The 144,179-nt window shown below is 39.4% G+C and overlaps 1 protein-coding gene across 2 annotated transcripts; it reads right to left on the reverse strand.

Moving 5' to 3' along the window:
• Positions 1 to 25,068: 25,068 nt before the first annotated feature.
• Etv1 (ETS variant transcription factor 1) lies at positions 25,069 to 115,669 on the reverse strand. 2 transcript variants are annotated; one of them, XM_076550748.1, is made up of 14 exons: positions 114,858 to 115,669; positions 114,305 to 114,436; positions 113,405 to 113,492; positions 112,058 to 112,105; positions 102,107 to 102,160; positions 68,155 to 68,284; positions 65,186 to 65,374; positions 61,138 to 61,385; positions 44,555 to 44,622; position 43,158; positions 42,469 to 42,537; positions 38,354 to 38,523; positions 33,936 to 34,037; positions 25,069 to 30,240 (listed from the first exon to the last, which is right to left on the reverse strand). In XM_076550748.1, exons 2-14 carry the CDS (start codon positions 114,347 to 114,349, stop codon positions 30,019 to 30,021), a joined length of 1,434 nt encoding a protein of 477 aa, XP_076406863.1. In that variant the 5' UTR covers positions 114,350 to 114,436; positions 114,858 to 115,669; the 3' UTR covers positions 25,069 to 30,018. The 2 variants fall into 2 exon arrangements, with proteins under 2 accessions (XP_076406863.1, XP_076406864.1); XM_076550749.1 differs by lacking the exons at positions 112,058 to 112,105; positions 113,405 to 113,492; positions 114,305 to 114,436; positions 114,858 to 115,669 and adding an exon at positions 111,537 to 111,998.
• Between the last annotated feature and the right edge of the window lie 28,510 nt (positions 115,670 to 144,179).

The following is a 144,179-nucleotide window of genomic DNA, read 5'->3' on the forward strand; positions in this document are numbered from 1 at the left end:
ACTGAATTTCAAAGTAAGACAAGTTCTTCTGGGGAGAGATAGGAGATATGTTTGGGGCTAAATGGAGGAAACAAGCATCCCTCCAAACTATAACACAAAGAATAATTGTTTTAGTCAGTGTTCTATTGCTATGAAGAGACAACATGATTGCTGGGGGATGTCTTTCTGTACGCTGTGAATATATGTTGTTCCCATTGGTTAATAAATAAGCTGTTTTGGTCTATGGCAAGGCAGCTTAGAGGCAAGTGGGAAATCTAAGGAGAGAAACAGGAAAGAGAAAAGCAGTCTGGAGAGCCACTGCGAGCTGTTGCCGGAAGAAGCAAGCTGTGAAAGTACTGGTAAGACACAAAGCCATGTGACAATGCACAGGTTAATAGAAACGGGGTGAGTTAAGTTGTAAGAGCTCGCTAGTGAGAAGCCTGAACCAATAGGCCATTGAATTGGTAATTAATATAAGCCTCTGAATAATTATTTTATAAGCAGTTGTGAGACTGCAGGGCTGGGTAGTACTGGAGAAACTTATATCTACACATGACTATGATAATTCTTATAAAGGAAAACATTTAATTAGGGCTGGCTTACAGGTTCAGAGGTTTAGTCCATTATCAGCATGGTGGGCAGCACAGTGGCATGCAGGAGGACATGGTGGTAGATAAGGAGCTGAGAGCTCTACATCCGATCTGCAGGAAGCAGGAAGAGAGAGACTCTGGGGTTGGAGTGGGCTTTTTGAAACCTCAAAGACCATCCCCAGTGAGACACTTCTTTCAACAAGGCCACACCTCCTAATCCTTTTAAGAGTGCCATTTTCTAGGCATTTAAATATATGAACCTATGGTGTCCATTTCTATTCAAACCACACATTCCACTCCCTAGCCCACATAGGCTTATATCATGATGACATATCATGATGCAAAAATGCATTCAGTTCAACTTCAAAAATCCCCATAGTCTATCATAGTCTCAACATTGTTTAAAGTTCAAAGTTCGGGGCTGGAGAGATGGCTCAGAGGTTAAGAGCACCGACTGCTCTTCCAGAGGTCCTGAGTTCAATTCCCAGCAACCACATGGTGGCTCACAACCATCTGTAATGAGATCTGGCGCCCTCTTCTGTATACATAATAAATAAATAAATCTTTTAAAAAAATTCAAAATGAACAGTGTAAAGTTCAAAGTTCAAAGTCTCTTCTGATACCCATGACAATCTCTTAAATGTAACCCTCTCTAAAATTAAAATAAAAAAGATTACATTCTTACAACATATAATGGCAGCAGATATACATTACCATTCCAAAAAGTAGGAAAGGGACCAGAATGAAGAAATTCTGATCCAAAACAAGACCTAAAACTGGCTGGGCAAACTCCAACCTCTAAACTCTACATCTAAAGTCAAAACACTCTTCATATTTCCAACTCCTTTCAGCTTTGTTGACTGAAATACATTTCTCTGTATTGGGCTGCCTCCAAACCTGGTTAGCAGCTCCCCTTAGCACATATCCCATGACTCTTGCATCTCCAACATCTTGGGGTCTCCAAGGCAATCCAGGCTTCACCTTCACAGCTTCATACAATGGCTTCTCTGAGCCTCCATACAGGAACACCCCTGACACACATCTGGTCTCAGTGGCTTTCCTTAGTCACAGAGGAAGATTCCCCAACTTCTTTCTTGTATCCTTGATTCTAAAGGCAGAACTATTCAGCTGAAGCTACCAAGTTCTGCCACTTGCTGGGGCTGAAAAATGTTTCCCTCCTTCAATTATTTTTACATCAGTTTTCTGTTTTCTATGGTTTCCTTCACTGCTTAAGCTATTCTTTAATCCCTTTTCACAATTTAGAAGCTTAGCTGGGTGAGGTCTTGCCCTGAGGTTACCACTCCTTTAATTCCATTTAGCATTAGGCTTTTCTTTAAACATTTAAACTCTTTGAAACCTGTACTTAGCTCCATGAAACTTATTCATGCTCTTTTACTCCTCACTCTGTATATTTGTATTTTTCATTTCTCAATTTGCTCTTTTTCAATATAGATCTTCATAAGAGTGACCACTAATAACTATGTGATACAGTCAGTGCTAGGCTGTCTTGAAATCTCCTCTGCTAACATCATTAATCCAAACTTTTCAGTTTAGCCTCAGGAAGATTTTTTGGACAAGGGCAAAGAGCAGCCACATTCTTCACCAAAATATCTTACAAATGGTCTCTATGCCATTTCTTCTCTGAAACCTCTTGAGTTAGGCTGTCATCATCTACACTGACCTCAGCACCACTGTCTTCTTTGCTTCTGCTGGTATGGACCAGTAAGCCCCACTTAAAGTGTTCAACTGACTTCCTAATCTAAAGTCACAAAGTTCACATTCCACCAACAAACAGCATGGTCAGGCCTGTCACAGCAATCCCCAGGTTCCTGGTACTATCTTCTGTCTTTGTTCCTGTTTTTGCTGTAAAGAGCCACCATGACCATGGCAACTTTTATAAAAGAAAGCATTTAAATAGGGCTTAAAGTTTCAAAGGTTTAATTCACCATCATCATGGTTGGAAGCATGGCAGTGTGAAGGCAGACATGGTGCTAGAGAAGGAGTGAGAGTTCTATGTCTGGATTGGCAGATAGCAGGAAGAGAGAGCCACTGGGCTTGTCTTGGGCATTTGAAGCCTCAAAGTTCACTTCTGGTTGTACACTTCCTCCAACAAGGTTCCACCACCTAATCCTATCAAACAGTGCCCCTTTTTAAGTTTTTAAATGTATGAACCTATGGTGTCCATTCTTATTCAAACCACCACAGTGATTAAAATGTAATGGTATGGCAACTTAAAGACACATGATCCTTGGATTCAGATCTTTACAATGGATTTCCACCAAGCACTCATTAGAAAGACTCCGGCAATATAGATGTCCTGTCAGGAGTTTAACTCATCTCCTCTTCTTTTTATTGGCCATGACCCTATACTTTTTGCACTTGCATGTAACTTTAATAATTTTAATTTAATACATATTTCCTTTATTATCAAAATTGTTTGTTTTGGACAAATTTTCATGTGCTGTTCATTTCATCTATGGTTGTACAGGTCTGGAGACAACTGACTGAACTCTGGGTTTATTTATTTTTTATAACATAACTCTTAATTGATTCCTTGGGAATTTCAGATTATATACCTCACTCCTGCTTACCCCCCAGCCTCTCCATATCCATCCCTTACCCCTGAAGCATCTCCCCAGAAGAAAACTCCCACAATTAATTAAAAACAAAACAAAAGAACCCATGCAGTTAGGGTCAGATCTCTAATGCCTATGGTGAGGGGTGGGCCCATCTCCACAGAGTGAGGGAGCAGCTCTCTCATGAGGTAACAGCAGCCATGGACATCAATTCAGAGCTGTCTGTCATAGAGCCACAGACTCAGAAATGGCCCTTGACATCGTTCTGGGCCCAGATGACACCATGGCCCTGTGTGACAGCACAGGCCACTCAGAGCAGCATGGCTCAGGTTGCAGTATGGCTCTAAGACAGGAAGTAGCTTGCATTTTGGAAGCCACAGAGCTGGTGAGGTAAGGTGGTTGGTGGCTCTCACTATTTCCCTGATCTCTAAGGATTTGATGCCTATATTTGGCTCCATGTTCTTTATTCAATAAGACCACTTAGAAATTCATCTACAGCCACAGGTTGTGCCTTAGACCCTGAGCATCCATGTGACCTTTGGTGGCAACATGGGCCATGAACATCAATACAGACCCCTGCTGTGGTAGGACCTAGCTTTTTAAACTGTGAGTCATGACCACACATGGCTTTACATTACTGAATGTGGGGTTCACTAAAAACTTGGCAAAAGTAAAAACTGTTTTGTAATACACAGCAAAAAGCAATTAAAAAAACAAATGTATAATGAATTTGAGGTGGTTAGCACAACATTGAATTGTGCTGTGACATGCACCTTTACTGAAACTGTGGTTCTTAGCACATGTGCATTGTGAAGTGTGCATGGCACTGTGCTACTCAAAGGCAGCAAATGATACATAAAACACTGAGGCACAGATATGTGACTGCCATCTTTTAGGAATTTCGGTGGTTTTTATTGAACATGTGAAGTTTTCTAACCTTACAGAAACATAATAGTTTAATAACAGAGAAAAAAACTATCACTATTGTGAAGATATCAGCATTATATTAGTGTGTCTTTGGATGGTGTTGTGCCAGAATATTTAATTCTTATTAGTTTTTGTTTGAGAATTTTATACATGTACAAATGAAAACATAACCCATCTCTAGTTCCCCCTCCATTCTCTCCCAAATCCCCTCTCCAAGCATCCCAGTCTCTAGTTCATAGCCTTTGTTTTGAATAACACACTAAGCCTTGTATGTGGGTGTTGGGCCATCCAGTGGAACATGGGAAAACCAGCGGCTACATATTACAAAAAAAATTGCATCTTCCCACCCCAGCCACTGTTAGCTGAAAACAACTGTTCTGTAAGGAATGAGACCTAAAGAGCTCCTCCTCCATATATACCAGAATTTTAGCTGAACTAATCATATGCTGTTTTTGTACAGGTAACCACAGTTTGTCTGAGTTCATGAATGTGTTATGCACATCATGTACAGAAATTTCATTTCACAGCATTCCTCATCATCATATGACTCTTACATTTCTGCCTCCTCCTCTTCAATGTTCCCTGAGCCTTGGTTGGGAGAGTGTGGTGTTTTGAATAGGAATGGCCCTTATGAGTTTGAATGCTTGACCCATATGGAGTAGTACTATGAGGAGGTGTGGCTTTGTTTGAGTAGGTGTGGCCTTGTTGGAGGAAGTGTGTCACTGTGAAGGTGAGCTTGTTTGATGTCTCATATGTTCAAGCTATGCCCAGTGTGGCACACATTCTCCTTCTGTTGCCTGTGGATCAAGATGTAGAACTCTCAGTTCCTTCTCCAGTATTGTGTCTGCCTGAATGCCATTATGCTTCTCGCCCTCACAATAATGAACAAAACCTCTGAAAATGTAAGCCAGCTACGATTAAATGTTATCCTTCATAAATGTTGCCATGGTCATGGTGTCTCTTCATAGCAATAGAAACGCTTAGACAGAAGTTGGTACCAGGGACTAGAGTATTACTGTGATAGGATGGACCATGTTTTTGTTTGGAGAAATGTGGGATTTGGAACTTTGGATTAGGAAAGCATTAGTGGAATGCTTTAATGGGCCATGCTAGTAAGAACATGGAAGACAGTGGTACTGAGGATGATTTGAACTGTGGGGGCCTGGCTCAAGAGGCTTCAGAGGAGAATTTTAGTATGTTGGCTAGAGAGTGTTCTTGTGATATTTTGGTGAAGAATGTGGCTGCTTTTTGCCCTTGTCTGAAAACTCTGCCTGAGGCTAAAGTGAAGAATTTTGGAGGAAATCTCAGAACAGCCTATTATTTACTCTGTCATGTGGTTATTAGATCTATAATGAAAAGGAGAAGGCTGAGAAAGGGAAAATACAAAATGTACAATTTGGGGATGAAGGAAGTACAAGGAGGTGGAATGGAGCTAAGTCCTGTGCTCAAGAAGAAAAACAGATTAATGTAAAGCCTGATATTAAATGGAATGAAGGGAATGGTGACCTCAGGGCAAGATTCCACCCAGCTAAGCTTCCACCTTGGGAAAAGGAATTAAAGAACAGCTTATATCTTAGGTAGGGTTTCTATTGCTATGAAGAGACACCACAACCACAGCAACTCTTTTAAAGGAAAACATTTAATTGGGGGGGGGCTTATAGTTTCAGAGTCTTAGTCCATTATCATCATGGTGAAAGCATGGTGGCATTCAGATAAACATGGTACTAGAAAAGGAACTGAGAATTCTACATCTTGATCCATAGGCATCAGAAGGAGACTATTACACTGGGCATGGCTTGAACATATGTGAGACCTCAAAGCCCACCTCCACAATGACACACTTCCTCCAACAAGGCCACACCTACTAATAATACCATTCCTTATGGGCCAAGCATCAAAATACATGAGTCTGTGGGGGGCATAACTATTCAAAACACCACAGCATAGGTTTAGGTATGGTGGTACACACTTTTAATCCCAACTCTCAGAAGGTAGAAGCAGGAAGATCTCTGAGTTTGAGGCCAGCCTGATCTACATATTGAGTATCAGGAGAGCCAAGCTTAAGCAGTAAGGGAAACCATCAAAACCAGGATGCTGGTGAAGATGTAATTGAACAAGGGGGCCAAGTTCCAGCCCCAGCAAGCAGCAGAACCTAACAGCTTTAGCCATATGATTCTGGCTATAGAGTCAATGATAGCAGAAAGGGGTTATGGAATCTCCCTCCATAACTTAGGAAAGCCACTGAGGCCAAATGTACAGAGCAGTGCCCTTGCACAGAGGCCCAATGAGGCCATTGTGTGAAGCTGTGAAAGTGAAGCCTGGATTTCCTTGGAGACTCCAAAATTTTGGAGATGCTAGAATCATGGGATACCTGCTAAACACAGCTGCTAACAGGGAGTGGAAACAGCCCAAAAGTAAGAAGTGTATTGAAGTCAACAAAGCAGAAAGGAGTTGGAGATCTGAAAAACACTTTGACATCAGACATGGAGATGAAGAGTTTAGAGTTTGCCCACCTGGTTTTTAGTCTTGCTTTGATCCATTATTTCCTCACTATGCTCCCTTTCCTTCTTTTTTGGAATGGTAGCATACATCCTGTGTCATTGTATGTTGGAAGTGTGTCATCTGCCTTTTTATTTTGATTTTACAGGTGATTACAGTTAAGACATTGTCATGAATCTCCTAAGAGAATTTAAACTTTGAACTTTTAAATAAGTTTGAGACTATTACAGACTATGGAGACTTTTAAAGTTGGATTGAATGCATTTTTGCATTATGTTATGTCTACAAGCTTATAGGGGTTAGGGAGTGAAATGAGGTGATTTGAATAATAATGGCCCTCATAGACTCATGCATTTGATTGCTTGATCTATAGGGAGTGGTAACATTAGAAGGTATGCCCTTGTTGGAGTAGGTGTGACCTTGTTGGAGGAAGTGTGTCACTGTAGAGGCAGGCTTTGAGATCATATATGCTCAAGCTACACCCAGTTTGGCATATATTCTACTTCTGCTGCCTGTGGATCAAGATGTAGAATTCTCAGTTCCTTCTCCAGCACCATGAAAACAGACTACACTTCTAAAACTGTAAACCAGCCCCAGTTCGATGTTTTCCTTTATAAGAGTTACTGTGGTCGTGGTGTCTCTTCACAGCAATAGAAACCCTGACTAAAACAGGGTGGGGATGAGAAAGATGTCCCACTTAGAGCTGAGCACTAATCTCTTACTCTCAGCACTTTGGCTGGTTAGACCTTTCAGCATTGACTCAAACCCCTTCAAAAAAGAAGTGATTCTGACCCAGGTTGAGAGCAGCTCAGGTCTAAAGGTATAAAGAAAAATGTTTAAAAGGAGTGTTGGCTAGTTTAATGTCAATTTGACAAAGCTAAAGTAATCTGAGAGGAAGGAACCTCAGTTGAGAAAATTCCTCCATAAGATCAGGCGGTAGGCAAGCCTGTAGGGTATTTTCTTAATTAGTGATTGATGCGGGAAGCCAAGGCCATTGTGGGTGTGGCCACGCCTGGGGTAGTGGTCCTGGGTTCTATAAGAAAGCAACCTGAGCAAGCCACCAAGAGCAAGCCAGTAAGCAGAACTCCTCCACAGCCTTTGCATCATTCCCTGCCTCTTGGTTCCTAGCCTGAATTTCTGCCCTGACTTTGATGATGCACTATGATGTGTAAGTATAAAGATAGTAAACCTTATTTTTCCAAGTTGCTTTTGGTCATATTATTTTTATTACACCTACAGAAACTATAAGACAAGATGCAACTTGACAATATCAACATTTAACAAAATAACAATATGAATTAGTTTAGTGATTTGTTTCATATAGAATTATATGTGAATTTTAGTTTGCAATTAGGACATAATTTCAACAATTTGTGAAAAGGCCTTAAACACATTTCTGCCATTCTGTAATATATATTTATGCACTGCAGTGTTCTCTGCATTGACAATCATAAAATCAAAGTATCAGTCAAGTCTGCTATGAGTTTTGCAGAATCGAATATTCAGCCAAAATTTAATTCCTTATGTAAAAATTAAAAAGTATACCATATTAATATGCAGATTTACCTTCATCTTTAATAAATAACAAAAGTATACTTATAACATTTTAATTGTTTTAAAATAAATTTCATTATGATTTGTTGTCAGTAAATGTTTGTTTCATGTACCTATTTTATATATCTCTGAGCCTAAGGACACATAAGAATTTCTCAAGCACAAAAGGTCCTAAATGGGAAGTTTCAGAAGCTTTCTGCTAGGCTAAGTGCTTCCCGTGTCTTTGTCAAACAGCCTGAGCTCATGTTACTCACTGCTTTTTCCTGTTCTGGGTACTCCTCTACACGGCTGCCATCACTTCCGATCAGACAGTGGAAACTGCTTTTGCTCCTGCTATGGCTACGCCATTGTAAACACTTCCTCTCTATATGAATAATTACTCCTAGGTCTGCATATACTTTTGGATTCCCCGGTTCTCTAGATATGGGATGTTATTCATTCTAAGAAAATAAATTATTTTTTCCTTTAGAAGTAGAGAAAAGACAATGTTCTGAGGCCTTTACCAATGTTCCTCATAAGCTCAGAACATATTTACATCTCTCTGTAGCTAGAAATAAATCAATTACTCTCATACTCAATAAGCCTCCCTGAACTTCCCCAGTCACTAACTTTAACTGAAAAGATTTCATTGATTTGTTTTTGCATGGTTACCTTTTATGCAAGGATATAGCTTTGTTGTGTTCTCTAAAATGGCCTTGACAGGATTTTCCGCTAGTTGATTAAACTCCAATGAAAGTTAAAATAAAGGCACAGCAGTCCATCCTGTGACCCAGAACCTCCACTTCTAAGAATTTAACTAAACACAAACACAGAACTGCATAGATAAATCATATGACTTATGATAGTACAAAAAGTGAATCAAAATAAAGCAAAACCAAGAGCAACAGAATGTTCAACATCAGAAAACTTGTATAATAAATTACAGAATATGTATCAAATTTAATATTGCACAACTTGAAAAACTGTACTGTGCAAGAGTACTGATAACACAAAGCATCATCCAAGCAGATGGGTTTGTTCCAGAGAGTAGGTGGGAAAAGCTGGGCCTAGCTAGGATTTCTCCTTCAAAGGAAAATGAATGCAAAAACAGAGAAGTTCTTGACAGAAACCACAAAGTGTTGTGGGATGTTTGTACACTGTATGAAGATGTATTGCTGTGAATGGTGTAGTAAAAAGCTGAACGGCCAATAGCTAGGCAGGAGGTTTAGGAGGAACTTCCGGGGAAGAGAAAGAGAAACTAGAAGGAGAAATCTAGGTGTGCAATTTTGTCCGCAAACTTGGAACAAGTCAAATGTGCCGTACTAAGAAGAGGTAACCAAGCCAAGTGACAGAATGTAGATTTAAAAAAAATATTGGTTAATTAAGTTATGAGAGATAGTTGGGAAAAAGCCTAAACTAAGGTCAATCTTTCACAATTAATAATAAGACTCTGGGTCATTAGCTGCAGGCTGTCAATCCAAAGATAGTTTGATAGGAAAGTCTGCTACAACAAAGTGCACAAAATCCAGAATACTATTTGTTTCCTGTCTTTCAGGATCGGTTCATTATAGTGTATTACATATCAATAACTCTCAGTAAACATATGCTTTTGTAAAACGTTCTTCCCCTGGCCAATCAACAAATCCAATGTTTGCCGCAGTCATCTCCTCTGCTTGCTATGCTGAGGAGTCAATTTCAGTCCTTAGCAAACTGTGTAGACGACTGGGAGACTTTCAGCAGTGTGCAGATCATTTCCTTTTATCTACCCCTTTCCTGTTGGTCAACCCTCTTAAACATATTTGCTATCCAATCCAAGGACAGAGTTTTCTTGTGCATAAAAAAAGCTTGAATATACAGTCTGGTGCACAAACCAAAATTGTTGAGTTCTTTTGGATCAGGAAATAGCCTAAAAGGACCCACAATAGACTAAGGAGAGCAAACCAGATCTGAGAAGCCAAGACAACACACTCCAGGATGATTATGCAATGACCTTTATGGCTTTCCTCTTAGCCTCAGAGACAGATGGCAGTAACAGGCAGGTCAGTGCCTATCCTCCATTGAGCTCAGGAAAGCCTTGCTATAGACTACCCAGCTTGTGGGTACCGCTCCTCTACACACAGACACATGGAATTCCACTACTCCATTATCCTAGTTTGTGTTCATCAGACTGCAGTTTTAATGTTTATGCATAATTGTTTCATACTTTATTAACATGCACACTGTAGATTAACAAATCCAGTTAGCAACAAGATAGCAATCCTGAATATATATAAAATGAATAGAGATGAAGTTGGAGGGTGAGTTTTGACAACTGTTCAGTGTGATATTTTCATATCTGATGCTGAAGATGCTTCTGTTTATTTGTATCATTCAACACTGGGAACTTATGCTGACCAGTGATGAATGTAGTCTTCAGTGGTTCGAACTGTGTTCACTCTGGTGTTTGGTCGACTCCTGTTCTTCAGTTGTGTTTCCTAGAGCACTAGCTGATGATGTCTGCCTGTCTTAGCCCTTTGATTCTCAGTTCAATTCCTGGAGGAAAAACTCTCCTGAAGTTTAGCTGTGGAAAACTCATTCTAGAGAAATGATTTAATTGTGCAAAATTCCACAACAGATAAACACAAAAAGTTAAACAATAAATTCTAGCTGTCCATTGTTGGTTATCATAAAGTTTCCTGGAAAGCTAATTTTACATTGTCCACCTTCCCATATCTTAGTCATAAAGTCCATGGGACTTTATAGAAACAAATAACAAGGGCATCTGTAGTATTTTTCATCTGGCAGGTCAGTTCTGAGAGTCTTGGGCTTGATGTTGCTCTCTAATCACATCCCACCTTTCAAGTTACAAACACCACTGTGAATTGAAGTAGATTCACTGTGTACTGGTTCCTGGCTTGTCCAATATAATGACTCCAAATGTCTGTCTCCAATGGCTACACAAAGAGTTTCTTGAAGGTAAGTAGTAAGAGACAAAGAGCCTTGGATTCACCTTATGCCCATTCTTCAAAGCTGCCTTGGAGGATAGAGTCTCATCTACGCAGGCAATGAAACTCAGAACATAGCCTATGCTGGGTCTTTACATCTCCGGATCATGGGAATTGCTATGCTATCATTTCAAAGGCCTGCTTTAGGGAGAAGAGACAGTGAGAGAATCCCAGATATTCAGTTGGTCCATTCCTATCTCCAGATGATACATTTCTAGGGCATTCTTCAGTAAGGCTTTGAAACCATCAATTAAATGGCAGACAATGGGGTAGGTAAGTCAAGGCTACCCAGTGGCCTGTCCTAGGGTCATCACCTATTGGTGAATTCTATTTAGTCTGATAATTTTCTCTGTAGAAGTAGAGCCACCTTTTCATCTTAAAAATTTCATTCAGAATGGTACTGATAACTCATATTGCAGACTCCCATGACTCTGAATAAAATTAAAATCAGTAGTCCATCTGGCCAGCTCTGCTACTTATTGACATGCTCTTCAATGATACCACAGTTATCTGAACTTCCACACTCTTCAGTGATACCACGGTTGTCTGAACTTCCACTGTATTCTTTAGAATGCATCGCCCATACGTTTCTCCTTTCAAAACTTTATATCTAAGTGCACCAGTTTAGCCTAGGCAACCTCAGTACCTCTCTTAAATCCTAGAACTTAGTTAGCAAAAGGCCCTGTTTTCATTTTTTTAAACTTCCATGATTTTAATTGTACCCTTCTTTCTTTTTTTTTTTTTAAGGCAAAGAAGTCTGTTTTGTGACTGAGAGACCAACTTATAGTCTTCCCTCCCCCGTAAACTGCCAACCCAGTGCTATTCAGTCGGGTCTCTACTTTTCATTCATCCTAAGTAATCAATAGTCACTTCATTTACATAACAAGATGGGTAAAATGCATCTCCTTATGTTGTATAATCTCTAAGACCAAGAAACTCCAGTTTATTCATTCTGTATTTTGAACCTTTAGTACAGCATATGGCACAGATATGAAAATGCATAAATGCTTGTTTAAAAATGATTGATGTTCTATTCATTTGGAAGAACACCTGGCTGGAGAATGTGTTTCCAAATCATGGAGAAAGAGGATGAAGGGTCAGTCAGCACTGAGTTTCCCAGAGTTCATCCTGAGACAAATGTGCATGCTCAGCCAATGTCAAACGGCCCTGTTCAGCTACTGTCCATGTTCTATGTGGAAAGTTTTTCTCATCCCAAGGATATAGGTTTTAAAAGAGAGTAAGCCAATCAAATACAGAGACCCTAATTTCTTGCCACAATCCGTCACAGAATGAAACCTGAATAAATATTTGACAGTGTAATTATATTCCCTATAGGAATACAATTGACAGTCCTTGATATATGGCAAATAGCTAGAGAGCAAAGTAACAGAGACATGTGGATTCTATCTAAACCATACTTTATCCAAACTACAACATTGCTACCAAACAATCCATGTTTTTTTAAAGTATCTGTTTTACAAAAGAAGGACAACAGTGTGCCTTTCTCCTGTAAGTCAGTTATATAAGAAACTGAATATTTTTTATTGGCCTCTATTAAAAACTACTACTGGATAATATTAATTTTTATTTTCCTTTGCAGAATAAGCAATTGTTCATTGTTTTTTACAAATTGAAAAAAAACTGGAGTTCAGAGGAAAGTCAGGGATTCAAGTCCATTTACAAGCTGGAGGTTAGAAGCAGACTCTGATGCAGATCTGCTGAGTTCAGGTCTGGGCTTGGAATCATTATTCAGTAGTGAACAAAGAGGGCAAGGATCAAATGATGTCAAGCTATGGCGAGAAGGAGAGGTGTCAATTTTATTCTAGAACATGTTATGGCCAAGGTGTACTGTGGGAATGTCTTACAGGGTAGAAAGTCAATCTTACTACTTTTGGGAAGATAGGGCTGGAACACGTAAAACTAACTCAAAGCGGTGATTCTATACTTATGTCCAAACTGCAAAAAGCACAGGACTATCTCTGGTGGAGCTCAACATGCGCTTACATGCACAGGTCCGTATTTATAAACAGATATCCACAGTTCAAAATTCTGCATGAAGCAGTAGTCATGGTCACCTACACGATGTGTGTAATACATCCCACTCTACCCAAGGTTTTACAGATAATTTATTATTAGACTAGTCCGCCTACTGTCTGAGAACTGAAGTAAGTATGATTAAAGAAATAAAGCTTATATCCCACAATGTGAGGTAAAGTTTACATAAACAAGTTTCATTTGAATGTCCTAAGAAATAACCAGGTCCATCCAGGAACCCCTGAATGGGCCACATGCAAATATCAAACTGCCCGTGCAGGAGTGCTTTTCCTCCACTGGATGTCTCGCACTGAGTTTGTGGGAAACCAAACTGCTGCTCTTTCCCTCAGCAGTAATAGTTACTGTTAGTTAACTATTCTCTTCCAACGCTCACATGCTAGGTCTCTCACCAACAGTATTCAGTTACGTGGCCTCCTTGCTGTCTTTGAATAGTGTGGGCACTTACCCACTTGGTATCTTTGCATTGACTGAGCCTTTTGTGTGATAGAACTGCCAACTTCATGCCTGTATTCAATTGCTTCTATTGTTTATCCAACTGTTTCCATTTTCATGGAGTTTTCTCTATTACCACTATTCGAATTTTTACTAACACACATTTATTCCCCAAACCCCTTTCTGAGTTGTAGCTCTTTACACAGAATACAACACTCTCTGACACAACTATCCTGTAACATGTATTCCATCTCACTATTACAATGCACAATCCACAAGGCATACATTTTTTGTCTCTCATTCCATTGATGTATTTCAATGAATATATCACCTATCATATGAATAAAGAAAGAAAGCACTTTCCTGGCAGCAATCTATCATACTTATCCACTCCAAAGAAATGTTGAGCATCAAATGCTTTCAATTTAACATTTTTCCCTTAAATTAATTTGTAATGGCATCTCAAAGAAATTTCACCAGTGTCTTAGTTACAGTTCTATTGCTATGAAGATATGGCGTGATCTCAGTGACTCTTTTAAGGAAAACATTTAATTGAGGGGGCTGGGTTACAGTTTCAGAAGTTCAGTCTATTATAATCATGGCGGGGAGCATGGCAGCATGCATGTAGATGTGGTACTGGAGCTGAAGCGGGCAACAGAAAGTCATCTGAGGCACTGAGTGGTATTCTGGGCATAGGAAACCTCAAAGTCCGCCCCCACAGTGACACACTTCCTCCAACAAGGCCATACCCACTTCAACAAAGCCACACCTCCTAATAGTGCCACTCCCTATGACTATGGGGACAAATTACATTCAAACTACCACAAGCAGAAATAAAAAGAATCACTATGTTATAAATTTCAAAATAATGTAGACAGCACACTGGTATTTGGATGACCAAGCAACTCACCTCAGCTGCTTCCTGGTAGCTGGTTCTCCTGGGCTCACTTCTGATTCTACTGTGCTCCCCCTTCACCTCATTTATCACAGGGAATAATTTAGGTTTACAGTACTTGTCCTCTACATACTGAGTAATTGTGGATCCCTCCCAGAGAAGAAGCCATTTCCTGTGCCAAACTGATCTCAAACCAAATGTATTTTCTGTAATCTAAAATAAATATCTATTCACTCAGTCTTCAATTTGTCCATTTAAAAAATATCTAGAATTCCCTGTGCATTTAAGAGGATGTATAAGAACAAGATAAAATATTTCACTTCATGATTCTGGTTGTTATAATGTATTATAAATGTGACCAAAATGTAATTATTAAAGACAAAATATCTAACGTGTGATGATAGACAGACAATCAAAGGTATTTGAAAAAGTCTTGAAATATGAGCAGAAATTCAAAGTGGAAGTAGAAGAAGGAAGAGTGTGTACAGAAACATGGAGGCAATGGTGGCAATGGTGCTTATTCTAAAAGCCAAAGCTCGTTCTTCTATACAACTGATGAGAAGAAAGTGTGAGTGTGTGTGTGTGTATGTGTGTGAGTGTGTGAGTGTGTGCATATGAGTGTGTGTACCATCAGTATATGTGTGCAAGTCAGATGACAACTTGCAGTAATCAGGTTCGACTCTCTAGTATCCGCCTTCTCATCTATGAAGTCTGTGCGCCTTCTCATCTATGAAGTCTGTGGTAATGTGAGATCATTTCCTGCAGCATATTCCAATGCTGAATATGAAATTCAGGAATGTATGTTTTAGAGGAAAATCCCTAAGTGGTTCTAATGGTAGCTGGTTGTTTAATTGTGGGGATGTGCTGGTTTCGAGAACAGACTGACATTGTGCTGGCATGGTTCTGGGAGCTTGACCAGACTCAGCATGCCTCCAGCTTTTTGTTGTGATTGGAGGTGGGGGACTGAAAGCAAGGGTTAAGAATACTTTCCAGAAGGTTTTAATAATCTGAGCTTTCTTCCTTTTCCACTACTTCTCTTCCCTGCCAGTGTCCATTATCCTCCCGAAATTGTCTATCAAATTTAAACATCCAGATCATATATCAGCTATTCTATAAAGATGTCTCCATATTCACATTTGGGAAAGATTAACTGCTCTCATAACTGTACTCAAATACTTATTAGATATTTATAATACTAAGTTCCCACATTGAATTATAATCAGTGCCTTCTGTATCTTCTTGTCTAACAGGTCTGAGAATTTTCTATGCATCTTCATCTTTGTTTTTTTTTTTTCCCTCTCACACACTATTTTGGTCTTATAGAGATCAGGCAAGTCGTGGATTCAGAACTAGGGTCCTGCTATAGAGCCTGGGCTGGCCTCAGATTGCTAAGATCCTACCTCAGCACCTGAACACCAGGATATCATATCTGAATGCCATCACACCTGTCATCCGTCTTATACCCAGAGCACATTCAATACATTGTGTTGAAGTAAGGAAGAACTACACCCTTTACAATCACAGTAAAGAAAATACCTCAGTAACAGCAATAGGGAAGTAGGGTATAGCCCAAGGCTTTGTGTTGGTATTGCCTATTGTATCACTAATCAATTATGTGGTCTGTTACACAGCAGTTGGAAACAGGAAATTCACTGTAGTGACCATGATCTCATTTAAAAACACCATCTCCACTAGGACAATTTTATAATATTAATATTGTAATAGTTATAAGATTAATAATAATATTTTCCTTGAAATAAAAAATGTGTGGTAAAAAGTAGACAATTCATACATTTTAATTACCTCTTCTTGAAAACAAGATGCTCTATCCTTCCCCACGCAATTTATTTATGTGACATCACTATGCACAAAAGTGACCACAAAACCTCAGAGGAGACGCTCTGTGCCAGAGGACGGGTGCTGAGATGGCAAGTTTTATGTCAACTTGACAAAAGCCAGAATTGTATTGGAAGAGGGAATCTCAGTTGAGAAAAATGCCCCATCAGACTGATCAGTAGGCAGGTATGTGTGCATCTTCTTGATTGGCATTGGAGGGCCGAGCCCACTGTGGTAGTGCCACATATGAGCTGGTGTTCCTGGGTACTATAGGAAATCAGGCTGAGCAAACCATGAGGAGTAAGCCAAAAAGTAGTCCTTCTCTGTGGCCTCTGCATCCGTTTGTGCCTCCAGGTTCCTGCACTGCTTGAGTTCCTGCAGAACTTTCATTTGATAATGGATTGTGATGTGGGAGTATACGTGAAATAAATCTCCTTCCTCTGCATGTTACTTTTGCTCATGGTGTTTTATAATTGCATTAGAAACCCTAACTAAGGCAGACAAGCAACTTCTCTTTCTCATACCATAACCACCTGTTCTGACTTGAGAGTGCACTACCAGAAAGGTCAAGTTAAGTCTGAAATTGACCCACGACGAACATGTAAAGACAGAAGAAAATAAACTTAAGATTTACAAACCCTATTGCATAATTGGTATATCTTAAATGATAAGGGCTCTTGTGACATCAGAGACTTGAAATTCCATTTAAAAAAAAGAGAGATGGCAATGAACTCAAGTATGAAAGCCTTAACCATGGCTTTCAAGTGGTGACTGTATGTAAGCTTTTTAAACCTTTATGTAGTGAGTGACACTATAGGGACATGACAAATGTGTGCATACTTGTGTACATGTGTGTATGCATGCATTCAGGACTTGGCTGCCAGTTACTGAGAGACCTATTGGCATCTAGTGGCTAAGGGCTACAAATAGGATGCCTCCTACAATGGGATCTGTTTATAAAAAATCATAAGTCCAAATAATGAGGCATTGGTAAGGAGACTACCTTGGCAAAAATAGTGAAAAAGCAAGTTCAACAGCTATGTTCATAGTAAATTTATGAAGAGTATATACTGGAATTTTAACTCTTTATTCAAATATGTTACTTAAACTATCAATTTGTGAGGATTTTGTTCATATTCTTGACAAAGTTTTGCTCAGAAATACATTACCTTTCTGTATTTCATTGCACATTCTCAAGCCATTTCCTCAGATTTGTCAGACATAGTGTTTTCCAACTAAAGTTTTAATTGTTATTAATGTAAGAATAAGTGTATTCATTCACAGTGTGCTTGCTTCCCTTTTAGAAAACATCTGTAGGGTGACTTTCTACCTTTGGTTTCGTAATTGTGTGTGCATTTCAATCTTTCATCACACGCTGGTCCTGCCACTTCATAGCCATTCTCATGTGTGCTCTGATTTCCCTCTGTGCCTCTTTGTTATCCCGAAAAGAAATGTTTCTAGACAGTATAAATCCTATCCTCTAGAAGTGATTTTAGTAATATATTCAGAAGCTGATGAATCATCTTGAACCTCCTCTAATAGATCAAACATTGCATTGCATCTCTTGGGTGATACCTGATGCCATAAACTCATAAGTAAATTTCTGTTTGCTGTCACCTCCTTACATCCAAGGAATGAATGCTCCACATTTCTCCCCTTCCTGGTTATTCCAATGCTTTGTATTTAATACACGAATTTCTCACTTGTGCCAGGGCACTGCTATGATGGTACTGGCCTGGTTGCCCTTAGCAGCATCTAATTTAGAATCAACCGTGAATTTCATTGGAATGCTTCTACTCCCTCCTATTTATTTAATTCCGTCTTATATTCAACTTGCACCTAAAAAGCAGTGTCAACACAAAGTACTCACGTGGTGTGGTAGAATCAAGAAATCTGATCAAACCTGACCACTGCAGAGTCAGGAAATCAAGACAGGTTGTATTGTCTTTTCTGTGAACCTTTATATAACGCCAGGCCAATTGAGTGGCTTAAAGAAGTGGCTCAATCTGAGACACAGAAAGTCCAAATCAGCAGCGCATCCGTAGCAGAGTATGCAGAGACTAAAGACATAAAGAGCATGTAGAGACTAAAATGATCCAGTGATATAAGTAACTGCTGCTGTCAAAAGCAGTAAAAATCCAGGAGGCCAAATCTATTTTTTATGCCCCCAAATCTGGATTGATTGTGTATATTGTCTGAAGTCATGGGGTGCATTCTTAGTCTTTTCTTCCACAAGCCCAAGGAAACTGTGTGAATGTTAACGTGTACTGAATAAATCTCGTGATCACTGTAACACACTGTAGCACCTTATAATGATGTGTTCCCAAGCTGCCATATCAACGGTCCATTATTACTTTTTTTCTTTTACAATCTTTTCTTTAATATTCATTCCCTGCACTGGTGTTAATATTCCTGACTATTTGAATGCATTTCAAAGTTCATGAAATGCTATATCAAATGTATTTCTGAACTTCAAATGTATTACATCTCCCACATTGCATTCATCTACTAATATTGTAATTCAATGAAAAAAAAAAGCAATCAGATTTATTTGGCGTGATTTGTTCTGTGTCAACCCACGCAGCTCACTGCTCAATGGTGCTTAAATGATAAACAGTGTTCAAATCAAATTCTTCATCTACCTTTTGATTTGAGTTCAGGATGTTCATGTTTTCTAGCTAGCTTCTGGGTCCTAAAGCCTAAAGAACAGTATTCGTTTTCAATACTTTTTTTTTCTTATTTCTCTGTTTGTTTTGTTCTTATATCATTCTGTTGTCCATTTTTTCTCTCTACATTTTCTTAGTAGACTTTATTCTAATTTCCTTATAACATAGTTTTAGGGGGGAAAGGCATTGATTTGTGAGAAGATAACAAGCATGAGAATGAATTTGATTCTCTTGGGAATAAAGGGGATGGCTTTGTCATATTACACAACTTTCCCTACATCATCATACCAGAAAGTACTGTGATTGGAGCCTTAATTGTACATAGGGATTCCTTCACTTTCCCTTTAGTCTATCCTAGTTAAAAGCAAATATGCTATGTTTTATTGATACTTGTAGGAGACCTGCCCTTTCCTGGATGGAGACAGGAGATGAGGGGGATGGAGGGTGGGAGGGGAGAATGGGGTAGAGGAAATGGGAGGGAGGATTGGGGGGGAGCTATGGCCAAGGCTTGCTGGCACTGTAAGTTTCATGTTTTAGGAGGCAAGGTGTATTGGCACAAATCAAGAAAAAGTTCTGGAGTTCTCTTTCTAGGTTCCCAATCTGAGTGACACAGGAACAAAAAGAGAGTTAATGGTCACTGACTTCATCACTAGGAACCTAAGTACTAAGTAGACATTATTATTTCTTGACGTCAGAGATTTTTAAAGCTAAATTCTTATGATTTCTGAAAGTTGTGTCCCTTATTTGCTGTTGTTCTAGTCAGGTTCCTTTTTCTACCTAAACAGGTGAAGAAGAATTGCCCTTTGTACTGAGTGATGGTGGCTCATGCTTTTAATTCCAGCACTTGGAAGACAGAGACAAGTGGATCTCTGTAAGTTCTAGGCTCTTGGGCTACAGAGCAGGTTCCAGGACATTTAGGGCTGTTACACAGCAAAACCTTGTCTCAAAAACCAAACAAAGGGCATTCCTCATTTTCATGGAAACATATCCAGAGTCCATAAGCCTTAATTTGTATTGTTTATTACATTCAGTTTAGCACTTAATAAATCCTTCCTCCTCTTCTTCTCCTTGTTCTCCTTTTCTTCTTCTTCTTCTTCTTCTTCTTCTTCTTCTTCTTCTTCTTCTTCTTCTTCTTCTTCTTCTTCTTCTTCTTCTTCTTCTTTTCTTCTTTCTTCTCTTCCTCTTTCTCTTTCTTCTTCTCCCTCTTATTCATCACAATATTCAGAAGTGTGGCTTTCCTGGCTCCTGCTTTGCCTCCAACTTTTATCAGCTGCACATCACTCAGAATTTCAATGGTATTCCTGGAGATGTTAGTGTTGATTCTTAAAGCTGGAAAAAAGAGAGGTCTTCTCAGGCCCCAGACCAGTGTTCTGGGCTGGTACAGAGACCTCACATAGTGTAATAATACCAGTTCAGGTGTCAGCCAGTACATTATTGGCCAACAGGATGTCTCTAATCTTGGATATGAGACAACAGGTCCTCCAGAGCTGGATTGTTATACATATACCCCAGAATGGCCTTACACATCATTGTATTCTCAGTTATCAGCACCATAGCCTTCCAAAAGTTGGATGATCTTAAGGAAGTAGTTGGACTTCCAGGTTGCCTTGTTGTCCCTGGGCATCATGGATTGCAATGCAAGGTTTAAAGACCATGTCACTGTAATGAGGATGCCTGGCAAGAGCTGATAAACATTCTTCAATAGGCAATCAGGATAAAGGTAGTCCAGAAGTGAATGAGTAAGCAGCCTGGCCTCAAACTGCTGATGTCTTTAATTGCTACATTTCACCATTCCTTTGACTGATAGCATAATATCTTAGAATATAAAAAAATGTTAAATCCATAGTATTCATTGTGGGTTACCATATATAGAAAGGGGAAATAGATTAAGTTTATCAGATTTAGAAAAAAATCACTTTCAGGGCTGGAGCAGTAGTGTGAAAATTACTCAAGGCAACCTCAAGCGAGCATTTTAGATATGCTTTTTGACTCCGGCTACATTGAGTGTAAGACTGGGCACTATTAATGTTAGACAGGGGCAGTAGGTGTGAGCTGAGATGGTGTCAGGCAGGAGGACAGTGTTCCACACAAGGTGCAAACACAGGCAGATACCAACTTGAGTTTCCTGCTATGAGTCAGGTCAATGGGCAGAGAGATAAGGGAATGAAATCAGCCACTGTGGGGATGATCTTGTGACTCATCTCTATAGCCCTTGGTGGGCATCTGTGATAGATAGGCTCAGGGTAGGAGGCCAGTTGTTAAGTGATATACCAAAAATAGCTGCTCCATCTACAAAAGGGACCTTTGGCTTGACACTCTGCACATCAGTTAGTTACTGTTGCTTAGAGCTAACAACACAGAATAACACAACAACCCTCTCACTGCACAGTGAGGAGTCCCAGGATGTGCCCATGCTTGGAGTGGGCATTTGGCAAATCTAGAAGTTAATAAGTAAGCCTGCACTGCTTTGATTCTTAAATCGTCATATCCTGCACATTATGTTCCATGTGCATTTATAGTTACTGATTAACTGCTTTATGTCACAGCAATGGGCATTATTAAACTACCAAATTAATTTGAATAAAAATATTTTTGTGCTTCTATTACTAGATATCATAAAAACTACTTTTGTATAAAGTCTCAAACACAGTCAGCATTCAGTGATGTATTTCAATTTACACTCATCTGTGTTTTAGATCTATATTATATAGTTGAGGACAAGGATAATTTTCTATAAATTTACTTTACATGGGAGACAACTTGGACAAAATATGCAAGTAAATGATTTTATGTGACTGTTCAATGTTAATTCTTAGAAGATTCATATGTGGGGGTATGGGGGGTTTGACTATGTGGATTTCCAGTACAGAAAAAAATTGAAACAAGTAATTTAGAATCCATCCTAGTGTAAGTGAAGTAATATCCTTTCTGTATATGATCCAATCAGGTAAAGGATTGAACCATTCATTTTTATATTTCTCATTGTTTTAGTTGTAGAAATATTGTTTCAGGGGTTCTTCATAATCATGAATTCTTGTGAAAGTAAGTACGCTGGAAATTCTGGAAGGAAATCTTTTTCATCATTTGATTGTTTTTCATGGTATTCTTGATAGTGAATTTCAGAGAGAAGCATGTAAATTAAATTGAATGACAATATTCAGATCACTTGTACCATTTACTACTTTAGGTGCAAATGAAGATATGTATAAGACCCACAACTGGACAAAGTATAGAGAGTGAAACACTTTGGAGTGCTCATCCCTGGATGGAGTATCTTTATCACACCCCTCCCTTCAAAGATCAGGAGTGTGAGGGCACACTAAAAGATTGTAAAAGCCAGATGTGTGGGCGATTTTAAGGTAACATTTCCAGACACAACAGGGCAAATGAGCATATGAACTCACAGAGACTGTGAGAGCATGTACAGGGCAAGAAAAATGTCAGACAGACAGACAAACATTTCAGCATGAAGAAGAAAAAGTGGGCACATAGTCCAACTCCTGCCAAGAAGATATTTGCAATTGATAGCTGCTGGAAAAGGGGACATCAGTTTTCTTCAGTGGCTTCTCACTGGGTATATCAGCCACACTCCAGGGCAGGAGTAAATGGCCATCACAGGAGTAAATGGCCATCACAGTAATAAATGGCCAACACAAATTAGATTCCACATTTTAATGGCTCTTTTCTTGTTTTTGTTTGTAAGAAAGAAAGAATATTAGTTGGATGGAGAGGATGTGGGGTAATTTGGAGGACAGGAAACAATATGATTAAAATATACTGTATGAAATTCCCAAAAAAATAGATTAACACAGTAAAGACTTTTTAAAGGTATTTAAGGAGAAGGTAAACAAGACATAGCAATTTTATATTTTTAGATGTCTTTTAACTAATGAATAAAAAATCTACACTGTATAATTCTTAAATCACTTTAGCTTCTACTAAGTTCTAGTCTATAACAGATTAAGAAATAGTTAAAGAAGACAATTGGGAAGATTGGGGTAAGAAAATATTCATTGTGATTTAAATTAGGAAGTTCTTAGTGTTTCAACAAAAACATAGTGAAGGGCAGAAAAGGCTTACCCACTTTACCCAGCAGCCAAATTTCAGATGAATTACATGCCAGCATAAATATGATATGCTTTGAAATTGTTTCTTTTTTAAAAAGTTATCTAAATTACAGGTATCTTAGAAAGCTTTATCCCACTCAAGAGTTTGTTTATTAATAAAAATCTTTCCATTTAAACTAACGAAAAATGAAAGCAAAAGGTCACTTCATTGCATGGTAGGGATTTTCAAAATATAAATTACACTTATTTATTGGGGTGGGGTGGCAGACCCTTTCCACAGCGCACGTGTGCAGGTCGAAATACAGCTGGAAGGAGTCAGGCCTAAGTCCTGAGGATAGAACTGAGGTCACCTGTCGTGGCGGCAGGTGCCTTTACCTCTGAGCCATCAATACTAGCCCTGATAAGGTTTGTTTGGCGATCTGTTTGCATTTGTTAGCATGCATTTAAAAGGCTGAGCTGTTTAAAAATACTCCATCAGCTGACAATTTAGGTATGATTTCTTTTCCCTGATACAACTATTGGACTATTTAGACATTTTTATTTTTTGTAATAATGATATCAAACTATCTTATAAAATAAAATTTAAGCCAATCTAGGAGTAATTAATATTATTAATGACACTGAGTGCTAAGATGCTATCTAGCAAGCAGATTGTTTTCCCTTTTGTCTTCTTTTTTTTAATGGGGCATAGAGTTCGAGACAGGATTTCTCTCTGCAGCCCTGGCTGTCCTGGAACTCCTCTGTAGACCAGGATGGCCTCGAACTCAAGGAGATCCACTTGCTTTAAAGGCATGTACCACTACTGCCTGCTCAGCAAGCATATTTAAATTTGAATGGGTTTTAAAATTTTTTCTTAAAGGATGAAAATTTTGCCTAATTAAGTTTTAGAACTATTCTGAAAACAGAGAAAATCTTTCTGTGGTCCATTACAACCGGAAGAACAGTGTTGTGGGGTGGAGGCCAGCACCGAAGCTTTGCCTTGCGAATGCCAGGTCTGAGCTGGATTCCTGAACATTGATGGCGTTTTGCAGATTGAAAAGTCCTGTCCCACACGTTGTCTCTTGTTCCTGCTGTCTTTGCAAATTTAATCCTCACTTTCAGCTTTCTCTGAGATGCTTTTACTAGTGACTTGGAACCTGTCTATGATACTGTTGCTATTCCCTTTGCAAAAACAGGAAGTAACAGCTGAGTCCTGCTTCTGTAATACCGCCTACTTTGTTCAGTTCTGCTCTTAAACCACTTTTGTTTCTTCTAAATCATGTGATTGGTCGTTTTGTGCTTCAGAAGTTTCCTGAAGACTCCCCCCAACCCCCCCCCCCTCCCCGCCCCCAACTAACTGTGCTGTGAACAGCTTACTGAAGAGTGGAGTGTGGATATGTGCTTCTTTGGCAAACATTAGTCTGGAATCTTCTCCAGTGGCAAAGAATCAAAGGGTACTGTGGTCATTTTCATTTGTCTTTGCTGTTGTGTTAAATGGTGTTTGATTTACGTTTTAGCTTTTCTAACTACAAGGAGTGTTCAAAAGGTAAGGCCGAGCAACCAATGAATAACACTGTTTCAGCCCAACGTAATTGTAATAGACATTCATGCCATGAGAAGCTAAAACAAGAACATAGCTAAGTTCAAGCTAAGAATTTGCTTGTGATCTCCTGATATCTCAACACAGTGATGTTTCTTTGTCAGCTCATTAGACACACCGAGTCGCAACAGAGCTAAAACAGACAAGTCTCGAATCCTTGTTGATTCCCAAGTTCTGTTGTTTTTGTTTTTGTTTTTTCTCCTCAGTGTTTATTGGGATTTAGCCAAATGTAACTAAAGAAATTGGAGCCCAACTGGAAAAGTGTGTTGAGTGTCATGGTGTCTAAGTCCTTCAGAAATGGAAGGAGAGATGATACCCGTGCAGGAATATTACAGTTTGGTCATAAATTATTCAAACTGTAACTTATTAAGAGGCAGACATCAACAACTAAGGGGACATTCATAGGATCTGGATGTGCCACCATTCCAAGTGACCACAACAATCCAACAATTTCAATTTCTGGGCTTTTATTTTATACTTAAATTTTAAGCATATTTAATTTGCTATCACCACATGAATTTCATAATTTCCTCAAACCGTAATTATAATCTTAATACAACCAAGCAAATTAAGAAAAAAATCTCCCCCATAGAAACATAATTTTGAATGGAACTAAGAATATTGGAGTTTATATGCAAAAAGAAAACCTATCTTATATATGGATTCTTAAACCACAGCTATTATATATACATTTTCATGGAACATTCCCAAACCATCAATATTTCCATAAAGGCACCCGCTATTCTAAGTGCAGTTTGTTCTTAAACTATACTTTTCCATAAACTGCTTTTTTTTTTTTTAAATAAAGTGTCTAAGTCAGTCTCACTTTAAGAAAAAATCAGGGCCTAAAAGTACTAGCTGAGTCCTCACTGAATTTGATCAGCTTTCCAAAGAACCCAGGTAGCAGCCGCCATGTCTCTGTTTTGCTAGGGCAGTACCTGCCTGACTCTTTAAGATCAAATGGGACACAAACACCTCTATGAAACTTAGCTTCTACACAATTCTTGTTGCAATTGTCCAGCATACATTTGTGCTGTTAATAAGTTGATTCTTTCCCTTATTTTGCCAACTTTTAATCTTTCTTCTCCATACCAAACTGCCTGAAAATAGCCTATTTGTTTCTGACTTAAAAAATTGTTAGGCAATTCAACTGATTTTTTTCCATGACGTTTTATCCTACAACCTGGGAAGTGCTGCATGATCAAAAACATGATTCATTTTAGAACGCTGTAATCTAGTCCAAATACTGTGACATCGGGCAAGAAATGTCCTTCATTGTCATATAAAGAGAAGCGGACTCAGTTTTTACAATTGTTCCTTTAATTAATAAGAGACATTTTGTTTATCGTTCTTATTGAACAAGCAGTTATCATTTGCAGATGTGAAAATCATAAGGAATCAACTCATTACTGATACTAAAAAATTCTTTTTGAAAACATAATATGGCATGAGCAGATGTAACTGTGCTACTGCCATTATTATTGTTATTATCACAGCTTAGTTATTTTTCCTATCATAGTGTGCTTGACCAGGATAGGAGGGATCTTTAATTCTTATAAAGGCTTGATGTATAACCCAGAAAATTTACTAGAACAGGTGAATTTTTAACCCAGAGATTTTTTTCAAAAGTATTTATGCAAAATAAGGGGAGATAATCTGAATGGTAAATGACAAAAATGAGTCATACTAATCCTATCTACGTCAATAGAACTTCTTGTTCATGAATAAATCAATTAGGAATTTGCTCCCTGGGGTCTTTATCTGTGTGGGAAGCTGAACAAAGTTGAATAAACAGCCTTCACCAGCATTGCCCCATAACCACATTATAATCCCAGAAACCTATGAAGTGTTTATCTGTCAAAAGGGACATGACATGTGATTGAGGAGCCTAAGAGGGCCAGATCAACCTGGATTTTCTAGGTAAACCCTAAAGACAATCACAAGTGTCCTTGAAGGAAGTCAGGAGATGTGACAGCAGAGAGGAAGGGATGTGACCCGGGAGGCAACATTGAAACATTATAACTAGTAGTCAAGAAATGCTGGCGGCCCGAAAACTGAAAAAAAAAAAAAAAAAAAAAAAATGCCCCTTTAGAGCCTCCAAAAGGAAGTGGCTTTGCCAACATCTTGGTTTTAGTCCTTTAAGGCTGACTTTGAAATTTTGACCTCTGTGGAACCCGCATGGGACCGAACTAGACCCTCTGCAAATGGTAGATAGTTGTGTAGCTGATTCTGTTTGAGGGGACCCTGGCAGAGGGGTCAGGATCTATCCCTGGTGCATGAGCTGGCTTTCTGGATCCCATTATCTATGGTCGGACCCCTTGCTCACTCTTCATGCAGGGGAGAGGAGCTTGGCCCTGCCTCAACTGAATGTACCAGGCTTTGCTGTCCCCTCATGGGAGGGGATGGAGGCGGCCGGGGGCAGGGGGGGGGGTGAGGGGCGGGGGAGGGTGGGGTGGGGTGGGAGAGGGAGGAGGGGGGTGGTATGTAAAATGAATTTAAAAATTTTTTAAATAGAAAAATAAAAAAAAGAAAAGAAAAAAAAGAAAGTTTAACCTTCAGAACTGTAAGAAGATAAATTTGTGTTGATACTAAAGTAAGTCACTTGTTACAACATCTACAGGTAGCAAGGTTTCTGTGATCTGAAGAAATACTACACACTCTCAGGTTTGTAGAGTTTCATTTTGAAACAACCCTAATAAAATATTTTCTCACTGATTATTTGGAAGATAGTATTTTTCATTTTAAGAGATTGTTGGATATGTGCACATCTTCAATGAGAGACATCAAACATTAGTGGATATATCTTTTCATTTCTTTTACCAAGTTGAAGACAAACATTACTTTACTAATTTGTATGTTTGATAGCCAATGCTGTTGAAATTACAAAATGCAAGAATCTTGAGAAATCAGCTGCTATATTTATTAATCTACCTGAAAGAAAAAGAAACAGAAAAAAATCAAATTTTTTTTTCATTTTGCTAAAGTTATGATGCTCTATTTTGAATTTTTCCATATTAGGAATAAACTTAATGTTTGCTGATGACTTATTTAGTTCATTAAGTCACTACCTATGACAACAGAACTTGTAGTTGTCCTTAGATATGAGAATTAATACCTTCATTTTTGTGATCCTTTAAAACAGCTCAGGGTCCAGTTCTTCCTCCCTGACTGACTAGAACAAGAATATTAAAAAGGAAAAAAAAGAACAATAGAAAAAGAAAAGACTCCTCAATACGATTTACATTTAAAGATGTACTCAGAATTTCCTTCTGTTTTACCAAATAGCCCAATCATACATCTCAGTTGTCTGTCCAGGAAAAATTTCACTGGTTATTTAGAAAGTCGGTTTTTATTCTAAGTGCTGTAAAGAGCTACATGGTCACGGTGGGTGTCCTGATTGTTAAGGCATATATCAGCCTGTGAAAGGCCAAGGGACACACACGCAGCACAGTCAGTGAAATCATTTATAGACATACCTAGGCATCAAAACATTTCTGGAGGATGTAGCTAGTACTGGCTTGGGCTTGCGGAGAGTGAAGGAAGGAACTGTGGATTTAGAGAAACAACTGTGATCTGCTGAGCCTGGGAAAATGAGTACCGAGGGCTTATCTCCACAAGGTCTTTCTCGTGCTCAGAAATGCTTTCCTATGTTTATTTGGGCTTTGTGTTTAAGGATTTTCTAAAAAATAAATATTTTCGTACAGATTCTTTACAAAGTTGTTCTCCAGAATAGTAACAGATTGAACACAATTCATTTCCTTTGCTTGGATCTTGAAAGCTGCTACTCAGGGTTATTAAGACACCATTTCCTTATGGTTTTCAGAGTGAATGGAACAACGTGGCATACTTTCAATGCTGTTGTTTTTTAAATGTAAAACAAAACAAAAACAACGGCAAAACTTTGAAACTTGAGATCTTTGAATCTTCTTTCATACAATCTGATCACATTTACAGACGTGTCCAGGAGGAGATGATGGACAACATCAGTACCAACTCTGTGTCACACAACAACTTCCTCGTATTCTTTAACAGCTCATAAACAATGTTCCATTTCACCAAAAGTTACAAAAGTTTCCACAATTTCCCTTAGCAAGCTGAAGCTCACTCTTCATTTGTCAATGTGCATAAAAGCTGCTTATAGCATAGCATGGTGTAAGCTATTTCTTAAGCAATAAATGATTTGAGTCATCTATTTTGTCCTGAAATGCTATCTGTAGTTAACTGCATTGCTTATAAATGGCCATAGTAAATTCAGCATGAAAGAGAATATTACAGAAAAGACAGCAGCAGAAGCATTAGCATTATCTAATATTTATATATGTTATCAACAGAACACAGCAGTGAAACATTTAAATGCATATCAATGGGTACCATGTCTAAAAATTACTATAGTACCTATTTAGTGTAGTGGATATTTTTCTTAAAGAGTGCTTGCTGTAACTAGAACAGCATAATATGTGGTTTAGTACAGTTAATTCTTATTGATTAAATAATGTATTTATGTACTGAAGATAGTGAAAGGAGACAGGTAATTTTTTTCTTTTTTTGCTTCATTGTGATCCCAGATTTAACACTTACGTGAAGATTACAAAGGATCATGACATGTCATTAGTTAACTGAAATGGGCATCAACATATTGAAAAGACAGTCTTTGTACTGAAACAGCAAGATGGCACCAGATACATGTAATGCTACTGGCCTATGACTCAACGGGAGCCAGAGTCCAAAATTGTGCCCTTCATGTACACTCAAGGCAACTACTCAAATTCAGAGAGAACTGCCCACATTTATGCTTATCTCTTACAAGTCCTCTGTAAAGCAAAATGGAACAGAAAGAACAACAAATGCAATTGCTAAATACCTTTTTTTTTTACAAGAGGTGCAAAAACAGTCATTTCTAACATTAAACTGCCATTTACAGTAGATTTTTGTACACCTGCAAAGACTTCAGTAATGATGGGGAAATGCCCAAGGCAAATAGTCTCCAAGTAGATATTTACACAATGTGAAATCAAATGTACCGTAGATACCGAGAAAATTATCTTATGTTATTATGAAATCGACCAAACATGATATAGCTTCATCATACAGAAAACCCGTAGGACCCCATCCCAAGCCTAAGTAAAAAGGAATCCCCCAGTTCCCTCTGCCCACTCGCCCACCATCTTCCTGTTACAAAGAATCAATGTCTAGATTACTCCCACCCACCCTCAGATAAAGTGCGCAGTCCATGGCAGACCATAGAATAATGCAACAGGAAAAGCCCCCGTTTGTATTATTATTTAAAAAATAAAATACAAACAACAAAAATAAAACAAAGATTGAAGAGAATTTGTTGATTCTCTCTATCTTGACAAAAAGATGCGAAGCGCGGGGCGCCTTGCTTGAGTGTCACTCATTTTAGTACACGTAGCCTTCGTTGTAGGGGTGGGGGTTGCAGCAACCCCCTTCGGGCATGTAGGCCATGCTCTCATCAAAGTGAGACAGAGGCACCGTGTCCTCCTCGTTGATATGACGCTCCATGTCCGTCTTCAGCAGTGGGCGCTGGTTATCCGGAAAGGCCATGGAGAAAAGGGCTTCCGGGTCACACACAAATTTGTAGACATATCTCTCTCCTGCCACCTGGGAATATCATGGAAAAGCCCAGTGTCCCCGTCCCCACATGGGTAGGGGAGAGAGAAACAAACACAGATTAATACACCAGCAGGGATGGAGGGCAAAAGAGAACATTTGATTAAATAACAGATACATCTTCATGAGGGAAAGTCTTTACTTTGTGAAATAAGCCACGGTTCAATCAAGGGAAACACAAAATGTTGAACTAGAGTAATGATTAATTTATTTCACAAATAGCTAGGAAACTCAGTAGTTTTCTTTCTTCTTTTTTAACATAAAGGTGTACTAACACTGTCATTTGGGGAAGAAAAATCAACGATGTAATGCAAGCAATTTACACTGAAATTTTTGTTTTAAAGGTAACATCTATGTTTTGAAAATGTCTTTAAGGTTTACCTCCCCCTGTTATATTTCTACAACTTGTAAGTTTTAAAAGGAAAATATGCTTTCTTCCTAATAAGACCAGACTAGTGATCACTAATTCCCAAGATGCACCGCTCCCTCCCCTTCATCTTTCCTCTGGCACTGTGTATTCTCATCTAAGAAAACCCCAAAGATACATAGCCTTATTTAAATGAAGGATGGAGCAAGAGGACATTATCCTGAGCACATCACTTTTTAAAATGAAAGCAAGATACATTAGATGAAGCTTAAGGATGTGTGTAAAGTGTCAAATTGAAGTAAGAGGCGTAAAAAAAAGTGAAAGGAATCTAAAATACACACTGGGAAGGGAGGAAATGAGAAAAGGAAATGTGACAACTGCCTGAAATAAAGGAGATGTAGCACAATTTGTAGGGAAAGACATGCCCCAAACTTAAGTTTTGAAGAGTAATGCTTCTGTAGAAAATGATAAACAATTGAAGGAGACAAATGTACCCGCCATTAATAGACAATCCTGAGGAACTCAAGACTCTGGGGTGCGATGGGGAACAAAGGCAGTTCCTTGTGTTAACTTCGGTGTGTGTGTGTGTGTGTGTGTGTGTGTGTGTGTGTGTGTGTGTGTGTCACAGTTTCAGAAAGCTGAAAAGGATTGAATGTCTCATGTTTCTGTGTCAAAAGGTCTTGCTAGTTGATTTGTGACCTGGGGAAACAGTGTGCTCACAGTTTATAAACTCTCTGTGCATGTTTGGGAGAGAAGGAATGCCTGCCAAGGATTTCTGCTGCTCTGGACTCAGATTTGGAATATTTGTTGCCCTGAATTGAAGTAAAAGGAACCACATTAGAGTCCAAATAATCTGGATATGCAGAGGTTTGAAAGAGCCAACACTGAGCAATGTTTAGGAATCTGGAATGTTTCTTAAACTGCCCTTCAGTTCCTTGTCTTGTGAAATGGAGACAGGAAGGGCTCCTTGGAGAGCCAGCTGTGACACATAGAGGGAAGTCTCTAGCACATTGCAAAGCAAATAGAGGCATCTAGCATAATTCTCTTCCTTTGGTCCTCATTTTAAAAAAAAGTGAACTAATGAAATGACTGCAAAACTGAAAACCAGGCAGTATCAAACAAAAGCCGAGAGATAATAAATCTTAGTTTTGTTTCTTTTTTTCTTTATTTTTCAAGGTATTTTCAGGAAATGAAAGTAAAATAAATGCTTTATTCTGCATGCCTCTGAGTGTTTTATAGCCCACTGTGTTTAGTTTGGGGCTGCAAAAAAGAATTGTTTGCCTTAGGTATTGGACCTGTCATTTTGTCTGATGTGTTGAGGTTGTCTTTACTTGGAAGCGATGTAATAAATGAAAAACATTTCATCATGAGGAATTTAAATGCTCAAGATGCAATTGAAATTATAAAATCTCCTAGGGACTTCTCCGTCTGCTTCCTTCTAGTTTTCTCTAAATAAACAGTTTTAGTGTTACTCCTGTATTTATCCCACTGTTAGATATTGCTGAGTTTAGAATAGGAGCTGACAGACAGACAAAGTAAATGATGCCTTCCTTTGTTGGGGATACATTTCTCATAGTGTGAGAAATCCTGTATATTAGGTAAGACCTAAATGTAACAATGTGATGAAAAAGCACAAGCATTTTGTGGAGGTTTCTATCGGATGTAAACAGGGAGGTGGGTGTGCTGTCAAAGCCTAGACACATATTTAAATTGCAATTCAACTTTTAAAATTTCAAGATTGCTCAGCAGATAAAGGCACTTGACTCCAAGCCTGACAACCTGAGTTCAATCCCTGGGAGCCACATAGTGGGAAGCCAGACCTGATCACTGCAAGTTGTCATCTGACTTGCATATACATACTGAATAAATATAATATTTTTTTCAAAATTTGGAGGAGAGGGAATGGGGGTGTATGAATATTAAGTAAAATAAATAAAATCTCAAATGTAAAAGATAAAGTAAAAAAAAAGCAAACATGATACATTTTTGAGTATTGCTAAATTTTTAACTAGATGTGCAGATATTTTATCTACAAAGAATAAGATTTTTCCAATACTTCTTATTTCTATTTCAGAATTATTGAAATTAATTACCATTTAAAATGTTTTACCTGTATTAGCCCATTTGGTTATTTGTATTTTATTCTCTAAGCTTCTAATTTAATTGTTCTTTGCATACATCACAAATGCCTAATTTAAGTTTTAAGCCAATGATCAAATATCATCATACAAAATTGGAATGTAATTCCCCATTATATAGCTTTTATGTAGTAAGAAGGGGAGGTAGTAAGATATAGAGGTCTTCTGAATAAACTATGCTACAATTTACTTAACCATTAGAAGGGTCCACACAGTAATAGATACAATGAAAAAGGCAGAACATTCTAGAAAGAACTCCCACAAGAGTCATGAGTGGTCTTAGAACAGAAGGGAAATGATTATACATATGCAAAGGTTAAAGGTACTTGCTAACAGGGTAAGGGATCCTGGTTGGTTACCCATCTACATGCACAGTCCAAGCTCTGCATGCTTACATGATAAACAACCTGCCTTTCTTGTGCAAACAGTGGCATCCAAAAAGTCTGTTCTGTGCTGTATTCACATCAAACTGTAGTGCCTAAGTAAGCAGTAAACCACCCAAGGCTGAAGGAAATAATAACAAATATCCAAATGTTTTATCTTTATATATTCATTTATTCATGGCCCCCTTTATAAATGTTATATTTTAAGTACATTTTATCTTTATCCATGTTTTTGTATTTTACACAGAACAACTTTTAAATATTAAAAGAAGCTCATTTGAATTAAAATATGTTGAACTCTGTTCTATAACCACATAAGATGAAACATTTATTTCAAGTAAGTGGTTTGGGATATTAAACTGTCAAGTGATGAAATCAGGCAAGATATGGAGCAAGAAAAAAAGTGGTTTTTTTTCTAATAAGTACTAGTGATGCCTGACTGTTTTAAGAATCAGAAAAAGAAAAATACAAGCATTTCAAAAACTTGTGACTGTGGAGTGCAGCAAAATTGCAGCTTCTAGAGACATAGAGATCTAGAATTAATACTGAAATAACTTTTGTTTACCATGTGCAGTAAAGTGGAAACGTCCAGAAAGCTTCTCACTTGGTAGATAACATTATACATTTAATTCCAGTGTCCATGACTTTTAAACAAACTTGTGATACTCCAAGCAGGAGCATTGACTAACATGGGTGAAAGCCTGGCTGGATCAAGGCAGTGATAATGTGACTTTAAGGTCTGACTTGGAGACCAGTGGTGGGCACATCACAGTGAGTTCAAATGTAATATCACCTCACCTTTTGCATGATCCCCTTCTCATAGTAATAGCGAAGAGAACGGCTAAGTTTGTCATAGTTCATAGCTGGCCTGTTCTTCTGAATGCCCCAACGCCGGGCCACCTGCCGCCAAAACAAAACCACAGTGTTAGTGTTCAGTCTTCGTCAATCACATTGTTCAGTGTTAGTGGCATGCACACACACACACACACACACACACACACACACACACACACACACACACACGTTCATCAATGTTTGACTTCTAAACCCACAAAAACATGTCCAAATCCAAGGCATAAGGAAAGCAGCAACAGCCTTCGTGATCTGAGTTTCCTGTGTCCTGGTTTAAACCAGGCTTGCAGTCCTCTTTCTTAAACGTCACAATAGAATCCTTTGTCACCATTGTTTGGGGTAGAAATTAAATGGAAATAAGGGAATGTGTTTACATCAGAAAAGAACAGGCTGCAATTGACCAAAACAAGGCAGAGTTTCCCTTCTGCAATACACCATCAGTCTTTTCCTTCCTGAACTTTCAGACAAAAAATTCCAGCTTAAGAACTGCTTGCTTAATGATCCCTTTGTAAAGGTGTTTTATTGCATTTGTGACAAATCAGAGGAGAAAAAAAAACTGCTCAGATTGTGCAAAAGAAAGAAGAACTGGCAGTGTGTCAGCTGAGGAAACAGTATGCCGATTAAGAAGCTGAACTACAAATAATTGTTACCAAGAGTGGCCTCTGAAGAAAACTAGAGTCAACACCAAACTGGAAAATTAAGCTCATTTAGGAAACATTAATTGGATGCTAAAAATAAGATGGAAGTGGAAAAGTCACCATGTATATGAGGGGTTTGTTGTTTGTTTTTTAAGCAGAATGTCCAGTGTGGTTTAGTAAAGGTCTCAGAAGTATTTAGTATGTGGCCATGGTAGGGCTCTGGGTCTGGCTCAGGCACAGCTCTCCAGCAGAGCTAGGGAAGTACTTCCTCCCACGGTGCCATTCCACCATCACACTGAGCTGATGAAGGCATAGAGAGAGCAAGGACCCTGCTTCTCTGACTCCAGTTGATGTCATGATCTCATTAATCCCCACTCTTTGGTAGGCTGAGGAGAAACCAGGCACTGCCTAAGCAAAGCCAGGAGAGCATTCTCCAACAGAACACAATCCTTTGTTTCCATGAAATTCCTAGTTGTTGTGTCCCATACAAAAAAAGAACACATCAAATCATCTCTGTTCCTCTCCTTGTCATTAGCAACAACCTTTCTGTTGTTTCCTGCACCCTTCAAAAACATTGATCCTTTCTGTTTTCCTGTCACTAACATGTATTCTTGGAATGAATACACAATGGTCTTTAATCACACAGGTTGGTATACTGTTTTGAGAGTAAAGTGACATGATGGAGCAGGAACAAGACTATCCATTCGAGATAAAAGTCATAGTGGTGGGGCAGATACATCTTAATTTTCCACGAACTTTACAGTAAATATTCTAAGAACGGTGAATAGAGCAAGGAAAAGTGGCAATACAAAATAAATGCAAGCACCAGGGAGCTGAGTATGAGCCTGGGGTGATGACAGGAGAATCAAGGGTTCCAGACTACCCTGGGTTACGAAACCCTGAGATGTCGATGAGAAAGGAAAGGAGGGGAAAACTCAAGGGAAGAGGGTGAGGAAAGAAAGAAGGAGGGAGGGAGGGAGAGAGGGAGGGAGGGAGGGAGGGAGGGAGGGAGGGAGGGAGGGAGGGAGGAAGGAAGGAAGGAAGGAAGGAAGGAAGGAAGGAAGGAAGGAAGGAAGGAAGGAAGGAAGAAAGAAAGGAAGGAAGAAAGGAAGGAAGAACAGGAGGAGTGAGTTTTGGCTTTGGTTTTTAAATAAAATCTTTCAAAAGTGTAGCAGTGATGTCAGTGGCTCAGTAGAGACACAACCCACCATACAACATGCAAATCTTGGGGAATGCGAAAAAAGTTGCTAAGCAACAACTCCCCAAAACATTCATTTACAAATGAGACTTTACTAGAGTTTTAGCAGAGTTCACTTCAAAGCTAAAATGCAACAAACTTTAAGGCACCATAGAAGTCTCTGGAGAGAGTCATGTGATAGTTGCAAGCACTGTAAGAGAGAGTTGTAAGATTTTGGTTCCTATAATGCCAACTAATTCTCAGCACTATGAATTATTAGCCCAGGCTTTAAGAAGTATGTACTTTGACTTTTCCTGCATCATAACTGACACAAAGTAAAGGAAAAAAAGACAACAATATGCCTATATGTTGTAGACAAATGGGTCTAAAATAGTAGGAAGGCTAAAGCTTTGAGACCACCCAAAAACTTGATCAAGTACACTTGATCCCCATAAACACCACCAATGTCATACATGGTGTCCCTTAAAACTAAGGTATAATTTTCAACATGAAGTCTCAACGGTGAGGCCAACACTTCCAATGACTTTCTCATGAAGTACTTTCAAATAAGAGCTTACCCTGTTAGGAAAGAGCATAAAGAGTAAAGCAGCATGGCACTCACCCTTGTCAAGTACATGAAGTGAGTCAATGTAGTCATTTAAGTACAACTCCATCCTTTTTATTATATTAGTAAATGTATCTTTTTGGTGTTGGTGTTCGAACTCAGGGCCCTGTGTGTGCCAGCCAAGCACTGTATCAGTAACCTACATCATGGGACAGTGAAACCTAGAATTGGGGTCTGGCAATCTAACTTCCTGGTATTCATCAAGAATGTGGCATGGAATTTGGTAGGTGTCTTTCTATGTTAAGGAATATTTCTAGAAACAATTCCCTAGTACCACCGATTAATTTGGAAATAATATACCATTATCTCAAATATCTGAAAGAGTTTGCTAATGTCATCCAAGCTCACTGAGCAGATAAGCAGAACATATTTGGAAGTTCACTCATTTTATCATTTTAAACTAAGAGATGAAACATGAGAAAATAAAACCTGTGAGAAGTACAATAGGGTGGCTTCCAAGACATCATTCATGGATTGTGGGAGTCAACACTGAAAGATCTGTTATGTAGCAGAGGATAAGAGAGGGGCTGTGGTCCACTCAGAAGAAAATAATTCACAGATCCTTTCCAAAGAAGAAATGGGAAAAGACAACACAGTCATTGTCTGGTGGTAAGTGTGAGTTAGGCAGCAATCAAAAAGAAGATACTTCATTCTTCATTTTTTTTTTTTTTTTGGTGTGTGTGTGGGGTCAGACACTGATGATAGTGTCTTCCTCAATCACTGTTGACCTCACTTTTGGAGACAGGGTTCTCTCACTAAACCTGGATCATGCTGATTCAGTCTGCCTCTAGAGCATTGGGATTAAAGGTATATCCTGTCACACCTGGCTTTTAGCATGGCTGCTGAGAACAGAAATCAAATCTTCATGCTTGTGCAGAAGCACATTATTTATTGAGCCATCTTCCCACGCCCCTCGGAAAGGATGTTGAACAAGAGTTTTGGAGACATGTAGTACCTATTGCACAATTCCCACTGAGCTAGTAACCATTTGGAAACAGTCAACTGACTGAATTACTGGGTCTTGCTTTTGACTTTATGCACCTGTGACAGCAGAGTTGTTGAAATGTCAGCTGTATGAAACAGACCTGATTGCATATCTTTCTCACATTTAAATGATCACAAAAACTCAGAATGATGGCACTAACTGGCCAGCTGGTCAGATCTTCCATTCTTCTATCCAGATTCAAACATCTAAATGCCATGGGTGGTTGTATGCAGAACTTAATCCCTCTTAGAATGTCGGATCTTCTGAGGGGCTCAAATGTTACTGACATCATTCAGTAATGCCTCCTGTCCTAACAAATGTGACAAAAGTAAAATGTTCTGTTTCTGCTCAGTTTATTTTAATCACAGGTGGTGGGAAATGGCTGTTTAACTGACATAAATCCCTGTTGAACTTCCCTAGTCCAAGTCTTGCTTTGATTATTAAAATCTTCCATGAGCGGGAGGACACATTCCCATTATGGTAAAGGCCTCTGAGATTATTTTGCTAGGCATCTTTAGTCTCGGTGGCCTGCACCATATTCTTGTGGTTCTTCTCTTACATCAATTAAGTACATCTACAGAAAACCAAAGATTCTTTACAGCCAAATGGAGCTTTAAATACACTACAAAATTGAAACACCCAAACATTTAGCAGTGGTATTTCCCACTCTTGATTCCTCTGTGTGTGTGGTGTGAAGTCAGGACTCTACTGTAAAACCAGCCCTCTGAACAGATGCAAACTGTTGCAAACTGGGAGAGAATATTGCCTTCAATAGTAAAAACCACGAAATCAATAACTTTACATTGTTTTGACCTACTTTCAAAGTTAAAATATGTCTATACAGTTTTCAAACGTTTTATATACCTTTCTGGCATATTAACCAAGTCTGTTTATATTATAGGAAATTTTGGCTTCCTATTCAGAATCTACTAGACTCACCTCTTCAGGCTCAATCAATTTAAATTCCATGCCTCGTCCAGTCCAGGCAATGAAATGAGAGTTGGAAGGGTCATCCAGAAGAGCTACCAAAAACTGCCAAAGCTGAAGGGATCCTCGCCTCTGGTATGTGGGTCCTTCCCGGTACATTCCTGGCTCTTGCTTAATATCCCCTAAATTAAAAAAAAATCAACTATTATCAGCAACATTATGTCATTCGTATAAAATTTACACCAAATCTACCATGGAAACAGTTAAACACAATCACTTCATGGATTTTGTAACAATGCTATTAAATACAGATTTAAAATAATCAAATGACTAAATGTAAGCCAACAATCTACAGAAACTTAGAAACTTGCAAACAGGATAACAACATGCATTCTCATTAATATAAATGCACCAGTAAGGAGTTAAGTTCATAAGTACCATTTACTTATAAAAACCTAGTATAATTGTCTGTCTTTCATTCATGTCTTTATAAACCATCGAACCTAATCACACTCCTTTGCTTCGTAACTCCCGTTTGTCTGTCTCGGAAGGTGTAATCAGCTTTAAGTTCTGGGCATTTTATTTGTATAAATTAATTTCTACAAACTGTAATTTGCAAATATCTATTGACCCATACATGACAAACTACTGTAAATCTCAGAGCACATAATTCAAGGTAAATTTGGCAATATCATAAAGTGTGAGTGGCCTGCACTTTCTATAAATTCTGACACTCATGGGTCATCAACAACGTCATCGTCCCACCTAAAACGCCTTCCTCCAGAACCCACCGCTTTTCACTGGCCAACAAAGGAAACAACATTCTTGAGGAATCTTACCTGTGCCTTTCGATCATTTTTAGTTTCTTGGTCTTTTGTTTTGTTGTGTGTTTTTTTATTTTTTTTTGAGACAGGGTTTCTCTGTGTAGCCTGGTCCATCCTGGAACTTGCTCTGTAGACCAGGCTAGCCTGGAACTAAAAGATCTTCCTGCCTCTGCTGCCTGAGCCCTGGGATTAAAGGCGGTCTCCACCGCCCAGGTTTGTTGATGTTTCTTTTAAAAGGTCAATTTAAGAATGTATACACAGGGTTGGGGATTTAGCTCAATAGTAGAGCGCTTGCCTAGCAAATGCAAGGCCCTGGGTTCAATCCTCAGCTCCAAAAAAAGAAAAAAAAATGTATACACTTTGCCAGGCGGTGGTGGTGGTACACGCCTTTAGTCTCAGCACTCAGGAGGCAGAGGCAGGCAGATGTCTGTGAGAGATCCAGGACAGGCACCAAAAACCCTGTCTCAAAAAAAAAAAAAGTTTGGCCCAGAGACCTTGGGTAGAACGAAACACTACTGAAAAAAAGGGAGGGAGGGAGAGAGAAATGATTTCTGAGAGAAATGATTTCTAAAGATATAATCTCCAGGACAGAGACCTACACCCATTAGAAGAGGGGGAGGAATAATTGTAGGAGTCAGGGGGTCCTACAGGACACCAGGAGAACACAGTCCACAGAATGAGCTAAGCAGGGCTTATTGGGGCTCACAGAGACTGAAGAGGCAACCATGGGGCCTGTTTGGGCCTGCACTAGGTCCTCTGCATAAATGCTATGGATGTTTAGCTTTTGTTGGACTCCTAACAGTGGAAGTCGGGTTGTCTCTGAGTCTTTTGCCCGCTCTTGGGACCCTTTTCCTCCTACTGGGTTGCCTCCATCCTTAATACGAGGGTGTGTACCTCGTCTTACTGCATCATGTAATACCATGTTCGGTGGATAACCCTGAGAGGGTCCACCCTTTTTTCAGAAAGGAAGGGAAATGGAGGAACAGTGGAACTGGGTGAGGAGGACTAGGAGAAGGAGAAGAAGGAGAGGCTGCAGTCAGAATGTATTGTGTGAGCGAAGAATGAATAATACAAAAAAGAATGTATATACCAGAACATTCTGTAAAATAAATGTTTTAAGAAAAAAAAAGTGAGCTCTATTTACCTGGTATAGAAAAGTGTAAGAATCGAATATGAATAAAGATGTTAACAATGCCTTTGCTATACAACTGTCTTGGCTTTTCAAAGCAAAAAGCCAAACCAGAACGTTTTGTGCTGTGACCACAAATCATTTCCTTCTAACTCCAGCCATGCATCTCAAAACTAAGCGGACCTGCCTGCAATCGGTACTGCGTGGTTAATGCCGCCGGATAGATGAGACCTCTTCTTTGCTGAAGAAACCATTCAGGCAGATTATAGTCAAGGAGCTCTACGCACACTAAGTGTGACAACAAAACAAACTAAATCACAAACTTTCTAAGAATTTCCAGTAGTTAGTAAGTAGGAACACACCTCATCACATCATCAGAAAAGAAAAGCTGTACTTAAACAGTGACACAAACACACACAATCGCCAGTCAACAGCCACTAAAAAATCATGAAATCCTTTCATCTTCACCAGGCAATAGAGGAGTGAATCTTCATGTTGATTTCAAAGTCAGGTTTATTTATCTGAGATTTTTCCTGCTATTATTTACATTTTTTTTTCATGGAGGCAAGTGGACAATCATGCAGAGTGAAACCTTGTGAAATGTAGTTTCTATGGTTGCTGTGTATAAATGTGACTTATTCAACTAGCTACATGCAAAAAAATCCCCTTTGTTCTTCTTTTTGTTCTCTAATACTGAAAAGTGTAAGACATATGCTTGCTATCTATCTATCTATCTATCTATCTATCTATCTATCTATCTATCTATCTATCTATCTATTTATCTATCTATCTATCTGTATATATTTAAAATGAAATCGCAGCATTTAAAGTCAAAGCAAGCAAACTAGGACGGCCAGTTCCCTGAGCTCCAGCATTCTATTTTGCCCATAGTTTTAAGATAGTTTCCCTCCTTATATACCCTTACTGAGTTTGAGATTATTCAACACATGAAACGCACAATAACTAAAAAGAAGAAACAAATGACATTCCAAAAGCAAGTTTGAGGCTCCATGTCAACAGAAAAGGAGGAATTTTAAGAACTGCGAAGGCATGCTACTAGGGGTAGTTACCACAACTCACATTTCTAAAATAGAAGAGTATGTAACTACTACAGAAGGAAGCCAAAGGGGTGCTTCCCTTGCGGCTCATGTCCATGACCTTTAATAAATTTAGCCATCTTAAGGGAGGCTAAGGAAATAGATTTTCCTAAAACTCACCCTGCTTTCCAAAAACTACAAGAGCAGCAAGAAGCTTGGCGGTTAAGCCCTCAAGTAATTATGTGAGACTGAATAACAATCTGAGCATGCACTCTGCTGTTTAAATAATGACAATTAAAAACTCCGAGAGCGCCCAAGTCATTACAGCCGAGATCCACAAAGTTTTTGCAATCAGCTAATCAGAGGGCCCCTGCTCATTTCCTGTTTGACAATCAAAGCAGGAAATATGGAGACCACTCTGAAGAACCAGTGAGTGAATCAACCGTTCCCTTTTCCTCCGACCTTCCTTGTAAATGTCGGCTTTTGCCACCACGCTTGTCAAGAAAAGAAGACTCTATCTAGTTTGACGCTCTTTTCTAATATCTGGGACCCTTTCATTGCACTATTGAGAGATATTTAAAAGGTAATGCTTTCCTAACTTCCTTTTAAGCAATTACGACATAATGCTACATTAGTAATGTACATCTTCCTTGGTGGGAGTGTGGGGGCAAGCAATCAGGAAACTCAATGGGCAGTTATGTTGTTCTTGTGCTCCATAATGCATCTTTTCATGAACAATAAAAAGAAAGGAGGCTGCATTAGTCATCAGTGCATCCACAGTAGCATGCTTTCTGTTCTGCTTTGTTAATTACAGGATCAGCTTTCAGTAAATCTCAAATAACAAGTTGCATGCGCTCAGCAGGGCAATGGAAAGATGCCTTGCTCTGCACAAAGCGCAGCAACAATGACGTTCTTCTGTCCCATCTCCAAAAAAAAAAAGGGCTCTCATGGAACCAAAGAGAAGAGAGAAACAAAGGGAGCGGGGAGCAAAAGGAACGTTCAGTTTGCTCGCTTGTCCTTAGTGCGTGATAAAGGACGTGCACAGAAACCTCTAAGTGCAAATGTTAACTGCTTTCAGAAGAGGAAAGTGTGATCTGTACTCCTAAAAATCAAATGATGAAACTGAGAGAAACCCACCATCGAACTTCTCCGGAACGACGCAGGTGTCGTCATAGAATTGCCGGGGGCCCTTTTCAAACATGCAGCCTGTGGGGGGAGAGCGGGACATGGTTATTAATGATAGAATATGAAATTAAACTTCAAAGTATTTGGGGGGGTGGAGTTGTGAGACAGGGTTTATCTGTGTAACAGTCCTGGCTGTCCTGGAACTCTCTTTGTAGACCAGGCTGGCCTCGAACTCCCTGAGATCCACCTGCCTCTGCCTCCGAAGTGCTGGGATTAAAGGTGTGCGCCACGACCGCCCCACCCACCTAAACTCTTTAATCACTAACACAAGAAGATACTTTGAAAAAGATTCTGCCACATTCCAGCTGTTTGATATTGGACACATTAGTTTGGCTGTTTGCCTCAGTTTCCCCATCTATCAAATGGGGATGAGAGTAATAGTGCTTTTGTAAGGACTGATGACTTTCGTGCACTCCAATTTAGAAGGGTGCCGTAGCACAGTGATGTGTAACCATCAGAGATTTTTAACTGCTGACCTAAGCATAGACCTTACCAAAATATTGGCAGACCTAGTCTTTATAATGCATTGTTTTGTTTTCTGGTTTGTTTCATTATTCAAGAAAGGGACAGCAACGTGAATTTCTGGGATTGTCCTTGATTTCTGGTATTGCCTCTGGTGCTCTGAAACTGATTTAGTTTACCCTTTACTTCCTTGTTTAAATACCTTGGGAAGCTAAGCTTCTCACTTCAAAATCCTTTTTATTATACTTTGTGCGTGTGCTGTGCACACATCCCAGCACGGGCCTGAAGGACAGGCTGTGGAAGTGAGCTCTCTCCTTCCGCCATGTGGGTTTGTGCATTGAACGCTGCTGCTGGGCTGGGTAGCAAGCACATTTATTCACTTAGTCATGTGACTCACCAACCCCTTCTCTTCATTAATACCCGAGAGAGTAAGAAAGAGGGTTTTATCATTGTTTTTGTTTTGTGCTGTACAACACCTCAGCTCACAGAAAAAGTAAAACTGATATCTTTTAATAATCATTTTCTCTCTCTCACGTACTTGCCTTCACCTAATTGTCACCTTTAATTATAGGAAGAAATTTTGTACAATTTAAACATAGCTTTATTCATCAAATACAATGTTCTCTATGGTAGGTTTATAATATTAACAACATCAGCGAAAGCAATTACACACATTGGTGCAAAGCTTTTGCTCTCAAGTATTTTAAAATTTATTGTCATCTGCTGTCAGTTAAACATTGATTAATATCATTCATATAAAATCATGAATATTAATCCTAACTGAAAAGGTTGTGTCTAAGGCAATTTTAAAGAACAAACATGTTGTTTAGGTCATAGTTCCAGGAATCCCTCAGTGGAGATAATATCCAGATAAAATCATTTCTTGTCTATTACTTTGCAGATGTCAAAATCTATTAGAGCAGAGAGTTCCACTGTGGCTACCTGAAACAATAACTCCTTCTCTGCACGGCTTATGTGAATCCTTTCTTAACAATTACTTTTCCAAAAGGTACAAAATCCAGGACATTGAAAGGCGAAATCAATCTACCATGTTTTACTACAAAACTGTCACTTCGGTTTGTAAAGTTATAGCTGAATATTCTCCAGGATATATGTCGGCAGAGTGGAGGAAGATGTGTAATCTGTAAGGAGCAATTTCTAGTTTAAAAGTTTGCCAGGTGCTGGCAGGGAAGAACACAGTTATTTGTGTGGAAAAGACTTAGGCTAATAACCAATTACGAGCTACCAGGATATCAAAGACTATCCTTTCATTTTCCAAAGACAGAGTGTGGGGTTTGTTGTTGTTTTGGTGTTTTTGTTATCACTGTTCTTTTATTCCTGTTTGTTTGTTTGTTTCTGGCCTTTCTAGGGACTGAAGCCAAGGCCTTGGGTCTATTGGTCAAGCACTCTGCCACTGATCACTCCCAACCCCAAAGGATAATTTTTAAAATAATGTTTGAGGATCACAAATGCATTTTCCCAAAGCACACAATGAATGAGTAAGTCAATCCAAATTTGGAATGGGTGATTATTTTTAATGTTACTATAAGGAATTTTAAAACATGGAGAACTTAACTTCTGTTCTGCTTGGATGAGCCAGGAAGCCTTCTTGCCTCATATAAATGGAGTGGCAGCTAGGCACTTCTGAAAGAAGAAACAAAATTTGTCAAAGAGAGGTAGGTTAGAAGGGCAGGACAGGTGGAAGGTAGAGAGAAATGAACAGAAACATCAAGAGTCTGGAGGAGTGAGCCTGTCAGTACACAGGGAACATTTTCAGTGGGCCTCCAAGAACTTATAGCTTAAGGTATCACAGTGAAGCTTGACTCTCTTCAATAAGCAGGTGAACATACTTTTACCAACTCAACTTTACTGAAGCTCAGCAATACCACACTATGTCACACCAGTCTGTTTAAGGGTAAGTGGAATTAATTTATATACCCCACATTATTCTGTCTATGCACACTGAAAAACTCCAAGGCTCAGTTATGGATGACTTCACAAATATTAGACAGAAATGACTAAGAAAAGATAGGATAATTAAATCTCGTGAGTTATCTTGAGACTTTTAAGGTTTTTAATTGTTTTTATTAGATAACAGCCTATCTGGCTTTTCATTTTTATTAAGAATATAGATCATGTTCAAAGCTAATAAAGAAACGGTACACAATAAACAGCTTCACAGTGCCTGTGCTAAGAAAAAGCCCCACCTACAGGGCTAAGGGGTCTGGAAGGAAAAACAAGCATGGCTAACCATGAAGGCCGACTCGCAGTGCTAACTCAGAACTGAACACGGTCAGTGATTATGACATGGAAAAATAAATAAATAAATATGGCTCAGGAGACATATGATTTAAATTCAAGTCCTTATTACCATGAAAGCTACTTAAGTTTGGACAAACCTTCCTTTACCTGCATTTCTATAAAATAAAGGGTTGAGACATATTCCTTAGCACCTACTACAGTTCTCCAATTCCAAGGTGCTGAGGAGAGACAGATGTATAACAGCCCCCCATATTTTAGGAGTCTCTTCTGAGCCCTGCCTAGTAACTATATTTGTACTTCATTTTTATTTATTTTTCTTAAATCTAGTTCCTCAAAACACAAGTTTCAGATCTCCCAGACTGAGTCCTACCCTTGAATGTATAAACACTTGGTCAAGTCAATTAGAACATATGTACGGTTTACTAGTTTGGTTTTTTTTTTTCAACATAAAAAAAAGGAAATCTAAATGTGTACCACAAATACAATACTTAATGCAAAAAAAATTCCCTCCTTTCCACTGCTTGTAATTCAAATATACCATCCTTAAAGAATGAATCTCAAAGCCAGTCTCTTCAGATCTATCCATCTATACACTCGTTGTAACAATAGATAATCAATACCCTTTATTTGGTCTGGTTTTTCCCTTGGTCTAGAATTTCCCATTTTCAGAGTCAGTATTTTCGTTTGTTCAGTCTGATGACAAGTGATAATTTTTTAGTTTAATGTCAACAAAAATACGAGCAATTATTAACATAAAAATATTTTAACCCACACGGTTTTAATCTAAAACATTTCACCAGTAAGCCACAAATCTAACAACATTTGAAAAATATGTTTTTGGTGGTACACACCATAGTCTCAATATTCAAGAGGCTGAGGAATAAAGACTGTGAATTTGAGACCATTCTGAGTTACACAGAGAGACTCTCTCAAATCGTAAACAAAACAAAACCAAGCCAAGGAGGCTGGGCATAGAGTTCAGCAGTGGAACCCTGGTATAACATGCACTGGCCCTAAGCACAGTCCTCAGCACCAGAAAAACAAAATCCAATACTTACATGAAATAAAAGTACATGAGACAGCATAGTCTATGTCGTGAGGACAGTGGAAAACTTGCACACACACACACATTTTTCTATTAACACAGCTTATACAATGTATTATATAGTGCATAATTCTGAGTCTATGAAGGTAAAGTGATTCTTTTCCTGACAGAATGGACAATAGGCCAAAGAGTTAGCAATCCACTCTTTTCCAACTTTAAACTAATGAGGAACCTTGAAATTAATTTTTAACGTTATTCTGATTTATTGCCAGGCATAAGGTCCCTGCAAACAGCTGGGCCTGGAAGGGACGGTGTTAACGACTGCGGTCGGAGCAACAGCTGCTCCGAGGCAAGCTTTCTGCTGTACTGATGTTGACACCGCGCCACAAAAATACTCGTACTGACTGCTACACACCTGGAGCATGGCTGTAAGAACAGCTGGCGAGCTCGGAGGCAGCTAGAGGAAAAGACAGAGGCTGAAGTCTATTACATATAAGTGTGACTAAATGTGCTTTCCTTCCCAGAGCAGGAGAAAGAGGAAACACAACTATTTCTGAAGAACCCAGTATGCAAGGCTGAAGGACACTTATGGAGAGTCTTCTAACACGGTGTAAAATTAGCGTCATCCTGGAAATCTAGACACAGCATCAGAGATACTTTATGCACAATTTGTCTAATTCTCCTGCAGCTAGAAAAACAGCTGCTCTTAGACTGTACTGTTCTTCAAAAATTCTAGGTCTATCTAGATATTTAAAATAGATTGCCCTAAAATTTATTTTAAAAAAATCAGTGACACATAATAAGGTTCAGGTAGAATTTTCATTACAGTTTACAAAAGACCAGTGTGTGGTTTTCATTCTTAAGAAGACAATGGGTAACAATTTATAGAGGGAATTATGCTTTTCCAATTCCTGCCATTATTCCATAAGAATAAATAAAATTAGCAACTAGTTTTTAAAGGCAAGGCCTTGGCTATCATTTTTAAATCCAGTCTGCCCTTAAAATTGATGCCATTTATATAGTCCAGAGAAGCCAGAAAAAATTAAATAAAAGAAAAGGGCTAGGAGGTTTATTCACTAGAATAAGTAAAGTCATGTTATTCTAAAGTGATATCAGTTAATTTATGACTATCAGAGTGGGTCAGACTCTAATCAAATTGTAGAAACATTTCCAAAGTGATTATTCAATCAAATGACTAACATGGTTAATTAGGGGCCGTAAACATTGCTCTGAAGTTCATCAAAGTAATGACTTGCCCAGAAAAATTACTGCTAATTAAATTGCCTGCTGCTTTCATTTCTACCTTATCTAATAAAAAAAGTCCAACTGGTGAGATTTGGCATTCCATCTGAACTTTTGTAAATGTTCAATGGAGATCCAAGCTGGGCTAAGTGGGGACTTCAAAGGCCAATGTTTGGTGACAGAGAATGGAGGTGTCGCTGGGCAGGGCCTTCCACTTTCCTGTGGAAGGAAGGACAATGCAAGAGCCACAACCTAGTGTAGCCTGACCTACGCAAACACGCCAGGACGGCAGGACATTTACACTGTTCTGTCTGGAACAGCCGACTGTAGCCTGACCTGCGCAAACATGCAAGGACGGAGGGACATTTACACTGTTCTGTCTGGCATCCTCTGGTTATAATTTTAGGATGACCAACACAGCACAGTGATGGCCAGCAACCACTTTGTCACCTACTAGGCACAAATTCAAGTCTAAGGTCTCTTGTTTCAAGGGAGTGTAGTTCTTGACAGGTTAGTTAACAGATCTTTCCTCAACCTTCTCATCTGTAAAATGAGAGTGCTAGTGATACTTTTAAAAAGTGTTGTAATATTTCCACTAGCAAAGGATTTAGGATATAATTACATATTTCAATAATTTACTTGTATATCTTAATTTCATGTTCTTAAATTCCATGAGCTGGTTGATTTGTTGGTTACTAGTGTAACTATTCTGGAATAGACTCTGTCACTATCTCTTAATCTATGATATCTAAAAATATATTGATTGAACAGTCATGAATTTATGATTAAGCTGGAATTTCCACCACACATTTTAAATACTCAAGAATCCATCTTTGAACGTCATATTTTTGCAATATTAACCCTTGTTGTTTGTTCTTAAACAACACTGGCTTAAGAAGTTTAAAAGTCAGTCTATAAATTGGATTATGTAAATTGAATTTAGGACAAAGGATTTTTATTGATGTAGGAACTTGTGGATCAAAGCATTCTAAAACTCGATATTAGTGCTGACCAAATCAGCTCTTACAAATCACAGCGCCCGTAATTTGTTTCAGATGAGCTCTTGTCGTGATGAAAGCTGATCTAATATGCTGTAAAAATTCAAAGCAGTGAAGTGCTGCTGGCCTCTCCAGGCTTCGGTGCGTGGAGGTGGGATCAGGAACAAAGCACCGGAAGTCTCCAAACAGCCCCCTTGGGTTAGGCTTCATGTAGTATCACTATTAAAGGTGTCAGATTTGAAATGATACAGAAAGTATCGCTTCATATCACGATACATGTGTAAGAAACTTAAAAAAAAAAAAAAAAAGCTGCTTTCTCCCTCTTTGCCTTACAAAGTAAAGCTGTGCTGGAAAACACAATACTGACGTGGGAAGCTTTACCAAAAGTTTTACCACAAAATGCAGCTTTGAATTTTGCACATGTAATATGCCAGGCACTCCTGTGATTTGCATATTTGCTGCTCAGTTGTACAAAATGAAAATTCCCCTTTAGGGTATCATTTGTGTAGGCTTCCAAAGGCCATGCCAGACCCGGAGAGGAAAGATTAGTCATGATTGGCTAGGGCAGTTTTAGTGGTTGCTGAAACTGCCTTGTTACCAAGCAGTGTGCAAAGCTGGGATTATCTCATATAACAAACCAACAAGGAGGTTGGGAAGGGAGTCTCCTTCATTTGATGCTTCTGGCTGGATTCCTGCCATAATAATCAATGTACATCTTAATCCAGCTTCCTAATGTCTTAAGGTAAATGAGAAATCCCAGGAAAGTAAAAGTAGCTCACGACTCTGTCTTTGCTTTCCTTTAAATTAGAACGCAGAAGTTGACTGGCTGTACACTATAACTCCTTGTGGGAGTGATGTGACTGCATCGAGTCCATATGGAACTATTCACTCATTCATTCACTTTTCAGATGGGGTCTCACTCTCTCTTCCTGAATGACTCTACCAAGTACTGGGATCACAAGCATGAACCACCATGCTAAGCTCTGTTCAACACATTCGGATAATGGAAGAAAATGTAAAATGTTAACTATATAGAATCAAAAATGATGTATTCTCTAAAACAATGCAAATCTGTAAAAGGTGTAGGTGTGTGTGTGTGTGTGTGTGTGTGTGTGTGTGTGTGTGTGTGTGTGTGCATGCAGAAAGTACTTGGTTCAAGTCCAAGCACTGAAGAAAAAAAATCCTGACATAAGCTGTAGCAACAGCTGATGACACCAACTTGTCTCAAGAAAGATGAACATTAGAACATGATTGTTTTCATTCCCTTCAGCTCTTCAAGTCCTTCCTTCATTAGTTTAGGTTTATTTATTCTTCTCACTCCTATTAATATCATATATTATGTTCAAAACCCCAAGGGTGTCTAGGGCATAAATAATACAAGTTTCATGAAGATACATATAAATGCAAATGCAGAAACACCCACGTTACTCTTAACTCTGCTTTTACAATTGAAGCATGAATGGACTTGGTATAGTTAATCAAGAAAACTACATTTTACAGTTTCATGAAAGACCCCATCATGTAAAAGATGGTTTTGCACCCATAATGTGCTCTGTATTGGTGAAATCTCTAAGTTATTAGTTCAAAGTAAGTTCCAGCAGTAGTATGTTAGATTCCCATGAGAAAGATGACAAAGAAGGAGTTGAAGCAGAGATGCTTTATGGACCAGCTGGTTCTCCATCATGAAGGTCTGAACCTAATAGTCTGAAGATGAGGAGGAAGGGCTGGAGAGATGACTCAGTGGGTAAGACCATTTTTATTTTGTTCTTTTGGAGGACGTAGGTTTGATTCCAGCACCCACAAGGCGGCTCGCAAGCATCCCTAATTCTAATTTCAGGGGATCCAACACTCTTTTTTGATCTCTCTGGGCACTGGGCACACACAGGACACATAAACATACATGAAAGCAAAACACTCATAGACATATAATAAAATAAGCACATCTAAAAAAAGAAAGTGATGGATTTGGACATGGCTTAAGTTTTAAAAAAGGAGGGATGAATTTAGTATTGCTTCATCCACACTTGGAATATTTCTCAGAAAACTGAAGGCAAAAGAAACTAAATTCACACTACACTGAACCAAGGAAGGAAGGAAGAAGTAATGCAGTGAGTGAATTCAGGATTTCGGAGACATAAAGGCAGCCCAGTGACAAACAGTGGCACAGAATTTTCCCTCTGAAACCAAGATCTCTCATAAGCTTCTGAGACACTTTTTGGACAGTATCACACACAAAACCTGAGCAGGCCCAAACAGTATGTGGACATTATGAACTCAGGATATTATAAGTTTTACAGGCTGGTAATTTTTATTAAACTAGAATTCAAATAGAGTTCAAGTGGCCAAAGGCACAAGCATTATTGTGACTTGGGGTATTTATTAGATACTGCCATACTCTGGCAGTTAAGATAGGGTTTAAAAGTAAACATGAGAACCAATGCCACTAGCTGACCCACAACAGCATTCTGCAGTGGAGGATTTGATGCTGAGTACTCAGTCTGCCCTAATTGGTTTCCTGTTGGAATCTGTGTGATTTGAAAAAAAAAATATCTGAGGTAGAGTTCATCTTTCCTGGGATTCCTACCTTATTTGGCTATAATATAATATGCATATAATTTATTCTGCTTGCTTCCAACAAAAATGAAACTACTAACAAAGTTTAGCATGAATTGTGTCAGACACAGAAGGCTAGGTTTATAAATGTTGACTTCAGTAGACTATCTCAGATAGTTCATCTTGTCCTCTAACACAAGTGTGAGTTTGGCACCTTGTTAGATGATGTATTTATCTTTGAAGCAATCTACAGAAATCACTATTAAAAACAATGCCAATGAATGCCCTGCATTATTGTCGGGGCCCTTCATATGTGCCAGACACTGAGTTAGGCACCTCACAATCATAACCATATTTAATCTTTACAAGAACACTAGTCTCCCCTTTGGAAATAAGTAAATTGAGGGCCAAAAGAAACTACAAACCTTGCTCCATATGATACAAATGGTAAACCAATATCAGACCCAAAAGTTGGAATTTTTTGAATGTCACAGCAAATAGGTGGTTTTATTGTTTAATGCTGAGCATAAATCAAAACCAGATCATGTAGATAAAGCAACAGATTCTCAGAACTCATACATAAAGAGGAGTCAGAGTTCAAAATTAAGAGTTAAAGAGACCTGTTAAATAATCACAACCATAGGACTGCTGATTTTTCAAGTTTGTTTTGCTTTGTGATTATTTTCCTATTTGAAATACTTGTCCTATCGAATGTACAAGGAACTATTAAAATCAATTAAATAAAAACATACACATACAACGAAAATGATAAGCATCTATTCAACCCAACACAAATTGTTTGACAATTATTTCAAGTTATTTGCATCCTGCCTAGATGAAAATATTTATGAAACCCATTCCTCCTCTTACCTAGCTCTTACTTCTTATGTTCTATACTAGCATTTGAGTATGGAAGTCCTTGAGTAACAAAATATTTTATAAGAATATTTAAAATCTAAAAACATACACTCCAATAAGCATGCACACACACACAGAGAGGGAGAGAGAGAGTTTTGAAAAGAAGGTAATCTTTTTTTTGCCTCTTTTGTTCATATTCACTAGACACAGAGAGATAGCCAACGGTCTTTAAACTGTTTCCCTTAATTTCAAATCTCAGCTCCACTTATAAAAACAGTTATATGCTCATTTCACCCACTGGGGGTAAGCAACTCGAAGCCTGTGTCCTGGTTGTTTTGTTAGAAAAGAAACCATAAATTACACACTATAAAAGTGTACTCCACCCCCTTCAAACTCCCTTTTCCAAGTTAGTACAACTAACAAACGCAGGCAGTATCCCTCCCTTCCCCCCTTCCTGCCTGTAAAATCCAAGACAGACCAACACAGTGGGCCTGAGATGACATATTTGAATGGAATTCAGACCCACCAGTTCCTGTTTATGTTTCTGATTTGAGAATGTTGTCTTCTCATTGACCATACATTAGGAACTCTGGAAGGCCATAAATGGTGTCAGGTTACAAGCAAGCAGGACCAATGAGCATTAATCATTACTTCCAGTCAACCGGCCGAAGCAGCCGCTGATGGAACACTACACCCTCCAGCTCTGTATAAATGACATTCCAGAGAGCCAGGCTGTGTGTGTGCTTGTGCATGTGTGTGTGTTTCCTTTCAGGCTCCATTTTATGAATGAAACTCCAGGCTCTGTGGAGTCCATTCATGGAAGAGAAATGCTTACAAGGCTCTGCCCCCAGGGATCAATCAGTCATGGGCAAAACTGATATGATTGGTTTAAGACAGCCTTCAGCCTTCCATTACTGACTTAAAATGCAGTCCCTGTCCATTTGACCTGTGTTAATGTATAAAGAGTAAATCCAGACTGTAGTCTCAATTCTCAAATCAAATCACTCGCCAGGGCCACTTACAGTAACTGTAGATTTAGAGTATATTGAAGCATTTCTTAGAAAAACTGAGAGCATAGACCAGTATCCTGGTTTGGAAGAGTTGCTATTTTAACCAGAAACCCACACAAGGCATGGGAAGGCAATTAAAAGCAGTCAAATTGTGAGGCTGACCCACGACAACTATTATAATAATGAAATCAATAAGGTAAATACCACTGTCACTTCTCAGAGTTGAAGCACCTAAAACATCATCCTACTTGTCCACAAATCCCTGGTTGGGTAAAAGAAAATTATCTTTGGATGCTAGAGCGACAGATAGGAGGTTAACATCTTGCCCAGAATCAATAGCTCATTCTTTAAAATTCCCAAGTGATTCCCAACTTGCTTTGCTTCAAGCAACAGTGCTAAAAGTTAGGGAAAAACAAGCTGCATCATTCCATGAAATAAAATGTGGCTTTAAGTAAGCATGCTTCATATGGAACAGGGCCAGAGCTCAGCCTGTGTGAGTGTCACATCTCAGGTACAAAAAGCCAGAGTTCGTGGAACCATAATCATCATTGCACTGGAAATGACCAAAAATGACAGTGTTCAAACTTATCTAATCTAAGCAGTCACAGGGATGAACTGGAGGGGCTGGTGCTAACCCAAGCAGTGTTACATGGTTTGACATGCAATCTGTAACTTGGCCTTTGCCTGTTGAGGTAAGAAAACATGTCTGTCTCCTGGTGACTTGAAGCCTGTGGGAACATAGTTGCAATCAACAGACCCCATCTTGACACCTGAGCAGTTTGCTAGGGAAGCATGTCATGCCTGGGATGGCAGAGGAGAAAGTGAGAAGCAGAAAAGTGCAGCCTGTTTTAAATGGGTTTATACTATGGCATTATGGCAGTTCAGCATTTAACTAACAACCTCTAACATCAGCACATCAATGCTAGAAAACATTACAGCCTTATCTTGCAGGCTCAAAATTTAAATAATTGAAGAAGTCACGTGGGAAGATGAATGGTAACCCACCATACAGAGCACTACTGATGAATAAATATACATCATTTTATGTGGTGTTTGTTTTAAAAGACAGGGTCTCATTATGTATCACTGAATGACCTGAGGCTTCCTTCATAGACCAGGTTGAACTCAAACATATGAAGTTCTGCTTGCCTTTGCCTCCACAGTGCTGGGACTAAAGGCATGTGCCACCAGACCCAACATTATTTCATATTTTTGATAATTTAAAGTATTGCACTGCCTCTAAGACTCAATTCCTTTGAAACCTCATTGCAACGGTCCATGGAATATAGCCTAACAACTATTGGGGGATGGATATTCAAATATTTACTTGTTGATTAGTGATTTAGACTCAGTACTTCTACTGAAATGCAGACAACCTCCTACTCAATTTTAACTTTGTGATGGTGCAAGAGCAACATGCACTCAGTAGGAGCTCTAATGCAAATTTTGAATTCTGGTCATTTCCAGGATTGGAGATAAATAGTTGAATTCTTTCTTGTGATGCTGGGCAGTGAACTGCACTTCCTTATCAGTCACATGACCACAAAGACAGGCAAACTATAACACAGTAACTAAAAACTATAACACAGTATTCTTACGTATACTGCCATGTAAGTTAAACATATTAAGCAGGTTTTACTTATTTTTTCTTTCTAAATCTGTTCAAATATATATAATTTCATCATACATGAAGGGACCTCTGTAATTTTTTGAAGAGTTAAACAGGTCTAGATACTGTGGTTTTTTCCTATTCTAGGTGTTCCATTCTACCCACAATGAGGTGAACTGAGATGACCATGGGTATACATTAGGAAGGATGTGGTGACTCTCATAGCTAGGGATTTTAAGCAGAAAAACATATCCCACTTCTTTGCCCACTTAACTATCTAAGTAGAACTCAATTCTGATTAGATTTTTAAAATAACTAAAAATGGAAAAATGGTTTCTTCAGTATGAAATCACTGAATTACCACTGGTATAAAAATGTTCACCAAATAGAAACTACACATTTCTTGCATTTTGAAAACAATAAAGGCAGATATTTTATGATGTCTTAGAATAGTCCAACAAATACCAAGAACCATTGCTTGCTACATCCTGTATTATACTTGACTCTGTTAGAATTTTTGACAACTTTCTTTTGTGATCATTACATTCCTTGCATTTACTGGACAATATTTTTTCTTCCTGAAAACACCCAATTGTTGAGAATTTGTGAGGAGGTGTGTTTGAAGTTGATTTTGCTAGAATGCATGTCTCTTTCTGTGAGCTAATAATAAATTGTTCTTTAAAGCAAGCATATCCTCACATTATGGTTGAAGTATGCATATCCCCTGTGGGCTCCAGTACAGAAGACTTGGTCTCCCATTCAGTGCTATTTGGAAGGGGTGGAAATTAGGAGTTGGAAGAAATCAGTCTCCAGAGAGGAAACTTTGAAGGTTCTAGGTGGTCTCCCCCACTCCCCATCTTTGGTTGTACAGACCAGCATAACCTCCTCTACCTCCTCTTCCTCCTCTTCCTCCTCTCCTGTATGTCCCAACTTCGAGGATGCTTTGTTTCGCCATAAACCAAGAACCAATACTGCCACGGACTGTGGATTGACATATCAAAAGTTTGATCCAACATAAATCCTCCCTCCTCTTCAGCTGTTTGTGTTAGGCTTGCTATTGCTGAGGAAAGAGCTTCGGGATATTGTTAAATGAGGAGGTAACAACAGTAGAAGTCATAATCTGTAGATGCACCGTGAGTAGTTTTAGCCTTCTTAATTTTATTATTTTTTTTAAAATGTTTTAAGAGAGTTAGTCAGTGAATTAAGTTTCTGACAAATCACTTCCAAACACATAAAGGCCTCTGTACATTTAGACAAATGCCAAAAATAATGTCATTGTTCTTCCTGCCTTTCTCAGTGACTTCACTTAACTTAAAAACCTAGATACACTCACTCAATGCGGTTAGGACTCACTTTGCCGCTGTCCATCTGAATCTGTGGTTCTCAGCCTGTGGGACTCAACCCCCTTGGGAGTTGAACAACTTAAGACCATCAGGCAACACAGATAGCTACATTCCAATTCATAACAGTAACAAACTGTCAAGCTTTGAAGTAGCAACAAAAATAATGCTATGTTTGGGGGTCACTGCAACATGATGAACTGTATTAAAGGGTTGCAGCATTGGAAAGGTTAAGAATCACTGATTTAGATGCTCAGGATGATGATCCACCAGCACAGCAAAACACAGAACAGAATTCCCAACACAAGAATCCTCCACTAGCCCCATTTCTGAAACTGAAGAGGACTCAGAGCCCTTTGTTAAGGTGCCAACCAAGGCCCAATGGAATATAGACATATACGTCAGGTCTGACAGTAGAAACATAAAACATACTTTAGTTTTAACATATTTAACATGAGGTAAATATTTTGGAAGTATTCATTTTCCCATTTCTCTGCCTACATATCATATTTTTACTAGCTAATGACAGAAAATAAGTCTTTACGTTTTTCTAAGGTAATAAATATATGTGGAATATAAGAGAGGTTGCCCAGGTAAAAATGGATGGAAAGAAAAAAGGTTTGCAATGAAGAATGAGAAAAGAGACGTGCTATTCTTCTAAGAGTTTCCTTACATCTGTTTCAGATTCTGCAGTACCTCATAAGCCTGCTCAAGTAAAGTGAACCCAGCTGACAGAAGTCTCAAGTCCTCTGTTCTGGTTTAACTGTATGCCTCACATATCAGGATATTCAAAAAGTGGGAAGTCTGGTAAGAGAACTGAGGCAAAATCAAATTCATACAAAGGACTTGAAGCTAGTGGGCCATTAATTTGCTCTCTTTCTTCTAATATTGAGCTTTTGCAGGAGAACTTTATAAAGAGCCACCTTATTGATAAAGTCAACTCTTTTCTTCTGGATTTCCTTCAAGATTGTTCTCATTTAATGTGTATGTACCTTCACCACATGTGTTCCTAGTGTCAACAGAGGCCAGAATACAACTTCGGATACCCTAGAACTGGAGCTACAGGCAACTGTGAACTGCCATGAAGGTGCTGGGAACCAAATCCAGGTCCTCTGCAAGAGCAGCGAGCACTCTGAACAGCTGCGTCATCTCTCTAGCCGCTGATAAACTCAATCCTTAAAAATGCTAGAGGAGCTAGACAAGGTGGCACCCGGCTTTAATCCCAGCATTTGGGGGACAGCTATCTGTAAATTCACTGACTTCCAGGTCCACTGTGAATTCCAAACCAGGCAGATCTACACAGTGAGGCCCTGTCTCAAAAGGAAAGAGAAAGTTTGAGATAAAGTTGTTAGGAAAAAAAAGCATGAAAGCAAGGAAAGAAGGGAGTACAACCTAGTCTTTTACAGAGTTTGAGGTCTGATAATTTGCTACGTCAAAGCAGTGAGCACCTGAAATTAGAGTAAAATTCGACCACTGGCCCATGTGAAATCCGTTCTTTCCTAAATTAGGGAAGCATATCACCAGATCTGAAAGCAGTTGACGCTATTCTAGCCCCAGAGCTCAGAGAGAGCCTTTAACCCATATAGATGTCCTTAATCCAGATTAAGGTAAGCTATAATAATACATGCAAAAATTTGTATTTTTTTTATATATATATATATATATATATATATATATATATATATGTGTGTGTGTGTATGTGTGTGTGTGTGTGTATTATATATCTGCTGCATGTGTAAGGATGGTGGTCATGCACCAATTCTAGCTGCAGTCCAGAGGCTGAGGAGGAAGGATTGTGCCAATTCAAGGCTAACTTGGTCAACATGGTGAGAACCAACTCAACTGGGGTTACATAGCAAGACTGTCACAAAAATAAACATATAAGGTGAATAATAAAACACCTGTCTCATTGGCATTCTCAAGTGATGTAGATAGTTACAGACATGGGCAAAGGAGCTCACAGAAATGGGATGCTGCCTAAAGTGACTGTTTTATGCACTCAGAATGAGGCACTCAACACATCTTAATTATATGTGGCCACTTGGGCAATGAATGCTGTACATACATTGAATTCCAGAAAGCAACTAACTAGTAAACAAAAACCTATGTGGTTTTTGTTTTTTATACAGCACTACCTGGCTAGTGGAGAGGAACAAATCTACAGAACAGACATATTGCATTAACTTTCCAGCGTAGTACCATGATGTAACTGCTACACTGTATGACTAACACTCTGGCTCCCTGACTATCTAGTTGTTTCTCTTCTCTGTCTTCTGATCCAAGTTCCACCCGCCTCATCCCTTGAATAAAGATTTCTACTTTAATAACATAATATTTTGAATTTTTTATCTTAAATATTCGGCAGTTGAAATTGCATTCCTGTAATTATAATTATAACTAATAGACCTTCCATTTCCCATGTCATAATTAATGTCAGGTTTTATTAGAGCACAATCATGCTGTCTTTTCTCTTTTAAGACATCTTTTATTGTCACAACATTTATAGTACATTGAATTAACCAATAAAGTATCATAGAATCCCTCTGAAGTGATAACTTTGTGTCATAGATTCTAGATTATTTGCTTAGAAAAACACAATTTTTTATTGTTTTAAAATCACATATAAAGTATTTCCTAATATGCTACTGTTTCAAAACCAATAGGAAAGAGAGTGGTGACTCAGTGATAAATACATTAGAGTTCCTAAAAGGTAGTTTAATGTGCTCTTGGGAAAGAAGAATGAGCGAGCTAATGACCACAAACAAAATATCCGAGGTCATCCTTGCTGGTTGCAATAAGGACACATACAAAGGATCAGCTTCAGAGCAGCAAAATGCATTTTGATACCGACAGATTAGTGATTTTCTTCTAAATCATATCCCAAAGTCCTTTCTTTTAACTCATACCCCAAAACTCAATCTTTACTATTTAGCTATTCAAATAAAGCTGAAACCTACAGGCAAAACTGAAATTAGAACTAAGAAATATTGGATAACTGTGTCAATTTAAAACATAATTGGGTGGTAGCATAAAATTAATAGCTTCTCAGAAGTTAAGTAGCATTTTACAAGCCAGCTGCAAGATACATGGTACACTTAGGAGAGACATCCACACTTAAAGCAGGATGCTGGACCTTTACTTGAAACTCGGGAGGGGCAAGCACTGTGCTCCTGAGGCACACACAGTGGCCAACTCTAACATCCACACGGTATTTGACCCACAGATAATGCAGTTATCCCTTAAAGACCCACCCCTTAAAGTTTTGCCTCATTAGACTCCTTAAATTTCTCCCTGCTTGGTTCACATAGTATAAATACTCTATTCTACACTATGCATATCTGTGTTTGCAATATAAACATGAGGAGACACATGTGGAACAAATCACAGAATCACAAAAAAGGTTTGATTTTACTCTTTTTTTGGCACTATACATAGCAAAAACACAAAATCTTCAATATATTATACAAGTCCCATTGATTGACTATTTGTATTAATTTATATAATTTCTATCTGTACTTATTTAAAATCATCAATGAACTGTACTGCAGCAAATGAAAATACAGTTAGAGATAAGCATAATAGCAGTTAACAGAATTTGAAATTCACAGAGAGAAATATTTCCTACCTACAGTAAATCCATTGGCTTACAAGGTACTTAATTACGGAGATCCAACGGCAGATAGGAAAAGTCTCTAAACTCAAATCCCTAGGAAGAATTTCAGGTTTCAAAGATGCCAGCCCTCATTCAACGGGCTTATTTTTCTAAATTGTAAACCATCTACAAAATAGATATTTATTCTTTTTTCCCCTCTTCCTTGAAAACAACCCAAAAGTCCAAATAAATATAGCTTTAAAAAAAAAAATCTCTTAAAGTTAGCCCTGGAGTAGGATAGAACCAATGTTTCTGCAGCAACTAGGCCACACATCTTCCTATCCCTCAACCCAATGCTTATCCAGACCTAGCAAGTCATGACATAAAGACTTTAAGGGCAGTTCTGGTTCTGCCCCCATGCTCTCTTAAACAGCTGACCCTGTCAGGCCCTCTGGACCTAGGTAGGGTCACAAACAGAGGCTCTGCCCTCAAGAAACCAAACCTGAGGTGAAATGTACTCAGGCCCTAGGAGTGTCAGCCGGACAGGAAACACAGTGTTGTTGGGAAATTACGGTGTTTCCAGGATGTTGAGGCATGCTTTAGAGTGGTCAGTGTCCTCAGTCCTTTACAGAAGCTGAGGGAGCGCCTCCGAGTCACAGGGACATCTTGTGTTGAAATCTAAGGGACATTCATAATAAAGCAGGTTGTTTTATTCCACTTAAAACCTGGAAGCAGCTTTCTGGCCCCTCAAGCAGATCTCAGCAGTTACTAGAGTGGGTGCAATAGTTCTTCCATAAAGGATGTCCATACACTTGAATCCGGATGGAAGGAATTGTGATGAACTCAAGTATCTCCACATCTAATAGCTACAATAATGCTAGTAATAAAAATGTACAGGTGTACGGTGCCCTCCTTATAAAAATTACCCTTTATGTGACACATCTTCTCAAAATACCTACAAGTGTAAAAAGCTTGTGTCCTAATTTCACAGATTTATGGCAGGAAAAACTCAATAGAGATGAGTTAGTAAGTTTTCGAGTCTCAAACTAAATGATGGCCAAACTTGGCAGTAACACTCGAAGTCAATTTTAAGCTTCCTTTACCTTCAGGAAGATCTCTTTCCTCTGATGGATGATATGTAGTAGAATTTTCTAGCTCTCTAAGACAAAGCTGAACCCTATGAAAGAAGCTGAAACCTGGATTTTTTTCTCTGTTCCCTTTCTAATGTGTAAGAATTCTTACTTTAGGGCCACTGGAATATTTGACCACAATCACAATTTTCCAAGTAATCAAGTGTAAATGCCAAACATAAAAGACTATTATTTTGCAAGCATTGGTTCTAAATAACATTACCATAGCAAAATTAAAAAAAAAAGAAAACACAGGATCAAGAAAGAAATTATAATTTGCTGCTCTAGGTTGAGTGTGTGTAAAATTATATTTTGTACCTTCTTTGAAGTGGTTTCATTTTCAGACACTATTTTGATCACCATCACATGGCCAAGTCATTTGATAACCATATGGGATAAAATCAGAAGATGCCACTTTCAAAGCAGTGGTCAGAAGCCACCCAGTCTGACAACAGTAATCAGATGGACAGAGGAGGAGAAATGATGATTTACATAGAACTCCATCAAGGGACAGGCCTACCTGAATCGTATGCAAAGTCTCTGGGTTCCTGTTTGATCATCAGAGGAGTGGGAAAGCTTTGGCTGGCTGCACCTCCAACCATGGTGTTATGTTCATAGACTGGGTCGTGATACTCCTGCTTAAAGCCTTGAGGTGGGAAGGGGATGTTTGGCTCAGACATCTGGCGTTGGTACATAGGACGCCCTTCCCTTGGCAATGTCGGCAAAGGAGGAAAAGAATTACAGGGTTCAGAAAGCTGGCGACGAAATCTGGAGAAGAGAGAGTGTTTCAGATGAGATGATAACATAAACTTGTCTTGAAAGGACTGATACAATGCCTAACTGCAAGGGAGCAGTTTAATACCAAACGGTCCAATGTGAAGCGATTTAATGAACCTTAGATTTCTGTTTTTTAGAACAGTAGTGCTATGATTTTTGAAATCACATGATGACGTGTGTTCCCCTTTTAATCCATCCATTGCAAACACTTCAGCAGATCATGCAATTAAAGGTGTACTGCCAGTTGCTGTAGAACAATGAACTGTTTGGAATAAATACGAACCCTAACAGCTAAAATGACCAATTTTAAACTAATTGGATCATTTACATAACTTCTGGAAGAAAGGGTTCTCAAATCATTACACATAAGAAAAAGCAGGAACAACAGGGTCTGATCTCCAATGCATTCTTTCTCTTTAGATTCTGTCACCAAACTAATCAGCAGCCAGACAAAAACCTACTTCCTGGCTTTCTTCCATAACCATCACTAATGCGGGAAGCATGAGAGAACTGAATCTCTTCTCAAATCAGCAGGCCCTTAAATTCTTCAGCAGCGTCCAAATTAACAACGTGTTCTTGTAACAAATAAATTTTGGGATTATAGGGCTTATGTTTCTTTTTTCAAAGACTATCTCTGTCCTGACAAACAGCAGCGCAGGACATACTGGCTTCCACAAGTTCCAAACTATTGAGTTGGTTAACAACTAAGCGTATGTGCAGAGCCGGCCACCAAAGATGAAGATAATAATACCCAGAGGCTGTGCAGGTCTGGGGTTAGCCGGGCTGTGAGGGCATGAGGGAGCTCTGAGGCCTAGGCCGAGAGCTAGAAGTGAGGCCCATGCTTCTTCGTTCTTGGTAACGATTGGCTAATCACACAATTGTTCTGTGCTGTGTATCTCAGCCCTAATATCATTGACCCACCACAAAGATGTGGACTAATTAAAGATTTAAAAGTACTCTAAAAATGCCTCAGAGTGCTTAAAAAATAACCTCTAAAACATATCCATAAGCAAATATCAACCTATTAACCCCCCCCACACTAAAAGCATTCATGAGACTTTAATTTTGAAAGTTTAGCATTTAATTTCAGTAATGTTAAATGAAAATAAGGTAAAAGCCAAAGAATGGCAAAGCAATTGCTTTAGCATTTTGAAGCATGCTCCATGCCAGGGCTTAACTCTAGGTGTACCGGTGGCTGCCATGAAAAGCACGGAAATTCCACTTACACCTGCACAAAATAAACTTAGAAACTTGGATATTGTGAAACAGCTAAGGCTGGCTGGCACTGCATTCATTTCCCTTCTCTTGCTTATTTCATTAGCCAAAAAAAGAAACAGAAATTATCATTAAGAACTGTCAAGGAGTGAATCAGAAAATTGTAACTTGAAGATAAAATAAGAAGCCGGCTCACTTGTGAAGCCTTAAAAGGAAGCTAATGATGCCTGTACTGAACGCTTTGTATGGAAGCAAGTCACTTGCTTTTACGAGGCAACCTGATTTGTACTTGTTCTTAGCTCGAGGCCACATTTGTGTCGGTGACACACTTCCCAGCAAGATGTATGGTCTGTGTGTCATTCTGATGAGCCACTGACCAACGGGAAAGAGAGAGAGATGGAGAGGAAAGTTTGGTGGTGGAGGAGGACAGTATGCTAATGCACTGGGGGCACCACTGAGGGAAACAGGCAGGTCTCTTGCACAGTAGGTTTAAGAAAAAGTGCCAAAGGGCTGGCCTGAGGTGTGCCGGGAGGCTGAGGGGAGGAAGCGGGGTGCAGGCCAGCTGGCTAGAAACCGTTCCCAGAGTAAGGTGGGGTGCCGGGGCTGGAGGTGGCTATCTGGGGGAGGGATCTGTTCCCAGAGCAAAATTGCCATTTATAACCAAGGGACTGCCATTTGTTGGCCAGAGCCCTCTAAGAAATCCTCATCAGAAACATAAGGTTTCTGAGATTTTCCTGGGATTGGCCAGCTGGTACGGTCCTCAAAACTCAGTTGGGGGGCACTGGGAAAAGACCCCGAGCTTCCCTCGGGTAGTTCCGGGCCGGCTGTTCGCAGTCTCAAGTACTTGACTTCAAGTTGAGATACCAAAATGGATTTGGCTGAAGCATTTCCAGTTAGGTCATCTAAAAACAAGCGCACTACTTACTCAGCAGTCCCCTTGCCTTAGAAATAACCAGACTGCGCAGAGGGCAGACGATAGAACCCATGATCCAGTGCCCATTTGAATTGCGGGGGGCTTGGTGCTGACAAATTCGGGGAGGTCTTCAGAAGCGGGCAAAAGCAACTTTGATGGTGTTGCATGTCTCCGGCTGTTTCTTTCTGGTCCTGCACAATGCGCTTGCTTCTATTTTAAAGGCCCACCTTGCAATAGGCATTCTTTCCTCTGTGTTTACAAAGCTGTTTACACAGACGCACACAGCCCTTCACTCTAAACACTGCTCAAGTCTACCGGGTGCAAAGGGAAAGGCAACGGGAGGCATTTAGCATGGGGGCCCTGGGTCCCGGGGCAAAGGAGGAAGACATGACTCGGCTTCACACGGGAAAGTGCGATTTCATCCTGTTCCTTTATAGCAAGGAGGGGCTGTATTTGAGACTGAGATATAAAGTGTCCCTTTATATATCCAGATTAGCCTGCGGTTCACCTGCTTCCTCTGTGGACTAGGAGTCCTTTCAATCAGCTGTTTTTTCAGCAGTGTGCCTCAGTCAGTTACGGTTGCTGCTCATGGATAAATGTTTGGGATTTGGGAGGACCAATTGCTAATGTAATCCTATATTAAGAATCTAATTATACAACGTTTCCATTAAAAGGCAATAGAAACTCTTAGCTCTGAATTTCCTAATGATTTCACTCCTGCTTGTGCTCTTAGAGCTGAATGCAGGCTACAGATACTACCTAGTGGAGTGTGACACACATTTCTTTTCAGTTAGTATTCAGGGCTCTCAAAAAGATAGTCACACACGACGTCTATTTTATCATCAACTCAGTACACACTTCAGATAAGGTCTTGTTTTCTCCCATGGAGACTATTGTTAAAGATTTTCCAGGACAGAACTGGTTATAGGGGGAAATGTAGGCAGGAGGAACTTAGCCGGGCAGAGGGACCCTGTGTCCTAACTCACATGCTGAGGCAGTACTTCCTCCAGCATTGTATTATACTTGGACTTCTTCATCTCTGCAAGTCAGCAGTTTCCTACCACCACCCTCCCACTAGTTCCACACTCCTCTCCGTCTTCATTTCTAAGTGACAGTCGTTTGGTGGCTGTCTCTGAAGCACATTCTCAGGGTCCACAGTCATGGGTCTACTGACATTAAACAGTCATTGAAAAGGAAAGCACGCAGATTAATCCAGTAAATTATACTCTGTAGACTTGGACTATGGAGAACCAAATAATTCAATGAACGGTAATGAATCTAATTTCATAAGCCACCTACTAAAATCAGTCTACTAACTTTGCAGAGCAAGTGCACACATATGCTCACGGAGAAGCATGATCTGATGTAAAGATGGAGTGAAGTGATTCAAGAAGTGAAGGAGAAATGTTCAATTGTCAGTCTACAGATTGATTTTCCATGTTAGCAGCCAATTTAATTGTTTATAAAAGAAATCCCCACAAACTCTCTTTTAGATAAGACAGGGCAAGCTTTACTGGAACTATTTTGTACAGATGTGCTAAATTAATATGCTTAGCTTAAAACACTATAGATCTTCACAGCAGCTAAGAGTAATGTCCTCCATGAAAGCTGACACTGGTGGAAGTTTGGATTTGTCTTGTCTGAATTGGCATCTGCCGCTTACCTGTGGTCCATGGGGTAGGTGCCGTCTGGTATGGACTGAGAAGGAGGGGGGTGAGCTGGGAAGGCCCGGTCAGGTTTCGGAGTATGAGCTGTGTTTGGAGATGCATGATGTAGTGGGGACACTGGAGTACTGGATGGTGTCGGGGGGTTGGAGGGCCTCATTCCCACATGTGGCTTCTGATCATAGGCACTACCCAGAGAACAAAAGAGAAAACAGGTTGCATTGGAGTAATTTTTAAAGATTCCCGTCCTCGGAAAGAAAACATATCTTAGGCATAAATGATAAGGAAGCTAAAACCTTTGGATTTTTTGTTGTTGTTGTTTAATTCTAGAACTTAAAAACTTCAAAGTCCCAAAATGGAAAATAGAATATGAAATCATATAACAACATGAATATTTGTAACACAAATTTTTAGTATCTAGACAACTTAGTTAAGGAAGACCCCTGCAGCTGAGGGCTCTCCATCAGCTTCATCTATTCTCCACATACACCTTTCAGTAAGCTGGACAGATCTGTCCTAAACCATTAGGTACCTGATCATAATTCTCCCTCTATATTACATTTTAAAACAAGACCTAATATTAGCTTAATAAGAGAGACCATATTTGATTTGCCTTCATTTGTGGTGGAACTGTAGGGCAGTGCTGTTGCCTATGTGGATGTTTTATATTAAATAAACGATGTTTGGCCGTGAATTCCTCATGTGGCATAATAAAGATTAATGAGGCAAATTAAAATGTCTCAGATATATTTAAACTTTCTTTGATTATGAGTGCAAAATAATATTATTAAGAATAAAATCCTATTAGCTTAGACTAACTTCCATTCTCAATTACAAAAGCAAAAAAAAAAGTAAGCTGTTCGTTTTAGATTATGAATTTAAATTGCTTCACAATGTGTGGCTCTCTGGAATATGACTGAACTTATGTCTCCAATCTAGAAAAATACCTTACTAAAATCTGATTTTATTTTATGAACAACTACAAAGAATATTTCCATGTAAAGTATTTAGATTAACTCTTCTAATACAAATTTTGATGTGAACTGGGTAAGGTGGTGCGTGCCTTTAAACATAGGAGAGGAGGCAGTTGTCTGTGAGTCAGCTGGCAGTTGTCTGTGAGTCAGCTGGGTCTACAGACTGAGTTCTACACCCCAGCCAATGCTGCCCAGTGAGATCTCATCTCATATACACACAGTGATAGACATTTGAAAATAGCTATTTCTGTCAGATTAATGTGGAATAACTTACAGTTTCTCTATTACTACAACAGAATTATATCCAAGTTTACATATGCTTTCCAGAAGTGCAGGGGTATGTGCTACATACATCTAATCCAGCTTTAAAGCAATCTGTACTCATATACAGAACACTGGGAAGGGAAATTAGTGGAGGAGAAAAGAGAGGAACTGGAAGGGAGGGAATAGAGGAATAGATTTAATCAAAACACATTATACACAGTAAGAAATTCACTTATGTTTAGTTCTACATTCTTTACTGATATTTCTGAACAAAAACATGTTCTTTTCATAAAGTGACCTTGTCCAGTCTTTCCCATAAAGAAGAAACAAATGACCAATTATCCTAAGATATTACTCTCATCCCCCATAAGCTGTTATATTAAATCTTATTATTTAGAGAGAGATGGAAGTACTAGAATGTATTGTATATACCATATATGCTGAGAGAGAAGTTGGTTTCCACAAAACCTCCAAATGTCAGCCAATTCCTCAACTGTTAATTTATGGATCAGAAATATATTATTGGATCAAATAGTGTTTTTATTGTCACCATAATGATAAGGGCTGAATTGAAAAGCGAATTCTATACCTAACCTGTTCAATGACTGGAAATTCTCCAATGTTCAAATAACTGTGATGTGAATACAAGCCTTGAGGAGAAAATACAAATGACAAAACTAAATCTACAAACACATATTAATATCTTGTGTGAACACAATATGCTTCCATAGTTCACTTTGACAATAGATACGTTTTATAAAACTTTGTAGTTTCAACTAAGCTGCCCCATAAGTTCAGTGAGCCTCTTAGGAAATCAGATATCAAACAATAAATTTCAAGAACAAGCAGGAACAAAAGATCTCAACATTGGTCAGTTGCCACGAGATGGTACAATTTAATTTTCTTGAGTCTTACATCTCACAGATGCGAAAGAAAGATTCCTCAGGATCCTAATGCATTATGAGCTTGAATTGATACATCTTATAAAACAGGGCACATATTTGAAATCATTTTTTTATAAGTTCTCAAACCACCTCCCTTTAAGAACTAAGTTTCTACTGTAATCGAGAGTAATAGTCAATAGGTAGCGCCAACTTCTTTTTAAATGCAATTAGAGGCCAAGATGAAAAGTAAAAGCATGCAATTCACTACAAAGGGTTTTTAATGAACATATGTGTTATCAAATTTTCTAGCAAATGAACAATGTTCTTCCAATGCACCACCCTTTATTATCTCTCAAGAACAACTGGCTTTTTAATAGATAATAGCCTTGGCTAGGCCTTATAAAACTCTAGTTTTATTGCAATTGTCCATGAATGCATCTTATAGATCATCTGTAAAGCGTATCAGATAACTAATGTACTGCTTTTGCTTGCCAAATGTTGTATTTTTCTTGACAAACTCTTTACCTAAAGTAAATAATGCATTCAATCTGATGGGAACCTTCAAAGGTGCTTGTGCCAAGTAAGACCCTCTTTTCAAACCCATGATGCTTCAGTACAGCAGAAAAACAACTGATGATTGAGATGAGAATTATTACTTTAAAATGACACTAACATGTGTGATTGTATGGCAAATGGGTCTTTAGAGCTCTGCTGAATACATTACCTAATTAGCTTATTATAGAATGAAGATGTAACCCATAAAATTGACTTGAGATTGTTATATCATCTTGTACTTTCTGTTTCAGAAAGCAATGCTGCTCTCTATGAGAGCACTGAACTGCTTACCTGACACTGTACAGGCACTTTTCTCCATAGCTGAATTTAAAGGGCTGCTCTTGACTGCAGGCAGACCCGAGTTCTGAACATGGGCTGTGGGGTTCTTTCTTGATTTTCAGTGGTAGGCCATGAAAAGCCACTAAAAACAGAACAAAAATATCCATATAAAGATTCAATTCAATTAGGAATTAAGTCTATTAGTTTGTTTTAGTCTCTTATTTAAAGTATCATTAACATTTCATAGTAACTTATGCTTGTAAGAACAATGAAATTTGGTAATCCATGAGGCTGAAAGGATTCTGGAAATGTTCTGTGCTCTGTACCGCCCCCCCACCCTTTCTGCTTATAGTGTGTAACAAAATGCAAGCCTGAAATCTTTTTCTGCTAAAGTAAATCAAATCAGTAGTAATTTGCTTTGCTGATATTAACAATTCTAGAAGCTCAGTTTTCAGAAAAGAAGTTTTGAAAACATGTCATAAAGATTTCCAATGACTAAAACAGAGAAAAAAATGCAACTGTGAGTCGAGGCTGGAGTAAAGCTTTAGGTGTTATTCAGTAGTAATGCTTCAGTAGCAACGATTTCATGACTCATGACAAAGAACTTCTTAGGTGTAGGTCCAAAGGAAAGCCTATAGTAAGGAGAAGCGCTGACATCTTTGAGGCTGATAGTTATTTTTCAAACAGAAACTGAACTACCTGCCTATCTGTTTACCAAAACTATGAAGATAAAATATGATACATCAAAGTTTTTCATTATATGAAATCTGTAATAAAATTATTCTGTATCAAATGGTGTTCTCCTTGTTCATATAATTTAGTGTGTAGCTGTGTTTAAAGCACAGTTACAGTTCACGTACATTCATTTGTGCTTAATTTAATATAGATTATGTCATAAAATATACACTATAGGAAATCTATATACATATATTCACATAAATGTGCTTATTTTATGACTATAAAACCAACTAATAAATTTCACTGTATTTTTAAAAGTCTGATGATCACTCAAGGGATCACTACTTTCACTTTAGATTTATTTCACTATTTTTTTTTTTTTTTTTTTTTTTTTTGGTTTTTCGAGACAGGGTTTCTCTGTGTAGTTTTGCGCCTTTCCTGGAGCTCACTTGGTAGCCCAGGCTGGCCTCGAACTCACAGCGATCCGCCTGGCTCTGCCTCCCGAGTGCTGGGATTAAAGGCGTGCGCCACCACCGCCCGGCCTTTATTTCACTATTAAATGTCCATGATAAAAATTCTGATCCATGGAAAAGAAAACCACAAAAGCATTCACAGTGTCCACTAAGAAAACTTTCTCCTCCTGTATACATGTAATACATGTGTGTGCACTCTTGCAGTAATTCTTAGAATAACAAACATGTATGTTGCAACGTATTTATTGGTATCTTTGGCAAAACTTCTTAATTATTTACTAGCTCTGTGAACACAGACAACAAAATACATGTACTAAATTTCTAGCACCTTGAATTAAAACCTAGGTTTACATTCTATTAAATCAATTTGCCCTCAGAGAAGAAACTTAAAGATCTGGGAACTCAGATTTAATTTCCATGAATAAAAAATTGTGAAGACCTAAGATGCTATATTTCTACATTTTTGTACAAAGGGTATGAAAAGATTAATAAAATACAGCTTGCAAACTACACTTAAACAGAAAGAAAAAATTAGCAAATTAAGCTTTACTAAAATTAAAATTGTCTCTTTAATTGTACCATTAGAAGAATGAAGGAAAAGCCATGAGTTCCACAATGCTTGCAACAGAAAGATCTTCTAAATAATTCTTATTTAACATAGAAGGAATTGTTGTATAGCAATACAAATGACCAACTGGAATGGACAAAAGACTTGGACAAGTGGTTCATAAGAGAAAATACCCTAATAGCAAGACAGAGTGGATAACAAAATAAGTGAAAATGTAATCAAATTTTGCTTATCAGGAAATTGCCAAGAAAAGCACAAATTATCACCAAATACTCATTAGAAAAACTAAAATGTAAGTTCTAACAATACTGACACTGAAGAAAAAATAATTGGCACTCTCATTTATGCTGCTAAGAGGATGGATTGGTATAAGCATCTCCAAAAAGGGTGTGCCTACCTTCAAGGTACAAGATGAATGTGCCTTATGATCTAGTAATTACACTAATATGTATTCTCATGTATGTGTGTATGCATATATGAGAAAGGAGTGCATATGTTCCCCAAAAGACGTATGTAGAAATGTTTGTGAGAGTTTATTCATGAAAAGAAAACTAAAAATGTTTTAAATATTCCTTGGTGGAGGTAAATCAGTAAACCATGGCATCTGCAGGCAAAGAACATTCAGAAATAGCAGGAATAAAGTGCCTTCCAACGGGTCCACAAACACAGATGCTCTCACAGCTATGGAGTTAAGCCCTGCAATTTCCAAAACAAAGCTAACTGGGAGTGTAAAGCTTTCCTTCTGTGTTAAGTATGTGGTTTTGTTCAGAGGCTCAGTTAAATTAAGTCTCTAAGTTAAGCTGTAACGTCATGGCTGGCATTTTTACCAAAAGGGGAGATGTGGACAAGAGATATGGACTTGAGAGAGCATCCCATGAAGCTGAAGGAAGACATCAAGGTTGAGGATTCTGCAAACCAAGAAATGCTAAAGATAGACAAGAAAGTGGAAGAGACTGGGGGAAGAAGTGTGGAGTAGATCTTATTCCTCAGAGCCCTGTTCACATCTTCATGTGGCTCTGTAACCTCTGAAAATTAAGACAAGCCATACCTGTTTTTAAGCCACCCAGGACATGACACTTCATTATTGCAGCCCAATCAAATTAATGCCCCGTTCTCAGGAATTTTTGTCACCAAGCTGGCTGTGTAATGATTTTATGTTACAGAAATTTCTAGAGGATTATCATAACTGGACAAATGCTGTCTCCAACGTGAGGCTTGGCAACACCAATGTACATTGCATTCAAACAGATCCAGCACTTGAAAAACCCATCCAGGTGCCAGCACCTGTAGGCTCTTCATCTTGTAGATCTCCAGCTCTAGCAGTGGAGGGCTTTGGCTATCTTTACAGCTTCAGTCTATGCATGTGGGGCTGCTAACCATCATGGGCCAGGGATTCATTTTGTCTTTACTAGTCAGAAGCCCAATGACTAACGGGACAGATCTAAGATGCCCAGGAATTTTTGTTTTTTTGGTTTCTTGGTTTTTTTTTTTTCAGGTTTGTTGTTGTTGTTGTTGTTGTTGTTTAATTTCTGCAGGTGGGAAATAAAACTTAAAGCGAAACTGAAGCCTTCAATTATCAGCACAGGAACATGAGGTTTCTCTTATGTTCCTCATTTTAGCTTGTTTGCTTACTGGGGACCCTACCAATGACTTCATGTATACAACTTCTTTTTTTAACCTTTGCATGGGGGATGTAGAGACTCTGGGTAGAGAGGGCTGAGCTGGAAGCTGGCTAGGTATATTTCATCACAGGACTCGAGGCTTAGCGTCTGCTAATAGGAGGTTTTTCCAGATCATTGGCACCAGCGCAAGAGAAAGCAGCACATTCATTTCGTGCAATTTGCTGTACCTTCCCACATGGAGTTGGTGCATGTAAAAGGCTGTTAAGTACTAAATTATTCCTTATCAAATCACCATCATCTGGAGTCATGATCAACACTAATTAAATTACTTTCACTGAACACGGCTCCAGCCTGCTGCAGAGGCTGCTTACATTCCGCTTGCAGTGCGGTCGTCCCTGGGTCTGGAACACAGACCTGCAGGCATCGGCATTGTTTGTAGTTTAATTAAAGTGAATCTTTCCTTTTTCAAGTGAATTAAATCAAGTGAGTTAGCCTCTTCATTTTATTGACAAAGAAATGATGTTTCCAAATGATACTTTATTCCTGACTTCATAGAGTTCGAATCATTGAGCTATGCATGAAATTCACAGTTCACCCTAGGCATTCCTCAAAGAGGGTTCCTGTGCAAACTGTGAAGACCCACAGTTCTAGCAATCAACTCTTCTAGGGAGAGACCACTAGAACACTCAAGAGATGTGCCTTGCATTCTTTGCTTTGATGGAAACTTGACCTTTGAAACCATGTCTTAAGTCTGACTAATGATGACTGAGTTTGTCTAGTGGCTAAATTTAAGAGTTCCAAAATACTGGGACTTAAAAATATACACTTCCAAAAAAAATTTAACCACTTCTTAACCCGAGAGTTTACTCTCAGTATTCATTGTTAAGTGACTGGTAATTTAGTGATTGTTCTCATTTTAGAACTGTGAACTGTGAGACATGCATACTTCCTTTAATTTCGTACCCACATCTTAGAAAGAGAAACAGTTCAGTCAGAACACTACAGAAGTACCGAGACACCCTTGGCTTTCCAAGAGTGAGGATGCTACTTTCAAAGCGCATCTTTGATTGTGTAGAAACACAATATAAAGTAACATGTAGGTAGAGAGAATGGATTAAACTCTCTCAGGAGAATACTTTCATAATCATGACAATAAGGCATTCCCCGTAACCTTCTGCTGAGAACAGACCGTGTTTGCTATAGCTATCCACTAAACCCTCATCCACAAATAGATGGAGTTTCTGTGTATGGCTCCCTTTAGAACCCTAATGGGAAACGGCAACCATGTTTGAAAGTAACTCAAATTTACATGATAGTTTATGGTCTTCAAAGAACCACCAGATTCTACTTGGACCATTCAAGTTTGGTTGCTTTTGTTGTTGCTGTGGTTTTAAGGTTGGACTTGACTGTCAATCAAATGCTCAGATGTTGAAGTCTTGGTCCCCAGTTTGAGGCATTGTGGTGAAGAGAGGGACCCTTTAGAAGGTAAGAAATAGTGGAAGGTTGTTGGAGTGGACTTTGAGACACTGGTGCCTCTTTTTCTTCCTAAATTAAGAAGTCTCTGTGACATGATACATTGTGTACTACAGATGAAAGAAGCATAGCCAGCCACCTCAAATCTCCAAAGCCATTAGCCAAAATAAATCTTTCTACTTTGTTTTATTGGGTATTTAGTCACAGAAATAGCAAGCTAACATAGTCATAAAGAAGTGTAAGCATGCTGTCTTGGTAAAGATCTAAGACTATATTATAGCAGGTTAAGACTTAGTTTGGGGCTGGAGAGATGACTCAGTGTTTAAGAGGACCTGTTGCTCCTGCAGAGGACCTTGGTTTGATTCCCATCACCTACAAGGTGGTTCATGACCATTTGTAGCTTGGTGGATCTGATGTCCTCTTCTGACACTCCCAGGCACCAAGCATATATGTTCACAGACACACATGGAGGCAAAACATCCACACATAAAGCACACATAGTTTAAAAATTGAAGTATTATTACATGCCTATAATCCCAGCACTGGGGAGTGGAAGCAAAAGGATCAGATGTTTAAGGTCTGAAGGGCAGCCTGGGCTACAAGAGACCGTGCTTTAAAAATAATAACAAATAAACAATTGTTTTAAAGGACCTTGGGATTTGGGTTGCAATAAAATTTAAATTGGTTTGTACTTGCACTTATACTGTTTCTTGTTCACGAACATACTCCACCATTACATAAAATCACATCAGGTATCTTAGAGCCTTTCCTTCCTTAGGTAATTACTGTATCTGCTGGGCCCCAGTTGCTAGAGTGGGTGCTGAGAGCAAGAAAGCAATAGGAACCATGGGGTGCAGGTGCTGAACAAGATGACTTCACACCGTCAAGTGCACACATGGGTCCAAGCAGAGTTTCATTTAGATTTCTAACAAATATTTCCTCTAGGAAAGATCTTAGGCTGTTCTGTATTCCTTCTGTTTGATGAATTCATGTGTGTGTGATACACACAGCTGTATGCATGACCTTCCTAATATATTCTTGGCACTTATATCTAAATGCAAAAACTTCTCAGAGCATTTGTGTTTGTTTTAGGCATTCTGCCTTCTTTCAGTTTGTTCCTGAGACCAAAGACATTTAGAATTTCACACTGCTCATGTTACAGCAAAGCAAAGACGGTGCTCTCTCACACGGAAAACTCTCCCTACCCTGGGATGGCCAAAACGTCACAAATGGCACTCAAGTCCCTTCCTAGACACGGAGAGGAAATGGAAATGAGCAGTAGGTGGGCTTGGCTCTGACCTCTGACCTTTCCCTTTTCCTAATCCCTTATTTCTTCTAAGAGTAAAACAGAATAGTCATTTCTATGAATATAAAATAATTACCCTAGGAGAAGAAACATTTATTTTCATTTCTTCTCAAAAGAGAACCTGGTCTTTGAAACAAATCCACATTTTTTTTTTTTTTTTTGGTTTTTCCAGACAGGGTTTCCTCTGTGTAGCTTTGGTGCCTGTCCTGGAACTCACTCTGTAGACCAGGCTGGCCTCGAACTCACAGAGATCCACCCGCCTCTGCCTCCCGAGTGCTGGGATTAAAGGCCTGCGCCACCAGTGCCCGGCCAAATCTACAATTTTCAAGGGCTATAAGCCCGGACTGCAGCTTCCTCACAAGAGTCTCCTCATCCTGTACTTAGACTTCTCGCCTATTAAGAAAATAAAACCAAAACCAAAGCATGATGTTTAGGATAGTCTACTATATGATACTTGAAGACTTCTTAAATGAAAAGCTGTGGTCATCTACAACTTACAACCTGATTTTATAAATGCATTTCTAATACAATGCTTTCCCATCCCATTCATTGGAGGATAGTGTCTAGTTTGTGCCATGTGGCTAACTTGAGTCGTCATGACCAGCGGATCTGGGAAGCCTAAACGTTAACCCTCTGACTCTTTCCAGAGAACAGCTTGCTGACCCTTGTTTCAGTTCCTGATCTATAGTGATAAGGGAGAAAGCAAATATGGGGGAAGCTGGCGGAGTGATGTGTATTCACATCCACTGCTATCCTAGACCACAAGGTCTCTGGAATCTGTTAACACTTTGTGTGGCCTCTCAGAATCAGTTCATGGCGCTGTACACACAAGCTGGTGAAAAATGGCACCCAATTGAGACTAAAACGCTACCAATTTATGAGGCATGAGAAATTTCAGAGCACTTACTTAGAACAGGGGGACATATAACATGTAGAATTTTGCACACCTGTCTAGAAAATATAACTGAAAAAATCAAAATAAAAACAAATCATGTTGTAGACATCAAAGTGCTTATGGAAAAAAAAAATACTTGGCTATGGAAGTGGTTTGGAGGAGGGAAAACCTCTGTAAAAGGTGAAAAAATAAATGGTATACATAAATTAGATTATTTAAGACCAGATACAAGTACACCATGAAAAATGCATGCAGCCTTTTACACAAATATATGTAGTTAGGAGTACACTCAGTAGATGAAACATTCACTTTAAGTTGGTATCACTTCAAGTTCAGGTGATAAATGGATGGCAATGACCTCAATTAGTGTTCCGTTAAATTTCAGAAGCAAAGGAGAAGGCTTATACAAGAAAGGACAATAATGTCGTATGTTCTGTAAATACACCTTGCAAAGTAGAGAAGCTCAGATCGTCCTTGAGCTCCATCTGAGCCTCTCAAAAGATTCTTTCTCAGTACATTTACCTCTTCAGACTCTCCCTACCCTCACAGCACACACACACACACACACACACACACACACACACACACACACACACACCCTGACATCCATTACTAAAGAGCCTAATCTGAGCTATCAGCAGAGTGCCTTTATGGGGCCATTAAACCATTTCTCTTGTTTACAGAGCCTGAAGAAAGATATGAATTATGTCTGTGACAAAACAAGCGATAACATTTCTAAACTGCTATCAAAATGCAAACTGAAACACATTTAAGGGCAGGAACCCTGATTTGAGCTTTCATGATTTTCCATTGTTTGCAGCATCTGGAAATATATTCACCTATAATATCTCTGAGGCAGAAATTCGGGCCATTGCACGGCAACATGGCATCCATTTCTTTCTTAAATAAGATTCTTTAAACAGTTATAAGATGACACAAAAATTTTAAGGGGATATTGCTGGTTCACAGAAGTCCACTGTGTAGCGGGCCCCTCGGCGTTTTAACAACTTAAAAGATGTTTAGTAATCGTGAGAAACAACCATTGTTTTCTGAACCTCAGAATTTTTAAATTCAAGATGATGTTACATATGGTCAAAGTTTTGAGACTGAGACAGTGTTGGTTTCACCTTCAGAACCCTCTGAATACAAGAACACCAAGAAGAAGATTCTGAGAGGAAAGCAGGTCAGCGTGGGGCATAGCCAACACCTGCTGCCAGCAGGAAATCTTGGTGGAATCACACATTTCCCAGGAGAGGGATCGAAGCCTTCAGTGACTCCTATCAGCAGCAGTGAGTGTGCTCTCTGATGCACAGGTTTCTGAATAATTCTGTCGGAGGCAGACCCGAACAAAGAAGAGATCACACGTGAAAAGGTCCTGGAGGTAACGGTGACCCTGGAACTCACACCCCCATCCAGCATCACATGTCCACAGACTGAGGACCTGAAGGCAAAGCTGAACTAGAAACCCAGAATACTCACAGTCTGCAGAATGGACCTCTTGGTGGAACTCGAGCTCAGGGGCTCGTCCTCAAAAGTAGACTCACTAATGCTACTTTCATACATTGCCAAGCACCATTACAGTAGCATAACGGAATACAATGGAAATGTATTCTGGGTTTACATGTGTCACCCCTCTCCTCAGAAAATGGCGGGCATGCAAAGTGGACTTCTCTCACTTGACTAAAATGACTTTTCCTACCAGCTCTGATGATCTCAATTAGGTCGCCAACATTTCACTGGTTTCAACTACATCTGGTTACTTGTGATAAATTTAACATATCAGATTCAAATTATTTTTATGCTTTAAAAATTCAAAATTAAGAATTCTCCAGAAAGGAATAATAACAACAGAACTATGTCACTCATGGTGGTCAACATTCTACCATGAAATACAGATCAGTAGTTGACTAAGCCATATCGGCTGATCCCTTCTGCCAAGACCTGGGTTTTTATATTTGACACACGCTCTTCTGCTCCCATCCCAATCTACAGCAACATCTGCATTTAGTTCACTTCACCTACTTATCTGCTAGGCATGTGAGTACCTTGTCCCTTATATAATATGTAAGTCATTGTGTGTCCACATGCTGGCATGTACGTTCATACTCACTCACTCACTCACTCACTCACTCACTCACTCACTCACTCACTGTCTGTCTGCCTGCCTATCTATCTATCTATCTATCTATCTATCTATCTATCTATCTATCTACCTACCTACCTACCTACCTATATTTCTACCTGTCATACACACACACACACACACACACACACACACACACACACACACCAGCCCTAGTCATAAATATTATGTCAATGGCATATACCTGTCAGGCCTTCCTCAGGCAGCAATGAGAAGTAGCAGACTTACTGCTGAGCAGACATAAGAGAAAAATGGCAAAGATCTGATACAAGACTTCAGGGCATGTTTCTCTGGGGCCATATTATGAAAACGGCACTGGACTCTGCCCCGGGTGTTTTGCACTGTGGAAATAATAGTAGCTCACATTTGCAATGAACCTGAATATCTATAAAAAAGTAAAATCAGGTATTTAAGCAAGGAAGGTACATAATGCACATGAGAAAGCTGTGCAGGCAATATGGCTGACATTTTAAAGCACTCACTGTTTTCAAAGGTGTTTTAAATGTCTTTTAAATTAGATTACATGGACCACCTACTTTCTGGTTGATATGGGAAAGTAAGATGTTATTATACTAATAAAACAAAAAGCCATATCAAAAACAGAAAGGTATTTTCCTAATTTTAAAAGCATCATTAATTGAAAAATAAAGAGACTGAATACACAATGTGTTGATTCACTCATCTAAGTTTATAGCCCAGAATTCATATAATGGCTGTTCAGCTCAGTAGTACTAAGTGATCCTCACCTTCCCAGGCGAATTGCCAGCAAGAGTACCCTGGGAGGAACAGGTTCTTCTAACTGGAAAAGGGTAGGAACAGGGAAAGGAAGTTCTAATGGAGGAATGATTCAAATCGAAACACTTTTGCATTTTGCACTGGCTTCGAGTCAGATCTTCCCACCCCTACTGGTCCAGTAGATGGAAAGCAGCACGACACTGGTTTTTGGAAACCAGTTCTGTGCCGTGAGCCCAAACACACAGCACTCCACATCCAACTGGCAGAGCAAACCCAACAAGATGCAGCTATTTGAGAAACAGATCTAATCAATCGAAATGAAGTTCCCAAATGAGAAAATCCATCCAAATCCACCTCCCTAGAGCTTCCTGCTTAATGAAGTCCTAACCCCGACCTTTCTGAACCCGGAAAGTACTCTTCTATTGAATCCGCCCCACTGGGCTTTAATACAGATACTCTTGAAGACCTGCAAAATCCCCCAAAGAAAAATGACTCCCATGCATTCTCATTTGTAGTTCCTTTCAAATGACAGGTAGCTGGTTCTGGGAATGACTAGGAAGTAAGTTAGTATTCTTAGCTGGGCATAGCCTGGAAGATTCAAATACTTCCTGGTGTCTCTCCATCCTGCATGAAGAATCTCTGAGGATTGTTATATCACACGGGCCTGTGTATCCAGACATGAGGGGTTCTCTGGCCTCATCACTATGCAATCATGAAGACCACCTCCTTTCAGAAGGAACCCGGCACTCCAACCTCCTCCAGCCTCTAGAGCAAATCTTAGGGTGCTGCCCTCAGTAGGTAATGAGGACAGTTTTCTAACAAATAGCTTGATAATGGGGTATAACTCTGTTCTTCAAAATACACTACTATAAAAAAAGGAAGGAAGGAAGGAAGAGAGTAAAGAAAGCAGATAATACACAAAAGAAAGCATGAAAGGCAAATGATAGCATCAAAACTGTATTGCTTAAAAGTGACAAGTGATAAATGTGACCTTCAATTTTCCCTTTTAATTAACTCATGAACACAGAAAATCTAACCTAAAATTTCACAGTAATTACTTTAACTATGGGCCATAGTAATATGCAAAACAAAATTAAAATAATATTACATTACTCCAAAAGCCTGCCAAATCCTAACATGCCTGTCCCTGCGGAAACAGGGACAACAGTTCTTGGGGCTTGTAAGTTTTACTCACAAAAAACAAGTAGTCAGGCTGAGCAAAATGGCTCAGCCTGTAAAGGCACTTACCACCAAGCCTGAGGATCTGAGTTCAATCCCCAAGACTCACACAGAGAAGAGAACTCCCATAGGTTGTCCTCTGACATCCATATGCATGCAGTGGCATGGGTATACACGCACACGCACACGCACATGCACACACAAATGAATAAATACATGCCAAAAATGTTTAAAAAGCAGCCAGTATTTTTATGAAGGAAAACATAAGCTATTTTTCAATATTAAATGTAATGACGTAAGTAGGAAACAAATGCATGTTTAAGTGAATTCACTCACTAAAGTCTTCAGAAGTAGAGCAGTATGACTGTAATTTTAGAAGTCATCTCACATATATTAGCATGATTTAGACAAGGCTTCAAATAAACCCAGGAATAAGAGACAGGGTATAGGGCTCAGGGAGGGGGAGGGGAGTGGGGCGGGGGAGAGCCTGACATTCCTTTCTATAATGTACAACACACTCAAGTCTAACAAACTTTTATTATTCTGTTACTTTAGATTTTTTTTTTTTGCACTGACTGTTTTCATATGTACCTCCTCAAAATGATCTTTTGATTACTTGGTAACTCATTACTACTTGTATAATTCCACTTCTTTGTAAGTCACTGAATCCTTGTCTTTGATTAATAAGTTCACATGCTTTTCTTTTCATCTGTGTGGGGGGAAAATAAAGCCTGCAATTTGCATAGTCTTAAATTGACCATTTTAGCACCAAAATAATATGTGGCGTAAGTACTGAGCAGAGCTCCTAGGGCTACAGCACACCTGCAGCATTTCTCTGTGACCCAACAAAGGACATGATTGACATCAATTCAAACATTATTAGTCACTCGGCTCCTTGTTCAAAAAGACCCCAACAGTAGACAATCAAAGCTGAAAACATGTTCTCAATACCAGAGCTAAGAAAGTTTGCCCGGGAAAAAAGAAAGCCAGCTGGCTAGAGCCAAAAAAAAATACCTTTCAGTAAATACCAATAAAACTTCACTGGCTGCCAAAATAACAAAGATACAGTGATTACGAAGGAAACCTGGCGATCTCCCTGACAAGAAACACCTTCTTCAGAAATGACCTGTCACCCGGCCACATTACAGCTGTTAATTCTGACTCAGGTAAATACTCTGAGTGCGTTTTATTTAAAACAACTATTAACTTGACACAACATAAGTGTAATTTATATACTAAAATAAATTTGAGAAAGGTCCTTCAGAATGTCTCGTAACAGGTGGGGGAGATGGCTGAGCAGGAACAGGTGCCCTCCACCCAGGCTGATGGTCTCAGTTCTGTAGAGGACTCATGTAGTGAAAGGAGAAAACTGACTCCCACAAGCTGTCTTCCGACAGCCTCCACACATGTGTGAGGCATGCACATGCACACACATTAAATAACAGATACATAATAAGTATGAATAAAATAAAAGGTTGTGTACTGTTTAAGTCACTGTTGCATGAGGGTATGCATGCCACCACTATCATAGAAATGCTTTTGCATGAAGCATTTACCACCTCAAAACATTTTCCTGTAACGCTATCAGACTGAGAACTGCCTAAAGGGGCAGGAGAGATGGCTTAGCATTTAAAAGCACTGGCTGCCCTCGGAGAGGACCTGAGTTTGGTTCCCAGCACCCAGATGGTGCTCACAACTGCCTGTAACTTCAATTCCAGGGCTTCTGGTGTCCCTCTTTTGGTCTCTACAGATACCAAACATGTGGGACACAAACATACATATAGGCAAAATATTCATACACATTAAATAAAATAAATCTTAAAAAAATGAGCAATCTAGGCAGGTGCTTCTCCCCCATGTTCTCGCCCCTGCCGGAAGCTGAGGAAGCAGGACTTGGTGTCTGAGGCCAACACGGCTATGTAGCAAGAGCAGGACTCAAAGACACAGCTGGAGAACAGGCTCACAAGAAAGACGAAATATGAGACAGGGAGGAGAGTAGAGCTGGGAGGACCACGCTCTTTAGTCAGCCAGTTCCCCCATTTCATCGTTTTGAACCATCAGCAGTAACGGCTACCGCACAAGAGTGACACTAAATGATCAGGTTAAGTCTCTCCTGACGAGTCCAGCCTACACAATGGAATCAGGAAGCAAACAAACCAAACACGGTGACAAAGGAAACCAAACAAGAAAGATTTGGATAGGCTTCGCCATAACCACTGCATCAGCACTGGACAGACACTTACATAAGAATCTGACTTTGCAAGCATTGTAAGAACAAACTGTAGACAGTCAGCAAACACAGGGCTCACATTTCCATAGCTAGAGGACACATTAGACTCCAAGGAAACTGATACTGGAAGAGATAATTCCAGAACTCTACTACATTTTTTGTAAACAGTTTTTGCAATTGCTTTGACATAGTCACTTTTTTTACTTGTTTTTTTTTTCTGCAAGAACAAATCTCTCATTTTAAAGTGGAATCCAGCTGAGAGTTAAAATCACAAAGGTACCAGGTCATATTACAGTATTTCAAGAGGGATTTAAGAGAGAACTCTCATCCACCTTCACAAGCTTGAGAATGAAGTTACTTAGAAGCACTCTGGTCATGGATATTTAGCTTATTAAATCTGATTTCAGTAACTTACATCAACATAACAAGACATTTACAAAAATTATGATTATATTTGACTTAGATGATATGATCTTGTGTAACAGTTGGAGTACCTGGAATTTATAACTAATAGTTACCCATATACTAATTATTGCCTATGCTTATGACCTATGAGATGTTCTTAATTTTTGCTCTGATTATAGAATCAGAGTCCTCTATAAAATATATAGAAAATTACTTTTAGAATTGTATTATACTTGACTGATATCAATTCTCAGAGGCATGTTCAAAGGACTCCTATCACTTCTGTTTTGCTCTAGGGCCTTCCTGACACAATTCCCACAAGTCTCCCGAGGCTGCAGTAGAGGGCTTCTCCACACAGTTAGCGCCGTTAGGAACAGAGCCAGATCCAAGGGGAACAGAGGTGCGTCACCTGCCACTCAGTTAACTGCACAGCAAAAGTGTCTTGGCAACACTCCAATGTATATATATGTTTTTTTACTTATGACTTGCTAACTACAAAGCAGAATAAATTAAATTAGAGCATCAGACACAAACTGTAGAGCACAGAGCATAGCCATGTAGCCAGTGTCCAGGAGCTATCCGAAATGGAAAATCATACCACAGACACAATGACATTTGAGTATTTCAGAACTCTTTACTTCCGTCTTGAGTGGCGCATTTTGTGACAACATCAAAACACACAGTAGTAATCCTTTCACAAAACAAGATTTTCCGTTATTCGGTGTATACAAGGGCACTAACTGGAAAATAACTTCTACAAAGAAAACATTTTATTTTCCCAAAAAGTTCACTCTGATAAATATTCCTGACTAGCAGCTTCTGAATTTCCAAATGTAAAGATGTGTTTGTTATTAGATAAGGCCTAAGTGATGTATCTAAGCATTAAAGTATTTGAATGTTTAGATGCCTTCTTTAAAACTGTCAAAATTATATTCATTGCTATGTCAACCTACTTTACTTAAATTTAGCCTTTTGAGACACTTACATGTTAGGTTAGATAATATAATGACCAGTGCAGGTCACGATTGCAGGCATATCATTTTCCTATAACTTAGTAATCAAACATAGTGACAACTAGCCTTCTTGTTTAACAACACCACATGACGTAGGAGATTGTGGACAGAATGGCTTTTCCTCCTACATTTCCCCTTTGGCTTCCCCCCCAAATCATAACGCCATTCTTTAGAGAATCATTGGCTGTCTCCAGATGTAAGGGGCCACTAGGTACATAAAATGCTAGAGCCAGTTGACAAATTTAGGAGCTTATACTAGCACTTACAGGGGTGTGTGTGTGTGTGTGTGTGTGTGTGTTATACAGTCCTTTTTATAATTGATAGTTCCAAGAAACTAAAAAATATGAAGATGAGAGAGCACTTTGCTCTGCTTCCAAGTGTGCAAATAAAAAAGGATAAGAAAAAGATAAGCTTTGAAAAAGCACATGGATACCAGCTGCAAAACAATCATAGGATCCCAAACAAAACAGGCTGCTTTGCATTCTCCTCCTGGCCCTTTTGAAGTAAACAGAGCTTTGTAAATTGAAGGTGTACATAGGATGGGCCTGCTTCTCCGCTCCCCTTACTGTACAAGCATGAATTTTAGCCAGTGCATACTTCTCTGAAATATCGCATCAGATTCCAAAAGAAATTATAGAATTCCAAAAGTATATTCATTATTTAATATGTATTTTTAGAAATATGGTTAACTGAGTACAAATGTGCTGATATGCTAAAATATACTTGAAAGAAACACTTTGGTTTTATTGTTCCTCTTTTTCAATACTGCGATTAGCTCACTTCATCCTGAGACATTTCCAGGTTCATCTGATATACTTTTGCTAGTCCACAGAATTTTACTTAGTCCCACCTATGAATCTTATACCTGCCTTTCCCCCATCATCTAACACCTCTCTATATATATATATTCAGACACTGCGTCTATCCTCTCGGAAACACAGGAAAATATTTGCCTATCAGCAGTGTTAACACCTGGTCTTCATCTACCCCGCAGACCTTCCCTTTAATACAAAATGAGTGGCAAACACAAATATATTGAAAGTTCTCTGCCAAGAGGCCTGTCACTATTTAGCTATCTTAATCTACTTCTGTCAGTATTTAGCACCACTTACTACCTTGATCAAACTGCTTTGCTTTAGAAATCTCAGTTTTGGCACAGCTCCATCTGATGGGCATTGGTTAAGAGTAATTCTCCAGGAAGATCTACCTATAGCTGGCCATGGTTAGCCACACTTAACTTCTCTCTAACATAATTTTATCCCTCAAAAAAAAAAAATCAACATAAAACAGGACCTGATAGTTTCTACTAAATTAGGTTGTTGTGAAAAATCAAATGCCTTAAGATACACACACACACACACACATATATATATATATACATATATATATATATATATATATACATATATATATATATATATATATATATATATATATATATATATAGTGCTTAGATGAAGACCCAACACCCAGTGAGCCTTAGGCAAGAGCTATTAGTGTCCAGCAAGTACGAACATAATGGGTGGGTAATCATTAGGTTCATGTCATTTCTAATTGCCTATAAACCTGCTTTATAGTTGAAGAGCATGCTTCAATTTCTTCATGAGGCTTTTCTCAATTATTCCAATCTGTATTGATGTCTTGAATAGGGAGAAACAAAAAACAACAAACTGGAGAACTTAAGTTCTATACCAGCAACCTGTCCTTGGGTTTTATTGTGAATATCATAGTAATTATGGTAATAATTAATGCTCTGGACAAAGTTATCCTCATTCCATCCTTTCTGTCCTCACCCTTTGGAAGATGCAGAGATGGGAGCAATGGAACGTTGTTTTGTGACTCACCAAGATCATAGTAGGAGAGGTGGCATGATGGCTTAGCTTGCTCCCAAGTCTGAAAAACTGAGTTCAGTCTCTATAAACAATGTAATAGAGAGAGAGAACTGACTCTCACAACTCCCTCTGAACTCCATTTGTGAGTCATGGCACACCCGTACATGTACCCATACACGCAAACAAACAAAATAAAAAGAAAGAAGTAAAGGGGGAATTGAGCCTGACTGGCAGGATTTCATTGTTCTCTGAACTTATCCTACCCTACTGTTATTTAAATATTTTGAACAAGCCTCTATTCTTTCTTCAAGCTTCTCTGAATGCTTTCTGAAGGCAAGAACCAAGATTTTTTTTTAACGTAAAAACTATTTCCCATATGAATGAATAACCATTATCTTGGCATTCTAATCATACAAGTAAAACCAAATAACTTCAAATTGGCTTAAAAATGGTGAGTTCTTGAGGAAACCATTTGTTGTTGTTACTGTTGCTAATACTCCACTGGCAACCATGAAGATAATAAAGAAAACACTTAGAACACTGTGCTCAGACAACACCGAAGCACAAACAGAGAACAGGGTCTTCCGTAAATTCAGAATTTACTGTTGGAGCCGTAGTACTTGCTCCCTTTCACGGGTAGTGGAGCTGATCTCTAGTGAGAATTACACCAGCCTAAGAATGTATGCTACTCACATGTGTATCAGGAATGACATCAGAAAATAGTCTTTGATTGCTACAGCAGTCAAACACAATCACTTCACGTTTGTTTTCACCTGGGCTATTGGCATCACTACCTAATTCTTCGTTGCTATGAATGTATCTTATGAAATTCTCTGACCTTCAAAACAATTTATGTTGAACATCTATATAGATGCTGGTGCTGTCAAAGTTCCACAGAGTTTTTCCAGACGAGGTGCTGAAATCTTGACAAAATGTAGCACCACCACTCCTCCTATTCACCCGACTACTTTCACCTTGTCTTTAGAAAACTGGAAAGAAGCGGTAAGTCCAGGGCTGATCTTGGACCTGTGCATGCTACACTGACAGGGGTGTTGCTCTTGCTAAGCTCGTAGCTATTTCAAGATCCTCCTTCGATGCTTAATAGTCCTCGAATGCTGGCTTTTCCATTTGGCGGGGAGGAAACCTAGCATGCACTCTTAAACATATTCAGCATGCAGACGCCAACTGCTGGAACTTCAAATCTAAGTTGCTTTCCTGTGATTGGTGATCCTCCCGAAGGCTGTTAAGAGCCATCACTGATACTCATCATCTAGTCCTGTTGAAGCAAGTGACTCTTCAGCAGCTGGAAAGTATCTATTTTTCAAAGGTGATCTTTGGCCACCCACAATGTCAGCAGCCAATTGCTTTTAAGTGGATTTCATAGAGGCTGCATGTAAAGTGCAATACCAGCTAAAGGAATAGTACCCCAGCAATGGTCCTGTGGATTTTTTATTATTTAAATAGAAATGATCATAAAATTAACACCCTTCTGATGCAGTTCTCATCTTGATTATTACTATTTAACTGGTAAAAACGTTTTTCTTCAGGTTGAGTGAACACTATAATTATTATGCATTGCATTGAAAAGGTTGCATCTTAATTGAGAAATTAACACGTTTTTCCCTCAATGAATACATCAACTTCAAAATCAACAAAAATACTGAAGATGTGGGCAGTGTTACTAGATCCACAAATTAGTATGTCCTTGATCAACTAGAATTCATAACCTGAAACATAAGAGGCTAGCAAATTCTATAACTGTCTGTATCACAAGAACCAGAATGATCTAGCTGAACTTTCTATTTATGCATTCCCATGATCAGTGAGTGTGTCAGCAGGTCTGAAACAATATTTCTGAGTTTCTTCTCAGGGTCACTTAGTAGTCACTTAGTAAGACCTGAGCTACTTAGTGTGATCACCCGAAAGGGCCACTCACTGTTCTGTCAACCATTTTACAGTATTTGCAGGTGTGGCCTAAAGGCTACGAGTTGTACATGCCAGTCATGAGCATGTGGACAAGCAAACAAAATATGTAGTGCAAAGTGATAAGTTGATCGCAATGAACTCACTTAATAATATGAATAGTAAGCTTGAGATAGCTCACATACTATATTTTTATACGAGATAAAAGTTTAAATGGTGTTTGTTTTCTATGTCCCAAACATGGATAGATTTCATATAAACACATGCAATGTTACAGAAACACACAAATATATTCTCATGTTATATCTGGGCCACCCATCATATGGTAGTACCTAGTCCTTTTTATGCATGAGATAATTAAGTCACAATTATCTTAAGTTACTTGTACCAGGTCACATATTAGTCAACAATGGAGATTTAAACTCAGAAGTACAGGGACAGAATAGTGCATTCTGATTCCTAGTGGAAAACCATGACGATTACAGTACATGGCTCTAGTGTCTACAGCATCAACCCTATATGTAGCAGAAAAAGAATTTTTAAAAGCAGTTTCACATAAAATATGATAACAAATGTGGCATTCAATTAATTTTAGCAAATATTAGCAAATGTGTTGTCCTAATTATACATTGCCCAAAGATAAACAGTGTCCAAACTAAAACTTTGAATTCTCTTTGGGGAGCGTCATTATTTTATTGAGCAAACACTCAGGCTTCCTGAGGCTGCAGTTGTGTATACACGGGACTTAACCACATTTCTCCAATTCAAAGCCCAAGAACAGAGATTTTCATAGGTTAATAAGGAACTCGGGATGCTGTCTACTCCACCCTTGCTTTCTATGAATGCATTATTTTGTCCATTCGGGAGGAATTAGAAGGATCCTATAAATAAGAAAATGCATTTCTTGTTTTCTGTTTCCTTTACTGCATTTGATGAGCATGTAAATGTACGCATGCATACACGCATGTATCAGAAACACTTACATATATTCCACTCATGTAAACAGTAACAACTCAGTGAATGCCAAGCTAGCAATTTACAGAAAAGAAAGTGCCCTAAGGTGAGTCTTGATGCTGTCCTACATGAGTCCCAGAGAGCAAGTGAGTCTTGACAAGAATGCCTGCCTACCAAAGTCACGTTGCTAAGTTGATCAGGTGTGAAATGTAAAAAGGGTCCTCAAACTCTAAGCCGGCAAGCACATGCCGAGGATCAGTGCTAACTACAAGTACAGGATTTAGTTCCTAGCACCTGGCTCAATGCCTGGCACTGTGAAGGGACATCTGCTTAAGTTGTTTCTCTTTCCACAAAAGCCACAGTACAGATGTAATTAAAAGGACAAACTGAATTTGGTCAAAATAAAGAAGATAAACCTTATTAAAATCCATGCTCATTTAACTATATAATTCATATGAATAAAACCATATTTACAAGGTTTGTAATCACAAGAGGCTTAGAAGATACTACAATACTATACTTAAATACAAAAAAAAATGTTACTATCCTTCCATATGTATGTGAAGGTTTTTTCTTCTCTCTCTCTCCCTCTTTCTCCCTCTCTCTCTCCTTTCCTCCTCCTCCTCTTTTTCCTCCTCTTGTTCTACACACACACACACACAAACACACACAGACACACACACACAGACACACACACACACTTATATGTGGAAAGAGTCGCTGATGATTAAGATTTAACACAAAACTAAGAGATGTGAGTATAATTTTATGTTACACACAAAAAGAGGCATTTATATATGGGTTTGTATATGTTATACATATGCATAAATTCATCCCCAACTTCTAAATACAAATCCTGGGATAGGCCTATACATTCCACAAGAACTCTCTTAACCTTCTAAATTGCCATCTAAAAGCCCAGGACCTAAATTTGCACTTTGATCAATGGATATCTTCATCACAAAATGGCATGACTGAAGCTTATTGATTAACTGATAACCTTCTAATGTACCAGCCTTTAATCTGCAATAAAACAGTGAATGAAGGCAGGGCTTTCAGAAAGGAAAACACTGTTTGATTATCCTGGAAGAAAACACAATAGGAGAAATCTAAGACTGGCAGAAACATCCAGAAAAAAACAGAGCCATGTCCTCCAGTTACATGGCTGTCTCGGCAGGCCTATGACAACGGCATCACCTGACAGTCTGGCCCTGTGCCAAGGAATGGAAAGTCAAATCCAATCAACAGAGTAAGGCTGTTGTGTCCAGGAGGACACAACCTCAACCAGCGATGAAAGTTCACTCCACAGCATGACCTCCCTTTCAAAGGGAAAGGGAACACCGCACAGTCACAGTCAATGTTGTCCATACATCTTCTAGAAAGGGGTCACTGTAAGTGAGGCCTGTGGTCTTCACAGTGTTTGACAGAACTTTGGCTGGCAAGTCTGCAGCTAGAGGAAACTCAAAGCAGCCTCTTAAGCTTCAGCACTAAATGTCAGTGTTGAAAAGTTTAGTGAAAAATGTGGAGAAAAGTGGATGTTTCTAATCTGAATTTATCCAGAACCTAAAATGGGTTTATAGGTCTTGATCACAGCTAATGTAAACACTCTAAATAACAGTTAACTAAGATTGTTTTATATATATATAATAATTGAAGTAGACAAACAAAAAAGCTGGGCATAGCAATAAACTGCATTGATTCATCTTTTCATCTATTTTACTTTTGTACTTATAAGGCAGTAGAATATAAATATAATTTTTAAACAAGAAAATGTGCACTATTATATTCCAATATTACAAACAGACAATTTTGATTAAAAAAAGGTTTTACAGTTTTTTTTGTTTTATTTTCTATTTCTCCAGAACATAACTAAGGGCATGCAATCTTCTTTTAAAACCAGAGAGACCCCAAGAACTCTTTTGGACTTCAGTACTTCATCTTTAAACTTCAAATGTTGACATCATTAACTTGAAACCAAAGCTCTGGGCTCCAGTGAAAATTGATTTACTAGATACTGGGAACTCATGAGTGCTCCGGTCCCCCCAGCAGGCTTGCTGATTTTTCTTTCCCTTCCTCCTCTCTCCCCTTCTCTCCCCCTCAGTTCTTGTTTTGGATTCTGTTGCTTCTTTGCTTCTGATTCAGGGTCTTGCCCTGAAACCCAGACTAGTCTTGAACTTGTGGTTCTCCTGCCTCAGCTTCCACAGTACTGGGCTCACAAGCCAGTGCCCTCTAGCACCAAGGCCCACACAGACCTCCTTAATTTCAGAAACCAACACCTCCGCATTAGTAGCATGCAAATACACTGTACTTTCAAAAACATCCTTCACAGTTTGAATAAACAAGAAAAACAATCTTCAAGACAGTGAAAGCTAAGCACAGCATCCCAGATGACAGCTGAAGTTTGCAAACACCAAGCTTACCATCTTGTTTACACAACTAAAACAAATGAGTTCCCAGGGTATCTTTCCAGGGCCTATCACCTGCTAGAAGATTTCTTCTGCCTTACCTACGTCTCTTTTAATTCTTCAGATCTTCATGAGAAAAATTTTCAAAATAATCAGTTCCCTGTACGAGCAATCTTTGTTAATGATAAATGTCTTGGTGTGTGTGTGTGTGTGTGTGTGTGTGTGTGTGTTTTGCCAGGACTCCAACTCAAGGACTCATGCATGTTACTCTCCCACTGAGCAATTTTCATAGCATTGCCATGTATGCTTTGTTTTGTTTGGTTCTCAAGGTAGAAGTAGTTTTGATATTTGGAGGTGGTCTAAGGGCTGGCTGTCCAAGAAGGAAGATTAACACAAACTAAGCAACTGGGAGCTGAGAGTGAAGCTGCATGATATCATTCATCACATGCTTTACTCATTTGAAGTTATGCTCTCTGAATTTCTCTTTAAATAAAACAAGAACAATACCAAATAAATTCTCAGTATTGGTACTAAATAGAGATTACTTGGAAATGTACTTCAAGATAGAAGTATAAATTAATATTTGTTAGAGGGCTCTAATCTGTTAACTAGGGTCTAGTTCTACTATTGCATGCATGCAATCTCCATAATTCCTCATAAGAAAATGAAACAGAAAAATAAAGCAGATATTTACATTTGATTTCTGACAATTAAAGTCACCTATGCTTGAAGGTTTAAAAAAGAAAAAAATCTAAATACCCAAGACTTTAGTCATTCAACCAATCGATACCCAGTGAAGACATAGAGTGTGTGATTCAGACAAAGATGGATGGGACATGACCCATCACTGGAAGCCAATCAAAAGAGAAGTCAAATCAGGATGTAGATGAACACATACTGACACAGAGAAGCTACTAAGTCTAAGACATTGAAGAATAAGTGCTATCCGAAATGGATCAAAAAGCACCACTATAGCCTCGAAGCATAGAGAACAGAATTCTGTACTCAGCAATAATGAACATTAAAATTGTGAATTTTAATCAACATTAGCTCAAATGTAGCTCAGAGGTAACACATTTGCCAAGCACACAGCACGCACAAGGTCCCAGTCTGATATTTTGAAGCACAAAACAAAACAAACCCAAAGTAAAAAGCCAGAAACTACAAGTTACAGTGTATAATCTTTAAAAATCCACAGGATAGTTATTGGTGTAACACAAAGAGGTTGGATTACAAACACTGAGTTGTTGGCTGGGAGACCCAGGGATTACTCCTGTGTGCAAGATATACTTTGTAGAAATAAATGTAAAATTGAAGAGACGTGACTTAGCCACTCTTTTTCTGCATACAGTAATAGATCCAAATTCAAATACATAATAATTACTGTGCATAGACATTTCCCCTTATACAATTTAACATAAATAGGAATGGGGTGGATCCACATTTATCTACAAGATGCAGTAAGATAAGCATGCTACCATTGCAGAGATGTTTGATCTGGTTGTTCACCATGTGCCAGGCACAAAACAGGGCTTCAAATCATATTTGCTGAATAAATAAGCTTGCAATCTTATAAACCTATTGTATATCATGTATTCAATACAAGTAAGACTAAAGCGTGAGCTCAGTTGGTAGAGTACTTGTTGCACATTCCAAAGCATCCCCAAATCTCGCAAAAGGAAGTAAACTGGACATACTGGTGTGTGCTTTTAATGCCAGAACTAGCATTTGCCAGATGAAGGTAATAAGACCAGAAGATCAAGGTCATCCTCAGCTCATAACAAATTTAAAGCCAGACTGGCTGCACAACACTCTGTCTAACAAGGAATTTAAGAATTGTTTCACTATTAAAATATATTATTCATACTTTAACGTCATAGGTTGACACTTGTAAGAACACAATTATCTCAATATTACTAGCAGAAATATAGCCAAAGATTCCAGTCTGTAGTTCAGTGGGTAACCATTTGCCTAGCATGCACAAGACCCCAAGTTCAATCCTCAGTAAGATAACAACAACAAAATATAAATACAAAATCCCCCTGAAAAGCAGGAGATAAGGAACAAGGAATCATAATTCAAAACTTTTCTGCAGGATCCAAAATCATTTGTATCACAATTGAAAAGTATAATTGTAGGCAACTGTAAAATACATGTTTTTAAATGACCTGCTATGTCATCTACAGCAAAAGGGGTTCTTTGTTAAATCCCATTTTTAAATATTTGAGCGAGGTATCGTGGCATTCATCCACTTATCTCATCCTTTATTAACGCTTTTAATGCCAGCACTTGGGAGGCAGAGAGGCAGGTGGATTTCTGTGAGTGTCAGGCCAGCCTCATCTATAGATCGATTTCCAGGATAGCCAGGACTACAGTGTGAGACTTGGTATCAATGAAATAAAACAATTTTGAAAGCTTGCATACAAAAACATTTCACCTAAGCATTTATTTCTGTTTAAAGTGTCACCAGGCATTCTATAAATAGAATTTTTCCTCTAGTCATTTATAATATTTTATGAGTAATTAAATCAATAACTAATAATACCCCTAAGCTATTGTCAAATGCAAATAGTATTTTAGAGTATAACTCATTAGGTTTAAAAATGCAACAATATCAAACCCACATTCTTACTTTGTGAGACACAGCACAAAGCCTCAGGTAAAAAAGAAAGAAAGGAAGGAAGGAAGAAAGAGAGAGAAAGAGAACCAATAACAAACAAATACAAATATGTACCATGAATCTAAGCAGGTATTTCTTGTGGTAAATAGAAACAAGGGGGAGGGGGCTGGAGAGATGGCTCAGAGGTTAAGAGCACTGGCTGCTCTTCCAGAGGTCCTGAGTTCAATTCCCAGCACCCACATGGTGGCTCACAACCATCTATAATGAGATCTAGTGCCCTCTTCTGGTGTGCTGGCAGAACATTGAATACATAATAAATAAATAAATCTTAAAAAAAAAAAAAAAAAAGAAAAAAAAAAAAAAGAAACAAGGGGGAGAAACACAGAAATAAAAATCCTTAAGAAACAGCCAATATACAAAACTACGTAAATGTACCCATGCACTCATTTAGCACAGATTGCTTCCAGTTTACATCTGATTTGATAATATTTACATATTTTGTGAAAAATATTTTCAAGTACTAATAAACGTCACATACTAGACCAAACAGTGAATGAGACTGGAGCAGATACTGTGAATACATGACAAAACTCTGGAATCAGGACACCAAACTGTTTCCACCCTCTTCCTCTACCCCGATTGTTTCATCCCTAGTAATCCAGTTGTGGCATGACAACATGTCTATTTAATATTGAGTGAACTTCAACCAAAGAGGGATGTCACCGATCACTCACTTGTCTTAAAAGAATCTGTTACTAATTATAGGCAGGAAGAGTGGAAAGTACTTGTTACCATACTTCCTTTGACCACGTTTCAGAGGGAAGTTTCCAGAGCATGCTGCTGCATCCTGGGCAAAGGAAAGGAACGACTTGGGCTGAAACAAGCACCTTCAACCTTCAGCTACAACGGAACAGCAAACCTCAGGGCTGGTAGCCTCACACTCTTGCTTTTCAGTTTTTCTCTTGGGATTATGCCTGACTTATCTACCTTAGTAAGAAGAAACTAGGAAAAATCAAATGTTTTTGTTTAATTCTAGAGAGTGCATTGAAACCAAGTCTAAAGAAATTTCCTAGTTATAAATATATAGCCCTTTATAGTAATTTCTATTTTACATTAATCACATGTCTTTTTTTTTTTTTTTTTTTTTTTTTTTTTTTTTTTTTTTTACTGAAATCCACCTATAAGTTCAGGCATGTGTTTCTCCACATTTAGATGTCACCCTTTCTCTTGTGTGGAAAAACTATCATAGGACCAAAATGTGGCCTGTGCCTAAGAAACCAGTCAGCTCTTCCCCATCCTATGGTTAAGCCAAGTTTGAGTGACATGCTCAAGGTGGGTGGTTTAGTCTTATGTCTTTTCTTGAACTCAGTGGATTTTGATATCACTTAAAAGAAAAATGCTTGCAAGGCAGACTTTGTGTGGCTTTTCCCCATCTAAGTACTGGCCCAGCCTAGCTTAGCTTCTGAGAGAGGAGGAGACACAGCACAACCGTGATGCTGTGTCTGGAGACTAGTCACTAGGTTTCTACCTTGATTAGAAAATGCATTTCCTGTGAAACCACCGGGGACCGAACAAAGATTTCTGCCTTCTTCCAAGCTTGTCGGGTGGGCTGTCTGTGCAGACAGACATGGGTCCCACCTGCACCAACAGCAGACAGAGCTGTTACGGATGAGAATCCTGGCTAGAAAAACTCACAGTAGGGTGTGGCCAGCAGCGCCTTGCTTCTCTCTAAGTAACACAGAACATTCACTGCTCAACCACTCACGGTTCTCTACTGGAGTCAGCAATGACTCTCAAAACTGAAAGAAAACGTAAATAGAAATAGGCTTTGGGATTGGAAAGTATACACTTACTACAGCAAAGCTTTCAAATGAGAAACAAATGAGAAACATTTTTAAATATTTTATACAAATCACATTTTGTAATTCCCTAGTATCCTTAAGGAATAAAAGGATGATACACTATTTAGATGGTATGGTTAGAAACTTGCCATGTTGGCTGCATAATAACGTCTAGATACACACATAATCTCGAATCAGGGACCATCAGCTTACTGCAGAAGACCCATGCTGCTGTCTTTACTCGGGGTGAGCACATGACAGGGTAAGCAAAATGTCCAACCTTACACTCCATGCTAGGCCTACATGGGAATCACCTACCAACCCCTCAGGGATTCGAAGGCCATGTTCTAGAATTCCCTATCTCTTATAAGATAAAGCAATTAAAATTCAGCCAAAGCATTTCTTTGTCTGTATCTATCTTAACAGGCAAGAGATGAAATCTAGAATTGGGCATGGTAGTTAATGTCTCTAATAGCAGCTGGGGTTTATGATTTTAAGGTCATCTTTGACTACATACCAAGTTTAAGTCCAGCATGGGCTACATAAGATCCTGTCTCAAACTCTTTAAAAAAAGGAAAAAAGAAGAAGGGAAAGAGGAAAGAGCTAGATGAGAGTGAGCATTCACCTCTGGCTCTCGATGTGCTCTGAGCTGAACAAGCAGCTCCATGCTCCTTCCTTCCTACCTTCCCTATCCTAACCAACTACGCCATCTCAAAAACATAAACCAGCACAAAACGCTCTTCCCGTCAAAAAAGAAAACTAGAAAGGGGAGCTGAAGCCATGGCTAGACAGTTAAAAACACTCGCTGGTTTTCCAGAGGACCCAGGTTCAATTCCCTGCACCCACATGGCTCCTCACAACCATCTGTAACTCCAATCCCAAGGGATCCACAGCCCTCTTATGACCAGGGCAGGCACTGCACCCACATGGGTGCACAGACAGACTTGAAGGTGGAACACCTAGACAGACACATATGATTTTAGAAAGAAGAAAGTGAAAACTCCAGGCTCATACGGTTAAATGGAGACTGCAATATCTGCTTACTATCTGACACTGGAGACAACCGGAGAGAGGAGAAATACATGTTTATCTCTAGGAAGGACTCTGAGATAAGGAACCACAGGCACAGGGAATGACTATGTACCCCAACACTGTGCATATGTTGCCTGTTGCCTTGGTGAGACACTTGAATTGTGAAAAGGGAGGAACAGCAACAGCGATGTCAGTAACCAACTAGCTAACAGCAACAGACCTTCGATGATGGAGAGGCAGACGCTCAAGTCAGACCTCGGGCAGGAAACCTCAGCCGAAGAAAGACAGGACTGTGGAAATGAGTCTGACTGGGGCAATGTGCTTAATGTTGCCTCAAAAATCAGAGAAAGGCAGAGGCGGGAAGGTCTCTGAGTTCAAAATCACGCTGCTAACACAGAAAGTTCTAGACCAGCCAGAGCTACACAGTGAGATCCTGCCCCTTCCCAACAAAAGCGTCTAGAGAAAGGAAGAAGAGAGAGAAGGCGGAAGGGAGGGGAGGGAGAGAGAAAGAAGAGAAAGAGTCAACAGTACACTAACAAACTCGTGGTCGACAACTGTAGTGACGGAACTCCTCTGAGAACACCCTCTCTCTTTGGCCAAAGGAAATGAAAGGAGACCACAAAGTCCTCTTGGCCAGTCAAACCCCACATTTAGTTGACGGAGGAAGATGTGGAGACCAGCGCTAAGAAGCAAGCTTTTACAAAGGTCTGCACTATGTGCAGAAAGTTGTAGATTACTAGAAAGGCAAAAAGTTAAGAAACACAAATCATAAGTGGAATTTTCCCGAACAAATTAGTCAGTGAGAGAGTCTTCACCGAACTATTAGAATAGATCTACGGGCACACGACACAGCTCCGTTAGAAAGTGTGTGCTCATCTAATGCAAAGCCCTGGGCTAGGCCTCAGTACCTGTCCTTCAAGAAAAGACTGGAAAAGAAGCAGATTTCTAACAAGAACATGTAAGTGTACCTCCTCTACTGCCCCAAAACTCAAGGTGGGTGTTGTTTTAAAAAAAAAAAAAAAAAAAAAAAAAAAAAAAAAAAAAAAAAAAAAAAAACTTGGGAAAAATTCTCTTATGGCTTTCATTCACTCGAAGGTGTCACCATGTAGAAAATGCTTTAAAATCACCGATTCCCTACACGCCAGTCTGCCTTGACTAATTGTAGATGCTCCACGAGTACCCTATTACATGTATCAGATAAAGTGCAGTGGTTGAAAATAATTAGCTGCATAAACATATTAGGTTGTTCCTCCAATAGCATCGTTCTAATTGCCTTACATTCCACTGTCCCTTTGAGAGTAAGATGACAGGGCAGAGCTACAAGGTGTGTCCTGCCGGGAAAGCTGCAGAACTCCGGAGAGCATCCTGGGAGAACGTGAAACCTAACCCTGAGCATGGACCATCCTGCAAATCAATCCCTACTGAGAAAGACTGAACTGACTAATGTAACCTAAAGAAAAAACTAGCTACAAAAATAATGTATAGGTGTATGGTGAACAAAATGAAGGGTAGATTTTAAAAGACTATTGTGATATGACCATTTAAAATGTGAGTTGATATATGACTTATATAATTTTAAATCCATATTTACAAAAAATTCAGTTCATATGCACACCTGTATGTACTACAGAAAGATTCAACTATGCAGTTTTAATTTTTCAAATGATATTGTGTGTGTGTGTGTGTGTGTGTGTGTGCGTGTGCGCGTGCGCACGCGCGCACACATGCAGTGCATGTGGACATTCTTTGGGGAATCAGTTCTGTCCTTCCGCTATGTGTATCCCGGGAAAAGAACTCAGGTCATCAGACCGGAAAGCAAGTGTCTTCATCCACTGAGACATGTTGCTAACTATACATTCATTACATTTTAAAATGCCAGTCGAAGTCTGTTTTCTAAAGAGATACACTAATAGTTCCCAAATAATAATAATAATAATAATAATAATAATAATAATAATAAATAGTAACTAAAGTTAATGTATATCATAAAGTGATTATGTGTTCTACACTTGTCTAAATTATGGAAATATATTGGTGCAAAACAAATAATGTGTTCAAACCATTTGTTTCTTAAAATGAATTAATTAAAAGTTATTTGCTTTTATTTGTTTTAATGCCTATCCTTGCTTCAAAATTTGGAAATTCTCAAAAATTAGCAAGCAACAGCATAACATTGGGTTCCAGATTTCTAATTCAAATATTTTGTCAATAAAAATAAGAAATGTTCAGAAAAATTTTAGAAAGTCCCAAGGGTTATAGTTCTATATGTGTTCACAATTTTGAAATTTCTTTTCTCTTACCTTCCGTTTTAAATATGGCATAGTCCCATGGATGCTCTATGGTGTGACTAAAGAGGAAAAGTTTGCTGTTAACTTGGCTAGCCTTGCTTTACCCAAGGACTGCAGCAATAAAGACAAACACAGAAATGTCTTGTTTCATGGAGGTCTGTAAGGGAACACAATTATCTGTGCTCATCTGGACAAATGTTGAAATGATTGGTCGAATTTGGAGTGAACAGTTTCTTCCTGTACCTAGAAGTAAAAGCCTGTCCTACTAAGCATCCCCAGCCAGAACGCTCTTCAGAGACCATATGAACTCTCCACTCCTGTTGCTGAGAGCGTCTTTATGAAGAAATCCTTCCTTCATTCCAAGCCCAAATACTCGACTCCTTTCTCCAAGTCATTGTCTTGTTCTCTTCTTAGCACCAAGTGAAATTAGCTGGACAGAATTAGCTGGACAGATAGTTTGTTATATCATTTAAAACTTGAAATAAACTATACCTTGAGTTTTATTAAACCATTTCAGAATTATGTTTACCCTTTGTTTACATTTCTTTTATAAAGAAAGATGTTTCACTTGTAAGTCTCAAAGTCTCATTAACCTGCCAATATGCAGTGGTTAAAGTAACATTAAGATGATTAGGAAAACTGTCTTTACTTCTAGTGCATCTGTGACAAGCCAGTCATGTTGAATATGACATGACCCTCACTCTTAAGAAACTCACAATCCCTGGACCAGGTATGATGATTCACCCCTTTAATGCCAGCACACGTAAGGCAGAGGCAGACAGAGGCAAACTCTCTGAGTTTGAAAATAGTCTGGTCTACATTCTGAGTCTGAGTTTGAAAATAGTCTGGTCTACATACTGAGTTCCTGGCTAGCACAGGCTGAAGAGTAAGTAGTGAGACCATGTCTCTTAAAAAAAAAAAAAGAAAGAAAGAGAAGTCTACAATTCTCTAATCCAGTAGATACGAGACACATGATGTTGTAGGGTAACGCTGTAAGACAGAACAGCAAGAAAAAGCCAAGAAAGATGGACAAGATGCAGTCTGAATTCAGTGTGAACTAGGACCACTGAAAGCTCACAGTGAAATCTTTTAAAGCAATAGGAGACATAAAAACTGTGTCACGCTTGAAGACTTGAAAAGTGAAAACAATTAAGGTGAGGAGACAGCTGGAGGGGACAGAGAACTGGAGGCACAAGAGTCAAGAGTTGAGTTGAAAAGAAGGTCGAGGCCTGGGTTATAGAACAATTTTCTGCAGCGCTCAAGCCTCAGGACTTTGGCCAGCCAGAGGTACAAGGAGAAAATTAACAAGGCCAGACAACTGTGTGTGGATGCAAAGGGCAGGCTGGAAGAAAGGAAGGAGTAAAGGCAAGAAAACCAACCTCCAAACCTGTTCCCAACCTCTGTGGCAGCCGCCGCCTGAGGAGCCAGGAGAACAGGGGACAGGAATGACACAGGTCAGAGATTTGAGATGCTTCTGAGAGACAGAATGAACAACTCAGTAACTGCAGGGCTTTGCAAAGAACTGAAAGGACAGTGCAAACCAAGAATTTCCAGCTTGGACAGCAATGTGTCTTCATTTAGAAAGAGCAGAACTACAGAGACACATTTGTTTCAGCCAGACGGGGTGGTGGTGCATGCCTATAATCCCAGCATTTGTGAGGTGGAGGAAAAATCAGAAGTTCAAGATCCTCCCTGATCATCCATGATAGTGAGTTTGAGGCCAGCTTGGAAACTTATAAGACCTATCTCAAAAATATAAATAAAAATAAAAGTGCGAATCCGTAAAACCAAAGTCTTTCCTATGTGAACTCTCTATCGAGTTTCATATTGATTTAAACAGTGTTTTTCACCAGTACACAGTAGAAGGCGAGGGGAGATTCCAGAGGTATCCTCAAGAGCATCTTTGTGGGGCGTTAGGGGAGAAGATGGAGGAGACAGCAGAGAAGAGATAGAAGATGGAAATAATAATAAGATGGTGGGTGTGGCTGCTCAGAGCCTGGCTGATCAGAACACTAACCAACACTCATGTGAGTCTGAAATGAAAGTAAGTAATTTAACTGAAGGTAAAAATTCACTTCTGGGGTCCCACTAGCCACACATCATCAGCTTAACAGATGGACAGTGGGGGGAGGAAGAAGGGAACCAACAGGAAGCAAAAAAAGAGAAGGGTCACATTGCTGTCACTGAGGGTTTGATGGATGAAACACTCAGGAGTGAAAGCTGATAAAGACAGAGAATAAGAACAGGAATAAGAATCACCTTCGGGTATTGTGTTCTATCCTGGCAGCTGGTACAGTACTGAAATCCTCACCAATTTATTAGGATACGAAATGATCCAATGAGACTTCATTCATTCACTCAGAGGACAGGTTGAGCTTGTAGGAAAAAAAATTCAAGAACCTCCACAGGAAAGAAAGTGGTAGAAACACAACCGGCCCCTTCCCATGCTTTCCGCAGGGAGTGTGCCCTTGCATCGCTGCTGTCCTTAGCCATTGTCCTTCTGAGAGTTTGGAAGGTCTCTAGTTTTTAAGGCTGAAGTCTCAGGAATATGTTTCAGAGATGTATGAAATATTTGTACCCAGATACCAAACAGCACAACAAATTCTCTTCTTTGATCAAAATAAAGGAGACAGAAGAACGTTTGCAGGGGCTGAGGAGACAGAGCTCTTGCTTTGTGAGTATAGGGTTTCGGGGCTAATTGAAAATTCCGAACTGTCTTGATGATACTCCGGCCATCAGAATGCACTTAATGCCATTGCACTCTACATTTAAGATCATTTGAAATGATAGAATTTGTTTTATGTACATGTCTCTACAACACTTTTAAAAACCAGGCTATAATATGAGGAATTTGAGTTATATTTTTCCTACAAGCGAAATTGGTCACTTAATGAATGAAGCTTCTAGTACCCCAGCAGCTGTGAGAGCAAACAGACTACCTGGAGGTCATGTTTTTATACCTTTTCTTCTTTTGACCTCTTAAGTGGCTTTTATTCTTGAGAAACCTCTAACTACGCTCTATGCCAAACAGATAACAGACATGGAAAACAAACATTTCCAGCAAACATCTGTTACTTAAAGTAATACAGGTGCTTGGGAGATCAAGGTCTACAATATGGGTTTCATGAGGTGTAAGCTAGTGAGAATCTGTCCCCGTTGACATCTACTCATCTGATACTGTCAACAGCCTGAACACACAAAACAGGTTAGAGCTTTAAACAGCACTGAAAAGAAAAAGAATACATCAGACAAGTTTCATACTATGACATAATGTTCTCACAGTCACTTTCACTTTCTACAAACTTAGTTTTCTGTGGCCTGCCACAAGCCAGATATTAAAAGGAAAGTTCTAGAAATAATTTATAATTTTAAATAGATTTATTGATAGAGCTTTGTTATGATTGTTCTAGTTTATTATTACCACTGTTAATTTCTGGCTGCGACTAATTTATAAATTAAGCTTTATCATAGAGGTGTATGTACAATGTGAAAACAGCCTCTAGAATACAAGGTCCAAGGCTACCTATCCATGGAGACATGAATCCACCAGTGCTATTGGAACACGTCCCTGGGGGATGAGGAGTAACTATGCTTCTCCTTTGGATTTACTTCATGGGTCAGTAGCTTCGGTTAGTGCTAGAATTGCAAAGTATAAATATCAGCAGTAAACCCTGGGGCAACTATGTTTGTGCGGGCAAAATGCTCACTCTGCAATTAAGGGAGGGCAAGTATCCATGAATCACTCTTCCTGCGTTCTGACAGGCCCCGGAGCATGGCTCAGGGCTAGGAATGCAAAGAGATGCTGTAAAAAGCCAATGGCTACTTCTGTTTGTGATGCAGCAACCTGGAAGCTGAAAACTTCAGGCTAAAAAGTGCATCAAAGCAGGTGAAGGTTTGTGGATACAGAGTACTACAATTAACCAAGGATGTCGAGCCAAAGTCTTTTTACAACTTGCAGGATAACTAATTTCCCGTGGGTTTTTACTCCGCCTCCCATCAGCATCCAGACTTCTCCTTGTGAATGCACTGGCTAAACTGAAGTAAATACTTGCAGGTTCGCCTAACACACCCTGTTTTCTCTCCAAGGAAATGTACTCAGTATGGAGCATGGGGCCAGCATCCCAACAGTTCGGCCTTCCTTGCCCACCCCTGGAAGCTTCCCTCAGATCGTGCACCGAGTCTGCTGATGTCACAACCTGACAAATAAAAACACCTCACGACTGGAAGCCAGATACAGCACTGGCACCGTGCAAAGACAGACACTAGAAGAGGAACCCAACCACAGAGAATGAATGAAAGAAACGAGACAGACAAAGGGAAACACAAGAGATGAGGCATGCTGTACTTACAACTTTCAGCCTGATAGTCTGGCACAAACTGCTCATCATTGTCAGGTACCTGAGCTGAAGAAGAAAAAACAAAGCGTTTAAAAATTAAGAGAGGAACCGCCAAGACATAAGGAATGTCACGTCAGCTGTGTCAAGCAAGTCCTATTTTGATGGAGCTCAGGCCTGTGATTGTTTGCCAATTGCCTCCTCTTTAAAGCTGTCTTGACCGCATTGGAAAAGGAAACTAAAAAGTCCATGGATGCAACTGGAGAAGACGCGTGTGTCAGAAATACCGTGGTGGCAGGTGTGGTCCCTCTGAGGTTCCCCTGCCAGACGGAATTAAAGAGACGGCAAATAAAAGGTGCCGGGTTCCTGGGTCCTGCACAAATGCACCTTGCACACGAAGTTGTGCTAAAGGCACGTGCATTCACCCACTGCTGGTGCTTAAGCAGACCATTGCAGTGAACTATGCGGACTTTTTTTTCAAGTGATGTGCAGCAATCATACAAATCCCCCACATTTTTTGAAATGATTTCTTTGGGTAAGTTCTGTCTCCTGCCGATAACTACCATAATTAAACACATTTGCCCTAAATTTGTTCAAAGCAAGCTATAAAGCTTTAAAAATGAAAAAAGCGTCATTGACTTGGGCCACATGTAACAAAGCAATATATTTTAACAGTTGTATTCACAATAAAAATAACATACAATAAAACAAATGTCATCTTTTCATGCAAAATATTTTCCTGGCTATGCTAGCCAGCACTGAGGAATCTCACCATTTGTCAGCCCCTACGGTCAGTTGACTTCCGGTTTTATTAAAGGAAAAGGAATAATTGGGCAAACATAACACATTTGGCTGCAACGAAAGTGCAAGTCCATTCTTTCACCTTGCAGTGTTTATTGCCTTAGATGTGGACAGTGAAATAACCTGTTCAATCTCGTAGGATATTACTAAGTTTTCAAACACACACAAATATGCATACCTTTTGTAGAAACAAACTACACAGAACAGAAATCAGGTTACTTGTAACTTGGTAAACATGTAATGAACTGTCATCCTTATTAGCTCTCAATGTGATCTCATTAGCTAGTAATACTTTACTAATATTGTATAATACTGTAAATTTTTATCCGATCAAGTTATATTAAAACAGATGTCAATCAAATTTTTTTTTGAACAAACTTATTTTGTGTGGGGAATGTTAATTAAAGTAATCAATCTTAGCCAGGCATGTAATTGCAGTATTTGGAAGGCTGAGGCTCATCCATAGTATAAGGCTAGCATGAGGCACATAGTGAGCTCCGGGCTAGACTAGGCTGCAAGTTGGGACTCTGTCTTAAAAATCAAATATCAACAACAACAACAATAGCAATAATTACTCTCTGTTAAAATGTTTCAGGCTGATAAGTGACTTAAGAAAAAATCCATATTTAAAAAAAAGAATTTCATGATATAATTCCATGTAAAAACAGAAGACAGTCTCAATAGGTTTTTCTTTTCTAAGTATATCTTTGTAAATAGAAACATTTTGATGAATAAAACATATGCTACCTTGGTCAAGAATATAACTATCCCAGGATAGTTTTGCCTAATATTAAAATGTATATACCACAGAGTTGTTCTCTAATACCAATATTTTATGGAAGACACACTATTTTCCCCTTATACCTGTACTTTATGGAAGACACACCATTCCCTACTGCCAATAAAAAAATAAATAAATAACCAACAGTAATTTCAAGTCACAACTGGTACCAACTTGACCAGCCCACACTAGAAGCAAGTTTTTCTTCTTATTCCACCGATATTTGATGCTATGTTTAACAACTTTCAAGTCAGACAAATTTCACCTCACAGACTGATGACTTGCCACCCCAACACTGCAACTTGATGTAACACTAAGGGGATTTTTGAAACCAATAAATGGAGTAGTTTAAGCACGATCCCAGATAATTGGATATTAGATATATTCTCCTTTACAATCTCTACCACCACCACCCAAAAAGTCACACTCATAAATGCACTCACAAGCATTATCATGGCCAGTTTAGTGTTTTTATGTCTAACAAACATGACTGAACAAAGATGGGTGGTGGTGGTGGTGCATGCCTTTAATCCCAGCACTCGAGAGACAGAGGCAGGCAGATCTCTGTGAGTTCAAGGCCAGCCTGGTCTACAGAGCAAGTTTCAGGATACCCAGGGCTACACAGAGAAACCCTGTCTCAAAAAATAAAAAATTAAAAAAAAAACTGATAAGAGGAGAAAAAGGGGGTTGAATTAGCATTCTCTTAGCTGTTAACAAAGAATTTTTGCTACTGACAACATAGTTTTTGACTTTCTGCTCAGATTGATGAATTACACATGAAGAAATGTATTTTATAATGTCTTTTTACATATAAAATAATTACAAATGTTTTAATATATTTAATAATAGCAAATAAATAATCAAATACTGACCTTTTATAAAATATATCCATATTTTAATTTTTCCTCTAAATTATTAGCTAAACAAACACAGGCCAGGTGTGGTGACACACACCTTCAGTCCCAGCACATGAGAAACAAAGGCAGGTGGATTTCTGAGTTTGAGGCTCTCTTGGTCTACAGAGTAAGTTCCAGGACATCCAGGGCTACCCAGAGTAACCAAAAACAAAAAACAAAAAGCAAAACAGATATAAAAATTGAGGTACAAAATATGCTTTTAAAAAGCTAACATTTGGGGCCAGAGAGATGGCTAAGTGGTTAAGACCTCTTGCTGCTTTTTCAGAGGACCCATGTTCGATTCCCAGCACCTAGCACCCCACATGGTGGCTCACACCATGTACAATTCCAGTTGCAGGGGACCCGATCTCCATGGGAACCAGGCACACACATGGTGCACAGACATACTTGCAGCCACAGTATTCACACACATAAAATAATGACATCATTTTTTATTTAAAGTCAACCTTCATTCCAGTGTAGTGGCACAAAGCAGACAAATAAACTAAATAAAATAAAATAAAATATCATTTACAATAATCTAATGAAAATCTAATGCTTGTTTATAGGAATGGTTGAAAACAGGTAGTGAGTTATTCGCAATGTAATATGCTTGCATGGATATGCTCAGACAGACCTTTTCCTCAGCTTCGCAGGATAGAGCTGCAGCTCCATAGAACAGATCACATGAGGAGCGGCATGAAAGGCCCCAGTGGGTGTGTGGTATGTGCTGGTTGTTGGCCTATGCATGGGGCTAGCGGAAATACGTAAGGGACAGGAGAATCTAGAAGGTGTATCTCACAGTACAGAGAAAATAGCTCCATACTAACAATTTGTAAAAAGAGTAAGGATGAAGGATGCTATTTCTGTTCTAACTCCTTAGCATACTGAATAAGTACTTCACACTTATGCTTGAACATATTACAGAATTTTAACAAAAAACATATGACTCACATTTTCACAGAAGCTAATCTTAAGAAACTGAATAGACTGAACGAAACAGCACGTTACTGAAATAGACAAAGGCTTAAGTCTACCTCCAACTTCAAGCTGGAGTAAAAGGAAAGCGTTTAACTAAAAACACAATTTGGATTTGGGCAAGGAAACTATGACACAGTATCATCACTCTTGTATCATGTATTTTCTTCCTTAATTCACAAAAATTCTATGAAGGAGCAGACTACAGCTGCCTGAAATATTGTTGCAAGCCATACCAAACCCAAAGTTGAAAATTAACAATATAAGCCAATCTAATTATTTTTAAATGTTTTTATTATTACATTACTGTCTAGTCTAAGCTATGCTTGAAGTGATTGTCTTTGGAGAATGAAAATGTTTCAGTACACAATGTAATAAAAGAGGAAGGAGAAGAAAAGAATGGAGAAGGGGAGAAAATATATAGCCAAGAGCAGTAAAAGGCTTTCATGAACACTGAGCACGTAGATTTTATTGGTAATAGCTGAAGCAACTCTATCAGTTCATTGCACATTAATGGACCAGTTGCGATTGAGTCTCTGAATCTTTGCTTTAAAGGGATAGTAGCCACACTCTCAGCTTTTGGCCTTCTCTAGCTTCCTATCCAATGCTGCTCTTTAATGCTCTTTCCTGCTTCTGCACAGCAGCACTGTAGGAAAGAGATTCATAAAAGTATTAATCGCAACCAAAATGTCACAGAATCAATGCCCTACTTTCAGACTTTACTATTGGTTCTTAAGCATCAGTGCCCAGGGGAAGAGCAGTTTTAAATACAGCTTGCTTTTACTTTATGCCGATTTCCAACTTTTAAATAAAACAATATTCATTGCTTAAGAAATGGTGAACGTTTAAAATTTTTTCAACTTTAGCTGCAGGCAAGTAAAAACCCTCTTATTCCTACAAACAGCTGTCTGATGAGTTTTCTTTTAAAGCCAACGAGGGTGGAGGGAGTTGGGAAAATTACAAATGAAACAAATGTCAAGTATTAAAGGGGTTAATATTTAATTAAAACCAGTTCTATCCACTGTAACAATGACCTGGAGCCAAACAAGGCGGAAGATGTATGACTCATTCTTTCTACCCGTGAATGAGACAGCTGATCTCCTCAGCATTTCCTCAAGACAAGCAGGCAGAACTGGATTTCTGCCTCCATTCACAAAAACACAGTCCAGCGTGAACCATGTGGCCCAACCGCAATCGTTCCATGTCACACCCTTCCACAGAACTAAAGCAAGTAAGCTGAACTTGCTCTGCGTAAACACCGATTTTATTGCTCTGTCTCAAACAGATCCATTAGGAAACACATTAAAATAAGTGACAGAGAGAGAGGGGACGGGAGGGAGACAAGAACACAAGACGTACACACACTTATTTCATCCATCATATTTTACGGGGTACCTTGGTCCAAAACCATGGATGTACAAAACTTAGGAAAGAAAGTGGACAATAAGGAAAGGTGACGAAGGAAGGAGGAAAGAGAAAGGAGGAGAGGAGAGGCGGGGGAGGGGAAAAGGAAGAGCCACTCAAAGGGGTAGAGGTACCAGAAGTGATAAGACACTTGCTGAGCATGTGGGAAGCCCTAAGTTTGATTCTCAGTAGCAAAATAATACCAGTGATAAAAAAAACACATGGACTTTTTTTTTTCACTTGTCTGTCATTCAAGTTTTGAGTCATAAGAATGTAACATATTATTGCTGAGGTTTGTAGCATTCAGATCCAGAGTTTAGGAGCAAATTTATCTGAAGAAATTTAAATTTTATTTTCAGTAAAACAAGAAAGTCAACATTTGCACTGTGGTACTCCTTCTAATCCTAAAATGAGGCTTCAGTCCATGGAACAAAATAATCATGCATCCACTAAGCCTAGTTTTATACCACATCCGGTTTTAACATTAAAATGATTGCAAAGTAAAAGCATTAATTAGTGCAGAAATATAAACATATTTAAGTAGAAAGGGGAGGGCACTTCCCTAGACAGAAAGTCCTTTAATGCTGGACACACTCTTTATGTATGCAGGAAAACAGGAAGGTCTCAAGTCAGCTGCAGTTTCTAACTAAACTGACCTTCAGTGGCTTAAAAACTGAAAAGGGAAGCCCGGAGCCAGGCAGCGGCAGTCTGCAGTCAGATCTTCTCCCTCTACTTCCACACAGGCCTGACTCTATCATTCTTCTTGTTTTTAATTACAAAATTGTACATAAATCAAAGAAATAAAGTTGCACTGCAACATGCAACATATTACACATTCTCTGCAACTCAACTGGAAAAGTTCAGCACCATTTCACATGTCAGCACTTTCTAAAAACCCTATACTCTGCTCCACCAAATCAAATTTTTCTATTTAAAAATAAGTTCTCTTCTTTTGTAAGTAGATCACAGATGAGCTACATTTGCATTCTTCCAGTGGATATTTAGAAGTAAAATGCATTCATTCTACCTGCTGCCTTTACTCCCACTGAGGGTTCTTTCACATCTGATAGAGCTTTCTGGTGCAACAAAACAGGGCCATGGTAGCAGCCACTACTCTAACACACCACACACACACACACACACACACACACACACGAATCATCTCCCATCCAATTCCAAGAACCTGTATGGACTTCCTTAATGCTGAACTATCAGATCCTATTTTAGATAATCGTATAAAATACTAAAGCTATAAAAACTGCACCAAATAAAAAGAAATATGAGCATATCCAATGCCAATGTTGTGTTCTACTTTCTTTTTAAAGTAGAGTGTTTGAACAATCAAATTGAGTGCCTCAAGAGTAATGTGTACAGTGGAGGTCACATGTAGAGAATAACAGCAACTCATATTCCCAGTAAGTATCATAAAGACATAGTTTGGACATAAATTTTGTAAAAGAAGCCAAACTGAGGAAAATGTAGTCCGTCTCTATTTCTAGGCCAACGTGACCATTATTTGACAATTTCATAAAATCAAAAGGCGATCTCCTTATTTGTATGAGATAATAATGAAGTTTGGTGTGGAACACTGTTTTTAGTGATAAAACTCTAAGGTGTAGCTGTAACTGCGCCCTGAAACTTGGCTTCACTGTGTCACTGAAAGCCTTTTTCCCTGGTGGTGGTGAATCACCACTGGTGACTTTCTCCTCAAGCTCACTCATCACAGAGAATCTCAAGACACAAAGACCACAAGAAAATAGGACAAAAGTAGTCATGTTTCACATACACCGTATGCTGAAATACATTGTTTTCCTGTAAGTTGTGTTAGTCGGTAAATGCTGACAGAACACTTGTAGAAATAGGCAATGCTTCTTGGACTTGTCTCTTACTCCCTTCTGCTTCTGTTCCCCAAATAAAAAGTTTTGGACAGCACTTAACTATATATAGCTTTCAAAACAAGTTAAGAACAAAAAGTTGCCACGATGTTGATAGGAGTGATATTTGAACTAGTTATTTCAAGGGATCAAATAATTCCAATTGCCTGTCAGTAGCAATCTAATTCAAAGGACTGAGAATCAATAAAGAATTGTCCATAGTGACGTCCAATATAAAGCTGCTAAGGTAACATTTAAAACAAGTGTAGTCTCTATTCCTTTATCTGGTACTGTGGTCATTGAAAACATTCTTTTGCGTTGTGTTATGTTTATTATAAGCCTTTCAATTGCAGCATTAGTGCTAGGAAAGTGCTTATAATGTGAAGCTGCATCCTATAAACATGTTTTAGATTTCTGCGTGTGGATGAAGCTGCAGGGAAGAATGCAATTATATTTTTTAGAGAGGACTGTAGTAGATTGAATACACAAACTCTATCATTATCCTCTGAGAGTCCTGTCTTATCTACCTCAACTGTTCTTCAGAGATCAAACATATTTCATAACCTACAAGAATTTACTCATGACTAATCAATATGTTATACTGTGTATAATTTATAAAAATTCTTACAGGAAAAAATTCAGAATTCTAAGATGCATCATTTCTATCTAGGGACTTTGAGGGTTTTTTTTTTTTTTAATGTGATTATCATATGACACTTTGTAGCAAACTGGATTCTCATGTCTGAAAAGACTTTTAGAGACCTGTTAGACTTTCCAGAGGGATTCCAACTCATGGGAGAAACTTGGTAAATTGCCAATGATGTCTTTTTAAGAGATCAAAATGCCTTAAAATTCTATGATCATTTCCTTAGCTATGGAATGTTAAGAAAAGAAATAAGTTTATAGTTTGCCAGTTAGGTAATCCATCAATATCTGCCTGTCCAGCAGAGCAGAAATGAACAAAACTAGCAACAAATTAAATAGTCTAATTTTGGAAATCTCTTATTGTTCAAGTTGTAAGATAAGCCAAATTAAAATATATGTGCACAATAATTATATTTAATTGCTAAGGACTAAAAATAAATGTGTATTCTATTAACACTAAAGAAACCTTATTATTAGATTTTTAAAAATTATCTTAATAAATTTTGCTTACATCATAACTGGATAAATTAATGTAACTACTTTGAAAATGTTTATATTATTCTAAAATGCAGTTTGTAAATAGTAGCACACCTGGGTAGTCAATAAAAAACCTCCAACTTAATTTCTGAATTTAATTAAGCTTACGAATTCTTTTCTAAGTAAAAGCCCAGGTTGCTCCAAATACATTAGTCCTTATCTAGGTTTACTTTTTATAAAGATAAGTCTTCAGAGCTGATTTGCAGGTAATAAAGAGATAAGAATATTCCATACTGTTTTAAAAGACAAACTCGGATAAATTATTCAACTCTCTTATCTGAAGTCTAAGACACAAATAAAACAAGGGATAAGTGAAAAATGAAAGAAAGAAAATGTACTGAAAATGATAAAAGTCTGCCACAGATCCACATTTTAAAATTCCAGAAACAGCTGCTATGCACATTCAAAATCTGCCAGCCAGTGCACTGACTTGGATTCAGTTTTCAAATCTAAACATCTTAAGAACCAATAAATCACCCACAACAATTAAGGTAAGTATGATAACTTATTTTGGATAAGCAAGTAAATTCTTGAATAAACAAAATTCTAAATAACTTTCAGCTTGGCAAACCCGACATATAAAAGTGAATGCAAGAGCCTCTGCGATTTTTCATGAATTAGCTGTTTCAATACATGGTTTATGTTGCAATACTAAGTAATCTATTGCAGTAAGTTTCACTTAAAGACAAGCAAAAATGACCTTAAATTTAAAAAACAAAACTTTAACTAATACTTACCATTCATTAACATATAAATGCAATCCCTCTTTCAAAGGATAATTAAGAGCTATTTAACTTAAATGATTTTGAATCATTTAAGATTGTAAAAGCCTTCTGAAGAACTAGAATTATCAGCAAGACAAAGAAACTTGTTTACATGCTAAGAGCAACTTGATCAACTGCACACAAGACCATAGCTAAAAGCTCATCTGTCTACCTCAGAGCAGCTCCAGCAGTCCTGGGTCCCATGTGGAGACTCTCCCGTTCACTTTAAACCATCTTGAAAATCGGTTGCCAGAGTCAGATTCCCCACAGAAAGTATATATACATATATATGTACCATAATATACTAAATATTTAACAAAATATACTAAATATTTAAATATCAGCAACTTTCTCATTACACACACACACACACACACACACACACACACACAAAATAATAAAATAACATCTCACAAACATGGCAATTCCAAAAGAAAATATTAAAATTGTAGATACCAACAAAAATCCTTCTACCTTAAGCATATCTGAACATATGTCAAGCTTTACTAAGTCACATCTCATTGTCCCAATAAACAAAGTTGCACACAATAAAAGATATAATAGGTTGTTGTGTGGATTTTTTTTTAAATCCAAAATGCCATTAAATGTCTCCACATTAAATCCTAATAAAAGTGACAAGACATCAAAAGTCAAACTTCGACAAACATTACATGCATCACAACACACAAAACAATTTTAAAATCTTCAACTCCCACTAAAAGATTGGCTTTAAACCCACAGATTTCCTAACTGTGAGATACACACCTAAGGTTCTGTGCTGTGAACACGGAGGGAAGAAGACACCTGCACTTAAATCTTGAAGCATCCCGTCCTGATGAGCCCAGAGAAACTAATTTCTGCCATCAGAGAAGTCCTCCACCAGAACACCAAATAATCATATGCGCTGCTCTAAAGGAAACAGCAAGCCAGCCGGTTCTGGCTCGAGGTCTCTCGAGGTACAATAATATAAACCTGATCAATTGCAATTAAAATCTGAACAGAGACTTAGAACCTGAAGTCTTGGTGCATTAGTTCTTGCCAAAAGCAGATGTGATTGTGAGCTGGAAGCAATTTCTCCTGGTAATTTGTGATGACACTGGGTAGTGCAGCCCCAGAGTCCCCAAAGACAAGCTCATCAGAGGCTCTAATGTATTCATGACACATGAGGTGGCTCTTTTAGAGCTCAATTAATTGGGTTGAACATTAAGGCAGCAAGTTCAGGATTCCCTCCATCCCCTTCTAGAGCTGCTTTTCCCCTTTAAAACATTTTTTTTTTTTTGCCTTACCTTCAGCAAGCCATGTTTCTTGTAACTGACTCAGATCCTGAAAGAGTTCTAAAAAGCAAGGAAAAGACACATAAGACTCAACAGTCTGCAGTCTTCATTAACTGAAAACGTTTGTCATGATGCTGGCATTCAGGACAACATCAACTGAACACAGGAGTCATCGCTGAGTGAATAATCCTGCTTACTTATGACATCGATTAGGTGATACTTAGGAGATCTCTTTAGACAACTAAATAATATCAATTATCTTTTTTCTCTTTAACAAGTAATTAAGAAGTAAGCTCAGAGAGAATGAAAAACACGCATGCACTAAAGTTCACCCAGGTGTTGAACTAAAGATTATCTAAGTACACTTAACTCTTGCTAAAATAGGACCAGGGTAAAGATTAGAGAGACAAAACATCTTCTAAGTTTATAAACAAAGTCCCAACAGAGCTTGAGTCAACTCCCAAGTTATATTTTCCAGCCCAATGCCTCGACACTAACAGGGGAAACTTCATATCCAGGCATTTAAAGAAAAACTTCTGCATTAGCAGACTTACAAAAGTCGAAGACAGACAGTGCCCTGGCTTTGCTTTATTATCAGTTCCAAACTGTATTCTGGCATTTGGGGTGTGGGGTGGGCTTGTAGGGAGGGAGGTATCTAATAAGAATGGAAATTTGATTAAGTTTCAGAATTAAGTATACTTAATTTAAATTCGAACTGAACTTTGGTAACTGAGTCTAAGTTTCTTCAGTCCGGTATGAATGCCGCACAGAATTGAAATAATTCCTAATATATTGACCTTTTACCAACAGTTTATAGAAGAATCTGAAGCCTCATTTACCAAATAATATAATAACTACTCATTAAGCCTGAAGTTTGATCTAATGAACACTTCAAGGCCTATTAACAAGATGTTATGACTTCACAATATAGTCATCAAGCTCACTCATAAAATTTCAACAGTAGTATATGGCTTCATTTATATTGTTTAACTTGTAATAAAGTTGAAAGAAAAACGTAAGCAGTGTGCATAGCTGCTTACTTTGTCCCAGGCTGTTAGATAGTTTTCAATTGTTACCTCAGTGTAGGGGATTAACAGTTATATGCCATATGGACAAGAACAAACACGAAATAATGTTTAAAAGAAGGTCACTGTTAGGTGTTAATTTCCTTCTTTCATTAGTTTGTGACCAGACCATAAAATAGTCTCCAAGGCAAACTCAGTGTGGGAATGATTGCGTGTCAAGTCCATGTTAAATTCAGGAGTTTCAATGTTTGTTATTTTTTAGATGAGATTGAAATGGGCCTCTTCTTTGGAGGGTATCAGTAAGAGAGGGGTTCAGCTCAGAGTCAAACCTCACCTTCTGAATCATGAGCCAGATCTCTGTTAATGAATTTTCTTTTCCTGACATTTGTTGGTTTCTCGTTACAATTTCTCCCACGCTGACTCTACAAAGGGAAAGATAAAATCCTTTAAAACATAAACCTCAGATGTCACACATGAAAAAAAAAACCATGCATACATAACATAAGCCTACTGGATCCTCTCTCTGAGTAGAAAAAAAAAATATTGGCGTTCATAGGAGAACTCCAATATGTATTGTGGGACTTGGACGGTGAAAGCCCAGGCTGAGAGTTCAACAGCAAAGGTGAGTGGCTTCCCAGGGCAGACCCAACACTCCTGCTCATTCTCGTCATAGTTACATGTAATCTCAGCATCGAAACATTAAGCTAGAACACTTAATGCTTTTTTTGTTTTTTACTAAATCAACTCTAGATTAAAACGGTGATTCCATTCTCTCTCAGACAACACCCCCACCCGCAGTAAGAGAAGCCCAAAGAATGGAAAACTGAAAAAGCGAGGAAATGAGAGGGGAGAAAAGCAACCCCCGCCCCAAGACACCCCATGTAAACAAAAAGTGTCAGCATTTGTCTCAACTTCGTTCTTTTCAATGTGGCAGACAAACCCAGCCACAAACTTTGAGTACAGCTGCAGCTGCCCTCCGTCGTCTCCGCTTCCACTCATCGTGGGCACTTTGACCAGAAGGGGTCTGAAAACAAAACTATGCCTTATCCAAATCACTCAAAGGTAAGCTCATTTTGTAGATGGGTCTTCAAGAAGCAGAGTCGCCCTACAGTGGCAACAAAGCAGATAAAGTGTCTGCAGTCCCAACCCCTGCCCCCTCCCTTCGCATCTCTCGCTCTCCCCACCCCCGTCCGAGTCAAGTTTATAAACAGCAACTTTCGAACTGATCACTCACGTTGGTGACCACGTAAGGCACTTGCTGGTCATAAAATCCATCCATTTTGCTGCTCTTCGCAAATATTAGCTCAGTGTTTTAGATTCTGAGCATTTAGCTGGAGATTTCCTCGGGATCTGGACTTCTATCAACCTAGAGGGGAACAAGATGGCTTTTAGGCTTTAAAAAATCATGAATGAAGCTCTTGCATTTGCATAGCTAATTGCCCTCGACAGTCCCATTCACAAAAATAACCCTCCCCTACGCCGCCTTCTTCACCTGGATCCAAAGAGAGCTAAGAGAGTTCACAATTTACATATTTTCGGTCGTATCAAAAAATCCTAACAAGAGGCAGTGTATTTATTTACACTCTGGACGTTCCCTGCTCAGTCAGTGTATCCCAGGCAGCTCTGATTCGCAAACGTGTGCAAAACTAGCAATGGCGATCAACGAGACTTGCTTTTCACCTAACGGGACTAAAGAGAAAGAGACACCTCTTTCATAAGGATAGTTTTTGCAACCCACAACCATGCAATTATCTGGAGAGACATAAAAAGTTGTTGGAAAGACCCACCTGAAGGCCACGCTAGGCGAACGGCTGCAAAAAATTCCCTCCAAATTTAATAAAAACATTAATTATTGCCCAGCACTTCCCCTTGGAAGCCGAAAGCGCCTCTGACCGAGCTCAATTCGGTGGTTTTTCCTCTACTTCTCCTCCAGGGGCCTCCAATCCAAACTGATGGATCGCTGCCTCCCATTGGCTCCACGTCTCTTTCACAAGATCAGATTTCGGGCTGTCAATCAGGCGCCTTTCGGCCCCTTCCCTTGGGTCTCCTGCGCCCCTCTTGCCTATGTGACCGCTCTGCGGGGAGGCGCAGGGTCGGCACCCAGAAAAGCCGCCAAGGAAACCTTTCTAACTCGCTGTTTGGTCAAGACCCGGGGAATAGTGAAACCTAGTGTACCGAGCCCACCAGTTCTCTATCCTAGCGTGTTTGATCCATTATTAGGCAGATGTCCTTAAAGCCTTGTCGTGAGGTTCAGGTACAGATCTACAAAGCGAGTGTCCCTAATCCCTCTTCTCTACCTCTGACCCGGAGCCCACCGCACGCTCCAGCCTCGCTCCCCACTAGCTTTCGGCCCAAGCTATTTTCTCATTTTTCAACACTAACCAACACTATAGGGATTATTGGACCTTTAAAAGAAATACATTCTCAACTCAAACGACCTCCTTTTGTCCGTAGGATTTAAAAATACTGTAAGGAAAGCAAGCGGGAGAAGCTGCTTCTTAGGAGAGGTGGTATCGGGAGGGAGGATCTGGAGGAGTACGGAGCAGCGAAGGCGAGGAAAGTATAAAAATCAGATTCACTCTGGCGGGTGCTGAGAAAAAAAAAAAAGAAAAAGAAAGCTCCTGCAGGCCACAGAGGGGTGGGGGAGGACTGGGTAGTTCAGATGTGTCCCCCACCCACCCACCCCCGACCCGCCGTTTCCGGAGCTTTTGTTATGTATACAGAGAGGCGGAGAGTGTCACTTACTGTACTTGAGGATTTCACTTCCTCCACCGAGGAGGGGAGGGCAGAGCGGGAGAGCTCGGGTTACAAGGACAATGATGGGACGTTTGGAAGCAAGGACATCTCTGAAGCCGCCTGCCCACGGGGCTTAGCTCAGATGTCCCCCCCCCGCGCCCCCCAGCTGCTGTCCCACCCGGGATAGGAGGGAGGGAGGAGGGGACCCGGAGCCTCATGGTGCTGAAAGTCACTCGAGACCCTAGCGGCGACCTAGGCTGGTGACTAGAGGACTTTTCCAGCAGCTGTTTCGCCCGTTGACAACGTGCTGCCGTTCTCTATTTCTATCTGAAAAGTTTCTTTCCTTAAATGGAACGTGGTGGAGACCTTCAAACCGGAGCGTGCGCGCCTGGCACTCCAGACCCGCCGAGGAAGAGCGAGGTCTATGACAAAACACTCTGCGTTTCCTCTTGGGGAAAGTGTAGTTTTCGAGGGCACACACAATACTTGGCCCGGAGACTAGTCCGAGCACCTCTCGTCCCCTTTGAGAGAGAGCTGCATCAGAGCCTGGGCGACCGCTGCGTTAGGAGCGCCGCGAAGCTGGAGTCGGGAAGCTCTGGATTGCTTTGTGGGGGTGCAACCAGAGCAGGGGACAATAGCGCGGGTACCCAGCCGACCTGCAAACCCGGGCAAGACAGCAACAGTTTCCAAAGCCCTTTTCGGAGGCCAGAACCAGACAGGTATCCAGGGCAACCGGGAGAGGGCGGAGCTTCTCCAAAGGCCCCGCGAGTCTGTCCCTGCAGCCAATGAGGAACCGTAGATTTCCAGTCCATTGTTGTTTATTGCTGACCCCGCAGCGCTCCGCCAGCGGATTGGCTACTTTCGAGCAGGGGGTGTTGCCCGTGCCTTCCCCTTAACCACCTTTCGGCTCCATTCACAAAAATCCCAATCTCTCTGGGTCACGTGGTTAGGGGCGTGGAAGGACAAGGAAAAAGATACAACAAAGGCCCAAGTTCCCAACAGCACAAAAGTTTTTATTCGTCACTGCCTCCCCTATGCACCCTTGGTAACAAATGACAGTAGGTGAGGAAAAGGACTTTGGGTCTAAGGGGTCTGAGAGAGTAAGGAGAACGAAGTCCAGGTAAAAAGAACACTCACAGAGGATAATTTCGGGGTGCCCTGCAGAAAATCCTGCAAAAGAACAGAGAACTAAGAGTGGGGAGAAAGCTTAGAAAGGACTAACAACTTAAGCTTGCTCTTCATCAAGAGGCTGTTTAAGCGTGCAAGCTGTCTCTACAGACAGTATTCAGCGTTCTCCTCTTAACGTTCTTTTGTTTACAATTCTACTTTTGATTTATCCCAGTGTGATGTTCTCTCCAACTTCTTTTAGTCCAAGTTTTCAATGACTGGCAGTTTTAGTTCCGGCTTCCGAAGTCCATCAACCCTACACAGGCCCCGTCACCTCTTAGGACGGTCCATCCTGCTGCAGGGGCTCCACATCTCCGCCTTGCAGCTCTGACTCTGACAGAGGTTGAAAGTGACGTTTTTACGTGACTAAGCTGCCATTCTCTAGACAGCTCCTCCAAGCAGACTGAACCTCCGAGCTAAGAGTGTGCTTTTTTGTGACCAGACATCTGTCTCACCGAAGCTTTCTCTGGCTTCATAGTCAAGGAGACGTTCTCTCTCTTGCTTGCTCTGCTCCTGGCTACTGAATGAAACACTAGCTAGCCTGGCGCCTAGTTATGGTCTATGCTTGTCACTGAGGAAAAGAACAATAGATCCAGTAGATCCAATAGCAGAAGGTAACCAAAGGGTTGAGAATTTAATTTTCGATTGTGTTACAGAGATGAAAACTGTCTGCAGAAGCAGCTGTATGCATAAGAAGAGGCACTCTGGGGTTGCTCAAGTTTCCATCACTTTTTGAGACTGTCTTTTTAAATCAGTTTAGTACACTTCAGTCCTTCTTGAATGGAAAATTTCATTTTGGCAATATTTCAAACATAGAATGGCAGCGTAGAGGCCAAGAGGCTTTGACATTTATTTACTTGTATTTTGAAATCCCATTTGGGTTTTGAAATAAGAGCTCTTGAAAGAACACACCCCCTCCCCAAGTCCAAGTCCTGTGGGTTTGTTTTTTTTTTTTGAAAGTTTTTTTAACTTGCATATAAAGCTATTTAAAGCTTTACGGTTCCTTTGCTGCTATTTTATAAAGTAAAATAATATACATTAGTGGTTTTTCTACAGCTGACTTATGACATTGAAAATGCACATTGTTAAGTAATTTAATTTCTAAAAAAATGTCTAGAAAAATATGAACTGTTGTGGTCCTGCTTTTTTAAGAATGCAGGCAGGGTGCCCATGCCTGTAATCCCAGCACTCAGGACACAGAGACAAGAGAATGGGGGCAAGTTTGAGGCTAGCCTTGTCTATAAAGCAGTTCCAGTCAAGGATACAGAAAGACACATACCCTCACTCTGAGAAAAAAAAAGTAAGTAAAATAAAATTACTAGAATAATTAAAATTTTAAAAAATCCTCAAAATTGTATTATTAAGTAAACTAGCAATTTTTGTAATTTGTTTTACTAAAATACTATATAAGTGAATTGTTGATGACCTAGTTTTTTTTTTTTTTAAACAGGACTACATCAAATAGATCAGGATAAGATATTCTGTATACCATTATACAGAATTATGAGCAATGTGAAAATAACCCAAGGGGAAATATGGTGTCTTAGCAGCATGCTGAAAGATAGCTGATAACCTCACAGGGATGTCCTTGACAAGAGAAGCAGGAATTTGAGGTGACGGTTAACAGTATCAAAGAAAGACAGAGTAGAAGACATTGTCCTCCTGCCAGTGACACTGCCTTTGTCACCTACTGAAAGTCTGTTCACCATGCAGTCAAAAAATGGCTCCTAATCCCTAGGAATGTAGATGACAGAGTGAAGGAAGTCACATACACTGCAGCTTGGATTTTATGTAACTTGGTAAAGGTAAGTTTACATTATCTCCTGGTCCTTAAAATGGGAACTACCTACTAAACCCTAAGCTAGAGTCAAAAATAATCCTGACTTGAAAAATTCCACAACAGCCACAGAAGTATTTATTAGGGAAAAAAAAAAAAAAACTCTAGATGGAATCCAATCCCACCAATAAAGCAATGGGTTTAACATGCTTTGGGATTCAATTGTGAGTATCTGTTCTCTTTTCTTTTTTCTATGTGATTTTCCTGGTTCTCAAATGAGATTACATAAGAAACTCCTTAAGAAGTCAGGTTCCTGGACGCATTCTGTCTTGGGCACTGTGGGCTGCAGCTAGGGTGCCGGGATCTGAACCGTGGGCTGATTTCTACAGGGGTCCAAGGACAAGCTCTCGGTGTGTGCCAGTCAGACAGACATGTTTTACTTGACTGACACATTGACTTTCACAGGGAATTCACAGACAACATTTAAAATTCAAATTATATCTAACAACCCATACCAGCACCCCTGCAAGCAAATCAAACACTGATAACACTGGGCCATGAATAAAAAAAAGGAACACAAAACAGAGGAAGGACATGGCTGCCCCTAGGTATGGTGGAGGAGGAAATTTATTATGCATTTGTGGGAGAGCATAGCCCAAGGCAGGGACATCTGGGAGAGTCCAGAGTGGACATGACCAGACCGAGCTGGGTCATGTAAAGAGAATGTGAGGGGAAGTGAGAGGGGAGAGAGTGGCCAGGTCCAGTAGCCAGGAGGCCAAAGGTACAAAAACGGGTGAGTAATGAAAATGTCTGCATTACATAGAGAAGAGCCCCTCAAGGAAGGACAGCCGAACCCTTGGGATGGAGCATTCAGGGTAGAAGGTGAGGTATGACAGACACTCTCTAACAGATAGAAACTGAGGGGTGCTGAGAGAACCTGGAGACCAGAAGGCTTTGATATGCTAATTGGGCACCTCAGCCTTTGGCCAGGGTTTGAAACTTAACAGGCCAGAACTTCTAATTCTGTTGTTTTACAGCAGAAAATTGTGGAATATTCCTTTAAACTGTATGAATATATATCTCTGTGAAGCAAGATGGACATGCAGTACTGAGAAGAGGTGCCAAGCCACATGTCAAAGCATAGATGAGAAATGTGGGATAATTTAAAATGGAAGAGTTAGCTAGTAACGATCCTGAGCTGTTAGCCAAGCATTTATAGGTAATATTGAGTCTCAGTGTCGGCTACTTGGGAGTGGCTTGTAGAACAGAAACTTCCGCCTACAGAAAATAACTTGTTTGGGGTGGAAACTACCCAAAGGAAGGGCTATTTAAAGCAGCTAACATTCCTTGTGAAGGGACATGGGCTCTCAGTTTTGTCCTTATGCACTTCTGTAATTTCTGTTTTGATGTGCCACCCATGATTTTAGCTGTATGTGTGCATTCTATGTTTTCGAGTGTCTTTGTGACTTACTTCTCAAAGAAGTAGTGAAGAAAACAAACCAGGGAACACAATCTATGGTACCATGTATTTTGTTTTTTAAAGAGAAGATAGTGTGAGTAAAGACAGATGTACCTATATACAGCATACATATTCTTAAACATTTTTTCTAGATCTAGTTCTGAACACCACTGGAGCATTGAAGAGATCTGCACTACTTGATTTCTAAGGGGCGTTTCTCTGAGCTCTGTGTTCTGTGTTAACGTTTGTCACCATCTATCCACTGATAAACTACTCAGAACTGAAGCATTTACCTAAATTGTTCTATTAATAAACACTTGGGAGTCAGATACTGGTTAAAAACTGTATAGATCAAGAAAGCACCAGAGGAACAACCAGCTGACACTCTCTCTCCACATTTCCCAGATCAAAAAAGCCAAGAACCTCTCCAAGCCCCTCCCTATCTCTTCCTGTGCCTCTCTATCTGGGTCCTCCAAAATCTCTATGGCTATTTCCAGTAAATTAGTTATGGATTCCACCCCTTGATTCAAGGTTTAACTTTATTAACAGTCTCAGAGTGTCACAATGCAATCAAGTATCCCAGAACACAGAACTCTAATGTTCTTAGTGGCAGACATATGGGCAGTTGTGTGTATATTGTCAAGTGAATGAGTTAATAAATAGATGGTGTGTTTCTGAATGACTTCCTCCAAAACATAAACAGAATTCAGATACTGGCCTTGACTGCTTTGCTCTCTTTTTCTGTGGTAAAGACTATGACCCAAAGCAACATGATGTGTTTTGGGGGGTTGGGGATAAGGACTGGAGTGATAGCTTATTGATTGGGAGCATGTGCTGCTCTTGCTGAGGGCTAGAGTTTGGCTCTTTCTTGAACCCATATGTCAAGTTACAACTGTACATAACTCCATTTCCAGGAAATCCAATGCCCAAGGACATGAGGAATGCAGGTGGTGCATATACATGCATGCAGACAAAACACTCATAAAGATAAAGAAGTCTTCAAACAAACAAACAAACACTTTTAAAGCAACTTGTTTGGCTTGCACATTCCATCATGAGGAAAATTTAGGGCAGGAACTCAAAGCAGGAAATCCAGGGGCAGGAAGTGAAGCACAAGCCCCGGAAGAATACAGCTTATTGGCTTCCTTTCCATGATTTATTCAGCCGGTTTTTTGTTTTTTGTTTTTTTTTTTTGTTTGTTTTTTGTTTTGTTTTTATAGAACACAGGATCATCTGCCCAGAGGTGGTGCTCTGGACTCTGGGCTGGGCCCTCCCACACCCACATCAATCATCCATCAAGAATATGCTCTACAGACTTGCCTATAGGCCAATCTGATGGATGCATTTTGTCAACCTCAGTTTCTTCCCTCCTTAAAATGAGCTTAGCTTGAGTCAAGTAGACAAAAAACAACCGAGCACATAGCCCAAGCCTTGTGTGGATGATGGTGTTGTGAAAGCACACAAGCCAAGCAAACATAAAATCAAAACTCTCCGTTAGAGAACTAAGACCAAATATCTGCATAGAAAATGGCCTAAGATAAAAGTTTGTTCTTGCTGGCATGAGAGTGCATGCCTGTCATCTAGCTAATCAGGAGTCTCTGATGGGCAGACCTGTCAGAATAAACAGCCAGATCTCTGTGTCAAGAAAAACAATGTTGTCCTTGATTTTCACGGCAGATTTCAAATGTTCCTAACATGAAGGGATGCATACATGCAAGTATGCTGTGTGATGTCTTTCTGTACACTGTGAATATGTGTTGCTCTGATTGGTTGATAAATAAAACTGCATTGGCCTATGGCAATGCAGGATAAGGTGAGGCGGTACCTTCCAACTAGGGAGAGAGGAGAAGAAAGGAGAGTCGGGCAGACTCGGCAAGCCACCACCAGAAGAATCAAGATGTGAAAGTAGGCCACGAAGCCACCTGGCAATGCACAGATTAATAGAATTGAGCTGAGTTAAGTTGTAAGAGCTAGCTAGCGAGAAGCCTGAGCCAATAGGCCATAGAATTGGTAATTAATATAAGTCTCTGTATAAGTGGCTGAGGGACTGTGGGGCCGGGTGAGACTGGAGAAACACAGGAACTCAGGGCCCGGTAGGACCAGAGAAACTTACGGCTACACACGTATGTACGTTTGTATGTTTGTATAGCAACTACATGAGTTAATAGCTATGTTAGTTTGGTTTAACAATCATTTCACACTATACATACATATCAAAACTAAATTAAATCTGATGGAGCAGACCGGTAATCCTGGCTATTTGGGAATTGAGGCAGAAAGATCGCTGTTTCAAGGCTACAGTGGGCACTTAGTAAGACTGATTCAATATAAAAAAGTTGAGCCAGGCATGGTGGCACACACATTTAATCCCAGCACTTGTGAGGCAGAGGCATGCAGATCTCTGAGTTTAAAGTCACCCTGATCTACAGCATGGGTGACAGGGCAATTAGGGCTGCTCGGAGAAACCTGTCTCAAACAAAATAAAAAAAATGATGATGATGATGACAATGAATGAATAAAATGTTTGGAAGGAAGAAGGAAGAGGAAGAAGAGGAGAAGGAGGCAGGGAATGCGCCTCAGTTGGAGGCGCTTGGCTAATGTGTTTGATGTCCCAGGTTTCAACCATAATATTGAAAGTAAAATTCATTATGTACATTAAATGAATGCACCTTTTTTATTTTTCACTCTCACTTCCACAAAGCTGGGAAATAAAACTTTGCTCTAATAATTGGAAAATTATGATTTAAAAGTGATACAGAGCTCAGTGTATTTCTCAAATGTATAGGTTTATCTCCTTTGCTTTTTTGGCACAGAAACATATATTCTCTGATCTCTAGAGATACGATATTGATGTGTGTAACAACAAAGTGTCTGAAGTATATGACTCACCATCCCAGCCACACTAGTGCCTCTTTTGATTTCTTATTTATTAAATGAAAGGCTTGTAATAGATGTTCATGAACCCCCATTAAAGCAATCCTATGATTTTTATATTCCTAATAAATGGCTTTCCTGAGCATACCAGTTGGAGGGAAAAGAAATACACACACACACACACACACACACACACACACACACACACACACACTACACCAGAGTACTGGAAAGAAAGTATTCACAAATCATTGACTAGAAGGAAGTTTAGCTCCAATACAGGTCAGATTACTTCTCTCCAAGTGTCAGTTTCCACATTTACAAATTGCACATAAAGATTTTTTCCCCAAAATCTCTGCAAGGACAAGATAAACCAAGGAACTGAATTGCCTAGCAGAAGAGGAGTCCCACCCAAGTTGCCACCCATGTACATTTGGAGAGTTTTCTAACAGTACAATGGAAATCTCTTCTCTAGGCAATTCTTCATTGAGATCTATCCATACAATCTTGTGGAGGGTTGGCAGGACTATCCTTGACACAGAAACAGCCTGATATTCTCGCACAATGAAAATGAAGTTCTGGCTCCTGCCCATGCAGGGGCCAATTCTTGGTTCCTAATACAGACAAAGGATTGTCTGCTGCTCAGAGGATTGACACTTCAGCATCCTCTCCCTGTCTTTGGTGGTTAGCTGACTTGATGCCTGTCGCTACACACCCATTATCTTGCAGCTAAGATCTCCTTTCTAAATTCAAAAGGCTGGCACAACAGAAGACTTGGTTGCAAGAAAGTAAAACATAATAGTGGTCCAAAACCAAACAGTCTCTAAAAGGGGGCAAAGAGTGGCCTTGTGTCCACCACTTCCTTAAACCCTAGAAAGTCTCCCCTGAATAAGGGTCACCAATGATATTTAAGTCAGCTTCTTGATATTTGAAGAACAATGTGTCTTTGAACTTTGTAATAGTGATTTTACTTCTTTGTGATCTTCCTGAATTCCCTTTTATATTTAAAATGTTCCTTTTGTCCCGAGTTTCTTCTCAAGTTTAAAAATAGCCCTTTGACTACAGGCATTTCATGTGAGCACATCAAAGAAAGCTACAAATCTTCCTTGTATCTGTGTGGCATGCTCTAAATAAAACTCAGGGTTTTGTTCTTGGTTCACTTTTAGATTGCAGATTGCAATTACTCCTTGTATCAATGGTACAAGGAGTAATAGTCAAATAATATTAGTGCTCGTTGGTTTATCATTTGTATTTGGGAGCAACATTGTCTACCTGGAAAAATGCTGTTTATGAATGGAGGCGCATCTTTCTGAGGGAAGATGGTTGACATGTGATGCTTCTGGCATCATCTGGGCTAATAAAAATGGCAATATTATCAGAAAGGCCTTCAAGAAAAGACCCCAATTCTTCAGGTATTTACATTTCAAGTTAAAACATGGGTATTATTTTTTGAGCATGCACACATTATCAACTACTCCTGTTGACATCTACTCAGATCTATCTCCCTCTCCCTTCCCCCTCTCCTCCCCTCCCTTTCTCCCACTCCCATTTTCCCCTTCCCTCCCTCCATCCCTCTGTTTTTTCACCCTCTTTCTTTTATTCATTTCATTTTTGAAAAAGGGTTTTACAGTGTAGCCCAAGCTGATGTTGAACTCCCTATGTAGTAGAGGTTGGTTTTGAACTCCTGACCCTCCTGCCATACCCACCTCCTGAGTACTGAGAGTATAGCCATACAACACTATACCCTGTAGATTCTTAAAAATAATATGCTATCAGTTAAAATGGAGGAAGAGATCATGACATTTATTAAACAGCTATAAATGGTTCTTTCCTGATATAATGTGGAATGTTTATTAGATAATTTAATCTTGTAAATGGAAGTGTATCATTTATTCACCTAGTTTTTCATCAGCATCATCAATGTCATAATTACTCTTATCTTTTAATACATGGATCCATACTTAGTAATACCTTGTCCATTTTATTTAAGCTTCCAGTACCTGATCTGTGGTCAAAAATACTCTAAATTATTAATTCTCAAGTTATCTGCACTTGAAAGGCATGTGTTATCTACTCTTGAGTTATAGGTTAATGTGAAGTTTAGAAGCTCCAGTCAATCTATATTCATTGTTACCACATTACTTTGACTTAAGAATCAGGAAGCACTTTCCTCAACATACATTACTATATCATATGTCACTGAATCAGGATCCTAAAGTAAGAACAGAGACATAAAATAGAAAAATGTCTCTCAAAGGAGCTTCCAGGATATCTGTCGTGTTTCTCTCTTAAGGAAAAGACAGCAGACCTAAAAAATGGTGGCATCACTTATGCTGAGCCTCCACATTTCTTACCAAACTCCAAGCAGTTTATTTCTAAGACGTAATTTCATGAGCAATCTGGAAGATCCCCAGATCACCTCCCCAGCAATGAGTCTTTTGTGTCCTCATAAGAAAAATGACCAATCTGTTGTTACTGGCCAATCTTTATTTATTTATTTTTTCTGCTTCTAAAAGTTGCCTATGGGTTTCAACCTACTGATGTCCTTTTTCCACTTAGACTACTGAACATCGCTGAGTTCACGACTAGTAAATAAAAAGCTAATTAAATCATTCATATCCAAGTTGGTAAAATTTTGTCCATTAACATTTGTGGTAGTTTGAAAGAAAATTCCCCTGAAAGGAATGGCACTATTAGGAGGTATGACCTTGTTGAAGGAAGTGTTTCACTGTGGGGTGAGCTTTGAGGTCTCCTATGTTCAAGCTACCCCCACAGGTACAGTTCACTTCCTGTTGCCTTTGGATCAAGATGTAGAACTCTCAGCTCCTTCCCCAGCACCATGTCTGCCTGCATGCCATCAGATCCTGCCATAATGATAATGACAGACTCTCTGAACTTGTAAGCCACCCCAGTTAAATGTTTTCCTTTATCAGAGTTGTTGTGGCCATGGTGTCTCTTCACGGCAATGGAAACCCTAAGACAACTCTGCTAATTCAGGCATTCTGTCACATGTTAATCCATGGAAGTCACTAGAGACCTTAGCGTGTTCAAGGCAAGGTAGAATCTGTTTCTCTTTTCTCCAAACCCTGTTTCTCATAAACTGAACTAAATTGTTAGATTTTTGTTGCCATCATCAGGGGCTAGGAACTTTGCCAATCATCTCGCTCGTGGTAATTGGCAAGTCTGTTTCTCATTGACAGTTGGTCACATAACCTCAGATTTTTGAGTGTGGGTTTCTCTGAAAGGTTGCTCACCATTTGGCCCCCTGTGTGAGTCCAAAGAGAGAGCTCATAATGGAGTCTTTCCAACCTCACCTTACAAGTGACTCACTGTCACTTCACTCGTGTCACTTCACTCGTTACTGTCTTATACTTATCAGCCTACTTGACAAAGTCGGAGTGACCAAGGAGCTCGAAACAAACACCAGTGGCCATTTTACACATTTTTAGTGTCATCGAAAGGCCTTTGTCTTAGGGTTTCTATTGCTGTGAAGAGACACCATGACCACGGCAACTCTTCTTTTTTTCTAAAATAAAATTTATTTATTCTATATATTTTTCACATCATGTATGTTGATCTCACTCATTCCTTGTCCCTTTATTTTGCTCTCTGCCCCTGCACCACCCCCTGTGTAAAACAAAATTAAAGAGAAAAAAATGAAGACAATAAAATGAGAAACCTGAAAAAAAGGGAAGGAATCACAAATCTCATCACGGAAGCTGCAGTGTGGCGGCTAACTAGTCACACTGTACACACCCCTTTGCCCATACATCTCCACTTGCAAGTGATCGTTGCAAGAATCACTGGTCTGGTTTGAGGCCCCTGGTCTCCACTACAAGTTCAATGCTGGGTCCCCACTGGGACTCTTCCTGGACATCCTGCTGGCACTCTGTGTTGTGGAGATCCTGCAGCTTTGGGTCTACAGATGACCACTGCAATTCTTATAAAGGAAAACATTTAAGTGAGGTGTCAGCTTACAGTTTTAGCGGTTCAGTCCATTATCATCACGGCGGGGAGCATGATGGCATGCAGGATGCAGGCAGACATGGTGCTGGCTACATCTTGATCAGGAAGTTAACTGTGACACTGCGCAAAGCTTAAGCAAAGGAGACCTCAGAGCCTACTCCCACAGTGACTCGCTTCCTTCAGCAAGGCCATGCTTCCCTATAGTGCCACTCCCTATGAGCTCATGGGGGCCAATTACATTCAAATTACCAAACCCATTACGGGGAAGATATTACTCTGGTCAAAAGACTATACTCTATCCATGGTAGAAGCATGCCGTTGCTGTTCTGTTGGGCAGGTCAGTTACCTGGCAAAGGGACTACTCCTCAGGAAAGTTGATTCATCTAAAGACATGGAAAGAGATGGGAGAAATACTTACCCCTTTAATGAGATTATAAACTTCTTCTTAGCAGAATCTCTGAGGTCCCCCCATGAAGTTCTGACAGGTCTGTCTGTCTTCAGAAAGGTGGCTTCCCTCCCCCATCCCACCCCTTTCTTTTGTCTTGTTCTTTTGGTTGTGGCCAAAATCTAAGTATGCTTTCTCCAGTACTGTGGACTTGTTCACTCCTTCTCCAAAGCCCATCAGCTGGCTGCTTGTCCACCATGTAGTTACTTCTAACTAGCATGGTTTTCTCTCTTTCTCATCTCCATCTCCCTCCTTTGGGCAGCTGTCAAGATTTCTAGCTTGGCTGACCTAGCGTTTTTCTTTTAAACACTAATAAAATTGTTCTAGAGCTCTCTTCTGAGTCTCTGCTCAATTCGCTTTATCAACATGACTGAGAATCCTAAGAGGGGACTCTGATTTTCCCAGTAATACAAACTGACAAAAGAATCTTTTTTTTTTCAATGTGTGAGACACAGCGCGTTCTATACTGAACAAGTTTCTTCTGCTATTAGATTCCAGGTCAGAGATTTTACCAGATTCAGCTTACACCGCTATCACTCTGGAGCAACATCCAAAGAGAGACATGAAATGGTTGTTGAAGCAGTTGATAAATGCATTTCTGTGTATTTGTTTCATTCAGAGAAAGGATCTCACAGAATCCAGGTTGGTCTCACATTTGCTGTACAGCCTAGGCTGGCCTTGAACTCCAATCCTCCTGCCTTCATCCCCCGAGTCCTGGGATTACAGGCATGCACTACCACGGCAGATCATTTTTAAAGTTGTTTGGGTAAAGGAAACATAGAGCTTCAAGATACAATATCATTTATGGATTTGACATTGTAAGATGAAGTTCTGTGTATTAAAAATGGAATTTCATGTGCTGCAGTTTCAACTTACATTCTCATGCTGAGTTCTCTCTTTAGCATTCATCAGCGTGGTGCAGGGATTGGGAAAGAGCACAACTGGTAAAGTGCCAGCTATGTGAGCGTGATGTTAAACAACACTGTGTGGGGATGTTTTGTTTATGCTCTAGCAAATAATGCTTGCCTGAAGATCAGAGGGTGGAGCTAGCCATTGGCTAACCATAGAGGTCTGGAACTCTGTATAGACAACAGACAGGAAGTGATATAGTTGGGTGGAGAGAAGAAGTAATAAGGCAGGGCAGAGACAGGAGCTCAGCCCCTTTTTGGACTAAGGAGATGGAGATGTAAGAAGTCACTGTGGCTAGTTCCTTACTTCTCTGATCCTTCAGCATTTACCCCGATATCTGATTTTTATTATTAAGACCAATTACAACACTGATCACGGTGTGCATATCTGTAATGCAAGCGCTGGAGACAGAGCCAGGAAGGCTCTTGGGACCAAGTGAGCTTCAGGACAGTAACCGAGCATAGTGTGTGTGCGTGTGTGTGTGTGTGTGTGTGTGTGTGTGTGTGTGTGTGTGTGAACAATTTTTGTTGTTGTTTAAAAATATATTCTTCTTTCATACAATACATCCAAACCACAATTTCAAGAGAACCCATTAAAAGATGAATAAAAAAGTAAGCAGCACCTGAAGACTCCTATCCTGTTCCTGCTTACTGTGTGCATGCACACTCACACAGGCATGCTTCATGACTACCACCCCATTCACCAATGGCCTCCTCACTCTATGCATGCACACCCACACAAACATCAAACATGCTTCATGCTATGCAGACTATACTATTCTGTTTTACTTATGTGTTTGCTTAAGATCTTACCTCTCAGCATTATGACAATTGTTGCTATTTTATGCCAAGTCCTCTTCATTTCCTTAGTTTTTTGTTTTATATTCTTAGTCTCCTTTATTTACACATGATTTAAGTTCTAAGAATTGAGGCCAGTGCCTTGCTTGAGTTGGCTAGGCACTGCTGTGGGATGTTCTGTATGGCAAATGTGTTGCTCTGATTGGTCAATAAATAAAACACTGATTGACCAGTGGCTAGGCAGGAAGTATAGGTGGGACTAACAGAGAGGAGAAAAGAAAGAACTGGAAGGCAGAAGGAGTCACTGGCAGCTGTCGCCAGGAAAGCCACATGTGAAGATGCCGGTAAGCCACGAGCCAAGTGGCAAGGTATAGATTTATGGAAATGGATTTATTTAAGCTACAAGAACAGTTAGCAAGAGGCCTGCCACAGCCATACAGTTTGTAAGCAATATAAGTTTCTGTGTTTACTTAGTTGGGTCTGAGTAGCTATGGGACTGGAGGGTAACAAAGATTTGTCCTGACTGTGGGCAAGGCAGGAAAACTTTAGCTACAAGGCATGAGGTTACTGACACAAGATAGAAAGGGAAAGTCTAGGGAACATAAGAGAGAAACCTCACTGGGCGGCTGTGGTGCGCTCCTTTATTCCCAGCAATCGGGAGGCAGAGCCAGGCAGATCTCTTTGAGTTTGAGGCCAGCCTGGTCTACAGTGCGAGATCCAGGACAAGCACCAAAACAACACAGAGAAACCCTGTCTCAAAAAGCTAAGAGAGAGAGAGAGAGAGAGAGAGAGAGAGAGAGAGAGAGAGAGAGAGAGAGAGAGAGAGAGAACCTCCTCACCTTGGAGCCTGGTTTCTTGTCCACTGGTAGTCAAGAATTTCATCACAGCACTAGGTATGTAGTTTAATTGGCAAAATGCCTGCCTAGCATGTGTGAAAACCTGGATTTGATCCTTAGCACTGCATAAATCATGCTAGGTGATACATGCTTTCAGTCCCAGCACAGGGAAGGCTGGGGACAGGATAATCAGAAAGTCAAGGTCATCTTCAACTACATAGGAAGTTTGAGGTCAGCAGAGGTGATATGAGCTATCTATCTCTATCTATGTATTTATCTACCTCTCTCTGTCTCTATCATCTATCTATCTATCTATCTATCTATCTATCTATCTATCTATCTATGTATTTATCTATCTATCTATCATCTACCTATCTATCTGTCTATCTATCAATCTAACTATCTATCTATTTATCTATCATTTATCTATTTATCTATTATCTATCTATCTATCATTTATCTATTTATCTATCTATCTATCTATCTATCTATCTATCTATCTATCTATCTATCTATCTATCTACAAGTCTTGCACAACTACAATTTTCTAGAAGTTGCTGGAACAGAAACAATATTCCATTTATATAACGATATTTCAAATAAGAATGTTCAAATAGAAACAAGCCATGTTTTAATGTCTAAGTGACCATGACCTTTGAGAACAGCCTTACTCCTTCCCAAATGTAAGCTTGTCGTTTTCTGGGAATCTCAAAACAAAACTATAAACTTTATGCACAGTAAAAATGTGCTTAACTCTCTTGTGCAACCATTGCGACCTTTGGTTTTTACCTTAACAGCCAGAAATCTTATCCAGTGCTCCTAGGAACTACCATATGTTCTCAGTTACCATTAAATGAATCCACAAATCTTAGAACTATGTAACTTCAGAAGCCACCAAAACCATATTCATACATACATAGGTACACACACACACACACACACACACACACACACACACACACACACACACCACTCACATATTAAATACATGTCGGCATGACCAGCTTTTGTAAAGTGTATACTCACATTTGGTGTGTCATATCCTTCTCCTAAATACCTATATTTCTGTTAATGCCAGTGCTTAAATCCATATAAAATTGTTTTCTTCCTTCCTTCCTGCTTTCCTTTCTTTTTTTTTCTTTTTGGTTTTTTGAGACATGATTACCCTGAGTAGCCCTGCCTGTTCTGAAGCAGGCTAGCCTCAAACTCAGATATCTGCCTGCCTCTGCTTCCTGAGTGCTGGGATTAAAGGGGCTACACCACCACCTCCCTGCACAAAAAATTTACTTTATTATTATACAGTGTGTGTGTGTGTGTGTGTGTGTGTGTGTGTGTGTGTGTGTGTGTGTGTGAATGTTCATGTCCTGGAGCCCAGCGAAGGCCAGAGGCATAGGATCACCTTCAAACTGGAGTTACAAATGGTTATGATGTTGTCTGGAAAGAAAGCAAAAAAGCAAAGATTTTGAGGAAGGATTGGTTGGATACAAATGAATTTGTAGCAAAACAAAAAGCCATCTGGCATTATCAGAACTAAAGTCTATGACTCAGACCTGAGAAGGAGCTGGTGTAGGGAAGACAGCATCTCTAGGAGACGGGAAGGATAATGAGGGTGAGGTTGAAGAGAGCCAGCACTAAAGTTTACAGACACATCTATCTGGTTATCTAACATCTTTTGCTCTGGCCTGACATCTCTATAAACTAACACTGTATGAGCTATGCTTCATGAAAAAAAAATGTAGAAATGACTAGGATCATAGTAAGCCAATTCTGAGGGAGTTGACTGCAATGGCTGGCTGACAGTACTGATGTCACCGTGGGGACATAAATGATGCCTTTTCCAAGGAAAGGTTCCAATGAGAAGAATATTAATTTGGTGTCAATCAATATTTGAAACAGCAGCCGGAGGCTCAATTTTCTCACTCGGTCTTCTTCTCTCCATTTTGAATTTCTTCTATCGTTCCCTAACTTTACCAACATACAAAACACCTATGTAGTCTTGAACTCAGGAAAACGGAAGAATTCTTTCTCACCTAGAAGTTCATAGAGACACCTGCAATCTCAGAGTTTGGGAGACTGAGACAAAATATCAATAGTTAGAGGCTGGCCTGGGCTACACAGTCAGATTCTTTCTCAAGAAATAACAACAAAAAACATGGGGATTAATGGTTTATGTCTATAATTGAATTTCTACAAAGAAATTTCCTTGGAAATCTAGGAGATGTGTAGGTGGAGGGTTTGTCTCCAGCTCCTGCTAAGCCCCAGCAGTACTGTAGCCCACTTATAAAATAAGCACACAGACTCTTATATTATTTGAACTGTTTGGCCTAGTGGCTCAGGCTTCTAGCTATCTAGTTCTTACATCTTAAATTAACCCATTTCTATAAACCTATACCTTGCCACATGGCTCGTGGCTTACCAGTATCTTACATGTTGGTACTCGTGGTGGCTGGTAGCGTCTTCTGACTCAGACTTCTTGTTCCTAGAATTCTCTTCTCTGCTTGTCCTGCCTATACTTCCTGCCTGGCTACTGGCCAATCAGCATTTTATTTATACAGAGCGATATCCACAGCAGAGATGGTTGGTTGGCTTGTTCATTTTGGAAGATGAAGCAGGGTCGTACTGTGTAGCTCAGGTAGGTTTTGAACCTGAGATCTTCCTTGCTCAGACTCCCAGTTCGCCTCAATGTTTGTAGAGCAGAGGTGAAAACATCATGCACACTGTTCTCAGCTTTTCAAAGCAATGAAAAGGTGAGAGAGAAGATTACATATCTTGGACAATCAGTTGACTCTGTAAGACTTTATAAAAGAACAGGCTCTGCCAAGTGTGCCTGCCAGTGCATACCTGTAACCTTAGAACTCAGCAGATAGATGGGAAGGAAAAGGTCAGCTCCAACTACACAGTGAGTTCCAGGTCAAGGAGGTCCACTTGCCTCAAAACACACAAACAACAGCAAGAATCAAAAGGAGAAATACATTTTAATAACAACAACAAAAATCAGCATACTAAGAGGATGTTTAATACTTAGAGTGTAAGCTCCCAGAGAGAAATTGGATAGCTTCATAACACATGCATGCATATGTGTATATGTTCTTCTTAGTTTGCCACACCCTTGTGACAGCTTTGTCTGGACATTAGACTGCAAGCCAAAATTGAGAAACTACTGTTTTAACATCAATCACCCAACCAAATTTCCAGTTCACAATTTTTTTGTTTGTTTTCTTTATAATTTACTCAATAGTATTTCAAGCTTCCGAATTACCTAGTGTCTGAGAAAACTGAAAACACTTTGATTACTGAAAACAAAAACCAAAAAGCACAATAATATTGTGGTTGTGTTTCTTTATGAGCAGCATGTGAGCCCATGGAGAGCACTGGGTCCCACTGATTGGAATCTGTAGAAGTAACCAACCATCTTATTAAATAAGAAACACAGAACCAATGCAAAGAAGAAAGCCAAGAGATCAGAGCTAAGAACCTTACCCGTCTGCTGCAGCTAGCCTCTTCAACCAATAGAGGCCTACTTCCTGTGTGTTTATCTTTATATGGACTTTCTGTTCTGCCTTCTCATTGGTTGTAAACCCAACCACATGACCGCCTCGTCACTGCCTGTCTGTACAGACCTCCAGGTCTTCTATGGTTGGTATTGAGATTAAAGGCGTATGTCTCCAATGCTGGCTGTATCCTTGACCACACAGAGATCTACCTAGCTCTGCTATGGCTTACTATTAGCTCTGACCCCCAGGCAACTTTATTTATTAACATACAAATAAAATCACAATTCAGTACAAATAAAATATCAGCATAGGTATCTATGGGAAAAACTGCTTCAATGCATCTAATTCTCTCCCATTCTCTTCTACCCTTCGACACTTTTGTTCCTTTGGTTTTTCAAGATAGGGTTTCTCTGTGTAGCTTTGTGTCTTTCCTGGATCTCGCTCTGTAGCCCAGGCTGGCCACAAACTCACAGAGATCTGCCTGGCTCTGCCTCCCGAGTGCTGGGATTAAAGGCATGTGCCACCACCGCCCAGCCCCTTCTATACTTTCAATAATGAAATGTGGTGAACTATATCTACCTATATTTTGTGTGCATAATCTCATTATAATAGCTGGCTCTTGTTTAAAAATGAGGCATGTGCTTAATGGGAGAGTCACAAAAAAGAATATATATTTCCTGTTTGGTAAAATGGATACAGTTTATAGAATTTAAGGAAGATTTGCTAATATTACTAGGAGGCAGCTTAATACAGTATCACAAAAAATCTTCTTTCTGACTTAAATCATACGCACACATACACACACACACACACACAAACAAACACATATGTATGAGTGTGAATCTACAGTTTCTGGGTCTATAACAGAAAGAATTGAGAACATTTTATGCACACACACACATATATTTTTTAAGCATAAAGAGGAAAGAGGAAATATATTCATGACACATTTTCCATCATAAAAAATTTATTAGAGTTTGACAACCTGGCTTATGTTCAAGAGTAAACAAAAGATATAATTCCTTTGTTGGTTAGAGATAAAAATTTCCTAGATGTTTCCGTACAACATGCTGCATACTTCTTTGACATTACCTTTTTGAAAATGAGTGTGTACATTAGCTTGGAGGTAAATGCATGTGACAGCAGGTGTCCACATAGGCATCGGAAAATCCTGGAGCCAGAGGTACAGGGAGTTATGAGCTGTCTGATGTAGGTACTGGGAACCAAATCCACGTCTTCTCTAAGAGCAGTATGCCATCTCTTCGACCCTTCCCTCTCATTGGCCTTAACTGTCTCTATTTTGGCAATGCTAGGGACCAAACTCAAAACTTTGCCCATTGTAGGCAAGTATTCTATCACCAAGCTACACCCCATTAGTTGTTCATAGTTTAGTTTCTTTATAGAGTGAGAGAAACCTTACTTTATTACTCAGATATTCTATTTTTATTTACCTACCTGTTTATTTATTTAATTTGTTTGAAACAGGGTTTCTTTCCTTTTTAGACTTTTAGGTAGTTATTTGTTATTATTATTAATTAAATTTGTTCATTTATTTTACATCCTGACCACAGTTTTCCCTCCTTCCTCTCCTCCCATTTCCTCTTCCAATTTACCCCCCTAATCCACTCCTCTGTTTGAAGACAGGGTTTTTTATGTACTTCTGGCTTCCTGGAACTCACTTTTGTCTGGCCTTGAACTCAGAGATCCATCTGCCTCTCCCTGCTTAATGCTGGGATTAAAAGCATGTGAAAATAGTCTCAAGCTGAAAATAGTCTTGAACTTTAGTAAGTACTATGGCCAGAAAGATATACTGAGGAAATTAATCTATTTGAATTTATTTATAATATCTGTTGTTTTGAAATGAAATGATATATGATTCTCTGTGTTCTAAATTTAATATTGCCCACGTCACAATTTAACACAAGCCAAAGCTTATCCTTCAATTCCCTTAACTATGGAATGAACTTACTGCATTTTCTATTTTCTCTCCTGTCCCGTCCCAGAAGCACATCGAAGTTCAAGTATTTTTAGTTCAAGTGCCTGTCTCCATCTTATTCATTCAACTATTTTTTAAATTTCCCATTGATAAAGTACAATGTGGAGAAATACATGCACCAGACATAATGAGCTCACAGTGGAGGGTTCGTCTGTTCCTAGAGCCCAGGAGGAGGAGATGGGGACTCTCTGGAGAAGCTGGTCAGTCAGGCTAGCCTCAAACACAAGCTCCAGGGTCAGCAAGAGGAGAACAGTCGGTGGAGACACCACTGTTAACCATGGACCTCCACATGCATGTGCATACATGTGCAAAGTCTACCTCCACACACACATGCATACCTTACACACAGATACTGAGAAACAAAACCACTTCCAAAAAAGCCAAGTTCAGTTCTTAGAACCCAAGTCAGGTGGATCACAACTGCCTGTAACTCCCACTCCAGGGGACCCAACACACAAGTGTCATCAGACAGGTGGCACACACAGACACAGGTATAGACACATAATAAACCTTGAAAAACATCAGAGTCCTACAATCAATCAATCAAACAGAACCTGCAGGAGTGGGGCAACGGGGAGAAGGAAACAGAAAAGATGGAAAGGAAAAGCCTAGGGGTTTATTAAGTCACATCTCTGAGTGTATCTGGTTGTCATGAGGACTCTGACCTAACAGAGGGATCACTACATGGTATGCTTATTATGGGAGCCCACAGAGGTTTCCTAGTGAGATCTGAGCTTGATTTACCCAGCAGGGCTGCATAAGGGGATGGACTGACCACGTTCATGGTTACCAGGTGTTTGGAAGGGTTTGCACTTGGCTGTGCTAGGGGGAGGTCTTTTGCTCCACTTCTTGGCATTCTTTTAAAAAGCCCTTTAGAAGAGACAGGTGGCGGGGGGCACGGTGGATGAAGATCCAGGCCCTCCCAAGGCTATCCTTAGTTTCTATCTGTCTTTCCCCTCTCTATATTTCTATTAAATCTCTTATCTCTCACTCCTCAAGAGTACCCTGGGGATGAAGGTGGAGGCAGGTCCCCCACAACTTATACTATGATAGTATGATTGGGCAGTAGTGAAATACACAAGCGAGCCCTAGTTAGGAGTTAGCTCCCTGGGGACGTGTCCTTGGGGCCATACAGCTCACTGGCCTCTTCTCCTATCCCCTTCGTGTTTCTGCACACGAAGAAATGAAGGGCAGCCTCTGCCTCCTTCCACCACCGTTTTCTGCGAGCTGCCGTAGTTTGATTCCTAAATAAGTTCTTTCTCCTCTAAGTGGGTTTGGTCTTTGCAGCAAGTTTTCAGTACACTGAGAACTTCTGGAGAACTCTTTCCTACAGAATAGCCGTAGAATCGATTCTCACAATGTGTCACTCTTCCCATTCGACTGGAATCTGTACCTGTACTGGATGAGCTTGAACTCTGTCTTTCATTGTTTTCAACCCAAAGAGGTTTTGATCTTATTCATCTATATTTATGTTTGTAACTGTATGTTCAATGGATATTTTATTGATCATTAATTTCAGCCATTTCATTATATTATTTTTTAGTTCATAGAAGCATTACCTTATGTTTGTGTTATTAAATCAAAGTGAATCTGGTTCCAAACCCCATCTTGCTTGGCTAGTAAGAGCCAACCTCAGTCATTTGGCCAACCTCTATCTCCTTTCTTGGGCCAGACCAAAACTCTAGAGTTTCACAGCTTAACTTGAGCTCCAACAAAATTCACATTTATTTATTGCTTTTTTGAGACAGGATCTCATACTGTAGCATAGGCAGCTCATAAACTCTAGATAATCCTCTTGATTCAGTTTTCCAAATGTTGGGATCATAGTTGTGAGCAATAATACCTCGAGATAGTTTATTATTGTTGTTTTTTTAAATTGTCTTTTATGTTTCAGGAAATATGCTGAGAGGGAAGGTAGCTTTCTCAGAAGTCCTAAAACATGCACTTGGAGGGGACAGTAAGAACCCAGCAGGCCAGAATCAAGACTTTTGTGACTTACCTGCCAGCATAATGCACCGAGACCCCAGATAACTCTTGATCTGTGTGTTTCCTGTCATTTGATTTCATCCTTTCTAGAAATTGTGACACTGCTCTGGGGAAGGCAGAGACAGGTGGCTTGGTTGGTTCTCTTTCTAGGTTTGGCCCAAGCTGTCTATGAATCTACTTTATTTTATGTTGGTTTTTTTCTCTATGCAAGTGAGTGGTCAGACCCAAAGCCAGGGCCTGCGGACCAAGTGGCTCCGGGAACAATAGAACCAGTGGGAAACTGGAGAAGGCCTTGCTACTCAATGGCTAAGCCTTCTTCCTCTTCAAGGTAGACAGTGCCGGTCAAGTGACTACCAAGACTTTCAGGACTAGTCCACCCAGAAGTTCATACATTCAATTAACTCATCAAGTTCTCCCAAACCTTTGGGTTTCATTAAGGATGGGGGCACAAAGGCTCTTATGGGCCAGTAAATCCCTCTCCCTTTCCAACTTAGTTCAACTTTCTCTTCTATTATGATTTGGGCATTTATCATCTGTCTTATGTTTCTAGTTCTTGATCACCCTTCACTGAGACAAGGAAGAGAAGGAATTTTGTCTTTTCTTTTTCTTTCTTTCTTTCTTTCTTTCTTTCTTTCTTTCTTTCTTTCTTTCTTTCTTTCTTTCTTTCTTTCTCTCCTTCTTTCTTTCTTTTTTTTTTTTTTGGTTTTGGGTTTAGTTTTTCAAGACAGGATTTCTCTGTGTAGCCCTGGAACTCACTCTGTAGACCAACCTGGCCTTGAACTCACTGAGACCCACCTGCTTATGCTTCCCAAGTGCTGGGATTGAAGGCCTGCACCACCACCACCTGGCTTTGAATTTTATCTTCAAGTAACAAATGAAAAACAAAGTCTGGCATGATGAGAAGATAGCGAATTTTTTTATTAAGAATTTTTTTATTCATTTTACATACCAATCACAGATCCCCCTCTCCCCTTTTCCTGGTCCTCCAGCCTTCCCCCCCTCCGCCCCGAACCCATTCCCCAACTCCTTCCTAAAAGAAAGTAGAGCCTCCCATGGGGAGTCACAGCAGAGCTTAGTATATTCAGTAGAGACAGGTCCAAGCCCCTCCCCCTGCATCAAGGCTGTGCAAGGTGTCCCAGCATAGGCACTTGGCCCCTAAAAAGCCTGCTCATGCACCACGCATGTATCCTGATCCTACTGCCAGGGGGCCCCTTAAACAGATCAAGCTATACAACTGTCTCTCTTCTGCAGAGGGCCGGCCCCTAGTCCAGTCCTTTGGAGGCTCCACAGCTGTTGGTCTAAATTTCATGAGTTCCCACTAGCTTGGTTTGGTTGTCTCTGTAGGTTTTCCCATCATGATCTTGATGCCCTTGTTCATATAATCCCTCTTCTCTCTCTTCGACTGGACTCCTGGAGCTCAGCCTGGTGTTTGACTATGGATTTCTGCATCTGCTTCCATCAGTTACTGGAGAAAGGCTCTATGATGACAGTTAGGGTATTCACTGATCTGATTACAGGGGGAATATTTTTTAAAGTCAGAATTCTTTCTGGTCTTTACAATATAGTGAAAAAATCATAAATTCATATCTCATCAGTTCACCTATCACATACACTAAGAATACACTTTGTATTCTGCTTCTTGTGGATATTGACATATTAAAACAATGCTTAAAGTGAGTGTAGTGGTACATGCCTGTAATCTCAGTGCTCAGGGTAGTAAGCAGGAGGTTCACAAGTTCAAGGTTATCCTTGAATATTTTTAAAGTTTGACCTCAGCCTGGACTATCCATCCCCCCCCCACTCCATGACAATATGCTAGTAACCTAGCACCCCAGGAGGCATTAGATATGATGAGGTTATCTGTGGGTGTTTCCTTTACTTCTCCAATCCCAACAGTTCTTGGGAGGCTAAAGCAGGAGGATTGCCATGAATTGGAGACCAGTCTGGGATAAAGAGTAAGACTGCCTCAGAATAAACAGAAGACACCTAAAACAACAAAACAAATAGCATAAAGAAGCTTAGGGACAGAGTGGGACAGCATCTTTCCCACTGTCACATATTGTTACTTGGAAATTTTATGAATCACCTTCACAACTTCTGGAGAAAAGACAGAACCAGCTGATGTTAAATTGTGTCAAGAGCAAAAAAAAGTGTTAAGGCTGCTTGTCATGACATTTATTATAAAACTGGGTTAATGTTTTTAATAGCAATCAAACATATGAAGTGAAATTTAGAGAGAATTTAGTATTTAATCCTTAAATGTTGCTACACTAACAGTTTATTTTTAATTAATTTTTTTTACTTAGCATACAAAATAATGTGCTTCATTATGACAATTCCATACATACATCTCCTTTTATTTCATTCCCATTCAAATGCCTCATGACCCTCTCATGCTGGCCTCTCCCTTATCCCTTTATGTATATATTATTATGTTATATATAGTTATATATTATGTTATATAGATATATATATATAACATCCCATATATTATGTATATGCATAATATAATATATATGAAGACAGAGAACATATGCACACCAATACATATTATTTATTTCTTTTATGAAAGAAAATATTGTTTTCCCCATTATACTTTCTTCCATTTTTATTTTTCTTGCCATCATCAAATGAAAGATTGCAGTATTTATTTATTTATTTATTGCAAAAGATTTCGGTGGTGTGGCGCTTGTCTCTCTCTCCTCTATTATTTCACTAGTCTTTTTGAGAACTTTGTGTGACATACTTTCATCATAGTGACACCTCTCCACTCCTCCCAGATGCAGTTCCTCTCCTCTAACCACCTGTGTGCCCTCTCTCTTTTTAACTCAAAAAGCACTATTTGTGCTGGTCATACATTTTTGGATTTTTTAAATATATGTCTACATGCTATATTTTAGGAAGCTCCTATAGAAGGTTGGATTCCATATGATTTTTTCAAAAGGCCTTTAGTGCTATTTACCCCTCCCCATATCCACTCTACCTTTACCACCCACCCTCCATCCTAATTTAACCCTTTCTTAATACCCTTTAGGACTAAATTAAATTAAATTGTTTAAATTTATTCTCTCATTTATATCATCCCGCCCTCAGTTTCTCCTCCCTTGTCTCCTCCCAGTCTCTCCTCCTTACCCCCCCTCTGTTCCCACCCCCACTTCTCCTCCATTTCCCTTCAGGAAAGGGCAGGCCTCCCAGTGATGTCAACCAGCCATGGCATAACAAGATGCAATAAGACAATATGCACCTCTCTTCATATTAGGACTGGATGAGGCAACCTAGTAGGAGGAAAAGGGTTCTAAAAGCAGGCAAAAGAGTTAGAGACAGACCCCTCTCCCACTGTTAGGAGTCCCATAAGAAGACCAAGCTGTACAGTCATAACATATACAGATCGGCCCCATGCAGACTCCCTGATTATTGGCTCAGTCTCTGTGAGCCCCTATGAGCCCAGGTTAGTTGATTCTGTGGGTTTTCTGGTGATGTCTTTGAACTCTCTGGCTCTGATAATCCTTCCCTGCCCTTCTTCCACAGGATTCCCTGAGGTCCACCTAATGTTTGGCTGTGGCTCTCTTTATGTTTCCAATAGTTGCTGGATGAAGCCTCCCTGATGATTATGCTAGGCCCCTCTCTGTTAGTATAGCAGAACATCTTTAGGAATTGTTTCATTGACTTTCTTTTTTCTTTTCTTTTTTTTTTTTTTGGCAGGGGCAGACATGTTTGGTTCTATCCTAGGTCTCTGGGCTATCCAGCCTCTGGTCCATGGCCCTCCAGGCAGTGTTGAGGTAGGCTGCAGCTCCCTTTCCTGACATAGGTCACAAGCAGGACCAGGCTTTGGTTGGCCACTCTCACAAATTTCTGCTCTACCTTTACCCCAGCCTATCTTGCTGGCAGGAGAAGTTGTGGGTCGAAGGGTTTGTGGCAGGCTTGGTGTCCCAGTCCCTCCACTGTAAGTCTTGTCTGGTCACAGGAGCCACCCAGTTCAGGCTGCCTATCCCCGACTACCAGGAGTCTTAGCTAGGGTCACCATCATAGATTCCTAGGAGTTCCCATTACACTGTTTCTACCTCACCCCTGAAATATCCCCAATTCCAGTTGTCTCTCCCAGTACTCTCACTCTTCCCCCGAGATGATCCTTACTATTACTGTCCCCACACACCCCCAGTCCACCCACAAAATGTATTTCCTCTTCCCTGGGAGGTTCATGCACCACCCCCTTGCTTACCCTTTCTGGGTCTGAGGTTTTTAGCATGCTTATCCTCTACAACTAATATGCACCTACAAGTGAGTACATACCATGTTTGTGTTTCTGGATCTGGGTTACCTCACTCAGGATGATTTTTTCTAGTTCTATCCATTTGACTGTAGTCAAATTTGTAAATTTCATGATGTTATTTTTTTTTAAACATCCGAGTAGTACTCTATTGTGTAAATATAACACATTTTCTTTATCCATTCTTTGGTTGAGGGACATCTAGATTGTTTCCAGTTTCCAATTATGAGTAAAGCTGCTTTGGACATAGTTGAGCAAGTGTCCTTGTGGTAGCATGGACCGTCCTTTGGATATATTGCCAGGAGTGGTATATTTGAAACTCAAGGTAGATTGATTCCCAGTTTTCTGAGAAACCACCATATTGATTTCCAAAGTGGCTGTACAAGTTTGCACTCCCAACAACAATGGATGTGTTATGTTTATTTTTGATCTCAGCCATTCTGCAGCTATAAGATGGAATATCAGAGTCGTTTTGATTTGCATTTCCCTGGTGGCTAAGGATGTTGAACATTTAAGTGTTTCTCAGCTACTTGAGATTCCTTTGTGGAGAATTCTCTGTTTAGATCTGTACCCCATTTTTTAATTAGATTATTTGGTTTGTTGATATCTAGTTTCTTGAATTCTTTATATGTTTTGGAGATCTTCTGTCAGATGTGGAGTTGGTGAAATCTTTTCCCATTCTGTAGGCTGCTGTTTTGTCCTATTGATGGTGTCCTTTGCCTAGAAGCTTTTCAGTCTGATGAGATCCCCTTAGTGCCTGTGCTATTGGTGTTCTGTTCAAGAAGTTGTCTCCTGTGCCAGTGTGCTAAAGGCTATTCCCCACTTTCTCTCCTATCAGCTTCAGGGTAGCTGGTTTTATGTTGAGTTCTTTCATCCACTTGGTCTTAAGTTTTGCACAGGGTGATAGATCTAGCTCTATTTGTATTTTTCTACATGCTGACATCCAATTAGACTACACCAGTTGCTGAAGATGCTTTTTTCTTTTCCACTGTATAATTCTGGATTCTTTATCAAAAATCAGGTGTCCATAGGTGTGTGGATTTATGTCTGGGTCTTTGATTTGATTTCATTGATCAACCTGGCTTTTTAAAAAATTTTGCCAATACCATGCAGTGTTTATTACTATAGTTCTGTAGTAGAGCATGAAATCAGGGATGATGATACTTCCTAAAGTTCTTGTATTGTACAGGATTATTTCAGTTATCCTGTGTTGTTTGTTTGTTTGTTTGTTTTTGTTTTTCCATATGAAATTGAATACTGTTCTTTCAAGGTCTGTAAGAATTATGTTGAAATTTTAATGGGGATTGCATTGAATCTGTGGATTGCTTTTGGTAAGATGCCCATTTTTACTAGGCTAACCTTACTGATCCATCTCCCATTCTGATATCTTCTTCAATTTCTTTCTAGAAAGCCTTGAAGTTTTTATCATACAGGTCTTTCACTTGTGTGGCTGGAGTTACCCCCAGGCATTTTCTATTACTGTGGCTGTTGTGAAGGGTGTTGCTCCTCTGACTTCTCTCTCAGCACGCTGGTCATTTGTATATAGGAGGGCTACTGATTTTTTGAGTTGATCTTGTATCCAGCCACTTCACTAAAGGTGTTTATCAATTTTAGGAGTTCCCTGGTAGAATTTTTGGGGTGGCTTATGTATACAATCATGACATCTGCAAATAATGATATTTTGATTTCTTCCTTTCCAATATGTATTCCTTTGATCTGAAGGAAGTTGGGTGGGCTCTAAGGAGTGAGTGTTGGTGGGTGGAAGTCTTATTTGTGGTTCTGGGTACAACGTAGCCTCTGATAGAGTGGGGAGTTTCTACTGGAGTTGTGGGCTAGGATCTATTTTACTTTTGTTTTTTGTTTGTTTGTTTTGTGACAGGGTTTCTCTGTGTAGTTTTGGTGCCTGTCCTGAATTTCACTCTGTAGCCCAGGCTGGCATCAAACTCACAGAGATCTGCCTAGCTCTGCCTTCCATGTGCTGGGATTAAAGGCATGTGCCACCTGGCAGGATCTATTTTATTTTTAAGCCAGTATCTCACCTGGCTGGCTTGGAACTTTCTATGTAGGCCAGGCTGACTTTAACTCACAGAGATCCACCTGCCTTTAGCTTCCTGAGTGCTGGGATTAAAGGCATGTTCCACCATGCCCCATCCATCATCTTTCCCAGTTCTCACCAATAAATAAACTTTAAATCATTTTAAACTTGAGGTTTCAGCTTTAATATCTTAAGTGCAAAAGTTCCATAATAGTTATTAATAATGATGAAAAAATGAAACAATTAAAAATTAAAACAGCTTTAAATTCTCCTTATATCAAGCATTTTAACATTATTCTACATTTTGTAAAAGGAATTTGGAAGAAATTTAAGGATTTGGCTGTTTCAGTATTATTTATAAGGTC

This window comes from Peromyscus maniculatus, chromosome 14 (genome assembly GCF_049852395.1).
Source record: "Peromyscus maniculatus bairdii isolate BWxNUB_F1_BW_parent chromosome 14, HU_Pman_BW_mat_3.1, whole genome shotgun sequence".
Taxonomy (NCBI): domain Eukaryota; kingdom Metazoa; phylum Chordata; class Mammalia; order Rodentia; family Cricetidae; genus Peromyscus; species Peromyscus maniculatus.

What these genes read in the sequence shown, in the direction of transcription:
- Etv1 (XM_076550748.1), bottom strand. Translation starts at nt 114,349, where the DNA reads ATGGATGGATTTTATGACCAGCAAGTGCCTTACGTGGTCACCAAC. An exon ending in AGACTATCAGGCTGAAAGTT is followed by an intron (nt 68,285 to 102,106) that starts GTAAGTACAGCA and finishes TTCTGTTTTTAG; the next exon opens with TGGCTTTTCATGGCCTACCA. An exon ending in AGAAGGGGATCATGCAAAAG is followed by an intron (nt 30,241 to 33,935) that starts GTGAGGTGATAT and finishes TGATATTCCCAG; the next exon opens with GTGGCAGGAGAGAGATATGT.